The sequence below is a fragment of the Pyrgilauda ruficollis genome, unplaced genomic scaffold (assembly GCF_017590135.1).
Source record: "Pyrgilauda ruficollis isolate IOZ18807 unplaced genomic scaffold, ASM1759013v1 scaffold19, whole genome shotgun sequence".
NCBI classification, from domain to species: Eukaryota; Metazoa; Chordata; class Aves; order Passeriformes; family Passeridae; genus Pyrgilauda; species Pyrgilauda ruficollis.
The window spans coordinates 1,234,842-1,379,020 of NW_024518095.1; the positions used below are offsets into that span (position 1 = coordinate 1,234,842).

The 144,179-nt window shown below is 39.6% G+C and overlaps 1 protein-coding gene across 1 annotated transcript; it reads left to right on the forward strand.

Annotated features, from left to right (window-relative positions):
* The first annotated feature begins 31,498 nt into the window (after positions 1-31,498).
* On the forward strand, positions 31,499-103,195 carry ANO6 (anoctamin 6). The gene is made up of 20 exons (XM_041465502.1): positions 31,499-31,748; positions 59,360-59,436; positions 67,924-68,052; positions 75,878-75,943; positions 77,496-77,774; positions 78,137-78,250; positions 80,089-80,204; positions 80,613-80,747; positions 82,005-82,110; positions 83,356-83,416; positions 86,565-86,710; positions 88,218-88,295; positions 89,764-89,989; positions 90,881-91,050; positions 91,627-91,724; positions 92,345-92,475; positions 93,273-93,478; positions 97,501-97,700; positions 98,158-98,263; positions 99,177-103,195. Exons 1-20 carry the CDS (start codon positions 31,499-31,501, stop codon positions 99,381-99,383), a joined length of 2,901 nt encoding a protein of 966 aa, XP_041321436.1. The 3' UTR covers positions 99,384-103,195.
* The last annotated feature ends 40,984 nt before the right edge of the window (positions 103,196-144,179 follow it).

The following is a 144,179-nucleotide window of genomic DNA, read 5'->3' on the forward strand; positions in this document are numbered from 1 at the left end:
ATTGCCCTTAACAACATGGCCTATTGTTGAACAGATAGGAAGCCAAAGGTTGCTTGTAATCAAATTTGAAGTTTCCCATCACTTATAAAAGCAACACTTCCTTGTGTAAACGTTTCAATTTGTTGTTGTTGAAAACTGCTTCCTGACTTAATCCCTACAGGAACACACAAATTCTTTGATTGTCAGGTAGAAAGACAATTTTAGATAAAGTAACTTTTAGATTTAGACTAATTAAAATAAATACACTTTGCGTGAAGGTTCCTGCAGCAGTAAAATCTGCACAGTTTTCTGAGATTAATTAGAAAGAAAGGACTTGTTGCATTATTTTAATCTCTCCTGAAAATTTCCTGTGTTCTTGCCATTAAAATAATACCTAATAGGAAAGACAACAGTACACAGTGCAAACCCTCCTAACTTTGTACAACAGCGAGAAGCTCTATGCAGATTTTTATTTTTCCCTTGGTTAACAGGGTTAATTAATTACAGAAATTTTCATATTAAATATCTGATCTAATCTAACCTAAATAAAGTAGTCTTTCCATTGTTGGGGACTTTGAATTATGCCTGGAGCAAACAGAGGAACCTTTTAAAAAATAAAAGTTGCTTTCAATTACTTTGACAAATACAGCTTCAGAGCAAGGAAACCCAAACCCTAACTGAACTATAAATGCCATTACATTTCCCTCTGGAGGCAAAAAGATCTTTGTCAGAGGCTTCCAGAGAACCTAGATTTCACCCACTGCATTTGAGCTCTTTGAACCAAATGGTGTCTTCCTAAGGTTGTTAAACCTTTTTTTTTTTTTTTTTTTTTTTTTTTTTCCTTCTGGAACAAATAGGAGCAAATTGCATTTAATTATGTCCTCATGTTTAAAACATGATTCTCTATTATCTATTGTCTTTGGAAGGTCCTAGACACTTAAAGGCCCCTAACAACTGGAGAAGGTCAAGAAAGGCAAATGTTGCAACCATCCCCCGAAAGGACAGTCTGGGAAACTTCAAGAGCTAACGGGATCTTGTGAGATTAGGCAAGGGAAAAGTTGAAGTGCTGTCCCCAAGAGTAGAGCAGCCCTGCAGCAGTCCAGGCTGGGGAACAGCTCTGCAGGAATGGCCCACCCTGGGGGCCCAGTAGGCAACCATGTGCCCTGGCAGCAAGGCTGCCTCAGGTGTGAATAGGGATGCAGCCTTTCGGCTGTGGGAAGGGATTTGTTCCCCATTCCTCCATGCTTGGTAGGCTACATCTAGGTGCTGCATTCAGTTTTGAGCACACCAATGCAAGAAAGAGATTGATAAACTGGAGTGAGTTCAGCATTGTCCCAAAGCTGATGGGGTCTGAAGCCCTTGCCCAGAGAGCAGGAACTGAAAGGACTGGGCTTGTTCAGCTTGAAAGAGACACAGCCTCAGGGGACAACCAACAGCCCACAAGTACCTCTGGGGAGGTTAGCAGGAAGATAGAGTCAGGCTCTTCACAGCAGAGCATGGTGAGAGAACAGGAGGCAAGAGGCAACAGGCATAAATTTAAACCAGGAATTCAGACTGAATAGAAAGAAAAAAAAATTCCCATGAGGGCAATTGGGCAGTGGTAGAAAATTCCTGGAGAGGCTGTGCAGTCTCCATCCCCAGAGATTTTGAAGATCTAACTGGATAAAACTGTGAGCAGTCTGGTCTAACTTAGAAGTGACCCTGCTGTGAACAGGAGATTGGACTATTGACTATTGGACTATCCTGAGGTCTTTCCAACCTGAATTATCCAATGAATTTCTTCTAGTATTCAGGAACAATGTTCCTGATGACAGGTCTGTGTAAACAGTGGTGCAACATCAAACCAATTTTTAATCATGTTATAATTGTGAGTATTCCATACAAGGAATAGGCTTTTCTCAAGAGAAAGCTCCCTGAGCTGAGAGAAGGTGATGAAGAAACAATATTTCTAGATCTTTCTGTACAACCTTTATTTATGTGTTCTTGTACTGTGATTAAGACAAGGATCTACAAACCCTCAAATTCTGGTGTATTTGGGCATCCTCCAGGTAAAAAATATTAATTCCTGGTTTTGCAGATAGCCCTTTTTTTTTTAACCAAAGAACCAAAATACTGTTTTGTTTTGGTTTTTTATTTTGTGTATCACATGTCACTTAAGATGAGCACAGTGAGGACTAGGTGGTCTGTGAGGCAGGAGAGAAAGCATTAAGAAAAACCCCACTCTGTGACCTGGGGAAGACTCCTCACATTCTGCTGTGGGGTTGCTCTAGGCTTGGCATTAGCTGTTCTGAGGCTGACTAGCTATACACCTGGCTAAAGTATAAAAATGGGTATCATCTTGTAACTGAGTGTCTTTTGGCTAAAGGAGGCCTTAACTACTGGGTTTAATCTGGTTTTCCATCCATTATACACACCTGGATTCTGTTGAACAAAAAGGACACTTACAGAAATTTTGGCGAAAAATGTGTGCTCCAGTGAAAGCTTAGGCCTGTGACAGCCATTGGGGTGCTAACCTCTCCCTTGGGGTGGCAGACTCCCATAGTCTAGGAGAACTCAGAGCCCATGAGGTGTTTAACTCTTGAAAATACGTGTTTTGTAGTTGCCCAGAAGCAGGTGAGAAATTCGTTTGGGCCAGTGCCGTACACACAGGGGTGTATAATCATGCTTCAAAGGTTATGATTGGTAAGGATCTGGCTGAATCTGTATGATTAAAACTTCCAAGGGTTTTAGCTTGAGCTAATAATAGCAAAAACGAATGTAGTCAGTAAGTGGGTACTTATATCTTCAGAAATTAACTATTTTCTAAGCCGTGTGAACCAGCATTGCTATTTTTTGTCCAAACCATGGGGTTACACAGGCTTTATGAAGACAAATGTAAAAATGAAAGCTCTTTGTAACCTCTGTTATAGATCTTGCCCAATTTTGGAATTTCACTTCATAAGTCAATTTTAGTGAAAATTCCTAAGTCAAAATTAGTGAAAAGAACATTATCTATTTTAGGAATACTTTTCAAATAAGAATAGTGTTCATTTTCTTGGTGTACTGATTCTTTTTCCTGACATGGACACTTATTTCAAGCATGTGTTAATACTGGTAAAATTTCACTGAAGATGAAGATTATACCTTAAATATTTTGGGAGTGATGAGATTCAGAGTGCCATGAGGTGCAAAGCTGCAAGCAAAAAGTGTGCTATGGTGAAAATACAGAACTGTACATAAGAAATCCTTTTTTTCTTCTTTTTATTCCTTGCAGGCTGCCATGGAAAGAATTGCCTTTTCTGTAGATTAGAATCTCCTCATATAGGAGATACACTGTGTTACTACCTGTGCTTTGTGTCTTTTGCATTCTTTGCTTGTCTGCTTTTGAAGTAAGGCCAAATTAACATATCAAACTGTAGCTGTTCATTTACATTTTGGTTTCCAAGCAAACAGATAGCAAAGAAGATACTTCCTTTCCCAAATTTTTACAGGTATCAAGTATTGTACTTGAGTTTCTGTTATTACTGTAAAAATCTTTTCTTTAATTATTTTTACAAAAATGCAAGAATAAATTTTGACTATAAATATGGTCTAAGATTCATTACTTTAAAATATCTGTATTTCAAACATTCTCTTTTTTTTCACTAGAATTCAAGTTTATAATTTTCTCCTTTGCACAATACTGGAGGAAATTCTAAACCTAATTCTCATTACAATTCTTATGACATCCCTAAATTTATATCCGTCTAATACAGTTCTCTTATCTCATTTAGGGAACCATTTTTCCCCAGTATAAGATGCTGCCATCAATACCATGTTTAATGATGGTACATATCAATCTTTTTTGTGATGCTAAATCAAAAAGCCTCTTTGTTGTCTCCTACTTCACACCTGTCAGCTTTCATTGTTTTTCCCATTAAGAAGTTAATTGTGTTAGTTAAACACAATTTTCCTTTATATCTATGCTGACTATTGTGTATCTGTTCATGTGTTTGCCAGTTATCTTCCCAAATAATTACTGAAACAATTTTTGTGGTTTGCTGGGTTTTTCTTTAATAAAACAAATTATACCTAGGTAGCACATATTTGAGAGATCAATTCACTGGAACTCTGGGCCAACAGGAAGAAATTATTTAGGAGATACGCTAATGTTACAGAGCAATGTAGTTGCTAGGGAAGGGCACTCTGGCATCTTTACCATGTGTTATTTTACCTATCACTGTTGGCCATTCAGTCAGTCCTATGTACATAAACTTTGATTCTGCATTGACCACCTATAAGAACATTACTGCACCAAGTAACCTCTATTTAAACCCTCTTCTCCACTCATTGAAATAGAAGTCAAAAGGATGTGATCAATTACTCAATGAAGTTAGATCGTAATCTATCCAGGTATTTGCATAGTGCCTACTCCTTTGTATACAATTACTTCTCTTCTTTCTTCACCACACACTCATGTCATTTAAATGTCTTACTTTATACTGTGAAGAAGAAAATAACATCTTCATGGTACCGTGTAAGAGTGATTACAGCTAGTCAAACACTTACTGACAAAATGGTTTTAGTTGGAAAATACTTTCTTGATCATTTTTGCCTAGAAGTTCTTTAACAAAACTGAAAACTTGTATTATGTTACTATTGTCATGTGATTTGATGCTAAAATACCAACTTTCACACTAATCACTGTGAAACAGTAAAATCCTCTACACATTCCAGGGGCAACACTTGCCTGAAATTTCCCTGTGTAGGAACTGATAATATCCCAAGCTGGGATTGCAATTTCTGAAGGTCAGAGGTGATCATGAAATAGGTCACTTTCAGGATTTATGACTGTGTGGTTTTCTGACTGTCCTCATGCCATCTTTAATGGAAGGCCATTTTTATTCTCAAGCAACTTGAAATATATTATTGCCAGTCCCTGCTACAGAGTCTTCTCTTTGTTACTTACAGGCTTTTCTTTGACACTTATCAGCTGCTGACAGTGTGGGGATTTTTATTATTGTGTCCAACTTAAAAGATATTACACTGTTTTGATTCAAAGTCCAGTTACCTCTCTGATTTTTTTCTCGATATCAAACCCATAGCTGTGTTTTAGTATAGTAACTCATCTTGAAGATGCATTTGTAATATCCCAGCATCATTTGCCCTTATTAGACTTTAGCCCAATCTTTGCACCTCATGCAGTAATTTCTTCTCTTCAAATCTCATGTAATCATCATTTTCTTTGATCACATCTAAACCTGCATTCCTGATTTTTTTGCCATTTGATACCACACTAGAATATTTACTACTCTTATATAATTGAATGACACCATACAATTTTTTGAGGTTCTGTTGAATTTATATCTAATCCTTATAGGCGCTACACATCTGGTTTATTTTTTACAAAAATTAACACTAGACAGCATCTATTTATTTTACACCTATTCTGGTTGTCCTGTTAGTTATCCTAAGTACTGTTGTTATATTATTCTTACTATACTGTATGACTTTTACATTTTTGGTGTTACTGTACTTGGAAGGTCTAGAGATCGGCTAGTCATGGTCCATTGTACAATGAGTTGTACATGCAGACGTAAAAGTCAGTATAAGTTATATTTAGCCATGGCTACATTATAACTATTCATTGAGAGTGCTTAGAATCCTCAATTTCACAGAGACACAGAATGGATAAATTTGGAAGGGACCACAGTGTGTCATGAATCCAACCTGCCTGTTCAAGCAGGGTCATCCTAGAAAACTTTGTACAGAATGGCATCCAGGAAGTATCTTGACTATCTGCAGAGAGACTCCACAACCTCTCTGGATAATCTGTTCTAGTGCTCAGCCACCTGCACAGTAAAAAAGTTCTTCCTCATGTTGCCTCTAGCCCTATTGCTTGGCACCACCAAGAAGAGCCTGCAAACATTCTCTTGACAGCCTCTCTTCAGATCCTGATAGACATTGGTGAGGTCACTCCTCAGTCATCTCTTCTCAAGACTGAACAGGCACAGCTCCCTCAGCCTTTCCTCATAAGGGAGATGTTCCCTTCCCCTGATCACCTTTGTCACCCTCTGTGGGACCCACTCCAGGAGCTCCACACCTCTCTTGCTCTGAGGAGCCCAGAACTGGGCACAGCACTCCAGATGTGTCTCAGCAGGGCTGAGTGGAGGGGCAGGATCGCCTCCCTGGACCTGCTGGCTGTGCTCTTCCTAATGTAGCCCAGGATACCATTGGCCTTCTCTGTGTCCTCTGTTAGCAGGCCCTCCCCTCCACATAGTAATAGCCCACATTATCCTTTGTTTTCCTTTTGTTATTGGTGTATTTGAAGAAGCTCTTCTTATTGTCCTTGACATCTTGGGCCAGATTTAGTTCCAGGTGGGCCTTGCCTTACTCATCTTATTTCTACTTACTTTAAAGTAAGTCTGAAGAAAACTTTTCAAGTTGAGCAGTTCTATCAGATAGAGCTATTTTTTTAGCTTCTCCCACTTCTCCAAGGACTTGGCCCTGTCACCTGGGCATGAAATTCTGGCGAACACAACAGAATGTAAAGTAAAGATGCCACATATTTCAAGAAATTATTTCAGCTAAGATACAAATACTACTCTGAAATATGTTGAAAGATAATGTTACACCTGGCTTCTGCCTGTTTAAGAATGCAAACAAATCCGTACAGGAAATATTAAAATTGTCAATGACCTATAGTTGATTTTTATACTACACTTTATCTAACAAGCTTTCAAGCAGTATACATTTGCTTTTAAAAATAATTACTTTTACTGGACTCCATTCAATTAACTGCTGACTTCCTCTGCATTGTAATTAAGAACAACGGCATCTGGAAGAATGGCTTCTACATTTGTTTGTTTGTTTTGCTTGTGAGAGAACAAAGTGAAATTTACAGATTATTGATGTGATAGCTTCAGGAACCTTCCTGTTTGCAGTGTCTTGACCGTATCTCAGATTAAATAAATTTGGAGGCCAAAGGCCAAAGTCCTAGGCCACAATTAGACATTCACTGCAGAAATTACACTGTTTGTTTAAATGCCTCTGCCCCTTCAATCCCCCTATCTCTGCATCCCCAAAGCAGAGATGCTAAAATTGATTTTGTAACTGGCTCTGCAACTTCCTGAATCCAAATATCAGCAGTATCAGATCAGTTTAATTATCTCCACAAAGCTGTTCAGATAAACTCAGTGACTTAGCAATCAAGACAGTATGAGTCTTCACATGGGTCATTTTGAACGTGCTGTTGTTAGGGGCTATGCTGAAATTACTGTTAACTGGCTGGTTTCATGTTTTGTCCTTTGGCCCTGCCACTTGTTGTAGGTACTGAAAAGGTGTAGGTGGCTGTTATCTTCAAAAAAATCACTATTTTCACTGCATTTTCACTGGTAATTTCAGATGACCAGTGATTCCTGCCCTTTTCTACCTCCTCTGATTGCATCCTTTTCAACATTTCCATTTAGCTTTTGGGTTGCCTTCAAATGAGGTGCAGAATTGTTCATTGGCCTCTTCATCTCCTCCTGTAATCCCTTTCAAAATTATATTCACTATCTTACTTAAGAGTAAACAGATGAAACATTTGTGGGGTAGGGCTAGGAAACTCCAAGAGATGTAAATTTATGGGTCAAGAAAATGACATAGAGATGTCATAGCAACTAAAAGTAACCAAACTGTGACCATGGAGATTCGAGGACTTAGCTTTGTAATGGCTGACAAACAAGCAGGACATAAGCTTTTCTATGCTAGGCTGTAGTAGTGAATAAATTCCACCTTATACTCCAGGCAGGGCTCATTGACCAAGAATTAACTGTGAACTTATTTGTCAGCAAATGTACAGCACTCCTGAACTATAGCAATGACCTAAATCCATTCTGGTGATTCTGAAGGGATATGATATTTCCTTAACAGATTGTTTTTTTTTGTATTTCTTTTAAATCATATACACTAATGGCACCAAATTGACTTACATGGTAGCTCTTTCTGAAGTAGAAAAATTAAACAGGGACTGACAAAACTAGTTTTGCTCAAATATAACCAAAATATAACCAAAATAACCAAAATAGACATATGTCATGTGGTACTACTTTTCTGTTGCTGTTAACAAATTAACAAATTCTTGCTGTATGTTTCTCCACTGATGTCATAGTGTAGTGTATATCAACGTAAGGGAATAGTAGGAATACCCACCTAAATGCCATTTATGTACAAACAACAATTTCCCTACTTCAGATTTCACACATGGCCAAACCCAAAGCTGTAGTTATTTTAATGTCAGTTGTTCTTTCTTAGAGCGAAGCATCTCACAGAGAATGTGAGAAATGGCTAGGATGCTAAATAGCTTCTCCTGATGTAAAGATAGCATTGTGAAATATTAAAAGGAATCTTTGCCAGCAAAAACTATCTACACAATTTTTCCTGTTTGCCTGAAAACATAAAATCCTTTGGATTTGGTGTAAAGTGAGTCCCTTTGGTCTGCAAATCTGTTGTTCTTCTGTTTGTGGGAAGTGTGGAAATTCTGAAAAATATACCAAAGGTTGCCACCCAGACAGCTGGCTGCTGCTGCACAAGGCAATGAGCATCAATTTTCAAAAAATGAGAATGAATTAAAAATCAGTACTTTGGGGTTTCATGTCCGAGTCTTAAATATAAAAGAAAAAACAATTTAAAATATGGTTGAGACACAACCTGTGTCATTGTGCGTAGAGACTGAATACTGCAAAAGCCTTAATGATCTATTGATGATACAAGGAGATGTTTATACTGCACCCAAATCCATAGTGAACTGTGCTATCAGCCACTAGCAGCACACAGCATATTTGCCAAAGATGCTGACACTTTGATAGGTGCACAGACAGACTCCAGCCTAGGAAGTGTAAAGTTGTTTCATTAGTGGCAGAAGAGAGAGCAGTTCCTTATTCTTATCTTGGTTAGGGTCGGACTCTGACAGCCTTCTGCAGCTTTTGTAGCTCCTTACCCCTTCAGTAAATCAGCTAAAATCTAGGAGAAAAGGAGCATTATTCAATGCAGGTAAACAGAGCAGAATCTGGCCCTGTCAGTAAATGATTTGCGAAAAGGTCTTTTAAAGATGTACTGTGAATGACTGTTTGCTTACCTTGAGGCAGCGAACAAAGACAGCCCCCAAATCCCGCAGTAGCGTTTGGCAAGTGTAATCGTAGCCAGTGTATTTCAAGTAGCCAGTTGATTACAAATACACTGTCCTAAGTGAAATGGGAATTTCAAGGAAGCAGAGTTAAAAGATGCTGGCAAATGAATCTCCACTACAAAGGCTGAAATGGGGGATTACAAATGAGTGGTCCCTTTAGTTAGCCTGCTAAATTGGTGTGCAGGCCTGGAAAAAGGGAACAATGAACACCTCCTGACACCAGGCTGTTTGTCTGGTGAGTATCCCTCAGTGCAAATGTTGGTACTGTGTGAGTATTTTTTGTGTTTCTATAAAGTCCTAATGAGCTCCTTGGGTGAGAGTGAAACCCTTTGCTTTTTCACACTGTGCTCAAGACCCTTAAACTTCATGGGGTCAGGCCTAAAGAAAGGGTAATGGACCATGAGGTCCAGCTTAATAGACCCGATATTAACACAGCAGCAAGAATGTCATCAAATGCAAAGTTTAGGGCAGGCAGTGAATGAAGTATTTGTTACACTTAAATAATATACAAAGATTATAACAGAGTAGTAGCACTACATCAATGTCATCATGCGGGACTTTGAAAATCCCCCATGTATGAAATAACTTTGCAATGCATCCTTGTATAATAAACACCACAATTTACCTACATGTCCTAAGAGATTAATTGCATTAATGTGTGTTAAATGTCATATCTAGCAAATAATATTTATCATAACTTCTCATTAATCTTTGACCTTGAAAAACCTACGTGTAAGAAAACCTCTCTAATTTATTAGATCACAGTAAGAAAATATTTGCATATGAGAAACAAAGAGTTTATTCATTCAGTGGCTGAGATTCCAGTACTGACAGATCAACAATTTTATCAGAAAGTGAATGAAATGTCTCACTTTTAGTTTATCCCTGAAATATTTATTTGTGTAATTAATGTTTAATCTGACTAATGAAGTTAATTCATAATTCATGACAAATTATGAACCAATATGGGGTCAGGTATCAGCAGCTCAACAGCTTATTTAATAATTGTTTGACTTCTTTGGGATTACAGTTGTAAGCCCAGAACACTGCATTTGAAATATCTCTATATTAAACTTTATTTGAAGCTAAGGAGCTTTTATTATTGTCTCTATTTTGTATTGTTAGAAGAATAAAATGTAGATATAAATAGTGATTTGGTAAGCTTTCTGAAAGTGGCAAAACCACATTTCTGAAAAGAACCCCCTTCTTTTCAATGGGTAGAATTTACTTCTCTTTTAATGACTAGGCAACATGCTTTCCAATAAAGTTATTCAAAGAGAAGCTACTCTGCAAGAAGTGTGTGTTGTCCCTTTGAAATACAGCTTCACACATATACTTGAAATGGGAAACAGAAAAATTAAGCAAAACAAATATTGGTAAAGTTAGTAATTCTATGTAATTTTGCAGAAACAAAAAAAAATCCTTTTATTTTGGAAAAAAAGGAAAAATTCCCACATGTGTTGTGTGGCTTCATTCAGACCTGGTATTTACCAGTATGTCCTTCAGGTGGTGGGAAGCAAAGAATGGCCCTGACCTGCCTGGGGGCTCCAGAGGGACAGAAGGGGTGGTCTCTGCTCTTGGTGAGCAAACAAAAGCAATGGAGCAGCATTGCCTGCTTTTCTGCCTGAGGATAGTTGCAAACAGGTTACCTAAATTACAATTTTCTTCCTCCTCCTGAGGTTAATTAAAGACTGATTGGTAGATGGAGAACAAGTCCTCTTCCCAGGGTGCCTTTCTTCCCACAGAGACTTTGTGTAAAAACTTGCATGCAGCTGAACCTTCCCTGTGTTGGCCAGGGAGATAATGGGAGACTGGAGCTGGTCTGGCTTGGTCCAACATCCACAGATGGCAGCAGAAACTGCACTAAACTGTGCCTGTCTTGCTGCAGGACTCAGGTGGAGACCTCCCTGCCCAGCATGAAAACTGAGTCCGTAACAGTGGTGCTGCTAAAGCCAGCTGATGATCTCAGCCACGCTTCCAAACCACTCAAGCCTGGCCAGCAAGCCAGGCTGTACAATGGAGGAGGTGGCCATGAAAAGCCAAGAGACAAATTGCTTCACTGTTGTATCTGTTGTGGCTGCTAAAGAAAGATGGGAAACCAAGGCAATTGCCAAGGTTATTACTGATTTCACCAATTGCTGCCTCTCACAGTAATATTAGGTGTTCATCCTCTGTTTTTGAAGGTTAGTGGTTCAACATTTCACTTAAACATTAGAACATAATAAAACACAATAATACTTCAAATTGAATTTTTTTTTGGTCAAGTTACTTTGAGAAATATGGTGCTTGGTGTTTTTAAATTTTTAACTCAATTTTCATGAGTAGGGAAGGAAAGCACATTGAACTCCTCATGTATTCCAATATAATTTCCCAAACTTTGGTATAGCTCAAAGCTTTGTGTGGAAAAGCCAATTAAGGTTGATCCTGGCACTTTAGAGTAGCAGCACCAATAGCAACTTACCTTAAGATGAAAGACACCAAAATTATAGTCAAGGATTCTTAGTGACCATGTGGCTCTAGTGCAGGAATATGCATGTCTGCATTGATTTTGAGCTTAAATTTTATCTGTACTGAGTGAAATAAAAATATTCTCTCCCTGACATAGAACTCTGCTCCATTTTGAATTTGATTTGGGGATTTAAAAAATAGCTTTCTCTATCTGTCAGTGAGGACAGATTCAAATATCCAGGATTGTAGTAGTCTTTTTCCCCACTTCAATGTGAGCAAAGTGACCAGAGACTATCACATCATAAGGAGAACAAAGAGACTTTATCATCTAAGGTTACTTCTTACTATCCATGATTGGTAAACATATGTTTCAGCCTTGAAAGAAAACAATAACTCTGCAGGATTTTAGGCTTTTATTGAAAATTTATGAAGCTAGCAATTCAAAGTCAGTTAAAATCTGAATCTAACTATCCCTGCTGTAGGAAAATTAACTACAATGAAACAATACAGTTACAGTTCAAATAATGAGAATCAAAGTAATTGTTGTATAAATAAAATGTTATGAAGTCACAAATTATTTTGAGCAATGGGTGAAATAATCAAGGAAATACTGTATGCTTTAAATAGCTAATGTATGTAATACACTCAGATGGGGGCTTGAAGTATGCTCTCAGTTCTTGAACAAGTGGTATATGAAGTACTGAAATACGAGTATATACAAATATATGGAATATGCATCAACAAAAGAGAAAAGCAGTGAGTTTAGACTTTTTTTGTCTTGTGTTTTCCACTGGTTACCCATAGATAGCTTCCTGCTCATCATTTAAGTCTTCTAGATCCCATTTCAGGAGCAATTTCAGCTAGGATTTGAGGTGAGCTGCTTTAAGGGGGACTCATGCTCTTATTTTTTATGGTCTGGCTCAGACCAGATGTCTCATGAAGTCTGGTGTAAATGATTCAGTAGTTAAGGGAAAAGATAACATCTTCAGTTGGCATGGTCTTTGGAGCATGAGGGTTGGAGCTGAAATCAGCCAATTTCATTCCTCTTTGCTAATTCATACCATGCAATTTACTTTAATCACAAGGCTCCTCAGGGTAGCAAGTTATGTGACTTCTTGTTCTCGTTTGGCCTGAAGACACTGGTGTTTTCTAGAGAAAACCATATGTGCCAAGTTTCCTACCTCAGTGAGAAAGAACAGTCCATACTCAGTGGCACATACTTGACTGGACATTAGTCTAGCATGCAGCAGACTGAAATTCAGAATATAAAAATCCACTCCAAGATAAGTGACTGCAGATATTTTTTTTCTGTCTCCCAGGTTTTCTGTGAGTAGTAAAAACCTCTTCTAAGGAATGAGCAATCTGCACATGTATTTATAATACATATATATATATATAAAAACTATACAGCATATTTAGAAAAAGTAATAAACCTTGAAAATTCAGGAATTGGTAGTTTATACATGTAAGTTTGATTCCAGTGTATATCTCTTCAGCTTGAGAGAGATATATCCCAACAGGAGGCCTTGACCTATGTGTCTATGCAAGTTTTGAAAAGGAACCAGTTATTTTGAAAATCTTCTATATAATGCAGAGGTCTGGAGAGCAGGAGTGTAAGCACACACAGAGTTTCTTACAGAACAGAAGAAGAACATCACATTTGTAAACAGGGAATGTGTAACTTCTGAGTTATATTTATATAACTACTATTATTAATAAAATAGTCAGTTTCTGCTTTACTTTTCTTTCCTGTAAATAAATTGTTAAAAAATCCAACCTATTGTTTTCCTCAGTTTACACTGTTACAAATAACTAAGAGAGAGCTTAAAGACTCCAAACATCTCTCCAGCATTAAACTCTGCAAACTCTCCAGGTTAAGCCTTGCTGCATATCTTGGATCTCAAAGTCTCTTTTACTTACATAGTAAATTTTAATTCCAATACTGTATTCAAATTTTAGTTGAAGTATTTCTCTCTGTCAGCAGTCAAGGAAGCACAATAACTGCTCACAGAGCCCAGAACAGGCTTTATCAGGGGTGATGTATCTCACTTCTGGTGAGGGAGAGAACAGAAACAGGATGCAAAAGCCAAAAGCACACAGAATTCTCCCATTGTAGGGGGGAAGCTTTCCTTTGGCATGATGTAGTGTCTAATATGTGTTCTCATATCAATATACATGGATTAGTAACATATACCAGTTTGTAATAGTCTGACAGCAGAATCCAATCTTCTGCCTGACTAAGATGACTGAAGGAAAATATAGGTATAACTTGTTGTCCTTTTACATTCCTTTGCAACAATGGAACTCAGTAAATGCCTTTCCAGGAACAGCTTTTGCACAAGGCTGCACACTAATGCCATCAGACAAGACAGCTGGCAAACAATCATTCAGGGCTGTGGGCAGGTTTCTCACACCAAAATCTGCCACCAAAATCCTGGACTGCAGCTTCCAGGTGGGAAAGAATGCATATGGTAAGGCCAACTTGACTTACTTTGAACTCAACTCATGATAGTCAAGGAGGTGTGACCCCAAACTAAAAGGCTTGCATCTACTGAAAGTTACAGTGTAAAAACTGAAAGCAGTAGTACCATTCCTTTCCTGGAAGTCCAGAGTCTGTTTTTTCATCAGGAAAAAAACCCACACCATTTTTCTGTGTATCAGCAGTAGCAAGAGCTCTGCCCACAAAAGTTTTCCAAGACTATGAGCAACCCGTAAGGAAAGCCTGCCTCTTCAATAGTCAGTCTCCTGGACTTAGATTGTCTCTTCAATATTTATAAATTGACAGTTCTTTGCTTAGACAGAATAAAACACAGTGACAAAATGTAAAATAAATACTTCCATTTCAAACGTAATCATATCCTCAAAACTTTGCACTGAAATGATCATAATAATGGATCTCCTCTTCCTAGCATGAAGGTGCAAAATGTGAAACAGTAAATATTTTCCCATTCAGTAAATTACAAAATGGTCTCTTACTTAAATCATAAAAAAGGTCTCTTACTTCTACGCTTGAGGAAGAATTGCATCAATATCTTCCCTGGATTGTGTTGTGTTAGAGGGAAGTCTTGCCAAGACTCTGAGAGAGAGCACCACTAACTTTCCTCTGTTTTTTATAGGCCATGAGACATCATTTCCCTTGTAGGCAAAATCAAATATCTGAATCATTCCTGCATAATGGTTTCATCCAGTCTGGATTCCTTTTATTTACAAAAGAATTTGCAGTCTTGTGAGGTAGATTAAGTACCAGTCTGTCACACTGAAAACAGAGATAACACATTTTGAGTGCCTGAGAGTAAAGAAAAAAAGCTGTAAAATACAAACACTCTAAATAAAGTTCCTTTACTTCAGCACACTGAACATGAGGAGATTATTTCCACAGCCAAATGGAGCCTACAGAGACCTATAGGACCATTTCTTTTGTTAATTAAAGGAGCTGCTTCTACTCTAGTGTTTGAAAAAAATAACCTGCATTTGGATTGTTATTTTCTGGGGGGAAAATAGTGCCCTTTGCAGACAGAGACAGAGGAAGATATGTTAAACTGAAAATGCCATGAACACACAACCTCTAAGTGCCAGTCAACACAAAACTATGTTATTATCCAGCATACAGAACTTATAGTCAGAACCAGAAGAAGAGAAAACAGTGAGCAGAGCCCTTGAAAGTTATTGTGTAGTCCTGCTTCCTTATGTGTGTCTGAAGGGAAGTTCCACAGGAGTTCCTCTGCCATTACTTTAATTTGCTAGAGGTTCTTCCTTCTCTGTAAAACCAACCTGCATTGAGATCCAGCTGGTGAAAGCCACTTCTTGTGTGTCTCTGCCTGGGGTTTCCTTGGTGAGCCACAGGAGATGGGGTCAAGGGAGGGGCTTTCCAGGCACTGAGAGCAACTGGAACTTCACAGCTCTGGGGTTCTGCTGATGAGAGCTCCAGACAGACCTCATTTCAACAGGACAAGATGGGACATTTCTCTTTGGTGGGGTGGATTCAGTGGGTAAGGTTTGGAGAGGGAAGAAGGTAAATCTAAGATAATCATTGCAAATGACTGAAATATTCACGATTTCACTCTTTATTTTCTCTTGGTTGAATCCAGCCTCTTTTTTTAATTCTTGGTGTGAGGATTTTCAGGAGAAATGGATGAAAGCTCCATTAGTGCACTAGTACACTCCTTGTTGCAATTTTGCTTCCACTATGCAGAAGTCAAGAAAGGACAAACACCATCCATTTTGGGGATCAATTTTCCACAAGTTTGTTTCTCAGATTCTTTTGTGGTGCAGAGAACTGCTGTTCCATGTTGCACCTCCTGTGCTGGGTTGGCAAACCTAAATTTTTAGTGCTACAAGATCATTTCTGCAAGTGAAGGCTTTTGTTTCTTTTGAGAAATTGTTTACTAGGGACTAAAACAAGTAACTGGGAGGTGAAAATCTGAGCAGCACTTGTGTATTTTCTTGTGTATTAATCCTTTGCGTGGTTAAAAATACCAAATCATTCTGTGTAAGTTATTAGTTAAATCCTATTTACTAAAGGAATTTATGTACGGGGAAATAGTATATTCAAATACAGAATACATAAACCATACAAAATGCTTTCATCTTTACATAGTGTGTGGTAAAATTTACATCAAAATGCCAACAAATGTCTAATACATTTGAATTGTTTAAAGGTTTCCAGAGGTTTAAAGGAATTATTAAATTCATTTTTACTTTCCTAGAGACATGTCACCTAATATTCTCTAGTTAAGTACATTTCCAAATCCCAACCTGTCATACTAACAAGCCTATATATATATATTTTTTTTTTATCTTTTCATCTTCTCATTTTACTTTCTTTAATTTTATTTGCTTTTTTTCTCCCTTTTCTTTCTTTTCCCTTTTTCCTCTTGGCTTTGTTTTCTCACTTCTCTTTTTTTCCCCTTCTTTTCTCACCTTTTTCCCTACTAACAAGCCTATATATATATATTTTTATCTTTTCATCTTCTCATTTTATTTTCTTTAATTTTATTTGCTTTTTTCCTCCCTTTTCTTTCTTTTCTCTTTTTTTCTCTTGGCTTTGTTTTCTCACTTCTCTTTTTTGTTCTGGGTGGGTTTTGGGTTTTTTTTCTTTCTCTTTCCTATCCCCCCGGGTGAGTGCTTCCCTTGCTGGCGGGGTGCAGCAGGGCGGGCGTGCTGGGTCCGTGGGAGCGTGCTGCCACCAGGAGGCTGCCTGGACTCCTCCGCGCTCCTCTCCAGCAGGCTCTGCTCCAAAGGCAGCTGCAAACGCTCCCCAGCTCTTCTACAGAGCTCGTGGGTATAGAAACAGCAGTGAGAGAGAGCTGCTGAGCTACGCCAGGGCTGCATATAAATTATGGCTGAAAGTGACTTCAGTGAAGTGGCTGTTAGTGCCTGCGCTGGATATGCATGAGTAAATGTGTGTTTAATTGCGCTAACATGACTGCCACGCGCTGCAAAATACAGCAGTGGAATGGCTCCGTGCTAGTGGTGACTCTTTCAAAACAATCAGGAAACTAAATGCCCGGGATGAAATAACTCTGTACTCTTTCATATAAGATCATAACAATTTGATATCATTTATCTTAACACCAAAACAGTATATTAGGTTTAGGAATTTTTTTTTCATTCACTTTCAATAGTAATTTAAGTGTATTTCTAGATCATAGACACACACATATGTATTGGGTAAGTCACCTACTGCAATTGGAGTCATTGCAGATACCTCAGTGTGAATCGTTTGAACAGCTTTCCCTAAGAATGCCTCTGTAGAAAAATGCTAGTATTACAGTTGCCCTTGCAGTCTCTGATAATTTATTTTATGTCATTTGTGGGAAAATTTAAATATAAAGAAAATATTTTATCCAAAGCTAATTTGAAAGGGGTTTTTTGTTGTTTGTTTGTTTGGGTTGGGTGTTTTTTATTGTTGTTTTTGGTTTTGGGGGTTTTTGGAGTTTTTTTTGTTTTTTTCTAGAGAAACTAACTACCCAGTCCTTACTTATTCAGGTAACCTTTTCCATAAAGATCCTCTTCTGTAGACAGACACAAGCAATTATGACAAGCAGTCTGTAAATTAAGCATACTCACCTTTGCCAGACTGTGAGCCTGGATTCTTTCCATTGCTTTTCCTTGGTCTATCAATAATTTCTCCTGTGGCCTTGAGAATTTCTTAGCCTAGCCTTGCCTTGTGATCCTTAGATCAAGATAACTAAATAATTGTCATGAATTATTAACCTATGTGGGACTGGAAAGGAGTTCTGAAGCATAATGTCCTTTCCCTCCAGCCAAAACGCCTAATGTCATCTCTTCTGCTGGATAATGCAGTAACATCTGCTGAGGCTTTCTAGTAACAGCTTCCTTCTGACAGTAGTGAGTGACATTACAGGATGAAGCAGCTTACAAATGCCACCTTCACACCAACCATCTCAGTACCACCACAACACCCACCATTTTATAGCTCCTAATGAACACTCGTGATAGATTGCCTGTTTCCATGAAAAGCCGGCCCAGATACGACTGGGGAAAGAGCTTATCTTTAGTTCTGATCAGCAGTATGTTTCATCTTAAAACACTCAGATATCCGTAGGACCAGGTACTTGGCCCTTCACTGAATGCTGAGACCATCTGATGGTGGCCAGTGTGGCAGCAGAAAATGGGGAAAACGGCATAAAATTCCTATGTGCTGGCAGGCACTGCTAAAGGGTCCCAAGCACCCAAGGGAAGCCAGAACACAAGATTTACCTCTGCCCATAGCCCTGCCTTCCTGCGTCCTTCCCAAAAGCTGGGCAGATCCCAGCAGTTTGGCTTACTTGACAGGCACCTGTCCTGGATGAGGAAAAGGCAAGTTCTTGATATTCAGATATTCAAAGCCCATAGTATTTGTATGGCCATACCTATATCAAAATGTATATAGAAAGATTTCAAGGAACACTCAATTTTCTTTTAAACAATTTCCAAGTTTTGTTAGCTCCTAATAGGCAGTCTTTTTTTCTTTTGTACTGCTGGTATGTATTCTGAGACTATTTTCTTTACTGAGCTGTTCTATTCACAAGAGGTAGCAGCTCTCTTTTGAATTTGTGAGAGCATTGTACGACTGACCATAACTAAAGGAGCCAGAACCATCATTCTTAATAATCCCTTATGCTTGAAAATTATCATTTTGCTTTATTTTCTGTCTATACCCTATGGATGTCAGCAGCCTCTTCCCATGTTCTGCACTTCAGAAATGTTGAACATATTTTAAATATCAAGCCTAGCCTGGATTTTCAAGGCTGTGTGCAACTACAGAAAGTTTCAAAGAGCTCTAAGAGATGGAAATATACTAAAGAACTAACTAGTCCCATAAGGCTCAGGCTGACAAATGCACAAACAAACTTCACCGGAGCTGCTAGTCTGTGCTCCCAGGCTTGAGCTTTCTACCTACTTTCAGTACACAGTTTCTCTTGGTGACTCGTTTTGCCTGCACAAACCTCCAAAGGCTTTCTGCTACAACCACCCTTTCCTTTCTTACACATCGTGATGTAACAAGTCTCTTTAAACTTAGACCATTTTAGTCAAAGAGATCTCCATGGGTTCTGGCCCTTTGATCTCACAGAAAATAAAGATTTTTCTCTTCTCACAATGCTACAATGAAGTTTTGCAGATTATGAAGGAAGACTTTTCCCTCAAGGAAGCCCAAGCTACTGCACAGGCAAGAAATCCACCAAAGAATGAGAATCTAATATTAGCTCAAAGCCAGACCTAGTGGCTGGCCTTCCATGGTACTTCCATGAACCCCTTACAGGCTCATGGAAGGTCCCTTATAGCACCAGAAAGAGAGTATTCCTGGTATTCAAAGCCTCAAGTGCTACTTCAAGCCTGGAAACAGCCTTAATCTTCCCAATAAGGATCAGATGGAGGTTCCTCCAGGCTGACAGAGGTAGGAGCTCCTGGGCAAGATACCCTGCTCCTACTGGCTGGGCAAAGCTCGTGCCCATGGAGAAGTCCTGCAACTGCCCACTTAGTCTCTCCTAGCTCCATGTGAAAGCAGGAAAGAGAGGTGGAGCCATTTTAGTTGAGCTAAGAAACAAGCACAGGCCATGATGATATTTATCTGTTGCTCTCATTACTGTTATTCCTGGCATAATACATTGAATTTCACAGGAAACTATGACAAGATTCTGGGGACAGATGCTTTTCTTTTTGAATGTGAACTGTTATTCAGTGTTCAGAGTCTTCATGAAAGTTTCCTTCAGAAAGAACAAATTATGTTAAAGTTAGATACTTGTCTGACTTTTGTCCCTTTAATGTACAAAGAATAAAACCAAAGTTATCAAAAAAGGACCTTATTCTCAATTTTAAAGTCCTTGCAGTGGAATTGTCATGGAAAGATGTCTCTGACTATTGACTTTTTTTGAGGCTATATGCCTAATACTTGCTCTGGCTTTTTGCTTACTTTTCTGATGTTTTTGTGTCAACCTGTGATGGTTTTGCAGTTTCTTTTCATATTTACCCCCATCAAACAATATCTGCATCTCTGTGTTTTTATGCAGCCAAAAAAAACCAATTGTTATCTGGGACCTTTACAATGGTGTATATTGCTATGATCTTGGCAGTGGCTCTTTTTTTCAGGTGTCTAATTCCATGAAGGAGCTTTACTGTTTCCTATATTTTACTATGAATTAAATACAGCTGTTACAAGCAACGCGTGCAAGGAGATTTTGTCCAAGCCTTATCGTAATGCACCCTCACTGAAACCATCATTCAGAATAAAATTCTGACTTTGACATTTGATGTTTACAAGGGTTAGAGGAGCTCAGAAAATAATCTTTTTGCATTAGTTGGGTATATCAAAGGTGAAAGATCAGACTATGCAGTCAGAAATACTGTTTTTCTACAAAAAGAACTATAAAACCAGGTCAAAACACTATAATGTGACTGCAAGGCAGGCATTGCAGCTGGTCTGTGAATTGCAGACGTAGAGCTGGGTTCAGCACCTCGGTTTGTTCCCCTTATAACCATGGAGACTCTTGTCTTAAACTGGGCTTCTTCCTGCACTAAGCAACCCATCAGCACATCAGTCTCAGCTCGCAGCCAGGTGTGCCTGGCTGTAATTTTAAATAACAGTGCTCTCTGGTGTCCTTTGCATCTCATCTGCCTGCTTGGATGTCTCTTCAACATCACAGAGCATCACTGCACCTTGTCCCTGGAAGGCTACACCAGGAAGTATTTCCCCAGAAATATCTGGGGAAAAGTATGTTTAGGACTGTCTGTAGGACCAGGAGAGTTGTATTTCTAAGGGCAGAAACATCAGGAACATGTGAAAGATGATTTCTCAAGTCCTACATAAAGACTCATGCATGGAAGGGATGAAAAGGGAGCAGATTTCCCTCCCAACAACATAGAGATGAGCTCCACCATGGACTATCCCTCTCCTCTGCCCCTGCTAACAGAGAGATGGCTGGATTTACACAGTCCTGAGAAATGGAACAGGAAGGTTTAAAATTCCCATCTCCGTCCTGAAATATTGGTGCTCTCTTCACAGCTCTCCAGCCTACAGTCTTTCCTTTATGACTTGTACAACCTCCTATGTCATAAACCAAGCCCAAAATGTAGATGGACTGGAGACTGGAGGGTAGGGGTGAGTGGTGATGTCAGCAGGAGCTCCTTGCTGCAAATGGCAAGGAGCTGCCAAGGCAGCACACTGCTGGTCCATGTGCTGAGCTAAAATGCCATGTTCTTCTTGTCCTCCTTCTCTCATGTATGATCTTGTCTTAGAAAGGTCTTCCCAACAATCAAAACATAAACATTCATTGGAAAACCTGAGAGAAGTTAATAGTGTTGTGTCCCCAGGTAGCTGCAGCATGTGTGTGCTGCTCTTAAGAGCTGCCAGTCACATTTGGAAGGAGAAAAATCACTCTGCAGAGGCAACCAAATCCAGCATGGAGCAAGACATGTATATTCAGAATCTGAGAGTAAAACCAGATACAATGTATTCAGTGGCAGAGATGCATCACTGACAGAAAGGATCAGAGAAATTATTTTACAGAAGTTTCCTTCTGTATTGTAAAGAATGTAAACACTACAAAAAAGTATAGATTTGTTTGTATAACACATGCACAAAGGCTCCTATTGAAAAAACTTCTACATTTTGACACTAACTGCAGTTTCACTAAAAAGTGCTATTTTCACCATAGGACCCTTGCTTGGAACCTGTTCAGGGAGAAACCTATTCAGTGTTTTGCTTTAGCCATACTATCCTGCATCTACTGGGCAGGATATCTACTGTCCATGTGCAGGGCTGGGTTCAGCTTACCTTCCTGGGGCTCTGCTCTGACGCTTCTCCTCTGAAGTGAATCTGACACAAGCACACATTCTTAAGGCTTCTCAAGGCAGGGCTCCAATATTATTTAATTTTTAGCTACCTGAAGCTCCATTCCTGAGAACACTAGGCATTATGTAGACCTTTTTGTCCACATAATAATTATGTGGAATTATGTTATTGTTGTTGCTGCTGTTGTTTTTTTTTCCATAAGACTGGTGGGAAAAAAGGAACATGACGCTGTTTTATGGAGTGTAAACTAAAATACATACACTGTGTAAACCCATTAAGAAAGTGCAGACAGCCAACATTTGGCATTTCCTAAATTTTTCTCAATTAAAATCCCAGCAATTTCATGTTGTTTAATTATTTTTAATGTGGAGAAACCTATTCAGTGTTTTGCTTTAGCCATACTATCCTGCATCTACTGGGCAGGATATCTACTGTCCATGTGCAGGGCTGGGTTCAGCTTACCTTCCTGGGGCTCTGCTCTGACGCTTCTCCTCTGAAGTGAATCTGACACAAGCACACATTCTTAAGGCTTCTCAAGGCAGGGCTCCAATATTATTTAATTTTTAGCTACCTGAAGCTCCATTCCTGAGAACACTAGGCATTATGTAGACCTTTTTGTCCACATAATAATTATGTGGAATTATGTTATTGTTGTTGCTGCTGTTGTTTTTTTTTCCATAAGACTGGTGGGAAAAAAGGAACATGACGCTGTTTTATGGAGTGTAAACTAAAATACATACACTGTGTAAACCCATTAAGAAAGTGCAGACAGCCAACATTTGGCATTTCCTAAATTTTTCTCAATTAAAATCACAGCCATTTCATGTTGTTTAATTATTTTAATGTCATTTTAGAAAGAGTGACAAATAGAGTAGTTTGACATGCCACATTCCTATGGCCAAGCCAAGTTGCTTCTGCTTAAATAGCTGCAGCAGAAAATAATGGATTACTGAAAACAATTTTAACAGAATTAACATAATAGATTTAGTCATATCCAGCTAAGGGAGGGAGTTTAAGAGAAACTGATGTTTGCAATTTAGGCATGCATAATTTAGAAGGAAAGCAATCTCCTAGCAAAAAGTAAATAAAGGTTAGTGAGCCAGGCCTAATATTAGAATTTGCTTAAATAGTTCATGTACAGGGCAATTGGGGTATATGGCAAACAACTGAAAACACTTTAGAGAAAACAGCCTCGCTGGGGGTCCTGAGGTGTAGTGAAGGCTCCAATTCACATTGCACCCTGCCCATAAAGAGATGAAATCTGTGCTGCAGTATTTATGGTATCTGTTTAGAAACTGATCATAACTGATGGAATAAAAAACGCGGTGAAATTGCAAATAAATAGGTATTGAAGGTGCAGATACATGTTTCTGAAGTGAACTTTCAAGTTAATTTAAGCAGAGTTGATTTTAACTGTTAGCAGTTAAAGGCTGTAACTCTATCCGTGGCTCTGCAGGGCACCCACAAAATTGATCAATTTGTGAGAGGTGAACTCTTCACTTGAGCTGTGGTTGCTGAAAACCATCAGCTGCTTTCAGGGGAATCAAAGTTGCTGATGGCAATACACACACAGTAAAAGCATCCCGGGTGTTCTGAGGGGATATCACATAGCAGGAACCAACTCATCATTGAACAGTAGTTCCCACAAATGTATTTCTGTCAGTTAATGTGATTAAATGGGTTAGCCAGGTTAGTCAGTGTGCCCCCAAACAGCCTGAATTTGCTGAACTTATTCACTTTAAATTAATTTTGAAAGGGCCACAGCAGTCATATAATTTAGTTTCTGCATAGTTCCATATCATGTGGAAAATAATATAAAGGGCTCTTTTGGGTTGCAAGGCTGTGTTGGCTTGGAGAGAGAGGAACTAATCAGGAATGCTACCATTTTATGTAGTTCCTGAACTGGCTGGTTGGCATTTAGTCAGCTCATATCTTCAGTAAAATAAGATCAAAGCTGTTCACACCCTTCCGTGCACTGGCAGTGATCTGTCACATCCCCATACTGAAACATCAGATATAATAGAAAATGTTCTTACTTTGGATTCTCCTAATTTCCTGTTTATGTAATCATTTTCCTTCAGAATGGAAGGTTAGAAAAGTAAGAATCAAGAAACAGGAGCTGTAGTGTCTTGGTGTCTCAGACACAAGTTTGAGAATGGTGACATCTGTAAATGGGAAGGAAGATTTCTTGCTTTGAAACTTTAATTTCCAACAGCAACAAGCAGAGTTGCTCTTCACGAAGCAATGACCATAGCTTCAAGCTGCAGATCTGGAAAACTGTTGCAAAATGTTAAATAGTTTTTCTGGTGCTTTGCAGGATCACAGTATGGATTTGGTTACTTCATGATAACCATCATTCTGGATCCCATCGTTGGGCATGTTGTTTCTCTAAGGAACTTGATGGGTATAGCACCTTTCAGAAGGAAACTAACTTTTAAATGGAAGGAGAATTGTGACAACCTTTTCGTGGAAAAGTTTAAGCCACAGATGAGTATTAGAATTTGCTGTGTTTTCTCTGACCTGCATACAATTCCTGATGTGAAGATGCTTCTGCAGCAGCCTATGGTGGTCAAAACAGAGAGAAGCCTTAACACAGAGGCCTAAGGAACACCTGTGCTTTTCCTTAGAGGAAGTCAACAAGTTCCTCCCCTACATTTTTATCCTTTGATCCTACAGTGCTTGAATCCAGCTAACATGGGAATCAGGAAAAAATCCTCATGCTATTTCTTGTATTTTGGTCGTATCCACAACCATTCATGGGCCCTTTCTGAGTGTGGGGTAGTGGCACAGTCACACCTTTAGATTAACCAGCTACTGCTAGTTTTAACCTCAACCATCAGGTGAGTGCTTTTAAATACCTTTTTTTTTTTTAATTATTCATGTAATTTTATGTGCCTGCATTTGGAGAACAAGGTTCTGTTTTGTTCCTGTTTATCTCACTCTTGAATTTCTCTGAGTAATAAGTCACAGGCAAGTGGTTTGTAAGATGTCATTTCACATCTCAGTTGTGAGGACATTCATGTAAAACCACATTTTGCACTTGTTTATCCTCTGCAGTTCTGGTGGTTTCACTGGGGATTTGATGGAGGAAATAAGGTCGGGATGCAGCTCTTTGAAAAAAAATTGCAGAATTTATCTGGCAAAAAAACTTGTGGGCTTCCTCCTCCTAATACCCGATGCAAGGGAAGGAAACATATGCTTCTCCAAGTGACCATGGAAACTGGTGCCTTGGTTTCCAAGGTGATTTTCTGGCAAGTGGCCGAAGGAGGAAGCGTTAACAAAACAGGATTCTGGGCAGCAGAAAGCATCCACATTCCTGGTGATGCAGCAGCCTGCACTGAGGAGGACAAAGCCACAGAGACAAACAGAAAAATCCTCATTTTAAAATCACCAAAGGTGTCAAACACCTAGCAAAGGATGGGTAACTTGGTTTGTGGTCCCAGCTTCCTCACATACCTATCTGTTTCCTTTTCTGCTTCTACCTAGTGAAAGAGATCAGTCTCACTCAACTGACATCTTAAGGCTCATATAATCTCACTTTCAATAGAAAACAAGAAAAGCAAAATAACACAAGGAGAGAAAAAAGAAGCTGCTTAAAACTGACTCATACCTTGAGGTAAGGAAATTCTCACACTCTGTGTATATCTATATATATATATCTATATATATGTATGTATATATGTGTGTGTATATGTATATATAGATACATATTTAATGTTTCATAGTAAATAATGTTCCATAGTAAATAAAAGTGGTTATCTTTCTTGGCATTTGCAAAACATGGAAGACATGAAGAAATATCCATTTCTTTTTAAAGTGCAATAAAGATACTTTGCAGAGCATGTGGGTAATCCTCCTGGGGTTCCAAACCAGCATACAGCAAAACCCCTTCTTCACATTCTTCAGGAGGACCAAAACTCTCCTTGTTTGCCTGTCAGTGTAATTCCTTCTTGGAGTAAGTTTGAAATACAGTGATGTGCAATGTGACAGAGTGGAGGAGAAAGAAGGACTGGTGACAAGACCATTTCCTTTTGCAGCAGAGGGGAAGAGAAGTTGATACAGTAGATACATGTGCTCCTCCAAATCCTGTGCAAGCATTAAAGCCTGCCACAGAATGCTCTCACATCATCAGTTATGGAGTCTACTGATTTATACCACTTACATGACCACAAGCCAGTATAGTCATAGCATTTAACAGTGCAACAACCCAGAAACAGCAATGTTACTGAAGATTAGATGAAAATTAAGACCATCCCTAGCAGAAGAGCAACTCATCCTCATAGAAGTCTGATTGGGAAATAAAGGAAAGCCATTTAAGTGTTAAGTGTGCATTATAGTCATTCTTCAGCTATAAGTAAAGCCTTACGAAGTTTGATTGCCAGGTTTTCATTAATGCCCGAAGGTCCTGTTCTATCCCTACAGGATACAGTTATTGACAAGTTATTTTAAGAATGTTTCATGGCCACAGGATAGAACAAAATTATCTTTAAAAGTGCTGGGACGTATTTTGACATTATGTCACTTACCTAATAGTGGGATTTATTTCAGAATTCCTCTTTCTTCCTCTCCCTTCAACTTTTAATGGAAAATCTGTGCTTGCAAGTGGTGGGGGAGATGTACAGAAGCATTCACTGAAAGCATTTTGCTTACCGCAAATACAGAGCTTTACTGAAAGCATACAGAAGTAGCACTCGCTTATCCCACTGGAATTGCAGTTAAAATGAACATTGGCTGAAGTGCTGGATGCATCAGCCACCACAGTAAGGGGAGGGGATGACAATGAGGGCAGCGGATGTAACCTGCACAAGTAACTGCCAAGACAAGCCCTTCTGACCTTATTTTGATAAACTCCCATATGCATATTTTTCACCAGATAAATTCAGGTTTCTCCTGAAAAAATATCTATTCCACTGATAATGGAACGGTAAGTTTGTGACACACATTGCTAAGTGGGTTCTACAGAGTGGAGCTTTCTCAGTTGCTCAGGGAAGATTGTCTGAGTAAGCCAACTTGGAAATAGAAATTTTAAAAGTATTTTATTAAAAATAAAATATCGTGACTTCTATGAGCAAATTTCTGGAAACATTATCTTTTTTTAATGTGTGTTTTTTTGTGGCAGCTGCAGAAAAAAACTGTAGTATTACCACAATGTTATGGTCACTCTTCAACTTTTCTGGTAAGTTTTATCTCCTTATGTTCAAAAATGTACAAATTTTATCTTTCCAGGATATACAGCTCTTATTTCAAATTAGAAAAACTGTTAAAGACTTCATTGTTTTTTTTTTGTAGTCTGAACATTCAGCTATGGTTGTGTCATTTCTGTGTTGGTTTAGATCAAACATTTTTCCCAAGTAACTGAGAAAGTGACACTGTAAAAAACACTTAGCAACAAGTGTAGCAAATTACATATCCTTTACTTTCCCAGCCAGAGTGTACCTGCACTTGGACACAGTAATGATGCACAGCATTATTCAAATTAGTTTAACCATTTCAGGTCAGTACTAAATGCAGCTCTTTGCATTTTTTCAGAGCACTAAGACAAAACCTGTTGGTTACCCTACAGGTGTGGGCCTTAACTTCCCCAACTTCTCTCTTGAAGAATTACTAAAATTTGCTACAGTCATTTCCTGGGACTTAGAGATATCCAGAGAGACTTGGGACTTTTTTTTTTTTTTTTTTTTTGTAAAGTAGAATTAAAATATCATAAGACTAGAACAGCATACTGCCAAGAAAATGACTGAATGCTATTGTTCATAATTCACCTTTTGAAATAACCTCATTATCTCCATGAAGTTTAAATATTCTGAACTATCTGAGTTCAGAAATTTGTGTTTGAAAAATAATGGTACTTGAACTCTATTATTCTAAGATACACATTGGCCATGCACCTACCTTTCCTAAGAATTAAAAGCTTGGTATTAAACAGGTTAGAAATGTCAGACAAAAAGTTTGCCAGATGATTACCACATCTACTTACCATACTAAGAACAGCTAGAGAAAGAATGCAAAAGGAACTCATAGGTGGGAGTCAGCAGAAGACTTGGCAGCCCTTACGAGACTTCTGCACCAAGTAATTACACACGCCACTGGTCTAAGATCCATCATTATATCCTCTTTTATGCATTGTAACTCACATTTCCTTGGTAATTGTCATTACCAATTCACTTCAATAGAGGGCAAAAGAGACTGAAGTTGTCATCTCAGACTAGAGGCTGCATGCAAGAGTGAGAATTAAGAAATCTGTGAGGATTACATGCAATTGGAAACATAACTGAGGTAAAAGAAAAATACTAGAGTTGTACTGAATTTGGGCAATTTAATTTCCCTTAATGCTTCACTGCTTTCCCTATCTGTGATTCAGACTGAAATAAACACAAGAGCTTGATGAAACAAAATCATCTCAAAACCCTTCACAGTCATTTCTCTCTAGGCTTGAAAAGATTGCAAGCACCAACTTAACAATACAGGAAAAATATATGGTGTGGTGAACTGGAAGAAGTTTCTTCTACATTTTCTTTTACTGACTGTTAATGCAGCAAATTTGTGAATAATTCAGTGGACTTAAGGGAATTTCTTGTGGGGAAATACCATTTTATTAAGTATATATAATATTTATATATGTGTTATTTATTATTTCTTTAGTTAGTTTTTATCTTCTCTCTGATTTTGTTCTTCCATTATAGCAGGGGCTTTGCATTTCAAATGATCTCTTTTCTGTTACTGTGTTTCAAAGTTTCAGTAATGGTGTAAAAGTCCCCTGCTTTCAGACACAAAGGCACAATATCCCAGCAGTTATTAAAAAGTCTAATGTTTTATGAAATGTGAAATAATAGACTTTGTTTGGTCCCTGGGATAATTATTTCTTTCATTCCAACTGAGAATGCAGAATAGAAAGACAGCTCTGTTCTCTGCTCTGCAATGAATCCCACAGTGATGAACCACTCTAACTCCTGCATCCTTAAAGAAATCCTCACACAGTGATACTTGTCTCCTGCTGTTTTTCCCAAATTTCATGTGCACTGATACAATTTTCCATAGTGGCCTTAATATCTTTCAATAATTGATAGCTTCCCCACAAAACTCCCTCCAAGGTTTGTTTTTTTTTTTTTTTTTTTGGAGCACATCTGACCTACCAGTCCTCCAAATCTTCTGACTGTTTTCTTTCTACATGCTCATGAACTTTATTTTGCTAGGCCTATGGCTTAGGCCATATGAATTTTGTCCCCCAGCAGTTTGCTGATACCAAGAAAAAGACTCATATTCAAAATTATCTTGAAAAATGAGAACAAACTGATCAAATGAGGAAATGTTATAAAAACAAGGATAAAAATGTCCACTTTGGAATAGAAAATCAACTACAGAAATACAAAATGGGAAACTGCCTGACAAAGAGCTCAGCTGCAGAAATTGATCTAAGACTTATTGCAGAGTGCAATAGAAATATGAGTTGACAACTGTGAAAAGACAAAAATTAAAATTGTTGCATGTTAGAAGGAAAATCATGTCCAAAATGGTACAGCAATAGTATTCACTGTGGGTGAGTTCTTACTTGGAATACAGTATCTGTTGCTGAGCACAGTACATCAAAATAAAGGGTGAGGCAATGAAACAAAGTGTACAGAGGTATTGACAGGTAGTAGAAATATTAAGAGGGCAGAAATGAAGGATGAGTGGATGTAACTGCATAAGCATGATAACAATGGACTATATTCAATTTAAAAATGAACCATATTCATATTAAAGGAAGGGCATAGTCCCCAACAGAAAGGGGGACTGTTTCCTGCATTTACCATTCCAGTCAAACCAGAACACAGATTGCCTGCCAGCAGCAGACTCTACCTCTAACAAAAGAAAGTAATATCACATCACATCTCATACACCATTCCTTTTATTTCTAGCCCATTCTATAACACAGACTCTGGCCTTAAGGAACTCAGACCAGACTTACCTAAAATTTATGGAGGTGGAAATAAGCAGAAGTTCTGATACAAAAGAATCATGTCATAGTGATTTTTGGTTCTTGGGTACAAAACACCTGTCCAAAAATTAGTTTATCATTGCTCAGGGGAGATGATGAGGACCTGATACCTGGCATCCCTTCACAGAATCACAGAACTACAGAATGGCTGAGGTTGGAAGTGACCTCTGCAGGTCAACTTGTCCATGCCCCTTGCTACAGGAAGACGAGCTGTACTGTGTCCAGGTAACTTTTGAGTATCTCCAAGGATGGAGCTCCATGGCCCCCTGGTCCTCTGTGTTGTACACAAGTGACCCTGCCCAGACCACCTGAACACTTGCTTGTTGTTCTTGTAATTGTGTGGATGTAAGAGTGTAAAGGAATGCAATCACTGAGAAAAGGACTGTGAGTGGGTAAAGCCAATGTACTTAAAAGATTTTGTATAATGATATCACCTTCTCCTAGCGTAGATTCTCACACTGCATTTTTTACAGTAACTTGTAACAGAGAGAAAAGCACAGACAGTGATATGTGCTGGAAGGATGCAAGACCTGGATTTGTGTAATCTGGATGAGAAAAGCTTTGGAGGCATTAAGGTGATAGTTTTCCACATGTAATATGTCATTATCAAGAAAACAACAACCAGCTGTTCTCAGAGATGCTGGGAGAAGGACAAGAAGAAAACTTCAAGTGCTGTAAAATTATTTTGGCTGCGTATCAACAGGAGTGAAACTGGAGGCCTCACGGACTCCCCACCAGAGAATGTGAAGCACGTGATGGCAAATATTTGTCACCAGTGTCTGGATATGTTCAAACCTGCCCTTCTGCTGGGGGCTGGACCAGAGCAGTGACTGACAGCAAGCTTCTGATGCTCAGTGCCAGAGCTCCTGGTGCCAGCCCAGATCCACGCCAGTTAAAGACTTGGTGCCTGCGCCAGAATTTTGTCACTACTGAGCTAAACAATCTCTTTTACTCTCTTCCTGACCTATATTGTTACAGTTGCTATGAAACCCTTACCCATGGAAGCAATTTTTCCACTGGCTCCATGGACTGTCTCTGTTTCTCACTACAAGGAAGTTTTATTTCTTCAATAAAATTGAATACAGTCATGCTTGAGCTGGGGTGGGGATTAGTTTGCCTAACTTTTTCATTTCAGATGACTTTTGAAAAACTTGGCTAGAGTTAACCCATAATTCTTTGAGTGGATTTTTGCTATTATCCATCTGACAAAGAGATGGCAGCAGGGTGGTGCTGTTGCGTTTTTGTCTTCATTTACTTTTTTTTTTAATAATCTGTTTTTCAGGAGTTCCGCCCCCGGGGCTGGCGGGGCTCGGGGCGGGCTTGCTCCCCGGCGGCAGGGGAGCGGGCGCGGGGCACCGCAACTTCGGCAAGATGAATGTGGAGAACCAGGATGTGCTGCTGGATCTGGAGGGGGAGGAGGAGGAGGAAGAGGAGGAAGATGATGATAATGATGATGGGGAGATCGGTGAGTAGGAGGCTGGCGCGGGGAGGGTTCCCCCGGGACAGCGGGCTCATCGCCGGGCGGCTGTGGCTCGGCGGGGCCGCAGCCTCGGGGAGCGCCTGGCGGGGCGTGCCGCGGGCGGGGAGCGCACCTGGCGGCACACAGGGAGCCCGCACCGCCGCTCGCTCCTGCCGCTAAAACTGCTGAGGATTTTTCCGCGGAAAATACGGGATGTCTTTGTCCCTGCTGGCGGGTGTGCGCCAGGTGTGGTTGCCTTATGGAGCGCCGTGGCGATGGTCCTGCTTCCGTAGCATCGGCACGGCTCAGTGGGCGAGAAGCACCCAAAACTTTGCCTGTTCCTTTCCCTGTGACCTGAGGGAAACGCGTGAGAGGGGGCAGAAGCAGCGCTTTGCAGGGGGCGCGATGCCGGAGACCTTTGGTGTGGCGGTGATCTCGCAGCACGGGCACAGCCCGGGTCCCGGTACCTTGGTGCTTAGGAAAATACAAACGTGCCATCGCCTCCTGCCGCCCCGGCGCTCGCAGCATCCCTTTTCTCCCCGCGCTGCCTGACTGGCGTGCCTTGGCTTCACACCGGGCTAAAGAGAGGGGTAATCACGGAACGGCTTGGGATGGAGAGACCTTGAAGATCACCCAGTTCCAGCACAACTGCCATAGGCAGGGACAACTTCCAGCAGACCGCGTTGCTCATAGCTCCATCCTAGCTGGCCTTAAACACAATCAGGGAAGAGGCATCCACAGCTTCTCTGGGCAGCTTCTTCCAGTGCCTCACCGAGTAACAAAACTGAGCTTCTGTAGCTTAGGTGTTTTAGCAAAACTACACATAGAAATATTTTCATCTGGTACAAAGTAAAAAAACAAATAGCTATGCATTTTCCAACATACATGCTTTTCATGTGAATTTTAAACACAATATTCCCCTTAGTTTTTAAGGTATCTGCAAAACTCAGCTCTGTAATCTATGAAATTGAACATTCAGGTGTTGAAGGCTGAATGAAGCTTACAAAATCTTTATGTTCTGTAAATACTGGGAGAAATCTTTATGCTGGGAGCAGGAGGTAAATCCTCTACCTGTATTTTTAGTAGGATCAGGTTAAAAAAAAACCCCACACTTTGTTAAAGCCTGGTTTTGAAGTGCTCTTTTGTTTAACTTTGCTATTATTGGATTATATTTTCATTCATTAAATGTGAAAATGGGAAGCATGTAACCAAGGTAACAATGATGTCCCTGGAGAGTATCCAAGTGCACAAATCTCACGTCACCATCCTAAACCAAGCTGTACCTTGACTGTAACCTGCCCTCTTCCCCTCATGTGTGAAACAAGATCTCACCAGCCAGGACCACATTTAGGGGAGGACCTGCAAGAAAAGGGGGCAGCTGAATATTACACAATACAGGTATGTAAAAATGTTACTGCATCTGTGTGCCAGGCACATCAAAACCATGATGTGTCTGCAAATGAGTCATCTTGGAGTGAACACTCCTGGCTGGGAGCGACGTAACTCACTCTCTCCCCATAACCTCCCGGAGTGTGAAACCTGACAAGCAGTCACAGCAGTGAGTAAGGCACGTTCTTAGATGGTCAGAGGCAGATTGGATGTGTCACAGGGCAGCACACCAGGTTTCTAACTTAGGACACAAAAGAATAGATCTTGCTATGCATCGTTATCCCCCCATCATATTGCTCTCCTTCTCTGGTTCAGTTCTGTGAGTCCTTCGTAATCTGAATGAGAAAAATGCACAGTGTCAGATGGTGCAGATAACAATAATACCAGTGAGGCATTATCAACAGGGCAAAAGCAGTAGCTTCAGTTCTGATGGTTTCATGCATGCCTTTGCAGACCACTTCTGTCTTTAAGCAGACTATGAGAGAAGGTCTTTGCCAAGCAGAGCTGATTCAAAACTCTGCAATTAAATTTCTGAACTAAGTTTTTGCTGAAAGTGCTTGCACTTAGACTTGCTGTAATACCAGGCCCTGCTGTGACTCTAACCACAGCTGACTGACAACAGATAACCATATTAACAAGCGACAAGCTTATCTGACAAATGGCTTTTCATCCAGTTTCTTGTTTATACTTTAAACATCCTGAGTCCTGTGAGTCATTTTGGTATGAACAATAGACTGGAGAGTGAAAACAGAGTGCTTATAGGGTTTTTACTGCTTTCTGCAGGAAAAAAGCCTCAAATGGTATCTTGTGCTTCTTATCTTCTCCTTTCCCCAAATAATGCTCCTCCATTTCTTCAATCCATTTTTACAGTCTTATTTCCATTTCTTCCCACTATACCACCTCACTCCAGTTCCTGTCTGGGCACTCCTCCAGATGCCTTGCAGTCTTAGGAACCCTTTACTTCCTCCTGGAACCAAGATATGTGAGTAGATGAGTATATCAATGAGCACTTAAATCCCTTTTTATAAGTACTTCTGCCCCCGCAGTATTCCTGCATAGTGACGATTCTGCATTCTCTGTGTTGCAAAATTCTCCTAGGTTTTGTCTGGAGGCTAAGATGGAGATGAAGACAACCTCTTCCCTCAGAAATAGTCAACAACGAGTTGAATACATTACTAGGGCTCTAGAGATGGGCTTTTTATTCAGTCCTTGAGCATTCCCTCTTCAATTCCCATTACCTTTCCAGACAACTCTACTTGTTGCTTTGGAGCTTTTTGCATCCGTAGGCTTCACATTTCCGGCAGCATTTAGCAGTGGTGAGTCCTTCAATGCTTGGGTGCATATTTTGACACATTTTTAAAAGACCCAGGGCTTCGAAGGGGCCTGGCGGCGGAGCAGGGCCGTGCCCGGGGGGGCGGGGGCGGCTCCTCCTGCCGGGAAGGTGCCGGGAAGGTGCCGGGAAGGTGCCGGTGGCCGCCCCGCTTCCTAATATCTGCCCTCCTTCAGTGACACCATTCCCTCCCTGCAGAACAAAAAACTCAACAAAACAAAGTAAAATGTAAGGGGAAAATTGGCAAAGCAAAGAACGATAGTGATTTTGCTAGGGGAAAAAAGGCATATTGTGTCTGCCAGAAAAGCAGACATTAAAATGGACAGAGAGTTTTAAATTCAAAGTGTATGTTAGTCTTGTTCCAATGCCAGTAGCCCAGGACAATGACATTGTATTTACTGTGGGAATGAATTCTATTAAAGTATTTCCAGAAAACAGCCCAAAAGGGGTTGTTTCTCAGCTGGTTCAGACTGAAGGGGCCTGTTCATTTCACTGAAAAGACACAGATTTACTTCAGTTCAGAAGCTGTTTTTCAGCTGCAGTAGCCAAGATATTCTAAAGCCTTTTATTTCTAGTTAACTTGTTAAAATAAATCTAACAAATAAGGAATGCAGGCAAAAGTCAAGTTAGACAAGCAAGTAGAAGCTGAATCTGTACATATAAATTTTAACAAATAAAAAGGGTTTCTGCTCATTATTTTTCAAAAGGCTGTGAATGTTTTTGCTGAAAAGCACATATTTGTGATGATTTTAAAATATTTGGTCTGAATTTCTGCATTTGTAAAAAATTTTAGTGACATTAACTTTCTCTTTTTCATTGCCTCCAAATATTAATCCTTAGTAATGGTAAATACAGCCTGCCACATTTGTTCAGTTAGCTCACTCCAAAAGTGCCTAAGTTTGAGCCTCACCCAATGTCTGTGGAAATCAGGGAATGTCTTTCCTCCAACATTATTAGCCTTTGTTTCAGATGGGAGTATCCCTTGACTTACAGTAACAGTCCAAAGACAAATCCAGTTTTCCATATGAAGTGCAGCAAAGGTATTGTTTGACTCCACTCCCTGAATTTACAGGGTGGATCAGCACTGCAGTGTATTAATCAACAGCTGTCTTTTCCATTCTTCACCCCAGAGGACAACTGAATTTTTTCCTACTCATAACTCCTTATCCAACTTGGGGATAGTTCAGCTCTCAGAGCCAGCAAATCATGAGTTTCATATACTGTACACAACAGTTTGGAGCAACTCATGCTATGTGGCAAAATTGCCTAAAAATTGTGCAGTGATGATTTCATGAGTTGTTATGCAGAGCCTGTTACACAGCACCTGGCTTTGTCACATCTGCTACTCTGCCTTGCAAAATGCATGTGTAAAAAATGGTCTTAAGGTTTTTATATTAGGTATAATTACAGGAGAACTATTTTATTAGTCTGACAAATATGTTCGTCATCCATTTACCTCCAGTTTTATTTTGCCGCTTGCATCTGCGTTTTTCCCAAGGACACCATCCCTGGTTCAGGAAGTAATCAGGATTTCTGAACTCTTTCCAGTTCTATTCAAGGTTAATCCAAAGTGTTCATAGCTCATCAGAAAAGCATTGTTATGGAATATCGAAGTTTTCAGTCAGTTTATGGCACATAAAGGGAGCGATCTGTCTCATTTTGGCATACAGTTGGTTTTGGTTATCCGTGCTGATGACTAGCAAGCAGTGTTAGGCAGGCATCCAGAGAAAGAGCTGTACTCAAGTCCCAGTCCACAGGGAGGTACCAGAGCTGCTCTGCCTATTGTATGGAGATTTGAAATGAATTGTTTGGATGAGATTTGTGCTTAGGGAAGAAAGTCTTGTCCTAAGGTTAGACTTTTTTGGCAAGTTGAAACATTTTCTTTCCAATGCTTAAACAAGATGAGCAACTTTTTCATTTGGACTCAGGCTGTTTTCAAGAGGATTTTTACGTCAGTGGCATTTTTTTCCCCTTTATTTATTTATTCCCTGGTGCAAGCCTCACACCATATCCAAAATGGTTTACTTGTGTTTGGGCACTTACAGAATATTTGAATATAGTTTCCAGAAAAATTAACTTGTGCAGACAATATCCAGAGGCATCCATCCTGACTACCCATCTGACAAGAAACACTTTGGTCTTCATAAGAATATGTTAGCAACTTGCTTACACTTTGTGGTCTTGGTTTTACTCAAATATATATCCTATTTGCTTCTTGAGCCTCGAGTCTACATCTTGTCAACTTTTGACACTGCTGCAATAATGACCTGACCATGCTTTGTAGATGACCAAGAAGAGGATATTCATATGTCAGCCTTTTTCTTCTCACATAATGTGCTGATGAGGATTCAGGGAGAATTCCAGCTCTTCTTTCTAAGAAGGCTTTCATGCCACATTTCAGGACACATTTTTAGCAACTACAGTAAAAACGTACAAAAGTACTGGTTTATTCGAGCAAGATTAATTGTGGAGTCACAGCCTAAGACAACCAGTTTTGTTCAGCCCACTGTACTACTGGAACCCTGCCCTGAGAGGTGATGTTGTAATCCAAATGGTGTAGAGTAGGTATAGCTATTCTTCACCTCCTTGCTTTTGCTCACTGTTATGCTCTCTGCTTGTTTCCTCATGGCATATACTGCATTTAGTCATGCTGCCTGCCCAGGGCTTTTATTTTTTCCTTTTCAATAGCTCCAGTAACATGATGTTTCTTGTATGACCCTACAAATATTATTGATATCATATGCTGTACTCCAATATGAACATATGCCATACCCACAGTGTCCTCCAAATTACTCCATTTTGCCTTCATGATTCTGTGAAATGGGCAATTGTCTACAGAAGTCTTCTAAAGGCAGTGGAAAACCTGAACATTTAAATTCTTTTTCTCAGAAGTATGGCTTTGTCCTGCAATTTATTAAGTATAATCCCCACCTTTGGAAAATTTCAAAGGGGCCAGATCTAATAATTTTTTAACATGCAAGACTTTATAAGCAGATTCTTTTAAAAAGTGGTTCTGTTTCTGAATGGACACTTTCTTCCTTTTCAGTCTACCTACAGTAGGAGTGAGTAAAGCTGCCCCAGTGGTGTCTTTTCACACCCGGTTTTCTTCTCATTTGCTTCTCATGCTTGCAATCAACTTAAAAATGATTGGGGCATTGCAGTTCTCCATTCTCCTGAAGATGGCAATAAACTGGCTGATGAGCTGAGAATCAGGAATTTCTGCTCCCTGCATTCTGTTCTTGTGCGCGTACATCTCGTGCGTGTACGTTCTTGCAGAAACAAGCAGGAATGTAGACACATGGTCTCAGTTGTTCTATTAAATTACTATTGGAGTTACTGTTGGGGCAGCAAGAAACTTCCTGGTGAGCTGGGACTTGCACAGGTCTGAGAAACACTGGCGTGTTGCACTGGTCAACATCTAAACTACTTTTCATGCCTTCATGTCCTTCCTCTTGTATCTGTTACACTGATGGTTTACCTTTTTTTTTTTTTTTTTTTTTTTTTTTTTTTTTTTGTCTCATCATACTTTGGTGTTTTTCTCTCTTGAAATTCTGCCACTTCACCTTTGCGGAATCCAGGCCACAGATGAGTATACAATCCAAGCCACAGAATGACACCCACCTTGTCACCAAGTGTGGTTCCATTTCAAAGTACACTGCTGATACCACTCACTTTTTAATTTTTCTGCAAAACTCCTAAAAACCAATTGGTAAGAATATAAATATTTAATTGCAATATAATTACCACTTTGCAGCCATTTATAATTTATAAGTTCTGGAGGAGATCAGAGAATCAGGCGGGAATTTAGGAAACTTATACAACCTTCATACACATACCCAATTTAAATCTATTTTAAAAGGGTGTTTACCATACCTGAATTCACAGTTGTCCATGAAAAACTTCCCAGACTGTGAAAGTCTTCTTTATTCCTGTATTTTGAATTTAGCTGTACTGAACATATGAGTGCATTTTACAGGTAAGTCTACAAACTGTAGGAGGACTTATCTGCCAGTGTATTAGTTTGTGCAAATTGCACAACTTTAATAGTAATAGTTTTGTTTATTTTCCTAGTTATTAAATAATAAATTTTATGGTGGATATTTATCACAAGTCGTTCCCTGAAGTTTTTCCTCTATTTGCACAAGCCACAATTTCCTTTAAATGTAAAAATACACTGTTATGCTCAAGAATTTAAGATTTTTTAAAATGACTTTTCAAGCATTACCATTTGTAAAAAAGAAAACTCATTAAATTCAGTATGTAGAAAAAAGCCAGAGTTTTGTTACATTGTACAGAACTCCAGCAGTTCTATAATGTTACAGTTACTAAAAGTAATGCAGTGAAAACCTCGCAAAAACCTGGCCTAATATCAGCTGATTTGTGCTTTATGCTGAATATGGAAATGCAGATAGAGGATTTGAATTTGAAGAGACCAGGGACTTGGAAGGGGAGATGTACACATGCCATAACAGACGTTGTGTTTCTACACAAAAGGACCTTTCAAGCGCAATTAGAGAAGAATTACTAATAAGAGCTGTTACTATATGCCTGGGAAATTCTTAGAATCACAGAATTCTAAAAGGTAAGATTGGAAAGGACCACAAAGATGGGTCATTGATCCAACCTCCCTGCTCAAGCAGGGTCATCCTAGAATGCATTGCACAGGATTGTGTCCAGATGGTTCTTGAATATCTCCAGTGAGGGAGACTCCCCAACCTCTCTGAACAATCTGTTCCAGAGCTTGATCACCTGCACTGTAAAGTTCTTCCTCACATTCGGGTGGAACTCCCCATGCACCAGTTTCTTCCTGTTGCCTCTTGTCCTATTGCTTGGAACCATCAAGAAGAGCCTGGAAACATCCTCTTGACAGCCTTTCTTCAGATCCTGATAGACACTGATGAGATCCCCATCTCTTCTTGAGGCTGAACAGGCACAGCTCCCTCAGCCTTTCCTCATAAGGGAGATGTTCCCTTCCCCTGATCACCTTTGTCACCCTCTGTGGGACCCACTCCAGGAGCTCCACGTCTCTCTTGCACTGAGGAGCCCAGAACTGGGCACAGCACTCCAGATGTGCCTCAGCAGGGCTGAGGAGGGGCAGTGGAGGGGCAGGATCACCTCCCTGGACCTGCTGGCAATGCTCTTCCTAATGCAGCCCAGGATTCCATTGGCCTGCTGGCCACAAGGGCACTGCTGGCTCATGGACAGCTTGTTGTCCACCAGGATCCCCAGGTCCTTCTCCACAGAGCTGCTTCCCAGCAGGTGGGCCCCAAGGCTGTCCTGGTGCAGAGGGTTATTTTTCCCCAGATGCAGGATCCTGCATTTGCCTTTGATGAATTTCAGACAGTTCCTCTCTGCCCATCTCTCCAACCTGCTGAGGTCCTTCTGCAGGGCTGCACAGACCTCTGGGGTGTCAGCCACTCCTCCCAGCTTTCTGTTGTCCATAAAGTTGTTACAATTTATGCCATTCAATACAGTTATCATTAAAATCACCTTATCATACTATTTCCTCATACCTGCCAGTTCTTTGGAAGTCATGAGTGGGTGGCATGCTGTGCACTTAAGATATAGTTTGCCACTAGACATGTGGCAAACCCCAAGGGGAATCTGATATTAAAGTAGATGTTTTCTGCTGTGATTAAAAAAAAAGAACCAAACACAAGATTGTTTTTGTTTTACATGGCATAAATTAAATAGTCTTGACTTAAAAGAGTCAAATAAAGTAGCATTAGCCTAAGTTTGGGATTAACTGGTGTAGCCAGGAAAAGGGGTCACTGATTGCTATGCTTTTTACATAATGCACAAATAATAAAACTAAATATGGATTGCTTGACATGAGAAAACCTTTAGAAAAGGTGCTTCAGGCCTTAAGCATATGGAACTGCTGCAGTTGCGTGTTTAACAAGATAATTTATTTAACAGAGGGTGAATGTCAAGGAGGACAGCTCTGAAGAAGGTGCCATGGGTTGTTTTGTGTGCTGTTCTTCTGTTGAGGAAACAAAGGTGAGGGGAGAATTATTATGCAAGTGCTGAGCTCTGTATCCTGATGAATAGAAAAAATCACATTATTTTTAATGGACTTTCAGTAGTGCTGCAGTGAATGTCTTTGCCATGGTCCTTTCTAACAGTCTGAAATATTGCTGTACAAAATGCATATTATTAAACTGATACTTGATATATATATTTTAATATGAAATTTAAAAAATATTCACTAGGGGCCAAATATTCAATGGGCCTAATATCACTTGCAGGGTGAAAGGGTTTTCTGCTTCAAACTCAGTCTTAGTGTGAGTGCAGGTGGAACAGTCTTACCTCTGAAGAGAGTTTATCTGCTGCATTGGCTGTGAGGAGAGACCGCTCGGACATTGCTACTGTCTGGTGTTCTGGTTCCAGTCTGATGGATCTGGAAGCTGAAGTGAAAACTGGAGGCTGTAATGTCACAAATACGTGAAGCAGCACAAACTGGTTTGGCTGCAAAAAGTATTCCCACGCACAGCAGCAGCCCAAGTCTCCTCGGCATTCTGGCCTTATCTTCCACTGGGGAGTCTCAGTGCCAGCGTGGTAGGAATGCAAAGCTGCAGAGAAGGACACTGCACACTTTATCTTCTTATTGCTGCTGTCTGTGGTAGGTGAATACTGGCAGTCATGAGCACTGCTACCAAACAATAGTTTGTTTTTGGTAGTCAGTCTAAGAATGCAGGTATCTAAGCATAGATCTATTGTCTTTTCCACCCCTCACAATTTACTCAGGCATCCCACATCTCTCTGAAGGCTCTGTGACAGGAGTGTCTTGATTGTATCCCAAGGGAATATACAGACATCTGAAATATTTTTTTGCTTAATTCAATGGAATTACTCTCTTCTTACCTACCCCATTCTCAATATTTGATAGCAGCAGTAGATATATAGGCATGGTTCCCTGCAGGGACTTGAGAAGTGAGCTCCTGAGGCATCCTTAATGAGTGCCAGATTCAAATTGAAAAATTAATGAAATATATTCAACTGCAAATTGAACTTTAAGAAGCATAGTTACAAGTCTGCTGGACCTTAAACATTCTTTTAATTGTTTTTGTGACTCATGTGATGGAAACAGCAGCTTAGTTTCAGAATGTTGTGTAAAGGCACTTCAATTTAGTTTTTACATTAAATACAATTAAAATAATTTCCAACTAAACCACTATTCATCATCATCATTTTGACACAACTGAAAATTAAAGTTTTGTAAGAACTGCCACCAACAGCAGATTTTTCTTTGCTTTTAGTGTTTCCCTTCCTTTTTTTTTTTTTTTTGTAGATGGAATTCATCTGGCCCCATTAATCTGGTTAGTCAGGTTCTCCAGCATTTTTTAGATATGATTTATTAGGGGACATTAAATATTTGCATAGGAGACTGCTTACATTACAGTCATCAGCATGAGCTGAGCAGCAGTGTTCTGCTGTAGGAAACAGCTACTACCTCTTGTGTTCGGTGCTGTTTGAGACCAGCTGGTGCAGCAGGCTAAATGCTGGAAAACTTGAATTCCCATGGTCCTGCAGGCTTCCAGCATGGGTGGAGATAGATCACAGAACCACAGAATGGTTTGGGTTGGGAGGACCTTTAAATCTCATCCAGTCCAGACCTGCTGCCATGAGCCCCATCTTAAACTCGATCTGGTTATTCAGGGCCCCATCCAGTCTGGCCTTTAATGTTTCCAGGGATGGGACATTAACCACCTCTGGGCAACCTGTTCCAGTGTGTCACCAACATCATTGTTAAAAACTTGTTCCTTATAAATAGACTGAGTCTACCCTCTTTTAGCCTAAAACCATCACCCCTTTTCCTGTCTCTAAAGGCCCTGCTTATAGGCCCCCAGTTTGTCCTAAAATGACACAATGAGGTTTCCCCAGAGCCTTCTCTTCAGCCTGAAAGCTCTTGGTTCTTTTTCCACAGTTGCAGCAGAGACCCCTGACTGTCCCTCTACTAGTCTGGGAAACTACAGTCAGTTAAGGAATCTTCACTGTCTAGGAAGAGTGGGAGCAAGAAGTGCTTGTGTTGAGATACCCTGCACCTCCTGTGGTGTGGTGATGCTAAAGGACTTGTGTCAGGAGAAGGGGATGAGATTAGTGACTTTCCAGTGGGTGAAATATTGTGGATTCTTTCCTTCCTTTGTGGGAGGAATATTAACTAAAAAATGTCATCTGGGTTGCAGATCAGGTTGGAAAGTATGAGAAGTGATTGTAAAATATTGGTGGTGTAGCAACCCTGCTAAAGATGCTGGCAACTGATATTAGTAATCCAAGGGTGTGCTAACACAGTGGAGGAGTTAAGAGCCATGACCAAGCAGCCTGTGGAGAAGCTGTGGTCTGTTACTGTCATTCAAGAAAGCCTGAGAAAAGCATCAGATTTGAGCTTAGATCAGTGGAGAGACTCATGTAGCACAAACCAGGGTCTTCCCTGAAGGTTCTCATAAAATAAGAAGTGTTGAAGTAATGAAAAGAGTAAGGAAATGGAAATGAAGGCAAAACATATTGAGTTCTGGGTACAGACTAAGAAAGAAAGAAATTAAAAGTGAAAGAGGAAGAACTCTTGACAGTATTCACAAAGGGAGGGCTGGCCAGTCAGCTATTGAGAAGCAATTGTTTACTGTGGGTGGTGAGGCACTGGGGCAAGTTTCCCAGAGGAGCTGTGAATGCCATATGCCTGGGAGTGTACAGGGCCAGGCTGGATGGAACTTTGAGCAACCCGTCCAGTGGAATGTGGCCCTGTCCATGGCAGGGGGGGTGGGAACTAGGTGATCTTTAAGGTTCCTGCTAACCCAAGCCATTCTGTGATTCTATGATTATTTATCTGGTCAGGAACTCATTAAGCAGTGGCACAAAGATTCTTCCAGTTGAGTTCATCAGGAAAATAAACTGAAGAAGGGACTAAAATAATATAGCTATGGGTGCAGTGAGTTGAAATAATTCATCTGTGGCATTTTCATGTATTTTTTTAATATACAGTAAAAATTGAAATGTGTTCATTGGTAATTTATCCAGCAGGAAAAAAAAATCTATCTTTATACTCTTAGTTATTTGCAAAAAAATTTCCACTGCTGTAGGTTTGGCACTGTAGTTAGAGATAATAAGAAGGCTGAGATGATAATCCAGAGGGCTCTAGCAGTGCCAGAGAGTTTTATTAATTTGTGTGCAGTATTAGTAAGATTATTGGTGTTCTTTTTCTGTGTTTTTTTTCTGGAAGTAGTGTAATAGAGTTTTTACAGGCATTAATGAATAAGGATGAGGTCAAGCAAGGCACACTTTACCCTTGTGAGCAGTCCCTTTGACTAGAGTGGGAACAGCATCGTTTCTGTAAACAATGTTGAAAAAGCAGAATTAGTCCCTAATGGAGGGAATATCTCTATTAAATATTTCATCGTCTCCATATATGCAAATTGATTCTAGGAAAAATAATTAAATTCATTTAATCATTCTGCTGTCTATAAAATACAAGAAGGAATTTCTCACTAAAGCACAATTTAATCCATAAAGTGATGGTAGTACTTAAGACACAACCCAGCAATAGCTCCTACAATATTTGGTAAGACTTAAACATGTAATAAATTTTTTAAAAAATGAACTGAAGAATAGAAGAGTCAATGCTTGAATGTATTTTTTAACTTGTTCCTTGCTGATAACCAAGTGAGGAGAGAGAAAGCTTCAAGGGCAATGCAGTCAAGCCAAGGAGAGCTCCAGCTGTTTTTGTAAGTTTATTGGAGTTTACAAGAAAAACAAAGTTCATCTATCACAGAATCACAGAATAAGCTGATTTGGAAAGGGTCCACAAGGATTATTGAGTCCAGCTCTTAGCCCCATGCAGGAAGACCCCAGAATCTCACCATGTGCCTGAGAGCATGGTTAAAATGGACCCTGCCAGCCTTGGTGCTTGACCACTTCCCTGCAGAAACTGTTCCAGTGCCCAACCACCCTCTGGATGAAGAACCTTTGTCTAATATCCAGCCTAAACATCCCCTGGCACAACTTCAGGCCATTCCTTTGGGTCCTCTCACTGGTCACCGCAGTAAAATCTGAGGAGTCCTTTAATTGCTAAAACTACAAAGTATTTCCTGATTAGGAAACAAAAGTACAGTTTGTTTCTAAACTCTGGGTCCAACACCGAGAATGCTTGCAGGCAGAGTCTTTGCACCTACACACAAGATAAAAAGTACATCTAGGTTTTGACTTAACATTTTCACTGTTTTTAAAGTAATTTAAAGTAGCTTTTTGGGACCCTCCTGTAAACACACTGTCTAACATCTGAGTGTGGGAAATACTTTAAAGCAAACATGCTGAGAATCTCGTTACAGAAATTCAAATATATCTCCTTTGAGACATGTAAATTTAATAGCAGTGGGTATAATTTTATAAATCTATCTCCAGATTTCTAATTAGATAGTTCATTGATCCATAGGCATTGAAGGCTGACCAAAAAGCCATCTGCAATTACAATTGTGTTAATCTTGTCAGCTCCCAACAAAAAGGCTCCATAGCTGCTTCCTGGAGATTTGGCATTGGTGAGGAACATCAAGGGATCAGTTTGGCTGCTAAAAAAACTATGTTTGGAGCTTGGGGCAACTGCTGGGTGAGGGCTGCCCTCCTGTAAAACACACGGAAGGCAAGGTATGTTAGTTCCCTCTGTAAAGGGGTAGTAATTTTGACAGTATGGTTGAGGTTGATCTTGGCAAATTTGTCTCATGACAAAAGCAGAAGTAGCTTATCTTCTTTACATTTCCTGCTTCAGGACAGCTGTTTTGTTTTAGTTTATCTGGGATAAAAAAACCAAACAAACAAAAATAAATCACATTATTTTCAACAATGAAGAAAACACCTTCCAATCCAAGAAGGTCCTTGGGGACCCTCAACACTGGAGGAAGGATAAAAGAAGTTTATCAGACTTTTGACCAGAGGCCAAACTCTACAGTCCTCTCCAAAGTGTTCTGTCACAGTCCTACAGAGAGTCAGCCTTCAGGGTATGTACCTGTGTATCAGGTCAGGTTCTGGGCATGCATGAGACCTAGACAGGGGAGGGAGAGTGTTCACACAGAAATAGTAAACAGCTTGTGCTGCTTCTTGGTTTCATCCTTTCTACTTAAAATATCAGCAGTAGAGCCTGCTCCTGTAGTTCTCACACAACAGCGTAAACTCCTGAGGTAGCAGGCTGCTGCTCCTTTCCATGTTCCAGTCCATGTAGGGAAGGATTACAAGCCAAACATGAGAACATAAACATGAAAATGATTCTTTTGAGATAACTGGATCCAGCAGTGTCTATGAAGTTATCTAAGTGTGTAGATGTTGCAGTCTTAGTCCCCAGAGCCTGGGAGTAGCTGTTCAGTAGGTGTTTTTCAGTGTGGGGATTTTTTCAGCTGTTTATTTTCCAACATTTTTCATTATGAAAGCATAAATAATAATAATAGTCCATTTATCATTTGTGGTTTGGTTTCTTTATTTTAATTTGTTTCTTCAGAATGGAGGAGAGTTTAATTAAACGCATTGGGGATAGATGTTTATCCTGTGCTCTAAGATCAAATGTGTCCATCAGAAGAGCTTCTGCATCTCTCACTGAGTATATCTCACCAACCAAAGCCATTAACCATTTGTCTCATCAGAAAGATCCTTAGGAACACCTTGCATGCAAAAATAAACATTAGAGAAATCCTGTTTGCATTCTGTTCTTTTCCATATCCATCATTATCTTCTTTGCTGTTTTCTTGTGCCACCTTTAGGGCCAGTCATTCTATTGGCATTCAGAGTGCCAGGTTTGAGTCCATATGAACAGATCTGGCTCATTCAGAAGAGAAATGTCACTCACAAGTGGCATAGGATGCTCTTCAGGTCCAAACTGTGCAGCTGAAGTGCCAGCCTGGAGCAAGCAGGGTTAGAGGAGTCATTCCATGATTTCATGTTTCTGTATTTCTCCAGTTTGCTGATACTAAAGCTAAATTAAAATCTGGAGGTAAAATCCTCTGGTTTGTGTTCAGGGATCAGACTGGATGACCTTGCAGGGACCACTGGATGACTAGTACCTTCTAGTCTTACTGTCTAGGAGCTGGATTCACACATTTTAAAAGGCCGTTTTTCTTACCTTTGACACAAAAAATGGAATCTGCAGTAAAGCCACTCTGGTCTCCTCTTCAAAAACAGAACAAATCTCAGCATATTGATATCAAGGGATAATGACTAACCTCCTAACAGCCCATCACACTTGCATTTTCCCTAATGTAGTAATGAGATGCATAAGCATTCTAAACTCTGCTTAAATGAAAAACAACTCTCTAGAGGCTGCTGGTTGGGGTTTGGTTTTATTTCATAGGAAAACTGATTTTTTACATTTTCTCTCTTCCACAGTTTTGAAGAAATGGATTAGAATCTCAATGGAGATGAGTTTGTGGAGAGGGCTGTCACTGGGTCTCTCAGCACTGGTTGTACTCTCACGGAGATCTGTAATGTTGTACAAAATGAACAAACCCTGTGGTTGTTCCTGTGTTACTGCCACCTGGTATGTTCATGACATCGCAAAACAGTTTGGCAGGATTCTTTCCAGACACCAAAGTAAAATGTCTTTCCCTGCTTTCCAAAACAAAGCATGCATTTCCTCTTCTGTGGGCTTTTTTAAGATTTCATGGAATTACACAGCGGTGTAGGTGAGATAGGAGAAAAGGAAGGGTTTGGCTTTTTCCTCCTTATTATTCTTGCTGCTTGGTTTTGTTATAGCTGTATGGTATCTAAGATTCAATGCTAGTCATCTTTCATCAGGATCATTACAGTATAGTCCTGAGCTCTGTTAGCTCCCTCCTGAGATACACTATCAAAATACACATATTTTTATTCTCTGTGCCAAGCAAAAGGAGACTTGTATTTTTAAATTCATGAGTATTCTTTACTGATAAGCTCTTAGAGAGAATTTACTCAATCTAGGATGGCTAATCTTCTATGAAGGAGCAGCAATTGCTAGAGAAATCTAGAAATGGCACTTTATGCCAGACTATCATGTGCTTACTCTGCTGGGTCTAAAGCTGTCCTGCTGTTCCTACTCTGAAAGGCTTGTTCACAATGGTGGTTGGTGACCATACCGAAATCTGAAGTATGACTCCACCCCGGGAATAATCCTTCTATATCAGTTGCTTGTAAGCACAAATCTTAAGCTAGATACCTGATACTTCATCAACATTTTTGCACATCAAGCAGTCAAAAAGCTCGCACTGTCCCATGGTCAGCACTGCTCTTACATTTTCTCAAGTATCTTTGGCATCTGCTTCAGAGCTTGTAGTACTGTGTAATATATCTGAGAATATTTCTAATGTGCCACTTCATGGGCAGGTGATTAAAAACCTGCTGCTCCTCACTCATCCCAGAGCCAAGATTTACAAGAAGCAGCTACAGGCTCAAAAGCATTTAATATAATCTAAAAAAAAAAAAAAAATGTACTACTTCTGTCTGATTCTATATGCTGGGAGCTTCCCTGCCTCTGTGCCCTCATATTGCACTTTGGACTGAATGGTGGTTTGGACCCAAAGAACCACTGGATTCTCTTGGGCCAGGAGGCTGGGCTGGGTGGACCACTGACCTTGTGTAAAACTAGTGAACGCCTGAGTGTTCACTGGCTGGTGGAAAGGCACCGTAAGAACCGCACAGAAGGGAAGATGTAGGCCAGTGACTCTGCTGTGACATAGAGCTGGGGTCTGGGAGCAGGCATTCTGCCCAAGGACAAAGGCCAGGAACTAGAGCTAAGCCTGCAGCTGAATGACCACAAGGCAGTAGTGTGTTCCACTCCTCATCTGACAGAAAGGACAAGCCACCAGTTACAAACCAGAGGACAGACCAGCCATCCCAACAAGAGGCTGATTGCAGCCAAAGGCATGGCTTGATGGTGGCATTACCTTAGAAAGCTAATTGTCAACCCTGCCTAAGCTCAAGGCTTGGTCTGGTAATTGTGCAGTGGTTGATCTGTCCATTCAGTCACCTGAACGTGGGAGATCTTAACCAGTGACCAAAATGACCAGGACCTTCAGCATGCCATTCTCTCTCCAGAGAAATCTACTTTGTTTTTTCCATCCTTGTCTTGTTAGAGGACTGTAATGGCTGTTGGGATCTTACATCCTTTTATTTCCGTGTTTTCAAAATCCAGGGAAAAACTTTTGTGCTGTCTCTAGAGCTTGCTTTTATTGCCTTCTTGTTTTCTGGTTTTTTTTTTTTTTATTTGTGTATAAATTTGTTGAGCTGGTATTTTCATATGTATTTATTTTTTATTTTTAGTTGAAGAGTGGACTTTTCAATGCCAGGCAGAGGGAGCATATTCTTATTTTCCATCAGACTGCCCACACTACTCTTATTAGAAAGCTGTGTGCACACATGCATTCTTCTTGTTAATGCCTCTTTTCCCAGAAAGGAACTTAGAAACCTCTGTGTCTTCAAAGCCACAGAGTCTGTGGTATGTGGTCTTCTGTCTGGCATGAAGCTGTCAGACCTTACCAGCTGTAGTTACTGGGCCTCACAAGTTGAATTTTCATCAGAAACCAGAATTTTTATTTGTAGTGATTGTAATAAGCTTAAACAACCACACTGGTTGGTTGTGTTTTTTTCCATCATGGTACTGAATTTACACTAATTGCATTATTCTGAACAGACTTTTGAAACTTAATAAATTTGATCCATGAGAAAAAGTGTCTACAGTGACTATGATTACTTTTCTTGTAGTGCATTTTGAGATTACTCTGAACCAGCACAGAGTGCTGCTGCATATGGACCACTAATCAAATTGCATGTTAGGTGAAATTCTAGACTTTCAGCAAAGTTTCCTAATGCCAATTGCAGTAATAATTATTACATCATTTCTGCTCAAGGAAATCACTCAAATGCTTAGGATATAATTTCATTTCTAAACTGACTGTATAATTAAATAATACAGTATAGCCAGTAGTAATCTTTCTCCATATTTAAATGCAAATTTTACCAGTTACCAGCAGGAGCCATCGCATCCCTAATTGGTTGCAGCTAATAATATATTATGACTAAAAAATGTTAACATTAAGGCTATGAAGTCAAGCACTTAGAAGTTAGGCAGTGTCAGCATTAATATTGCCCAGACAACTTCCATTTCCCTGCCATTTGTTTAAATGCAAGTTACAGAGTTTATGTACACAATCGTTCTTTTTTTCCTCTTAAGTCCATTGTCTCATTTAGTAAACTGGTAGTAATTGCAGATTTCTTTTTATCTTTCTCATAAACAGCTTGGCTCCATGTCTTGTTTAACTCAAATTACCCAAGGATTGCACAGAACATTTTCATTCCTTTCATCCTCTGTGTGTCTATGGTGCTTTTGCCACACCTGAACACTATATCCAAGAGGGATGTGTCAGATAGCCTAACTCCTGTTTTTAGGGAATCATGGAGTTTTAGGAACCCAGGCCCTTTTCATAGGAATGTAGGATGCTGAGGTGATTACGAAGATGTGGGGAAGGTGAAACGCATCTGAATGGATTGTGCAAGCACAAGATACTGAACAGAGAGATCCGGATTGCACTGGTAGGAGTCCTGTGCAATTGCAATGGCAGAAATGCATCTTCTGCAGGGCCACAAGAAACTAATTCATTTTCAATCACTTTTGTACAGTCAGATCTTAATCCCTTTCTGTGTTTATAGTTGATAAACTCACTGCTTTTCTTACAAAGTTGTCTAAAAAATGCTCACCAATGACAAAAGCTTTGGGACACATTTTTCAGAAACAAGAGCATTTTCCAATTTTGCTATTACAAATACCATACCACACTTCATCATAGAATCATCACAGAACAGTTTGGGTTGGAAGGAACCTTAAAGATCATCTTGTTCCAACTGCTCTGCCATGGGCAGGGACATCTTCCACTGGACCACGTCACTCAGAGCTCCATTCATCTTGGTCTCAGACACAACCAGGGATGGGACATCCACAGCTCCCCTGGGGAACCTGTTCCAGTGCTTCACCACCTTCACAGTAAGGATTTTTTTCTAGAATGTGATCTAAGCACTCTCTTTCAGTTGGAAGCCATTCCCCCTTGTCCTGTCTTGTCACTCCATGCTGTTGTAAATGGCCTCTCTCAGAGACAAACGCCCGGCTGTGCTGTAGAAGTGCTGAGCTCCCTGGCCATAGCAAAATGGGCAATTGGCTTGAAAACTGTGCTGACAAAGCTGGGCCAAACCTTGTTTGAGCAGCTTGCTCAGTGCCACGTGTATTACATCCTGAAGCAGGGACACAGGCCCCTTCGCTGAGGCTGTATGCAAATTCTTTGACAAAGAGATAGTCTTTCTTCCTTTCAATCTTCCGACAGCCCTATATACTGTCTGTCTTTTACAAAAATTACTTAAAGCTCTAGACAGACAAGTTTTACTTAGCCAAACCTGGAGTCATCGTCATTGTAGCCCCATCTTGCATACAAAAGAAGGTAGGGTTCTGAAGAAAAAAGTTTGGGGTTTATACTGAAAAATTATTTCCTTTTCTTTAAAATCTGCTAGCATCTCCTGTGATAGATCAAGTGGTATTTCTCTGTACCTTTTACCTTTTTTGTAGTTACAACAATTTCTGAAACAGAAAAACCAGGATCCAGTCCTTTCCTTTGTGTCTTTAAAATGAGGGTCTGCAATGACAAACAGTCTTGAACCAGAACTATTTCAGTGTTCATGAGTTTGAGTTTGAAGTCTTATTGATCTGCTTGCTTGCCACATTTCTCTTTAAATTTCTTTTTCAGAAGAACCCTGAAAGCCAGTTTCTTCCATTAGAACCATATTAACTAAAGAGGAATGACTGCAGTTACTGATTTCACTCACATATTGTAATATGTAGCAACCTGAATTTTTATTTTAAAGGCTCTCTGAGAGAAAAAAGTTTTTCTTGTTTATTGGTAAAATAGCTAAGGCAGTAAACCCCTCTTGTTCTACTGCATAATGATATTTCTGAGGGCACCACAGGGGCTGTACCCAGTCTGGATCCTGGCAACCCCCTGGGAATTACCCACAGCTCCTGACAGTAAGGCAGGAAATTCCTGTTAGCCAGCAGTTGCAAAATCGTGATTTCAGTTTACACTTCTGGAACTGAATGTTTTGATTACTCCCAAATCCTGCTTTAGAGGGCTACATCTCTTCTTTAATTTCATAGACACACATTAATTTCAGTAAGTATATAGCTCAATGCACACCTTTGATTTTCCATTTGTTGTTGATTAGTTTCTTTCTAATCTACTGGACAATTCCTATTTACTCTAAACTTGCATATAGATGCATCTTTTTGATAAGTAGAGTTAATATACCATAGAGAAAAACTTGTTTATTAGTTGACTTAAAGATTTTGTATACTTTTTTTAAAAGTGCATTTATGAAACATTTTGCATTGAAAATAATTTATTAGGCAAGGCAAATATTAACTATAGTAATGAAATTGATGTATCGATTAATGAAATTGATTTATTCATTCTGGTCACTAAGGGCCATATGCTATAGTTGATACAATTTGGCTTAAAAACTCTCAATCTGCTTGGGCATTTTGGAATACATCAGCAAGAATTTATCTGTAACTTTAAATGCCTACTGTGTTCTTCAAATCTGTCCTAATGCCCTTTGGGTTCTTAAAATTTGTCTATCTCACCCTTTGCAACCTGGATTTTATTTTCTGCAACAGGAAAAATGTAGCTAGTTCTTCTTGATCCCTTTTTCAGACTAAAACAGATTATACCAAGTAAAGAAATTTTTCTCTCAGAACTTTCTTACAGAGCTAGAAGTCAAAGTTATCTGTAAGCTGGTGCTGAATTCAGTGACCCACCTGATCCCTTATGTCTTATGTTCTTAATGTGACTAAGGTCATTCTTTTTCTTGACTCTAGAAACTAAGAACTTACATTTTTGACAGCAGGAATTATAATGTTATCATTATTTTTAAAAATGAAAGAAATGAAATGCATATGCATGTAAGTATGCCTCAGTTTGTAGGAGTGTGACAGAATCAATCATGAAACAGGCTCATTTGGCAGTCAGCATTACAGTAGTTTTCTCCCTGATTCCATATATAATTAAAAGAAAGCAGCCCTTAATTGAAAAATTTAAGAGGGCTTGTTTGTTGCATCATTTTAATACATTTAAGTTATTTACTAGATTATAAAAAGATATGTGTGGAGAAGAGAAAATTGTTCAAGCCCATAGTCCAACTAGAGATAAATGTCCGAAAAGTATGTCAGTCTGATGCCTACTGACTTAATCACTTTATTCCATTACTTTGTACTTTGACAAAGTGAGCCATGTGTTTGCCATGCATACAATCAGTATACAACTCAAAAGCATATCAAATATTGTCTAAAATTATCGCAGGTAGACGTGTTAATACATTCTAAAACCAATGGTTTTTTATCCTTAAATTGCCTACTGACAGACGAGAGCTAAAATAATTCTTTCTGACAGCCATTTCAGCTGAACGTGGGTAAACTGTTTAGCTTGAGAAAAAACATTTGGAATATTCTAATTAGCAACTGAGTTTCTGCAGTGATTTACAGTCAGCTGTGGATGCTGGATGAAGCCAGGCTGGTTCTGGCTTGCACTGCAGCAGTGAGAAACAGGAGCCAACATTGGCTTTTCAGCAGATTACTCTGAAATCACAGAATTGTAACTAAAACATCATTAGCCCAGTGTTTTGTTTTTGAAACTGAGGCTGGGGCTAGTCCAGGTCTCACTGAAATGTTTTAGGATTTTTGCCACAGGTTTTGGGCAATTGGCCATCTTTGAGTTCTGAACACCTAAGAACTGTTTTACAATTACTGAGCCCCTTAAACATTTCTATTCAGTGTCTCTTAAATATTTAGGTACTGCTATCAGCAGAATCATTTCCACAAAGTCAAATCTCTTGATTTTATAACTGCCTGCTATTTACTTTATTATTTTTGGTGAACTACAGTGACTCAGACTTGCAATGCCCTCTATTATATAGGCAGCTGAATGTTTTCCTGTTTAGGGTTAGCCATGAAAGAGCATTTATTTTTTAAAGTCATTCCACATGTTCCCATCCTTTGTTTGCACAGCTGTAAAAGAAGATAACTTAATGGAAAGAATAGTCTTTCAAACAAGAAAGAATCATCTTCCAAGACAGCAATTTCACTTCCTTTGTGCTCTATAGCTTCATTATTAGGTTTCCTTGGGCTTCTGAAATGAAAATCAATGTTTTCCTTATTATGTGGCATAGATTAGGTTTTTGGGTTGATGATACCTGCAGATCTGCTCTATGTGAGTGCACAAAGTATGTAATTTATTGACAGCTGGAAAGCCATTTTGGCATCACTACATTTTAACATTACTAATTGTCACCATATTTCTCACGTGCTGTAAGACTGCGGGTGACCCTAAGCGAACAAGACTTTCACACGGAAAGCAGCTGTGTAGATTTCTTATTAACTGTAAGTGATATGTTGTAAAGCATAGTTTGATATAAAAATAATTCAATTTCTCTTCAAATACATAATTTTTCTGAAAGTGAAGAATGTGGGGTTTAGTAGCATGATTTTCGATTTGTTGTTGAATAATTTCCTGCTAAGAAATCATCAAATCATACTTCAACGAGGTCTACAGGTAGGAAATAAAACTAATTTAAACACAGTCTAATCACAGAACTTAGCAGAATGAGTGCTACTAAATGCAAGGCAATAGTATTTGGTGGAATGGAGTGAAACCATTGATACTTTTATAATGTCTGCTCTCATATGTGCATGGTGAAAATGTCACAGCCCAGAGAACCACTAGTCAGGAAAAATCAGCATCTGGATCTTCTTGTTTATCCCAGCAGATGGGAACAATGTGACTCCATCCAGTTCTTTGAGCCTCACTGTGGCAAACATGACATGAACTTTTAATTTGATTTTCATTAGAACACATAGACTTTACTAATCACCTTTTTTTTATTTTCTAATGTGGTGACAGTGCTGCCAAATGTATCAGGAAATGTGTCAATTCAGATAAAAATTACATGTAAATATTTCCTGATATTTTCCAGTCGGTGATGCATTTTGTTATTATGCTAATTTTCTTTGCAGTCTATTTGAGGCCTGAATGACCTGAGCGTGTCTAATTGCATACATAATGGTCACACATTTCTGTGTGCAGTGAATGTTGTTGCCTCAGGCACGGCTGTATGAGGACAGGGCTGTGAGGAAGCTTGAATGGGGGTTTGAAATATCATCTACTCAGTTCTCCTTCAGCCTGCTGCCCATTCCTGCCCTGCTTCCCACTGCTGCCCTGTGCGTGCAGCCAGGCACTGCACACCAGTTGCTGTGCCCAGCACTGCGGTCTGCCTTTGCAACGTCTCACTTTCTGTAACCACACTGTAAACTTCCCTCTCTGGGGAGCAGGACCTCCATGCTGCAGGCAAGTTCCACGGAGGGGCTGAGCAGATGTTCTGGAGCACATCGGGTTTGTACTGAGGAGAGTGCAGTGTTCTATTAGCTTATCTTTCTCTCTGTAAGAAGAGGATCTGGGACTTAGACTGTTTAAAAATTCTGTGAGAGACTGTCAGCACTCTCACAAAACTCTGTGGGAGGTGAGAGGTGATGTGATCTCCATAGCAAAGCCTGGGGATTCCAGATGTCACTTCCTGGCTTTGCAGTTTTTGGTTGCTCATGAGGTACCATGTTCAGTGCTAGGGCTGAGATCTTGTCCTTAACAACGTCTCACTGGCTTGTTAGATACCAGGTACTATGAGTTTAGTGTTGTAAAATCTTCTTGACTTCTCAGCATAATTTGGTGCCTACTAATTTGAGTTAATGCAAGTTATTTACAAGCCAAAAGAGTGCTGCAGATCTTTTTCCTCTCTGGCTGTTTTCATTTGAGAGGAAATCGATGATTGCAAATACAAAGAATTTCTTTGTCACAAAAAGATTGGCATCTTCAGGCCTGTTTGACAATGTCCTTGTTACAAAGCCAAGCCCAGTGGTCTTTTCAAATATCAGCTTATCCAACATTTGTGGTTTTCTTGTCATTAAATTTTTTGGAAAGCATCTTTTTTTACTTCTGAATACTGATTTTTTTTTTTTTTGCATTCTCAGTCCTCTTTAATTTACAGATGCAAAAAATCTTTCATCCCTACTGCATATGCTTTGGACAGCTTCCATTATATATATTTCGCTATTCAGACCCCAAGGAAAGGTTTAATTCTTTATATTTAGTTCTTCTTTATAGTTCTTACAAAGAAAGAACAGCTTCTATGTCTGTCAGTAGGCCATAGCCTCTCACCTATAGCAATTGGTAGAGATTGCTAGTAGAAATGTTCATTAAAGCCTTTAAATTTGAATTATGCAGTGAGAAATCACTGAACTTACAAAACTATCCACTGTCAATACCAATTAACTAATGAAAAGACTGGAAATTTTGTGTTGGCTGTCAAGGAATTTCCTGAGTCTTTATTCAATCCGGTCAGAAATTCTGGCTCACCTGTGAGAAAGCAAAGCTGTAGAGAATATTCATTAAAAATATTACTGGTAGAATAAACAGCAGGATTCATTTCCCATGGCCTGGCCAAAAGAATGGGATACACATAGGTTATAAAAAAGTAGTGTGGGATTTACATGGACTACTTAGTACTTCTGCATAGGCATATTTGAGGGAAGGTGTGAGGTGTTGACAGCTCACTTCAGTGTCCTGCACTGAAGAACAATCTCCAGGCAGCTGGAAATACCACTGACATGTTGGCAGCTCAAATACCACCAAGATGTTCTTGTAAAGTAGTTTGCACATTTTCAGTACTTAAAGTTTTTACAACAGCATCTTTTGAGAGGACTACATCAAAGACCAACTGGTATCACTGAGCAGACACTCAGAACTATGACCACAATAGAAAGAAATTAGGTTAAGTGTTCTGACAAAAGCATATGTTGTTGGATTGCTTGAAGACAGAATTTGATGTATCTGTCAATTAAAATCAGAGTATGCTGGCACAAAGCCAGTAGATTTCTTTGTTCCCTTGCACCTCCTTTGCTTTAATTGGCTGGGTGATAGAACACAAACATCTAGCCTTGATGTGCTGTAACTCAAATATTAACAGGAGTGATAACATTTCTGAAGAAGATATGAGTAAGAAGAACTATGATTTTAATATAAAATCTCAGCACAGCAACCCTTAGACATAGCTATGAGAACCCTAGGACCAGACTTACAGTCAGAGGAGGCTGGGTGTGGGGAATGGCCTCAAAAACTCCTCTTGGCCAACCTCGTAAAGGTGACACCAGATTCAACATGGCCTAAGTTGTTCCAGGATATTTAATTAATCTGTACTAAAAAATCTCTGATGTTAAAGACCTCACATGACCTCACCTGCCTTCCCAGGCACTCTCTTCTACTGTTCTTGCTGTTAGGAAGTTTTTCTTAGTGTCTAGCACCAAACTTTTATGCTGCAGAATTTTTTTTCTTCATACTTTAAACTGACTTTACCGTAATGCTGGAGGGGAGGTAGAAATAAATTAAGTGATTTTGGGGGTATAAAAAGCACTTTGTGTGGGTGCACCTTTTTCTGGCAAAGCTGAGTCTTGCAGTACTGTTTTTGTATTTCTGAGAGACTGGAATGGTCTCTTCCAGATTAAAAGTGCACAAATTGGCACAGCTGCCCTTGCAAACCACTGTCAAAACAAATCTTATCTGAGCACCCGTTCAAGCAGTGTCAAGGCTTTGTAATTTTGGATTCACATGAACATTAAGCTGTAATTAACTTGAGAGAAGTTCTTGACTATTGTCCCATGAGAGGTGAGAGTGGCAGGCCCCTTTTACATAAGTTCTTCCACAGGGACAATGACCCAGGGACTCTCTTGAGCATTATTTCAAGTACAAATGTGTTAAGACATTAAATATGGACCCAATTCTAAAGTTTCCATGACATTCAGCTATCAGGAGGAAGGTATTCTCGATAGAGACCCTGATGCAGAGGCAAGTTGTACTCACAAATTTCACAAGGATGTTTCTGACCAGCCCCAGATCCATCAGGATTTGGGAGAATTGGAATTGTTCCTGTGAATGCCATGTTTCCAGCTTCAGTTCTGTCTGAAGGGTTTTCTAGACAGGACAGATGATGGGGGTGTGGTTGCTTAGCAAAAAGGCAACTTTAACTCCTGATTCTGCAGTTCAGTGGCTGAGAGTCTTCATGTCTGTGTCCACACCTGCATGTTTTGTGTAATGGCACACTGAGTGTCAGAGCAACTGTTTGTATTTCAAAACAAGATGCTTATATTTCTACTTCCCTCTGCCCATTACATGTGGGCAGAAACATTCCTTCTTCTGTGGGTTTTCAGAAATACTTTGTATCTGGATATCTTTGTGTCCACACACAGAATAAGGAATGAAGGAAATGCAGGGAGATGCCCATTACACTGACATTGAGAATATATATTTCCCTTCTCACCCTAGTCTAAGCTGAATTCATTAAACAATAATGATGCACAATTCAGCAATTTTTCAGTAGCTGCTGAGAGGTGCAGTGTTTTCTGAGTCTGAATGTTATTGTCTCACCATGTGACGTTTGAATGCTGCACTAGTCCATGTTTTCCATCTCTTTTTTTAATTCTGAGAATGTTTCTGAACACCGTAATGTTGTTGAGAGCTCACAGACCTTGATTATTCAAGGTTGATTATTTGGGTTACGGCTCTAATATTTCAGAAAAGATTCATTGACTTGCTTTTGTCTTCTCCCTGGAGCATTTACTATCACCAGAGCAGAGATCTGGAAACTGACAACACCACCTGGAACCAAACTCTATGAAAGGGTATTTAAACAAGAATTTTTTGCTTGGAGGCCATGAGAGAGTCCTGTTGATTTCTAATCTTGTTGTGCTCCTTTTCTAAATGTTTTGACATATCTTCAGCTGGTATAAATTAGCATCATCATCAGTGAAAAAGAAGAGCTTCTTAAAATGTCATGAAAATTTGGCCATTTAGCAATGAAGGTCTTAAACTAAAAAAAACCAAAACCAACCAAACAAAAAAGCTAAACTAAACCAAAGCGTAACCAGGCATATCAGTTTTGTTCTGTCCAGCTTTGTATCTAATGGGTGTTGAGCTATTCTAAAAGTACTACAGGCTAATTATTTTAGAGTTTGGAGATCTTCTTTTAGTATTATAGCATTTTTGGTAGGTTGAGGCTATCCTTTCCAGACAACAGTGGCATTTAGGTACCTGTGTTATCCATGGCCCCTCCTCAGCACAGGACAGACTTAACTAAGATACATCTCAGCTTTAAGGATCTAAAAATAACGGATGGGATCCATCTGCCTGCCATGCATAGGCAGGAAGCAGCCTGCTCCCTTCAGCTACTTGATGTTATCTTCAGCCTCAGGATGCTATCTGACTTCTCCTTAAGAGACAAAAATAGTTGTGAAGAAAAAAAACCTTGCAAATACCTTGCAGCAATTGTAGAGCTTCTGTACCTTATTTCCAGTGGCTTTATTAGGATGAATTTGTGTGTTATCCGGGGCTTGATTTGGTAACCAGCCTTCCCAGTGTGCTTGATAATGGCTTCATGCAGTAGCATATTTGACAAAGCCATTTTTAGTTCATGTTGTATTTTCAGGAATCCAATTCAGTTTCCAGGTTGTTGGTTTTTAACAGGTATTGATGGAACAGGTGAGGAGTAGCTAAGGCATCAATAGCCACCGTTGTTGTAGGTGTGTTTTTAGGTTATGTGTTACTGAGTGAATGTTACAGTATCGCCGCCTGTATAACATCCATTCCAAAGCTTGCGAAAAATTCTTTGCTAGTTAGAATTTATTTTTATTTCTACTGAAAATTGATGGTCAAAATTGATTTTTATTTTTGGTTACTCATGTTTACCAGCAATTGTAGTTTCTTCTCGGTTTCAGCAGCATCTCTGCACTGCTCCTTCTGTGCCAAGTCCTCCTTGTTGATCTAGATCATTTCAGTGGGTCAGAGGAGACAGTATTGTTCTTGCCTGACAAGTACAGCCAGCATGAGCTAGGTTATTTGCACAGCTGGAGCCAGTTCTGGTACCCTTATTCATTGAAAAATAAACTTCTGCTACAATGTCCATGGAGTTTCTGAAATACTAAATAACTAGTAAAATACTACTAAAGGGATGCTGTTTGCATCACTATAGGGATGCATCACTGCCAAAATGTCCTCCTAGCATTACCTTGTCATCCTGGTGTTTCACTTTCTTGCTACCTGCTGATTGTAACTGAAGTGTGACACACAATTGTTCCATTTCTGAACACTAAATAAGTACAATGAACTGGCTTCTCCACAAAGCATTAATAAAAAAAAATTAAAAACTATAAATCCATGAAAAATCCATACCACAAAAAATGCTAAATTTTTTTCATTTTTTATATTTCATTTTAGTCTTGGAACTGAACCAGGTGATTATTCCCACTTATGGAACTGTGCCAGACCAGCAAAACCTTCATACTCCTGAATGGGTGGGTACCTGTTTACTTTAACTGTGAATACCTGTAAAATTTTTTCCTGTAGGTATGCAGCAGTCCACTAGCTGTTCCAGAAGACTAGCATTCCTTTGCATTTGCATCACATGCAGTTCATCTTTGTGATTAAATCTAAGTTGCTGTAATCCCCATTTCCCTAAAGGTACCTGAAGTAATTGGCTCAGCTCTGAAAGCACAGGTTGTCACAGGACTGGACTCAATTATAAGTGACCCATATAAATTCACTCTAAACTGGTATATTACACATACACCTCCTCTCTCTATATAATTTTGTTCACAAATGTATAGGATTTCTCTGTGTGTATACAAGAATAAGTAGTTCTGAACACACCCTACATATAAACACACATATCCAATAAAGCTCTAAGAAAGCTTGGAGACACCAAGAAATTCCTTACTCCAGAGATTGAACTGACAAGAAAAAGAAAGACCTGGAGGAGTCCGTTCCTTTTGTCCAAAGTTCGAGGTTCCCAGCTCACCTAAGATTTTCTTCAGCTGAAAGGCTGAGCTGGCTGTAGCTCAAGAGCCCCTGCCTCAGATCTCATAGGAAACCAACATCCAAAGTAACTGGAAATTGGTTTCCTTCTGGGAGGTGGACATCCTCACCTCCCCTGACCCTGTGTTTTGCAGCAAGGTGTTAATTTGAAGCTGTTTAAACATTTTTGAAGCATGAGGTGCAATCAAGAGCTTCCATTTCCCAATTGAGTGCCTAGACTTTGATATTATAAAAATCCTTCTTACAGTCTCCTTGTGGTTCATTGATTTTTTTAACATATTTTTATGAAGTGAAATAGCATCAAAACAGCTGGAATGTCATATACCTTGTGGTTAGAACAGTCTCCTCTGAACAGTCTTGGTAGAATTTATTTTTATTTCTACTGAAAATTGATGGTCAAAATTGATTTTTATTTTTGGTTACTCATGTTTACCAGCAATTGTAGTTTCTTCTCGGTTTCAGCAGCATCTCTGCACTGCTCCTTCTGTGCCAAGTCCTCCTTGTTGATCTAGATCATTTCAGTGGGTCAGAGGAGACAGAAAAAATTGACATCTGCTGAACCTCTGCTAAGGGCATTAGGGATAATTGTAGCTAGCAGCAGAGACTGAAGAGGAAGCCTGACCTGAAACAGTTGAATGGAAGGGAAGTACTGTGCCTTTTGTCTAAACTTAGATTGTGTGTTGCAGCCAGAAGTATTCTGGAAATTTGATTTTACAAGTTCTTCTGAGGACCCAAAACTAAGTAAACTATTGGCTAATAAAAACAGTCCTGTTCTTCTTATGGTGCTTTCTGTAATTATGGGATCATAAGCTAAGTTTGCCACAAAATCCCTGCCTCGTTTGGCACATGAATAGGACAATTATCTCCAAAAAGCCAAAAATCTGTGAGGATATTGTTTGTGGTACTTCATAAAGCTTTAAATGTGGCAGGAAATTGCAGCAAAGGAATGAAAGGCTCTTACCACTAGAAAAACTGAGTTTGGTCCTAGATAATTGGGCAACCCCTGCTAAAGGATTTTTGTGCAAGACTTGTAGAGTTGCAGCCAGATTTTCTTTTTCCTGTGTGCTGAAGGAGAACATCTATGGCCCTGTTTGCACTTGCAAGAGAGTGACATGTGGACCCAGAATTTAGTGTATTGCTCTTTGAAGAGAGAGAATTGCTAAGCGCTCTGGAAAGATGTCACTGTCCTGCTGTATAAAGCTGTAACTCCAAATTTAGGAGACAGTGAACAGGTTTTGGCATAGATGTTTAGATGCCTTATGACCATTAAAATGAGAGTTATACTGTTGCTTTCTGTCCTGGGGGATCTTTTAAAATTAAGTTTCGCAACACTTGCAAAACTCTGAGATTCTATGAGGAGAATACCAAAAGCATAGTCAGAAGAAAATCCCTATTTTAAGCATTTAAACTACTTAGATGAGGTGTAACAAAAAAAAAAAAAAAACCAACAAACAAACCAACAAACAAACAAAACAATTTTAAAAAAAAAAACATCAGACATTAAATGAAGATGATAATAAGGAGTATTCCATAGCTGCTACAAGGAGCATAGAAATATGGCATGTGATGCTACAATTTAATAATGTATCATAAACAACATGTACAAGGAAGACAAAACTGCACAGACAGCATTCATTCAAGGCTTTTCCTTTAGTTGTTTCATTTTGCAACTTGTCTGCTTTGTAGGTAGATAATTTGAATTGATAATTACAATGTAACAAGATTTTTTAGAGATTTTTTAAATAGATTTTTTTGAGAGTGAATATCTGCAGGGACAAGGTTAACTTCTTCAAACTTTCTATTACTGCTGCCCCTCATATACAATTTCTTCTGCAAGAAGGCTTCTGGGAAGTTCAAAAGAAAGAATTTCCCAGCTCTTGCATCCCATGAAAGGTGGGAGTTGCTGAAAAGCATGTTCTCAATGAGCACTTTCTTCATTTTCTTTAAAAGTAAGGCTGTTTGGTCTCCCTCTAATCAGGAGTGACTGGAATTCCTCCTGCAGGCAGCAGCAACCTGACACTCAGACAGGAAGTCAAGTGGGTGTCTGGTCCAAACTTAGCTCAGGGGACAAGGCATCCCAATGCCTGGCCGGTTACCAGCTGCTTTCTGCGGACAGAAATGCATGACTGTAGTGACACCCCATATTTTTTCTACTTCTCTTTAGTCTCAGTTTATTTCAGTTTGTTACATAGCTGAAATTCCTTTGCATGTTGAGGAAATAAAAAAAAAAAAAATCTTCTTCTGATGAAGTTCTTGCTAATATTCACATTATTGCTAAAAAGAGAACGAAAACAGTCCTCTGTTGTTATTAAAAATATGAATAATAAAGGAAAATATTAAAGGCACAGAAATTTTATGGTCCTCCAGAGACAGACCAACATTATTATGCAATATGCAAATAAACTTACATCTTCCAGTACTATCTTCTATATTATGTATATCAATATAATCCAGAAATAAATGCTTGTGTTGGTATTAATGTCAGAAAGTTGTCTCTATTGGTTGCTCAGAACCTAAAGCAATAAAAAATCTTTTTATGTGGTTGTGACAGTAAGAAGAACTTTGTATTTCTGCAACATTTTCTTCAGATGATCTCAAAGTCATTTATAAATAATTATGTTTCCTGATACCCTGGTAATATAGTTTGTTTTCTTTTTATTTACTTGTTTTAATGTTCCCTGAAGCAGACAGAGAGAAATAACTGTGCTCCTAATTAGTCATTCTGAAATTTTTCCCTTCATAAAACCCATGACTGAAGTGCAACCTGCAGATCCCCCTGTGCCTGTCCCTGTGCCCCAGTGGGAGGATTTTTTGCAGGTGCCTATCAGCAGAGGCAATGTTGCACAGGCTCTGCTCTGCTCTCTTCTTTCCCAGTACTGATTTATTCACTGGCATGCTGCAGGATGCTATTTTGAAGCATATCTGAAAATTATGTGAGGTTGCAGACAAGTAGTTTATCCCTCCAGTAATGATTACATTTGGCGCTATTGGCAGTCACACCAAAGACTCTTGCAGGCAAAATAAAGCACTTCTTTCATCTTTCCAGTTAGATAAATCATTCCTGCTGAACCTCTTGTTATTTAAAAAAATCCAGCTTACAATACTGTGCTTGTTCAGGGTATAGCAAACAATAAATAGCTGCAATTCCTGTGCACATATTTTTCTTCCTGCTTGTCTCTGTGCTGTCCATCCCACCATTATCCCCACTGAATATTTAACCATGTCATGCCTAGAGAAGTCTGGAAAAATGAGGCAGGTTTCTTGGAAGTGCCAAGCCATTTTTCCTCCCTGGAACACGGCTGCTGCTGAAAGGAGCTTTCCGCCTGCATGTTCTCCTTCACTCTCCTGCAGGCATCGCGTGTAGCCATGACTACAGGGCAGCTCTCAGAGAGACGCGGCAGCTCCCTTAGACACCAGCGAGCCTGGTTAGACGTGTGGAGGGCACACAGAAGTCTCCCTCCTGATGAATTCTGAGTCCAGGGGCCGAGGGGACCTCCCATGGTGTGGGCATTTGAAGCCAAAACCGTTCCCTCAGCCTTCTGTGCTGGGGCAAGCTTGTCTTGCTGCTCCACTTGCCCCTGTTCCAAGTGCTGCTGTGTCCCGGGGTCTGCGAGAGCCGGTGCTGTAGGCTGGTGATGGCTTGTGCTGGATTACCAGAGGGCAGCGAGCTCCTTATTCCTCTGCCGAGGTGGCCGCAGGGGGACACACTCGGGGGGTAGGAAGATAAGGTGTGTAAGGGAAGGGGGTGCTTGGCAGAGGAGTGCTTATGACCAGCGCCTTCAGCGTGGCTGCAGCAGTGCAGCGCTTCCCAGCCGCAGCAGGATCCCACACCCACCCCCTGGCTGTGCATCTGCTGCCACTGAGGGCCCCAGCGTGGAGAAGGCATTTGGTGAGGAGGTGGTGTCTGCATGACAAACATTTCTGGGCTTTCCGTTGCCACAGGTCTTGTTCCCTGAAGAGCCTGTGATGCTCACCTGCTCTGAGCTGTTGCGAACTGAAGCACAGAGGTGCAGCTGCATGGACGTGGCCATGCTGCTCTGGGCTAGCCCACAGAACTGCAACCTCAGTGTTACAAAAAACTTTAATCCTGGCCAGGTCCTTCTCTCCTTCAGATTCCTTCTGTTAAAAAAGCAGCTGATAGTGCAAGCAGTTGGTTGTGCAGCACTTAGACAGTTATTAAAGGCTGCAGATTGTGTGCTAAGCATAATTAGTATTTCACAGCTATATAGATATATATTTTTTTATTAGTGGTGTTAATCAGTATTAACCTGCTGTTCATTAGGGTATTATTAAAACATTAGAGTGCACAACTGATTGCCTCCATCAGTACTTAAAAACGTATTTATGCCAAGGGTAAAAAATTAAATAGTGCAGTAAATAGTCCTGTATTTTAGATGAGGTGCCAATGGGCCTGTTCATTATTTGGAGCTATAGTTTGCTACTGATACTTTAAAAAACTGTGTATTGAAATTTCAGTCCCATTAATTTGTCTATGCGTGCAAGCTTGTGTGCACTGGTATGATAGTAACATTTGTAAAACTGTCAAATAATATTACATATTAAAAAAACTCCAAAACAAACATTGTCTCAAAGGAAATGCTAACTTCAAAGTAGACTACATCTTTTTGGTTTCCAGTCCTGTTTTTCCCTGGGTAGTTATGTTGAATAATATATGATTTTTCATTACCAGTTATCCATTAGGGACTACAAAATACACCACACAAGTAAGTTAATGTGGCTGTTGGAAACTTGGCTATTACCTTCTCTTTTACATTTTACTTCTTAATTTTAATTGACCAATATTTAATTTATTATTAGCTGCATAAAAATCTATTTGTGTAGGTCTAAATTTGATCTCTTAAGTATTCAGGCTTCATGAGTCAATTCTTTATTATTTTATTGATACATAAAATGTCTATGAAAAGGCCAACTGAACAATGTCCTTGTGATTAAAAGCAATGGAGATTATATATAAGAAGTTAACTCCATATGTATAAACTTCTGTGTGTCTGGATTCAAGCAGTCTGACATTTATTAATCTTTCAGCTATATTCAATTTATATGTGCATGGTGTGTGAAAGAGAGAGATAAAGGTGTATACATATAATAACAGTTATACACACGTGTGAATGACAACACTTATGTAAGTAAATTTATCAGTCAGAATGCTGGTTTAACAGGCAGATTTTATAATTTTTTTATAACTATTGTATAATAGCTTTTAATATGATGAATTATTAATGATAATCCAGTTATCACTGCTTTTTTAAGCTTAAAAATTACTACATTTAAAGGAAAACTACTGTGTGAAATTATGCAAACACAAATTGCCATCAAATCCTCTTCTATCAAAACTTAATTTGATGTTTGCTCTTTTCCTTGTCTTTTTTTATCCTGAGGACAGGTCATATCAGAAAATGTCCTAAAAGCTGCAGTGAAAAAAAAAGCTAAAGCTATTACTACTTTTATGCTTTTGAGTGCTGGCCTTTCACAACTAAACTGTGTGTCTTTTAACAGAAGTTATTATAATGATGTTTCTAAGATTCCAAAGAGGAAAAAGCCCAGTTAAAAGGCCTCATGCTTTATGCAGTGGCAACCCTTCCCCCTGTTATTGATTTTCACAGGATCTGGGCCCTGTGTTTCCACATTGCAGCACGGAGCCATCGGAGCCCGCGGTGTGCCACAGCCCGCCGGGGTCCCAGGGGACAGCAGCAGTTCCCAGGCTGTGTCCCAACAGGGGCTGTTGGCTGTTGGTGGTGCTTTCCTCCCTATAGCCAATCTTGTCAACATGAAATCATCGTGGTTATGTTTTAAATGAGATTGGAAATTACAGCAGCAAAGCTGTGTTTTACACCTGTGACTAGTCCTCAGCAGGAGGAAAGCTTGTCACAGCTAATTCTGATTTCTTGATAGGACTATGCTAACTTCATCTCTCAAGAATTTAGAAATTCACACCTCTGACTTGCTTTGGCTGGTAGAAATACTCGGTGTCATTGTGGTCTGGTGATGTCATCTGGAAATTGAATGCCTTTTTTTTTCCTAAAACTTTTTTCACAGTATGCTATTGTATGTTGATTTGGTGACTGCCTAGGTAGTCTCTAAATCCTATCCCAGGCTGTGAAACTGACATGCAGAATGTGTGTATACTGGCCATATGTGTATGTGTGTCAGCAGCTGCTTGCTGTCAGGTTTGTCACAAGTCCCAACACACAGGTGGCATTCAAAGAAAACTGTTCTGTTCAAGAATCTGCTCAGACTTTTGAAGCAACTAAATCAACAGGACCTCTTTGCAGCAGGTCCTAGCCTTTGCACATGCAACATAAAAAAATTGTGAGTTTAAACTCCCCTGAGTTTATTTAAAATATGGAAATTTTGTCATAATTACAGGGAGACACCTCTTGGTTGCCTGTTTTGGTTCAGCCAATAAACAGCTACAAAATAATCTACAGGGAGAGGTTTTGCCAAAAAAAAAAAAAACCATGAGAATATTTGTTTTGGAAAAACTGACACGTGGTTCCTAAAACACTATATGCTCCCTGGAACTTGGGTGTTCCTGGCTGAAGACTGACATTCTTCTTGGTTCTTCACAGTTGAAGAACAACAATTTCAGGCTGCACTGCTGGGGTTTCTAACCCCATAGACCACATTTCATAACCACATTTCCATGGTCTTTCTTGGACCAGACATCCTAGACCTCCAAAACCTGACCTGGCATGTCTCACGAAATTTGGTCTGACAGGGGAATTCCAGGGATGGGACATCTGGGAATCATTGCCACATCCACAGCAAATGCAAGAGATTATTCTGTGTCATTTTTCCTGATCTGATCCTGGCTTGGCCAACCCTCCATGCCCAGTCAGCTGGAGGCCAAGGCTCCTCTGCAGTTCTGTGTGGGAGCCTGGCCAGCTTTGGAGATGTTCCTGTCTCTAGTGCCATGCTGAGTCCCACTTCAGGTTTCTGAAGGAAACTATCCACTATCTACTCCAGTGGCGCCGCCTCCGTTAACAGCACGGATGGATTTGGCCAAATACCTGAGAGGCTGGTGCACATTACATAGCATGATTTGGATAACATTACAGCTGCATATTACCTGAAATGAGGGGATTGGTAATGTGTGATATTACCCCCCGAGTACTCTAAGAAACTACAAAATCATTATTCAAGTGTTCAGGTTTCCCTGTCACCAAAGTATCTGTATCGTTTCACGCATGAAATAACACATTAAGATGTTATTAGTGGATATGACAATCTGTCCTACTTTCCTCCAGGGACTAGATAATGGCTTATGGATATATTAAAACTTTTGATTTTGGCATCTGTTATAACATGATGGATGTGTGGCACACAACAATGTGTTTTTGCTTGCTGAATTGTTGCAGATAAAATGAGAAATAAATCCACATAATATGTGTCTGTTTGGAGATCTCATCTCTGCTCTGATCATGTTCTTTGTTCTCTTGGCAGTGGTGGGTTTAAGTACAAGCATGCATGAAACTACTGCTTCTTTTTATTTTTTTTAGTAATTGCAGAGATGCTTACATTTGTTCAGGTAAGGGAACAGATGGGAATGCACTAATTCTGAGACTCACATCAGGCAACAACAATCTTGTAGACAAACTATCTAATGATATGTCTATGATGGTGTACAAATTACTAGACAGATGCATTATTTGGTACTGGAGCTGCATCCCAGTGCTTCTCTCATTATGAAAATCTAATGTACCATTTTTAAACATGAAAGTTAAGTCAAGGTTCTATTGATTTGATGTCATGCAGAGACCTGACAAATTCCTCTGGATAATTTATTTTTCTTCATTTTGTTATGTGCAACTTTGTCATTTTGGGCTTCCTGTTACACAAGGCTGATTTAGGTTGAATTTCTGTGTTCATTGAAATACTGTGTAAAGGGCAAGTAAGGAACTAGCAAGTTAAGATCTTCGTATTAACCTATACCACCTGCCTTTCAGGTGGATTTTGACGATAAGCCTGACTCCTTGTTCTTCAAAGATGGGCAGCGAAGGATTGACTTTGTTTTGGTGTATGAAGATGAAAGTAAAAAAATGACTCATAAGAGGAGTGATCGTAAAAAGCAAAAGGTGAGTTATTTTTCATATACTGGGTGTTAGAGCTGTGGCCTGAAGGGACGATTGGGAGCTGGGAGACTGAAGCCCATCAAACTGAGCAGGGAACAGGGCTCAAGGCACTAGATTGCTGTGTAGATGGGCAGAGCACTGCCCATCGTGTCTGCCAGCATGTGCTTGGTGACCTCAGAGCATCCTCCTCGGAGGCCACCCTTCAGAAGACGTGAGCAGGAAAATGCCGGAGTCAGGTTAGAGTTAGACACCAAGATCTTCATACTGGGAAAATTTTCTGTACCTACAGTGATTTAATTAGGCCCCTAGTGGACTTTGGTAATTAAATCAGAGTATTCAGAGGAACCCAGAGGAGGTGGATGACCAGTTGCTCCAGACCACTGTTATGAACACAGCTGCTGACATTCTGCTGACTTCTGATGACATAGCTAAGTTGTTTAAGGGAAGTAACTGCACATCTGCCACCAGAATTTTTCTTGTATAATTCTTTCCCTTAGCACTTCAGCAGCTTCGTCCTTGCTAGAGACCTTGCAAAGTTTCTGACTCAAGCCAGTGACTTCTTGATGCTCCTTAGCATCCACAGCTCCGTAGCTCCTTGTCAATGAAGCACAATAATAGATTAAGTATTATTCTTTAACCATTTCATCAGTTCCATCAGAGGACTACATTCATTATGGCACACAAGGTCACAAAAATGAGCTCAGCCATGCCACTGAACTGTCTGAGAAATAAGCATCCATGAGATTGTTCCCTTGGCATCTGCATTCCCCCACCCACCCACATCCTCCTCTGCTTTAGTAATAATCCATGTTCCAGGAGCAGCCTCTGGTAGAGACAGGCAGGGACAAAGATATCACTGAATGCAGCTCATATACAAATAATAATTTGCAGTTAGGAAATAGAAGAGTAGGAGTAAAAAGGCCTGTAGCTAAGTTGGTTGATACTCATTACACAGTGTTGTTGTTGGCATTAACAGGACAGCCATAAGGAATGTCGTTAGTAGGGTTTGAGGGAGTCCTGCCGTGGGTGGATGTTGTATTACACATGATCACAGGATCAGCAATATAAATTAATTGAAAGAGGTAATTAGACAAAAAAGCTGCCCCTTTGGAAAGAATTGTTTTTATCAATTAGCATTTTACATTTATGTTTGTAATACTTGGCCATTGCCCAAATATATTAAAAATATAATGAGCATCTTTTCTAAGTAGTGATGGAAATTAAATGTGAGCAGTGGAGTAGTATTTTCAGTGCAGCATTAATGTTAAGACATTAGCCAGAATGAAACCATTAATAATTAGACCAGGAGATTGTGGGTAGGTGCTTGCATAAAAACTTTACTTTCCAAGGTCTTAGTTCCACAAAGATCTGCAGCCACGTTGACTCTGTGGTGTGCTGAGGAAGAGGAAGCAATCTACCTACACGCAGTACACGTGAGGACAAGACCACATCAGACAAGTGACCAGATAAGGGGAAGACAAAGCAGCTGAGGAGCAGTTCTGTGGAAGAGGCCCTGGTGGTTTTTGTGGAGAGCAAGCTGAACAAGAACCAGTTGTGCAGCCTGACAGCAAAGTGGCCAACAAAACCTGTATGGACAGGAGTACAGCCAGGAGAGTGACACATGAGCCATGGGTGACTGGGATGTGTCAGAAGGAAGCCAAAACCAGTATTTCCGTGCATAAGCAGAAGCTGAAGCAACAGGGGGGCTGTACTCATATACCTTATATCTGAGATTGAAATTAAGATTACATTTATGGTGCAGCTTTGCATCCTTAGAATTAACATTTTGGCCTATCACAGTTCCCAGAATGACGTGGGGTTAGTGCTGCCCAAGTTACTCTCAGATCTCATCAATGTTGGCATAAACCCACTTTATAGCTTGTCTTTACTGACATTGTTGTTTATTTGGTTGTAATTTTTTCTGAATTACTTCCACCCTTGCGGTGAAATGCAACCAAAATAAGGAGCATTGCCATGTACAATCACTTTTAAATACTGCATACATCACTGTCTGATCAATGATGAACTGAAAATGCCAAATTTTATAAGTAGCCTCTTGTGTAATTCAGGGTGCTTTAAGCATAGATAGGTTCCTTGCCCATGCTACTCTTTCTTTGACTTCCCTGACAGTTTTATAGAGCTATTATCCAGAGCTTTATTGTGCACAGAATTTGGAAACTCCAGCTTACTGAAAAATAGAAGATTTAGTGAAGTCTCTTCCCATAGGGTGACATCCTCATGTCACTGGAGTCAGGAGCAAGTTTTCTGCTGGTTGTGTGCAATGTTACAGGTCTGTGAAATCTAGAGATTTGTCACTGGGAAAAAATCTGCCTGACACACACAGCACCCCACCCAATTGCAGGATGTGGAAGTTGCTTCAGAATTCAAATTTTTAGTGGACATCTGTAGATTTCTGAAGGGAAATGTTTTGTGTGCTGCAGTGGGTGGTTTTTCAATGATACATTATGAATGTGGAGGAGTCCCCAGATTCTTACTGAATTTAGACAGAAGGATTTGAAAATCAGACCACAACCTAGGCATCCAATTGACCAAATTCAGAGAAACAGGGCACAGATCCATGTGTCCTTCTTCAGCAAGAGAAGACTCAGATCCTGGGAGTATCATTGTATTGGATTTGAATGGCTTTCTGCTCTTTTTCTGAATAATTGGGTAAATGTAATGGAATGGTTCAGCATTAGTTTATAGTAGTAAGCAATATTCTTGGGAAAATAGCTCAAAGGACAGCAGGAAATAAAACATGGGTATGATTTGATAGAAGGGAAAAAAATATGGGATTCTGAAGCCCTTGGAGATCCACAGGGTTTCTCTTATTTTCATCTATTTCTGAAATCTGGTTTAGGGTAGGCAAAGTCAAACTAATGAAATGACAACCTCAGGGAAGTGTCTAACATAATTTATAGATCCAAAAGCTAGTAGGTAAGCTTCAAATATGCAACTCAGTTCAAACTCCAAACTTTTAGAGTTGGTATACGATTAATTTTGCAAGCACTAGCAGAAATGAGACTGCCAGGAGAAGATTCCAGAAACTGTACCTTGCAAGCAATGAAAATTCTTGCTCAAAGCATATCTTTTAAATCCACAATTTATATACCCCATTTGTCAGGATAGCTTACCATCAGAATAGAATTTAAATACAGCCAGTCTCTTCAGGAATGCTCCCAAATACCAGTTTCATTTGTTGAGGTCCTCAAGGAGCTCACTGTTGAAAGTCAAAGGATCAGGGCCAGAAAGGTAAATTCAAGATAAATCAATGCAGAATGTCATTTTAGTCCATCTATTTCCCCCCAACAGAAATAAACAGAAAGACTGTCAATAATTTAAATTGGAATGTGGGCAAAACCTTCATTTCCAGCCATGGAGGAATCTGTGCTTCAGAAATAGATGATTTTTATTTTTTTTTTTCAAATTGAATGAAACTATCACTCATGGAGAGTATTACACATCTCTCATTGGGTTTTTTTAAGTACAGAGAACTTAAGTAGAGCTGGAGAATTTTGTTTTCATAAGCAAATGATGAACAGTTCCTGCCTCTATAGTTGTGTAGTTCAGATAACCAACAACAATAAAACCACAAAAAGAAAAAAAAGATGTGAATAAAATAAAAAATAAAAAATAAGCTTGAGTAACTTTTCAAACAATAATTATACTTTTCCCACAGCTTAGCATGTGTCAACCTGCAGTGAGAGAGCAGCACTTGGGTTTACAGGAAAAAGGGTATCTCTGTGCCATTTTACGCAGTGATTTGAGGAAGTAGAGAATGACAGGCTCATGCCTGTGGTGTGCTCAGCCAACCTACTCAGGAAGTCTGAAAAGTATGGAAGGGACCTTTGGCACTGGGAGGAGGATGGTCACACCTGCCTTCTTCTCAGCTGGATGGTTTGGTTTTGAAGCAGAAACTCACTGAAATAAAACCTCTGTTCCTGAGGCAACCACAGACCCAAATTTTACTACTTTGGAAGGAAGGATGACAGAAGAATATGAAGACAGATAGAAGGAGGGAGTTACTCTGCAGTTACTACATAGGTCAAAACTGGATCTTTCCAAACAGGGTGACTGGAAGCTGTTGTTGAGGGCAGGGCTATACTGCAGTATTACCAGTTCTGTGTGGTCACGGATCAGGTTGCAAAAAAACATGAAGCTGGCTTAAAATCAAAGGGTATATCAGAAAATATGTATTTGGAGTTGTTTGGGTTTGCATTTTTGGGGCTTATTCTCTATAGCATGTTCTGCTTCTCATTTTTATGATTGTCTTCAAATGCAAGGGAAAGAAGCTTACAAAGCAGAGCTTCTCAATCAATTAGTTGTCTGATGCTGACAGCAGGGACTTTGAGGAAAGCTTCCAAACACCATCAAAGAAACTGTGAGGCAGCTAATGTTGTTACAATGATCCACTTCACTTCCTTCAGCTGTTTTCCATAGGGGAGGCTTTGGGCCCCATGTACTTTCTCTTATTGACTATGATTTATCTGTTGCCTGTCAGTTAAGGCAGAGGAGGCTATTCAAGCTCTCTTTTTTAGTTAGGATTTTTACCCTGAACCCACATGGATGTTGTGGTAGGGAACTTTTCTCTTTGCACAAAAGAAACTTAGTGAAGATATAAGTTGGCGTTCTTCTGTCACTGTAATCAAAGCAAGTCTTCCCTACCATTTACAACACACAGGGGAAAAGTGCTACTGGTCTGCTACCAATTTCCAGACCCACAATCTTGTTAATCTCCTCAACTTGGCAAGACAATCACCAGAAATTGAAAGCACCGTGGTGAAAAAGCAGCTCTCAAAAGCTGATCCTTCCACATGCCTGTAATACTTGGCATTTACTTACATTCTGCTTTCATTTTCTTAAGACTGTGTATGATTATGCATGCTAGGTGTCTTAGTCTATTGACTAGCCCTTCATCAAAACCTATGTCAGATTTAGATCAGCAGCATTACCATGATTGCTGTATTATTGCAACTTAGCCTTGCAGGTAGCTGAGCAAAATGCCAGATACTAAAATAAATTTTGGATGGTCTCTACCTTCCAGCCTAATAAACTGTTATATCTATATACTGTATTCCCCAGTCAATGCAAAACCACTATAGACTCCTCTGCGTAAAAGTCTAGCTCTTCCATAGATCACTATACACATAATTCAATCATTTATATAAAATAGCAAAGCCCCTAATTAGCAAAGCCTCCCAGAGGCTTTATTTCTCACTATTTGAATTTATGCATTATTAGAAACCTTAATATTGTCAACATTCATCTAAGATTTTGAGGGCAAAATTAATTTTGGGAACTCCTTGCCATAATCAATTATTAAAGGAATCTGATTAAAAGTTTTTTAAAAATAGTATTAGACTTCTACAAATGAGAATTGCTCTGCATCTATTTTTATGCTATTTAGAGAGAAAATCAAACAGGTATTTAGCCCCCTACCTGTTTTATTTACTGGAACAAAGCAGAACTTGGGCTGAAATACTTTCATGATTGAGTAGTATTCACTTTAGAAACAACCACATGAATATGGAAGAAGCAAAGAGGTGGGATGAAATGGCAGAAGAGTTACTACTAGAGTGACAAACTCCTGTGTGTTGTGTACTACATATACTCATGAACTGGTAAGAGGGTTGAGTTTTCATAAAACAAAAATTGCAGAGGAAATCATTACATAGTTTTCTTAGAAGCCAAAGTGGCTGAAAACATTTAGTTTTAAAGGAGACTGGAGAACATAATTATCTATGAAATAGATAGTGAATATCTTGAAAATGCAAGAAAATATATTACTGCAAGAAAAACACTTATTCACATTTGTGATTATAATTTTGAGCTGTCAGTACAAAAAAGATAATTAGATGTACACATCATAAATGTCTATATTACACACACACACATATATACAAGGAAAAAATATAAACAGCATTATACTGTCTCCAATAGCCAAGTGAATTACTGAGCATGGAGAGATCCCTCCATGGAGAGTGCTGTCAAAGTCCTGGTTTGCGGTTTTGTCCTGAAAAAAGAAAGGAATTAGGAGAAAGGTGATAAGTATTGATGAGAGGAAAAAAAAACAGACTGAAATATTTGGCTCTTCTTGTGCCTAGCTTGAGTAGAAGGTGATATTCACTGGAATAAAAAGGCAGAACACCCAAAACAAATAAGAAATATACTTTTTCACAAAATATGAGATTAGTCCATTGAGATCATTTCCACATGCAGCTGCTCAGCTGGAAAATAACAAGCTATAAATGGGGTGGGCTGTTCATATTGTCATTCAGTTCTATAATTATTCATTTCAAGACTTGCTAAAGTTTTGGAAAAATAGCAGTTTCTTGTTTGGGGACTTATAACCATCTTAAAATATTCAAGAATTGTATGAAACTTATTTGAATATACAACTGACCTGTTCCTGTGGAACTTCTGAAGATTTTTACCATTTTTACCATTTGCTGATGCATCTTTTTGCCCCTAGAGTGGGCGAGCCTTGAGGACTGCTTTCTATGCACCTATCCAATTTCCCAAGACTTTATCTAGAGGGTCATTCATTGACTCTGGTCGTGCACAGTAGCAACAGGTCTGGATCCTGTGCACAGATCTTAAGGCAGCTAGAATTGCTATAGAGAACCACATGACAAAAAGCACTGGGTCCTTCTTAAGTTCCTGTAGTGGGAGATGCCAGTTCCTTTGAGTACATATTAATCAACAAAGAAATTGGCCAGTGGCATGAAAGGAATGTGGGAGTAAGAAAGTAGTATGCCCAGGTCACTCTGAGAACTCACTGCAGCCCTAGCCTAACCTATTACAGGAGTAAAGCTCTCAGTCCCCAGTGCATTAAATTAATGTTCTTCCAGCAAACTGCTCACTTAGGAGCTCCCAGCCCCAGCTGCCTACAGGTGCCCCCCATTACCCAGGCTGGTATTTTGACAAGCAGTCTGTAGTTCAGGGAGAGCTGGCGACCCTTGACTCACATAAACAAATAAATCATTGAGAAACTACCCAGTTGGTGCAGATAGCCTTTACATTTGGTTGCTTCACATGGAGTTTCAAAATTTTTTGTAAATCCCTTATGGAGTTGTACATTTTGTATTTGAGGGGAAAGGGAATGTTTCTGTGTTTCTTGGGAGGAGGTCATCTGCATGGAGAAGCAGATTCAAGATTGGAAAGACATTTCAGGTTTTTTGTAACTCACTATCTGCCAAGTGCTGGTAACTGTGAAATTTAAATGATCCACAAATTTGATTTTTACTAGAAAAACTTGTGTCCTTCTGAGGACATTAAATGTTCCTGGAATAGCACCACTGACTCTACAGTGCTACAGCTCTCAGCTTTTTCCTTTGGGAATGTAGCCCATGGACTAAAATATACTGGGATGCTACAGTTTGAACCACTGAGTGAACTCATATGATTACTGTGAAAGAAGCATAAAGTTACAGGTTTCTGGAAGGAAAGTGGAGTGGAAAGCATTTGAGATGAACACTTTCTAAAGGAAGATTAATGTAGTTCACTTAGTGACTAAAGTTGAAAGAGATCAAAATTTCAGGAGTAGATTTACAAACTTTCAAAATCTGAGTCACACTTACACCTCTGTAAGGTACCAGAAACTGAGAGGATAAATTCTCCACAATTGCATTTGAGGGCAATATTCCATATCAGACAAAAAAACTGATCCAGATTAATTAGTAGGTAGGACTGTACATATCACCACAGTAGCTATCAAGTGTTATAGAGATAACATAGTGATGGTTTTGGAAGCAATTCCATTTTTCTATGCATACATTTTTGTGAAACTTGGAACAGATGTTTTACAGTGTTCAATATCTTTTAACAGAGGAAGAGACAAGTATATGAATCAAACCTGATAAACAATGGCTTGAAACTAGAAGCGACGAGGTCGGTGAGTGCTATTCTCTGTGTGAATGGCTGTTCTGAGAGCAGAGCTGCCCCTGTGGGATTAAGGAAACTGGATATATTAATTCACTGTAAGATTTCTCTCCTCTCAAGAAAAAAAGGCCCACCTTTCTTCCATTAGCAGTGTCTTTGAGATCTGATGCAAAATCTTTTTAAACTTATGTCTGCTCCTGCCTCTGCAAAATAACAGAAGGGAAGCTGGGAGATTACATAGGTCATGTTTGCTCAGAGCTTGGAAGATAAAAACGACTGTCTGTACCCTGCAGAAGGGTACTTGCTATACTCTGGCTGTGCAGTACAGGTGGGAGGCTGGTGTGTGTCTGGGGCAGAATGGCCCTGCCAGGAGAGCAGTGCAGGGCTCCTGCGTGTGACCCTGCTTCTCAAAAGGCTGCGATGTCACCTGCAGGCTGTTCAAGAGCACTGTGGAAATGCACACCAGCTGCAGAGCTGCTGGCTCTGGCAGGGAAGGTTAGAGCCCCTCCAAATGCCTTCTCTTTCTTCCTGCCCTGCAGGGCTGCAGTGCTCCATCTGTGTCTCCCTCTCCAGGACAATCACTTCCAGTCTAACTTTGTTGTTGTCTGGCAGTCTATAGTGAGCTTCAGAAATAGTCACTTTGCCCCTTCCTCCCAAATTAGAATCTATGGCATCACAGAATTTATTTGTCTGCAGTGAGGACTCCAGCTGCATGTCCAAGAATGCAGTCTGGTTCTTCACATTCATAAGAAAGTAAATGCTTGGTGTCTGGAAGGCTGCGGCAGACCTGGTGCTATACTTACAAATTGCAGTCTTCAATAGTTCTGCTGTGATTATGACTGAAAAACATTTGAAACTGGACATTTCCCCAGGCTGGATCAGATATCAGACCAGTGCTCCTGAGCCAATGAGCTACATAAGGAAATGTCATGTGGCTGACACTCACTAATGCAGAGCAGCAGTAGGTCTACAGGCCATGTGTAGACAGGAGGCAGGAGTGGCTGTCAGGGTTCCCACTGCTGCTGTGGGTTTGGGATTTCCACTGGGAGCAAATATGCCCCGTGCTGTCTATTTCAGCAGTTTCATCTAATTTCCCTTTCCCCATTCTCTCTAGGAAGCTTGGAATTCTTGTTGCCCAGGAGCACCCATGAGTGCCTAGCCTGGTCCCATCACACTGGGTTGTAACTGAGCTGCTGGGGAGTTGCTGGCTGCTCCAGAGCCATGCCTGCCCTGTCAAACTACAAGCAGAGTCCTAATGACCCTGTATGGGCAAAGTGTTACACTTAAATTGCTTTGTAAAATACTTTGCAGAGATGTAAACATTAAGCATTAAGGGAAGATTTAACTGTCTTTTTTTATATATCTTTATATGCCTTCATCTGCCTGAAGGTTTCCTCATGTCAGCGCTTTTACAGAAGCCAATGATATATTTGCTGGGATGGACAATGAATGCAACTTCGAGTAGGTCATCTATGAGCTGTAAAGAGAAAGAAAATTCTAGATAATTCAAGAATTGTTAAAATGAAAATGCTTACATAGTTATTTTCAATATTCTTTCATCTCAGGTTTTGGATGAGAAACTTATTTTTGTGAAAGTGCATGCACCTTGGGAAGTGCTGTGCACGTACGCCGAGGTAATGCACATCAAATTGCCCCTGCAACAGAATGACCTGAAAACCCGAAAGTCAGCCTTCAACTGGTTCAGTAGACTCTTCAGGGTGGACGAAAATATCATCAAACCTGAGCAAGAGTTTTTCACTGCCCCTTTTCAAAAGGAACATTTGTCCAACTTCTACATCCAAGACAAAGACACATTTTTCAATCCTGCAACTAGAAGCCGAATTGTAAGTCCATGAAGTATTTCTAGCATTATTTCTAGCATAAAAAGAAACTATTCCTTTTATCAAATCAATGTAATTACCTTCAGTAGAACATCCTAAAAAAATTAAAAATATTTGGGATGCAACAGTCCTGTGTGATTTATGAAATAGCCGGGGCAATCCAGAAGGAAAACTTTACTTACATTTATCCTATTTCTTTTCCACCTGAATTTAAAGGAGGGATTTGAAGGTTTGTGCACCCTGTACAATTAATTTTGTCTACACTGATTACCCTTTCTTAACTTGATTATATGCTGAGACAGGTATAGCTGTATATGATTTCTTTCAGGTTGCAAGGACACAAAACTATTTTTTTTAAATTTCAGGTTCATTTTATCCTGTCCCGTGTGGAATATGCAACAAAAAATAATGTGAAAAAATTTGGCATTAACAAGTTACTGGACACTGGAATCTACAAAGCAGCATTTCCCCTTCATGATGTAAGTCTGGTGCTTGTAACTAAAATACACTTTGAAATAGAGGTCTGAACTATATCTAGATATATATATCCTCTAGGTATATCAAAGGATAGAAGCACTATTCATTGCCTTATTCCTGGACTGGTATTATATCTACATAGAAGAATAGGATGTGGTTTTGCTAAAGAGATTTTCTTCCAAAGCACTGTTGGTTAAAAGCGTATTTCTATAAAGGAAAAACAATATATATCACTTGAGAGTTCTTAGATTTGTATTTCCTGGGAGATGTATTTCTGTAAAGCACCTGGACTGATAGATAGTTCCCATGACACACTGCATTATCAGTCCTAAATCAATGTTTCCTTAGTATGCAATTTTCCAATATTAAAATTCCTATCAACATTGTTAATAAAGATGTAGACTACAAATCTCATTTTAGGATGTGTGAAAGTCTTGCACATTGAGAAACAGTCCCTTAGTTCCCAAACATTGCATGAGACTCAGGTTTCTATAGGAAGACTCTGCCCAGCCAGTCCAATGCCTCACAGGTGTCAGAATCTTGCAGAAAAAACCTTCATTGGTTTCAAGTTCACCTTGCAATAATAACAAATCCAGCTTTTGCAGCTACACTTCTGAAGCTTTTTAAATTATATCATTTGAATAAGAAAGTTATACTGAAAATTATTTTGTATACCAGGGCTAACAATAGCACCAAAAGAAATTGTGGAGAAAAAAATCAGATTTCAGAATATTTGGCAAAGAAAAAGCTCCATGTGAGGCTGTGAATGCAACGTAAGCAAAGACTGAGGGCTGATTTTCTGTATTCTGTCTATTGCATAACTGCAACATCCCAACTTGTCCCCCTCAGAGCCACCATTCTGTGTCCAAGGTGTGTTCTGTCAAGGAGACATTGAGAACATGGGAGGTCAGGAATGATAACTGCTTCAGCTGCATGGACTTGGCTTAAAATATTTAGGAGGCCTCCAAGGTTTTCAAAGAAATTTTTAAGGCAGAATCAAGACAAACCATGTTTCTTGTAAGTAATCAAAGATTTACAGAATAGAATTCGTATAATTTGTGACTAGCCATTTTTAAAGTTTCCTTTTAAAGATTTGAAACCTGCCTTGCAGGATATTTCTATCGTGGCATGGGGAACTTGGACTCAGTATTTATGACTAGTAATTAATGACTGTCTTTTTATACAGTTTAAATTATACATAACAGCTATGCTGAAAATGAAAAGTAGCAGATAGATTTCTACAAACATTACTCATGTTTTTGCATCTCAGGTATAGAATGGAAAATGTCTCAAACAAAACAGGTTTTATTGAAATAGCTTTTTTTATAACCTACTAAGAAATGCAAAGATTATCTCCATGTGAACTCTCTTTTAAATTTAAAGCAGAGATTAGAGGCCCTGGATTTTTCCCTCAGTCTTTCCAGCCTGTATTCTAGTACAGTACTATTTTGAAGCAAAGCATGTGTAGCATGTTAAAGCTACTTAAAATCCATTTTAGTTCAGTCCTGTTCTCTAATTAGAATGGATCCTTTTTTATTTTCTATTCCTAAGTGCCAAGATGCTGACATGTGCTTAGATTGAGTTCATGATGAGTCCCTGTTATTTTCAGCTCACATATGTACAGCATTTACTTTAGCATTCAGTGCCTTTCTGACAATCTTCTATCCTGAATCCTTGTGTGCTCTCAGAGCTGCTGCTCCTTTTCCTAGCTTGCAGTAAGACTGTCTAAATGCTACTCCAGACTCTAGCTTTGTGGCATAGAGAAGGTCTGTAGAGATGAGAGATGAGCTGCTCTGGTTAGATTTTAGTGCTGTCCTCTCGTACTCATTCTGTTTTGCAGTCGAGTTTTAGGCACCTGTCGACTGATCCCAGCTGCCCAAGTGAACGATATCTCCTCTACAGAGAATGGGCTCATCCTAAAAACATTTTCAAACTGCAACCCCTGGATTTCATCAGGTTGGTGTAACTGGAACTGGACTAATGCAAGGAGAAAGAGAAATCTACACAATAGGTCTGGTTTGGGGAAGTCAAAGAGACACAGGTTAGTTCTGAGGAAAGATACATACATCCAGATCAGCTCGTTCACAGAAGCATAATTTGAAATTGGTTTCATGATGATGAAAATGCAGCCACTTAAAATTTTTCTTTGCAGCCATGATCTTTTCTGTTTTTCATTCCCCCCCCCCCCTCCATTTCCATCCTTTCACAAAAACAGGCAATACTACTGCAATCCCAAACTTGAAACCAGAAGACTATGACAATATGGGTTGGCATAAAATGTGTGAAATGAAGAGCCATTTGAAACAGGAATGCAAATTTACTTGCGTTTCAGAAAAAAAAAACCCACACCTTTCTCCTCCACAGGAAATACTATGGAGAGAAAATTGGCATCTACTTTGCTTGGCTGGGCTTTTACACAAATATGCTGACTGTGGCTGCAGTTGTAGGAGTTGGCTGTTTTCTGTATGGATGCCTGACAAAGGACAACTGCACATGGAGGTACCTGATCAGGCCTGGTTTAATATCATGTACAATTTTAATCACGGGGGGACAGTACAGGGTTTGCAAGACACTGCTTAATGAGGACAGCAAAATTAAAGGGCCCGAGAACAACCGCCATGGTGGATTTGAAGGCAAAGGCATAAAAATATTAGATAAATAATGGATATCCATGGACCATTACAGTGATAGACATCCAGGAATTTCTTATTTCATCATTTTATTTATGTTTTGCATGAGGTTCACCATACGTAGTGTAGGAACACAAAGAAAGGAGTGACAATCAGAAGTCAATACAAGTTGCCATAAAAAATTATTTTCACTGTGGCAATCCTTAAACTAGATACCCAAAGACATTAAACATTTCTTTCTTCTAATTTGGGAAAATATAGGAAGAGCAACAGCAGAGGGGCCTTCAGCTGCTTAGGATACCTTGGAAGGCAAGGCATAGCCATGACACAGATTCTCTCATCAAAACACAACAAAATTCAATCATGGACAAATGACCCAGGGGAAAAAACATTATGGCATTGTGTCAAAGGACCTACAGGCCATCCAGTTGCATACCCCTTCCTGGAAGGGTGTCCATCACATTCCTTGCTGAAGGGCTATTCCACAGCCCTTGAATGCTCACAGCTCAGCTGCCTCCCTGGTGTTTACCCCCCTGATGTACAGGTAGGAAGTAATTATGCTACCTTCCATCCTCCACCATGCTGGGTTAGAGAGTGTGGGATGGCAGCTCCTTTGCCATCTCTCAGGAGACAGATCTGCAAACCCGTGAATCCTTGTGGTAGCTCCCCTCTGCACCATTTCCAGTCTGATCCTGTTTAGGAGTCTACAGGAACTGGGAAGTCCTTTGGGATCTGCAGCTATTCCTTGTTCTGCTAGGCAGTGCTGCTCTTCCTTCTCCATTCAGACTTGCTACAAACCATGTGTGAGCATGCAACTGTGAGTTTCCTACTGAAGACAGTGAGATCTTTTAAGAGCTGTTTTATTTTTAGTCTGGGCAGTTTTGAGAATTACTACCACGTAAAAGGGATGGAAATTATTTTCCTCATGTGTCATCCATTTTTTGAGACGAGGTCTATGAATGGAAATGGGGATATGTTGCCAGGGGAAGGGATGGGGGTGCAATTCTTGAGTGCAGATCACTGTTAAATTATTCCTTAATTCCCTGAGATTATTGCACTGTCTTCATGGGTGAAAAAGGACTAAAGAATTTAGTGTTGGTGAGTGACTGACTAGTTTTGTTTTTAGCCAAGAAGTATGTGACCCCAACATAGGAGGTAATATCATAATGTGCCCTCAGTGTGATCAGGCATGTACCTACTGGAACCTCACCATCACTTGTGAATCATCCAAGGTAACTACATTTACAGCTTGTAGACACACTTTTGACTTTAGTTGCACTTTCTCCAGTACTACATATAAAACAATGTTCATCCTCCGTTAATGTCCTGCAGAACTGCTAAAGATGTGCAAATTGTTGTTCCTTTTGATACAGTGACTCAACTTCAAAAAGTGAAAACAACAACATTAATTGTTCCCACTTGATCTAAGATGAAAAATTTAGTCTTTTACTGCCAATATTTGATAGGAGAATAAAATGTTCTTTCAATTGAAAATTGGTTTCATTTGGCAATATTTGTTATTTTTGAGGGAAGGAAAGATTCAGTTAAAAACTTGATTCAGTAACTCTGAATCAATTTTTCTAAGGAAACATTTAAATCTTGTTTTGACATTTCTAATTTTTACCTCCTGCCTGCATAAAAAAGTTATCTGGATTTATGCCTTGAATTTGATCCATGTTGCCAAGGAGAAGATGGGTACAAGGAGAGGCTGGTGTTGGCTATGACAGAAGCTGTCACACAGCCATGTCCTGTTGTCTGCTCTTTACTCCTGTCAAAAGGAACCTCAGTTTCTTTCCCCATTACCTTGTCTCAGTAAGCTAATGTTAGCCTTTCATCATTCCTCTCTGTAGATTCAGTCCCAAAACTGCAATTTTTCAGCTATTCATCAAAAATATTTTGCCCGACTTTAATGTGTTGCATCAATACACTTACATGGTAAAAGAAATAAGATTGCAGGGAAAAGGCTATAATGGAAAACAAACAAACAAACAAACAAATGAAAAATAAAAAAAAGGGAGATAGTGACCACAGAGGTATTTCATCAGAGTGTGGTTTTACTAACTAACTTATTTGTTATCCTGCTTATGAGAACCAGATGTGCCCATGGTCTTAGTGGCTGTATTAAAAATCCGTAATTCTCTCCTGAGTTCCCAGACCAGAAGCACTGTTTTTCCTCTTAGTAAGCAACAGATGGAGGGAAGTTTGATAGGACACCATTTTACTATCCCTCATAATGCATATATGCCTTTTATTTTTAATTATGAAATTTGGATTTAATTTCCTTGATTTACTGGAGAGTGGTGTGCATGGACAGAAACTGAGGGAACACTATCCACAAGGGTTGTTTATGAAACTACATAAAAACTGAAAATCAACATTTTCAGTAAGTAGCTTCTAGGTTCTGTTCTGGGTTGGTGTAGAAGAATAAAAATGGTTGGTTATATTTTAAGACTTTTTTTTCTTTTCCACTTTTCCAGAAACTCTGTATATTTGATAGCTATGGAACACTGGTGTTTGCAGTATTCATGGGAATATGGGGTAAGTCAGTTTCAACAACTGTGGTTTGTTATCTAATTTTGGCCAAGCGTCCAGCATCAGCCAAGGATAAATTTGCAGACTTCATTTGTTAGCACTTAGGAATTAACTGGAAACAAGCACATTCACAGGGACTCATCATAAGCAAACAAAAAATTGTAGTCTTAAAAATTAGTCTTCAGTATCTGTTCTGTTTTGATGACTTGAAGAAAATTCTGAGGGAGGTGGTTAAGACTGCTACATGTTCATCCAGCAGGAGCCAGCCACATGCTTAAGTATGTCTGTCAGAGGAGCTGGGGTTTTTCCCCAAAGGCTTATAGAGATGCTTGTGCTATTAACAGCTGTGTAACTGCACAATGCAATTGAAAAATAGTAATTTGTTATATTTCCCAGGAACTTTTCCCCTCTGTCTTTATTTAAGAAGCTGATTTTAGAAAGTGTAGTAGGTTACAAGCACTAGGTTTATCTTTTAGCAGAGAAAATGTATATGAAATCAGGATGTTTCCCACAGGTGAAAACACTTGGTGCTATATTCAAGGGATTAGGCAAGGTTTATTTTCCTAAAACAATTTATTTTATTCATATTAGCAGGTTTGTTAGTTGGCTTTTATTGTAGTGTTTTATCCAGTAATTATGGAAGTAAGTTCCATGTTAGGTCTGCATACCAGCTGCTATAGAGAATGTATCTCATGTAATATTTTGAATTCATATATAGGCTGAGAAGAATGGAAAATTTGCTTTCTTTGTAAAACATACTAATGTAATCTTCTCCCATCACGTCAAGTGTTAATTTATTGGCAATTTGGTTTTTTAATTAAAATTGTGCTTCCTGTTTTGAAGAATGGTTCTGGGAGCAATAATTACAAAGTTAAGCTTCATGGTTATAGAGATGGCTGCAAGGTCTATTAGTATTCTTGTTGTAAGTCCACTATATAAAGAGGTGAATTATATTACAGAAATTCAACCAAAATTGTACGGAATCCAAATGACCCATGGTCCTGGTGTAATTCCAGCTGTAATTTTCATGTTGCTCTATTACTTTTTTAGACCTCCTTGTCCAAAACAATTAAAATTAATACTAGACTCTTAGATATATTATTGCATCATTATCATCAATACACTTCAAATAAGAGCATATTTTCTTGTGTGTATTCCCTCAAAAATCTTAAGGCACTATAAAGCACCAGGGACTTTGGCCGCAGGAGTTAGCCCTTTTATACATTAATGCTCTGCCAATTCTCCCTTTGCTGGTAAGACTAGATTGGCAAAGGTTGTGAACAAGAGGCAGCTTCCACTTCACTTGCTGCCATCCCTGGATCCCCTCCCTGAGCAAGGTCAGTTAAGCCAAGAAATGTTCTCTGATGGAGGCACTTCTTCTCAGACCTTGTGACACAGCTTCAGAGGCAGAATACCTGGGCCAGCCTGAAGGGCAGTGTTGGGGGACACACAAAAGGGGACACTGTTCAATATGACATGAAATGACTGCTTTGGTCTCCTGATTCTGAAATGTCATGCGTTTCCACTGTTGAAACAACATGTTGAAACATGTTGAAATCTTGCTTCAAAATAAAAGGAAAATGGCAAATCCAGCAGCAGCTCCTTTCCTGCTCTAAAGGACACAACACGGCTGATAGGGGGCTGGGAGAGTTGTCCCTCTGTAATGTGCCCTTCTGTCACACTTAGCACGTGAGGCTGTCATCACAGAAGGAGTCTCTGCACTTCTGGGCTCTTCAGCAGCAGCTGAATTTGCAGCTGGAACAAATCAGTATAGCCTGTAGATTCCTGTGATTTGGGCTGGGCAGCAATTAAAGGTTTATGGAAGACTAATGTCCTTGTTCAGCAGGAGAAAACAGATGAGACCCTCTGGTCTGCTGCTTGCAGTGTCCTTGCTGCTTCTAAGCATGAAGGAGTGGAGAAGTCCTTGTGAAAGCGGGCCCTGGGTAATCAGGGGAGCAGGGTTTTCTGGAGTTTTGCATTTGCAGATGCCAAGGTCATCTCATAGGCCAGCCCATGGAGTTTCCTGGCTTTTAAATGTTTCAGTTTGGGATTTTTCAGCCGCACCTGATTTTAGATGTAACCTTTAATGTTTGTACATGTAACTGCATGCCTCTGAGGTTTCATCATTCAGAATGAGGGGCCAAACTAGTAAAAAAAAAAAAACCAATTGTAAGGTTAATTACTCCCAGACAATGAGAGCAATGAAAGTGCAGTGATTGGATACTCCTCCTGGAAACAGTGCTGCAGAGCCACACCACTATTTTAATCTAAGACTGCACCTTCTTCAAGAATGAAGCACCCAGGTGTGTGCCAGGGAGCATGGTACTGACACCCAGCATCCTGAGCTCCTCCCAGCCTTCCCATCTGGGTTTGTCATTGCCCCTGCTGCCAGATCTGCCTGTGTAATGTCTTGACAAGGTAATGAGCTGGGCTGGAATCATGTCTAACCATTACTGCCTAGGCATCTGTGTACCTGATCCCTCAGCACTTCCAGCTGCAGGAGCACAGTCCAGGGAAACAGCTGGCCCAGCCCAGGGAGTTTCTAAGCTCCATGCCATATGAAAGAGCTGCAGTCTCTTTAGGTCTATGCTGGCAGAGGAGGAAAGACAGCTGTATTTAAGCAGATTTACCTGAACAAACATTGGTTTTGTAGTCTGCAAACTGATAACTTGTCTACACAAAAATTGCAGCGTGAATGAGCATGAGCTCTTCCCTGTGACAATTTTTTGCATACTGAGTTTAATTTTTCTAGAAGTCTGCACTTTCCAGAATTTTGTCTTCACGTAACAAAACAATTTAGTTTCTTAAGTATCCCATGTTAAACTTTTTAAAGCAGCCTGTAATATAAAATCCAAAGCGTTCATAGTTTGGCCTTAGTCAGAAGGAAAATACATAGATAAAGTAAATACATTCTTTAGCATGTAGTTACACCACCACTTACCTCAGGTTTCTCATATTAAAGTACATATACATGCAAAATCGTAATTGCATATAGGAGTAGATCCAGTTTTCACCATTGCATTAGCCAGTAAAGGTTTTATTCCATGTCTGTGAAAAGCTGCATGGAATACTGAGCCATGAGTCATAGCCCAGAGGGGGCAAACAGTATCCAGTACTCACGTGGTATTGCTGATTTTGTCTATCATTTGGATAGTTACCTTTTTTTTGGAGTTTTGGAAGCGACGGCAGGCTGAACTGGAGTACGAATGGGACACAGTTGAGTACTTGGAGCAAGAAGAGCAAGTTCGCCCCGAATACGAAGCTCGCTGCACTCACGTAGTGATGAATGAAATCACACAGGTAAGGAATATTTTGACAGCTGGTGATGGTTACTGCTGTAGGCAAGCTGTGAGCAGACACTATGAAAATGGTGAATCAGGACTGGAGCTGTATAAATCAGCAGTGCCTCAAATTGATAAGCTGGCCTGAAAACAGTGACTTGATGAAGTACAGATGCAGGGAGAGGGAATTGAAATCTAACTGAAAGCACTTTAAAGTAGTTGCCTGTTTGAGGACATTGTGCTGCTGAGGTTCCTCTGTCTTAAATAAATAGAAGTAGGCATCATCCCCAGCTTAGAAGACTAAGTATACTTTATTAAATCCCCAAGAAATTATTAATTGTTACTGCCAGAGGCCAAGATCACAGAGCATTTGCTATCTTTACGTAGGAATGCATAAGGATATGCAGGTGAATAGAGGGAAATGTTGCATTATTATATATTATGCCAGGAATGTTTTTTAATCAAAGGTGTTTCCGTTTGAAACACGTATAAATAGCTATTGTTGCTAAGTGCATATGGATAAAATTATGATTAATAACAACAAACTTGCAGAGACAAGGATAAACCACATTTCAATGACAGAGGATTCATATTTATGAGGATCTTAGTTTAGATTTCTATTTATTATACATTTCAGTAGCTTTAGCTTTGGCAGCTTACTCAAGTTCAGTTTCACTTTTTATTATTTTCTGTCAATATTATTATTCTCTGTCTTTTTTCTAATCGTTTGCACTGCTTTCACATTCTATCCAAGTTATAGTAATGTTTATTAGAGGGCACTTGAAAAGGTTCAAAATTAACTGCCATAGTTGAAATTATCCTATATATCTTTTTTCTATCTCGTGCAATCAAAAAACTCATCCAGTTTAAAAGCTTATAAACCTATGCCACCTTGAATATATAAAGTCATAGCTAGAAAGTTCCTTTCAGACAGTTCAAAGAGTTAAGAATATGCTAAAATATTTTATTTTGATCCTCAGTGATTCTTTAAAGACTCAGTGAATTTTCACAGTACCACACTGAGGTAGTCATTTTCCTTGGGGAACCCATCCCATTGTTTGTATGGAATACATTGAGAAACACAGAGATCAAGGACCAAAATTTTAGTGCCTGCTAAGTTTAGCCATTGAAGTTTGAGAGATAATGACCTTGGATACCATGATCAGCCAAGAAGGATGGGTCCATTCAAAAGGAACATGCACCTTGTAATGGCTGAAGTCAATAAGAGCTGAGACCCTCTACTTCTATGGAAGTCATTTTTGTCATAGAAGGGGCAGAAAAAAAGACAGCTGTAATGAGGCAAGGCTTCTGAAATCATGAATAAATGTTAAGTTTCCAGGAAACAAAACAAGGTACTTTTTTCCTTTTTCTCTGCCCTCAGTATAATAAAGATTCCAATTAGACCACACACACACACACATGCACACACACAAAAAAAAAAAAAAAAAAAAAAAAAAAAAAAAAAAAACCCCAAAAAAACCAAAAACATTGTGTGCTTCCTTGATCTGTTTCCTAATCTTTTACAGCAAGAAGAACATGTGCCATACACTGCATGTGGGAAGTGCGTGCGGATGACTTTCTGTACAAGTGCCATCTTCTTCTGGGTAAAGTTCTTCTCCTATCCTTTCCCCTCATAAATTCACTTTTCTAGTAACTGTCTAAAAAAATGATCCTCCTGAACTGAACAAAAAGTGAGAATGGAACCAGTTTATGCTGGATTTCCATCTCATGCATAAATCAAGCCCATAAGGTATGGGCCCAATGTATGGAGAAGGTAGCTGTAGTCACCCAATAATCATTAGCATACAGTATCAAAATATCCTGCAGCTGTAGCTTGTGAATTATGCTTGTGAAGGTGGTCCATTGATTTTTCCCTCATTATTTTAAGAAAAGTGCCTTTTCTTTTAGGGGGGCAGTAAGGGGAAGACTTTGGTTTATATGCTCTCCTCCTTGCTAGTTTCTGTCTGATTTGTTCCAGCTGTGTTCTTCCACATTGTGTCTCACAGTCCATGACCTCTTTCAGGTTTTGTGTTTCACTTAACAGAGCAGAGCTGGGCGCTCTTTAATCTTCCAGAGCTGCTACTTTAATTAAAACTAAACCTTGAAAGCAGTCCAGTCAACCATGACACAATATATAACACAATGAGCAGGCCCAGAGAGATTGCCTTGAAAAGTTCTGTGTTTTAGCATGCTCCTCATCTTTAGCAAAATAGCAGCTGGAAAAGACCTCATTCTCAGTGATAGGATGCAGATAGGAGATAGAGTGGTGTCTGGCAGCCCAGGAGAGCCTCAGCATTAACACATTTGAAACACAAAGGAAAGAATACTGATTTGCAGTTGGATTTAAATATGTCAGACTTCATGTTGGAGGGAAGAGATGTGTTCTGGGTTTGTCACTTGTGTTACTGCACAGTTACTGTGTGCAGGGTCAGGGAAGGTAGTTCATGGCAGTTTGCTGAGATAGTGAAAAAATATAGTCAGTCTGTGAACCTTAAACTGAACAATAGCTAGAGAACTAGCGAAAAATAGAAGCAGGAAGAGACACAGAAAGAGATGGCAAGCAAGATGGGGTGCCTGGATCATTATTGCAACTCCTACAGACTACGTGACTTGGCTTAAATTTTTTCTATTCCTTGGAGGGATCTGTAGTCTGTAATAGTATCATGTGGAAGAGAAGGTGCAGCCCCCTCCATAATCAATGCAGACTCGCATTGTACATATGCCATCCTGCCAATTGTCCAATATGAAGAGTTTTCTCCCATCACATGCCTCGAGGTGCAAGATTTGATTACACTTCTTGTTACATTGGCTTACATCAGTAAAAACCCTTGTTATTAGTCATAAAACAGGCCATCTCTTTTCTTTCCTGCAGATTTACTATGCTACATGAAAAAAATGCTTCTTTTATGGATTCTCTGTTTATTGCTTTGTATCTTATTTGATCATCCTCTTGCAATGGAATGACAGGCACAAAATTGCTTTCCTTTTGTCTATCATAAAAAGTGTTTTGAACTCACTTTTTCCTAATGCCAGTGGTTGAACATGAACATCTTTCCTGCATTCCCTTGGCAGATCCTTTTGATTATTGCTTCAGTTGTTGGAATCATTGTCTACAGGCTCTCTGTTTTCCTGGTGTTCTCTGCGAAGCTGTCACAGCACATCAGTGGAACGGAGGCGATCCGCAAGTACCTGACTCCACAGACAGCCACGTCAATAACCGCTTCCCTCATCAGCTTTGTTGTCATTATGATTCTCAACATCATCTATGAAAAAGTGGCAATCCTGATCACTGACTTTGGTATGCTGCTGCTCTGCCTCAGATGGAAACGTGGGGTAAAATAGCTAGAAAAATTAGCATTTATATGTATAGTAGGTGTAACACCTGTACCACATCTTTCAGAACTTTCCCACAAAATCACACAATACCACCTAGAAATTTTCCAATATAGATTTGCTCAATATCAGAGAAATATGATATTCAGCTCTTTGCCTGAAAAGGCCTTATATAGGCAGCATGAAATATCGATTGTTTACAGTTTTGTGTTTGTGAAACATACAAAGCAAAGAAAATTACTACAACAACCAAGCTTTATGAAAACAGATCAGTAAGGCATAACACATTCAATTATATTAGCTTTTGTTTATGGGGAAAATAGCTATTTTCTTGTAAATAAGTGAACTAAGATCACCATTCCAAAGCTACTTACCCCTCTGATGTTTAAACAGATAAACAGTCACAAATAATATTATTCTCTATATCCAAATAATATTATTCTCTATATCCAGACCATCAACATTAAAGTAGCTGTTTTACTTTAGATGCATGAAGTAATGTGGTGTTTTCACTTAATACTGTTTCATCAGTTCAAAGTGCTACATTTGCATCTTTGTCGAGTCTTCTGGATTTGGGTGCTTTTTCTTCCCCTGAGTTATTAGAATTCTTGTGTCTTCTCTTTCTTTATTGTCAGGGAACAAGTTCTTTTCTTTTTACAACCCATACAGTTTTAGAATTACATAATGATTACAGTATACACGGGGATTAGGTACAATCTAAATGATAATGCTCTCAGTCATATAAAGGAATATGAGACATACAGATATTTTGCAGCTGAGGCTCTAGAACAGCTTGTAGGTTACTTGTAGGTTGGGTTGGGTTTTTTTTAATTTATTTACTTTTCTTTCGTTGCAGAACTTCCAAGGACACAGACTGATTATGAAAACAGTCTGACCACAAAGATGTTCTTGTTTCAGTTTGTCAACTACTATTCTTCATGCTTCTACATAGCTTTCTTTAAGGGTAAATTCGTAGGTCACCCTGGAAGTCCAGTTTATTGGCTAGGAAGGTATCGCAATGAAGAGGTAAGAATGTAGAATGTATGATTAGTCCGGGTATTGTGCTGCAGTTTGGAGTGTATAAAGTAAAACATAGTTGTACATATTTAACCCTAGGGTTTAAAAGTGACTGCCTCCCAAGGTAATTACCTCCTTACTAACCCCTAGCATAAAAGAATATGGCACAAGACCAGTTGAGCTTAGAAATGTATTACGTGTACCCAGAAAAGTGTATTTTACCGTGGTCTTGCAATCTGTGACTGGGCACACAGAAAAGAGAGAATATCAGTACAAGCATTTATATTTTGCTGGGTGACCCTGACCTGGTGATAGCACAGAGCTGCATGACTTCACCTGGTATTTCACTTTCACTGTATTCTGGCAACCTACCATATGTGGCCTGGATTTGGCTTTTGTATACCTTACTGGAAAGGTGTGCCTAGGAAGTCTTCTTTGAATGCTTTCAGTAATGTTGTTATCATAAATCAGGAATATTAATAATATTAGTTATTTTAATTATTTTAAATTAATTTTAAATGCTTCATTCATGCCTGAAAAGTTACCCAACCACAAAAACATTTTCCTCTCTCACCCAAATTTCAGTGTGATCCAGGTGGATGTCTCCTCGAGCTCACAACCCAGCTTGCCATCATAGTGGGAGGGAAAGCTATCTGGAACAACATCCAAGAAGTGCTTGTTCCGTAAGTTCAAACTATTAAGTAATCTGCTCTTTCATGGTTGAAAAATACTGTTTTGCTTGATGCCTTCAGGCATTTGATCACTGAGTTTGGTAAGTGCATATTGTATTCTGAAAGAATAAGACTTGTCCTCGGAGTCTTTTTTGGTCTGGGCTCCTGCCTCTGTTGTTTTAACTGATTTTAATTCTAATCAGAAATTCTTCCTTCCTCTGCAAGTCAAACTCGATGTGTTTCAGGTTGAATATTCAAAACTGAGGTAGTAGAAGCTATGACAATATTAACCTGAAGACTTGCTTAGTATTAATTGGAATGATTTGTTGTTATACATTGGGATTTTAAAAGGCATATATATAAGTTACTATTTTAACTCTTTTACGAGACACAAATCACTGTGGTTCTGATATATTTACACTCTTATTTATGGCTTGTAAAAACCCACTTTAAGGATAAGGCAACAAAAGTTGCTTTTCTTAGGAAGAAATTTTTGAATAATTCAGAAATAAATCCATTGTTTAAACCTACAGTAGAAATGTAAAAGCAGAAATGCCAACTTTTCTTTGCATTTACTCAACTTTTTAGGTTCTTTTACCAATGTTAATGTTCTTTTTCTCCCCATATGATAGTTTGATCAAGAATCTAATTGGAAGATATTCTGCAGCTGCTAGATCAGAAAAAGTTGTTCCACGTTGGGAACACGACTACCACCTCCAACCCATTGGAAAACTTGGACTATTTTATGAGTATCTTGAAATGGGTAAGGAACAGTTTAGTCTGGATTCACCACTGCTGCTGGATACAAACATGTTCTAAAGAAAATCTTCACACAAGCAATGCTTAATATTGTGGACATTAATGTTTTCTGAGACAAGTTTTGATTGAGCCGTTACAGATGGTTTTACAAGTTTTTATTAAGCAGCTAAGCCTTAATCCATTTTATAACTAGGAAGCAGCATGTGATTGTACAAGGAGGAGTACTGCTGCTTCCTTGCCTAATCCTGTGAGAAATGCATTCAGAAGGCAGACCCCTGTCGTGTTCTGGTGCTGCACAGCAGAGCCCTGTGTCAGACTGCTCTGCTGGAGGTCTGCAGTCACCAGGACTCGTTGCTGCTAACCTGGGAGCTGGCAGGCCTTGGCTGGTTTGTTGCCACCATCCATTCTGTGACAACATTGCCAGTGTGATTAAGGCAGTACCCAGACAAAGCAAGATGATTGCTGGGCCTTCCAGTTCAGTACGGAGACAGATAGTCATGAGATTTCCAGGTCTTCATGATAAAGATGTCAGAAAGAAATGGATATCTGAATACCCAGAATAGTTCCTTGTGCTGTGTTGTGATTTATAATATTTTCCTGTCCCCTTCACCTAGCAGGTTTTTCCAGTACTGTTGTGCTATTTTCTCATCCAAAAGATTCACTAGGAACCCAGCTACTCTTCCTTGTTTCTCCCACCTGAATACCTGAGTATATGAACTATACATGCCTACACTTGCTCGTCTCCAGGAAATGAAAGCCTCATTTCCTGGAGATGTAACATGTAACCTCTCCCTTTCACAGTTATACAGTTTGGCTTTGTGACCCTGTTTGTGGCATCGTTCCCCCTGGCTCCTCTTCTGGCCCTTATAAACAACATGCTGGAAATCCGGCTGGATGCGTGGAAGCTGACAACGCAGTTCAGGCGCATGGTTCCACAGAAGGCACAGGACATTGGTGCCTGGCAGCCCATCCTGCAGGGCATAGCCATTCTGGCCGTGGTCACCAATGTAAGTACGGCGCCAAGAGCTGCAAAAGAGAAAATGCCTTCTCTGCAGGTGCTACATCCAAATGTGGGAATGCTGTGTGTGTGGCAATGCAACTGAAATGATCCTTACGGCACGTCTTCTGAAAACAGAAAGTCAGCTTCTTTCTTGTGTGCTTAAAAATACCACGTGTGTTCAAAATTGCGTATCAGAATGATTTTTCTGAGAATTCAGACTCTAATCTGTTCTTCAGTTGTACTTAATTGTTTTAAGTACACAATAAACTGAATTTTAAGAGAGTTTATTCAAAATATTTAAGAAAAAACTCTGATTAATATACTTCTAACAATGAAATTCAGACCTTTCTTTTTTTTTTTTATTAATTCACCAATATTTTATTTGTAGACTGCATTGTGGGAAGAAAAATAAGCCATTGTGATTTAGCACTGTGGATTATTTGATTGCTTATTCTTAAACAGGAACTAGTATGTATTAACTTACAGAAAATTCTTGCTGCTGGCCTTTTTTAAAGGAATAATGACCACTGGTTTCTTCTGGAGGCGCAACAGCACCTCAGACTATCCATAGGGAATAGCCTTTCTCAACAAGATGGCTGTTCTGTTTCCAGAGAAATCCAAATATCTTATGCTATTGGATAACTGTATTTCCTCATCAATCCAGCTGGATCTTGTAATCCAATATGAAACTAGAAGTTGAAGGTGTATCTCAAGATTTCTTTAAAATATTGTACCTTATCACAGTTCTCATGGTATTCAGGGCAGAGTTGCAGTGGCTGTGACTGAGCCATGTGTAGGCTTCTGTCAGGCATTGTTTGTGCCCTGCTTTCTGCAGATGATGTCAGCGTGCAAGCAGGGCATCAGCCGCTCACCCTGTGGGGCTGTCGCGTGCGAGGGGCTCAGCCCCAGAGACCGTCACATTCAGACAGCCCCGCTGCACGTGTTGTGAGGACCTCACAGAGACTGGTATTTATTGCTAATGAAGTGGGGGCCATAAAGCCATGTGCTTGAGCAAATGCTAGAAGATGTTTTCTTCCTTTAAGTGTGTTTCTTTCCTTATTTGACATCCAGGAACCGATCCAAGCCATCAGTGTTTAACAACCCTGCCTTGATTTTATCTTAGTACACAGAAATTGTTTCTTCTCTTCTACACGGCTTGTTACAGCTGATTATACTTGGGGAGTGTATCATCTTCCCCTTGGTGCATCTTCTCCTTCATGCATGTTACCTTTGTAGCAGCTGCTAGTACTTGCAATCAACTTTTGCACAAAGCTACCAGTTTTGAGAGTTGCCGTGAGGCGCTGGACTTCCTATTGCATCTGTTGTTGATTTGAAGACTGATTTTAATTAGTTATGGTATAAATGGAAAACTGTGTGCAGTAAGGCTTGGGAAGCAAAGAATGTGCTGTTTGTTTGTGGTTCTCCAGTGCAATACTCTGAAATGCAGCCCATAATTCAAGAGGAAAAAAAGTTTTTCCTTTGAGAGGATGCCGTAGGATTAGTTCTCGTATTTCTGTCCTTGAAGCTCTCTGGAGCACATCTGGAGATCATTCTGAGAGAGGGAGGAGAGTGAGACAAGGCTCAGATTTAGGATGATGAGAGACCTGGGGCCTTGCAAAAAAGATTCAGTAAGATCAAATATTAAGCTCTGTAAATACCATATTCCAGCATCTTTCTGGTACAAAGAAGCAGCATCAAACTCATTTGGTCCAAAGGGAGAAGGAATTTTTTTGCTTTACTGTTAAGTTGATATTAATTAATTTATGGTCTGACTAGGTGAGCTAATGAACAGAAAGTTTATTTAACAAAAATTTTCTATACTTGTAATTCAGACTACAAATACTCTACTTGTACTCTACTTTTAATTCTGCTTCACAGTTAAAAACAGAGTAATTTAGCTGTGAGGTCGTCTCCCTGCAGCTGCAAGACACAGTAATATATATACTTCTTGTCAGTCAAAAACACCTACTCAGCATGTAAATATAAACAACACATAATTTTCACTTCATTTCACACTGGCATGTAATGCTTAAAAACAGTTTTTAAAAGTGCATGCCAACTACATTTGATTTAAGCCAAAGTGCAGTACAAGGAAAACACCTTATCCTTGAAAATTTTCAATGAGTTTTAGACCTAGGATGCCTTCCTTTTGTTTCTCATCAGCCAAACTTTCTCTCAGCTGAACTCGTAACAATATTCTGGAGAACTAAATACAGGTCTTGGACCTCAGTCTCAGAAGGATTGTTTCTGCAGCTTTTATCTTAACTACAGTTTAGCTTCTCAGGTTCTTCAAAGTAAGCCAACTCAAAAGGTAAGACGCTAGGATATCATTCATCATTTGGCAGTGGTGCTACTTGAGGTAGGGTGGGTCTTGCCTCCTTTTCAACTCCCTGCTCTTTCCCTTTGCTGTCTTTCCCCCTTGCTCCTGTCTCTTGCACTGTGCTGATTCACATGATGAATCAGACCAGGGAAAGGATTCCCAGTCAGATCAGCATTTTCATCTATCTGCTGGATGGGGCCAGGACTGCCCAAGCCAGCACAGAGCCCAAGTCAACTGCTAGAGGCAGATGGAGGAGTTTGTTTTAGCTAGCACTGCCACCAAAGCATTGTTCAAGAAACTGTGGAAGAGTTATCCACATTTTTTTTTCCCTTTATCCTCTCTCCCCTTTCCTTTTGCTGCCGCTGTTACAAATACCTCCTCAGGCTGGGACTGTCTGGCCAGAAACGCTGCACAAAAATGGAAATTTTCTGTCCCATGTCATCAAAATAAGGAAACACAGATCTCATGAATTACAGACTGGCATGATGGGGAATAAAAACATATTAACCAGTTTTTGTGCTCCTCTATTACCCATTATTGCTTGACTTTGACCCTGACTCTGTCCCATGATTTTCCTGTCATTTTTTCTGCTTCTTTTGTCTATCTGTGCCTAAACATCCTTTCACCTGATCTCATCAGATCCCTACTTCACATCTTTCTCTTCCATGTCTCTGCCCTGGTTCTTTCCATCCATGTTGTCAAGTGGGTATTTTTATCCTGGGATGGGACAAAACACTTCTCTCTGAGTCCTGGAGTGCAGCTGATCACTCCTCCCCAGGTGCTGGGCACCAGAGGCACCTGTTGTCATGAGTTGGCTGGGCAGCCTCTCACTAAATACTCAGCTGCAGATCTTGCCAGTGGAAAGTCTTCCTCACAGGGAAACCTTTTGAACTTGCAGTAGCAGGGGAGGAAATTGGATTAAAGATAGTTAACCTGTCCTCCAGAATAGGATGTTTTGGGAAGTTCATGAGTTTAGAAAAGACTTCCCACAACAAACCCACAGATCATATTTCCTACCCAGTTTGTGACTAGCAGACTGAGTAGGACAGGGACTCTCTTGGGAGCAAGATAAAAACAAATGGTCACGTCATATAAAACAGCACTATGCAGCTGCTACTAAAAAAAATTATCTTGGCATCAAGAGCAGTTTCCACATGCTATAGTAGGAGGCAACAAGTACCAAGATGAATTTGGGCTGGCTAGCACCTCAGAAAGGGTGGGATGTTTCTAGGATCAGAGATGGATCCGTTATATATCTAATTTATTTAATTCCTTTACTCAGACATCGGAGAACCTGCTGACATTTAATTTTCTATTACTGAAGAACTCTTCTGTTGTTTCCATTAGTTTCATCAGGCAGAATTTCTTCAAGCATCTCATTAGTACTCATAAGAAGCACATTTGCTGATCTTCTCTGCATGCACGTGAAAAAAGTGTTTTATAGTTTAACTGTTTTAAGGCATTCAGCAGAGCTAGCATAATTTAGAAACTGTACAGAGTGCACATGCCAGAAAGGGATTGTTTTGTGCCCATGAGAGACTACATGCTCATTTACAGAATGAACAACCACTGGTGGGAAAAGAACCTATTTTCTATTTTTAGCTCATGTGCTAACTTTTGAGTTGCTAAGTATATAGCAAAGGAATGTATATTGAGGCTTATTTCTTTAATGCTGCTCTGCTTTTTTGTTTTCTCTGTCTGAAATGCAGGCTTTGATCATTGCTTTTACATCTGACATGATTCCTCGTCTGGTTTATTACTGGTCCTTTTCGGTCCCTCCTTACGGGAGTCACAGCACTCACACTATGGAGGGGTATATAAACAGCACGCTTTCTGTCTTCAATATAGCAGACTTCAAGAATGCAAGCAAGCCTTCTTCCCCTTGGTTTGGGAACCAAACAACATGCAGGCAAGTGTCTAATATGTATTTGTCATTTTCCAATTACAAAAATAATGGGGTTTATATCTAAGCCGTCTTATTCATTTAACAATATCCCTTAGGAAACATTGAAACACAGGAAAACTCAGCTTATTTTGAATGGCAGGATGGAGTGGAAGTATTCACCCATAAGTTTGTGCTATTCAGAAAATTCTTTTTTTTAATTTGGCTTTCTCCTAGCTGATAGTTATCCAAAAAAAGCACCTTAAATTTTTTATCAGTAATTCTTAATAAAATGGCAAAAATACAACGTTTCAGCCAAATATGGCTTATCTTGCAGATATGATTTTACCCATCAGAGTAGTTGCCTGAGCTAACTGTTCCAGGACACATTAAGCAGGGCCATGTCGTGCTCCATCCTCTGGCCGCAGTGCCGTACTGCAGAGGTGCCAGAGACCAGCTCCTGACTTTCCTGCCTTGCTTTCAGATACCGGGATCTCCGCTACCCTCCCGGTCACCAGCACCAGTATGAGCACAACATATACTACTGGCATGTCATTGCAGCCAAGCTGGCTTTCATCATTGTCATGGAGGTTGGTGTATGGGGGTTTGAGCATTGCCTATTTAGTCTCTTCCCTCCCTGAGGAAAATCCTTCAGAGGCATTCGGTCCAGGCACAGCTATCAGAGCTGGTGGTCTGTGCTAGGGAGATGTCAATCAAGAGTAGCAACATTGGAAAAATAATTCCCTGAAATCATGACATCAGCTGAGGATTGCCCCACATATCTGCAGCTTCTTTTCTCAAGAACTATAGAATAATTTTTAGTAGCAGAAATGGGATACATGTACTTAGAGGAGGTTTGCACACAGCGTCCTGAATGCACATGCATGATACCCGTTCGTAATAATGTACGTAATACAGGTACAGTACACGGCAGAGTGGAGTCTATAAAGACAGTCCCTGTAAGAAGTAAGTCTCTAGATGATCATCAAAAAACAATTGCTCCTTCCTCTGCAGCTACAGCCTGAGCTTACAAAAGATGGGAATTAGTCCAAGATGAAGAGAGAGAAATATTGGGTGTTATTTAATTATAAAATGTGTTTAGGTCCTGATCCAGGGACTACTGAAGTCATCAGATAGTGGTTAGAGCAGAATTCCTGTATCAGAGAAAAGTAATTGCCCCAGAGTCATTTGAACAAACATAAAAAATCTTATAGGAAACTGTAACAAGTGTTTCCATGCAGGAGGGAAGCACTGTGTACCAGGGTTTCCCCAAAGCAGGCTGAGAAGTCCTTGCTCAAATCAGGATTGGAAAACCAGAAATTCTTGTTTGTCAGATAATTATTCTATCTTATTAGTCATGTCTTTTTAAAATCTTTTTCTATAGTGTTAGATACTGACGCTGAATCAGTTCAGTGTCTTAAGACAAAAAGTGACATTTCATTCATAATGAAAATAATGTCCTGTTCAGCCTGACTGACATTTTTTCATTTTCACCTTTCCCAGCATGTCATATACTTTGTGAAGTTTATTATTTCATATGTAATTCCGGATGTATCAGAGAAGACCAAGAGCAAAGTCAAACGGGAGAAGTACCTCACACAGAAACTATTACATGAGAATGATCTCAAAGGTGTGAAAAAAACCATGGGCAAAATAGCCGAGAAAATCATCAAAGGAGCAGACAGCACTTTCCGACCTAAAGATGAATAAGTACTTTTTCATATGGAATAACAGTACTTGGACGACTGATATCTGTCCAGATATTGCCAATAGCTATCAAGCACTTTGGATTTACTAAACATTGTTTCTTGCAGCTCTTACATGCTCATTTACCAGTTTTCCTTGGACAAATGCAACCACTGCAACACAGATAAGAGTTATCTTTTTTTTTTAAACAGCTTTTTAGGACATATTTAAAAAAAAAAAAAAAAAGACAAAAATTATTTATCCTTTTAAGAAGGTGCAGATTAATTCCCAAACACCTAAGCTGCTTTCTACTTTTCTTAAGCATCAGCTATTAGATAACTAGACTAACTTGAATAAGCCTTAAGAACAAGAATGATTTGCTATAAGAATATCATTGCATCCAATGAAGGAGTTTTGATTGCTTGCTAATGCAGACCTCAGCTATAAAATGAAGAGGAAAAGCAAAAACATGAAGGAAAAAGAAAGAAAATACAAGTCAAAATCCATGGGAATTGGCATACTAAGCGTGGTTGTTTGCTACTCTGAATTAGCTATGCATACTGAGACTTAAATGGATAACAAGATATTTCAATTAATCATGGACTTTGATCACAAGAAGCAACAGGACTGTAAGCCCATCCTGTTCATCAATCTCTGTGTAAACAGGAGGATTGTCTTTGAAATCAATGCATACAAACTGACCTTACAGCACGCCAAGTGAGTAGAAAACTCAGGCATTTTATCTTTTCCCAGTCAATGTACTTTCATTAGTTCACTCGCCCATTCTGAGCTAAATGCTCATAGCCTTGAAGGTCTCCTACTTGTAAAAGCAATAAGTGTTAAAAGTCTTTTCACATACTAAATCAATATTTGTGGAGGGCTGTCTTTTGCATTTCTCTCACGCCAGAACATGCTCTTCCCTGAGGTTTTGACATAGGACAAATGTGCAGCTGAACATTTTGATACAACATTGTGTGATAGAGTGAGTTCTGACAAGACTATGAATCTATTGGAATTGGAGATTGGAATAAACCATTTAATAGGCCTTAACTATGCTGTGAAGCTTTGAATAATATGGAAGGATGTCAGAGGTGTGGAGGCATGTGCTACAGCCATCAGCCATCTCCAAATCAGGCTGCTGATCTCCCCGCTTATTTTAGCTCCAGCTGCAAACTGGGAATTAGGGAATTACAGATTAGACACGTATGTGGAGAGCTATTTTGTGCCTGAAGGAGTGATATTGCAGATTATTAACTTGCTTTCTTTTTTACCAGTTTTAATGAACAAATTTATATAAATCACGAAAACCAAAACCTTTTTAAAAAAGAAAAATATGCCTGTGCTCTATAAACCAGGTGACTACTTTATGTTTGTAATTTTGTACTCTTCTTAAATGCAATAGGTATGCAGAATTTTTATACAGATTATTCATACAGCTTTTTAAATATGAAGTCCATCTACAGAAATTAAATAGCATTTGGAAGATGCATTTTACCCAGTCAATAATCAGAAGGAATTAAACCTACGAATTTTGCAGCAACATCTCCAAATACTGAGTGCCATGTAACTCAAGCCCGTCTTTTGAGCAAACCCTACAGATTCACAAGATTATTCAGACTGGAAAAGACCTTTACAATTATCAAGTCTAACCATTAACCTGACACTGCCAAGTCCACAACTAAACCATGTCCCTGAGTGCCACATCTACATGTCTTAAATACCTCTCTCTGAGCCCAGCCATCCAGCCAGTTTTTTATCTAGCCAGCAGTAGGTCTGCCCAAGCTGTGAGCAGATCAGCACCCATTCAGCCCCAGGGACTTGAGTCTAAGTGGTGTAGCAGGTCATGGACCATTTCCCCTTGGATTGTGAGGGCTTCATTCTGCTCCCTTCCCATCTCCCAGGTCAGGGGCTTGGTTCTCAGAGAACAGCTGGTCTTACTACTAAAGACTGAGGCAAAAAAGGCATTGAGTACCTCAGCCCTTTCCTCATTTTTGTCTGTGTGTTTTCTACCACATCCAATAAAAGATCTCTCTTCTTGAGCTGAATGCCCCTTTTTCAAAGGTCATCAACTCTCCTTTTCTACCTGAGTTCCAGCCAAAGCTTTCTGTTCAGCCAGGCTGGTCTTCTCCTTTGAATATTTCCAGGGATGGAGACTCCACAACCTCTCTGGGCCACCTGTGCCACTGCTCAGTCATCCTCACAGTGAAAAAGTGTTTCAGTTTCTGCCCACTGCCTCTGGTCCTGTCACTGCATAATATACCAAACTTTCAGTTAAAACCAACTTTCGTCAAAAAATACTGTTTCAAGGAAAAATTTTAGTGAAGTACTCAGAATTTCCCTGTGGAAAATGAGTCAGATTGGACAGTTGGCTCCATTCATGCTTGGAGCTTTTGATTTTAACTTTCAACTGGACCTTTCTCATTTGCAATCGTGTTCAAATGAGAGATGCCATTTTTATTCCCTCATCGGTGATCACAGCACCAGTGTGCCTTAAATACCTTTCCAGACGTGGTGTTAGAGGGCTGGGGCAGATAAGGAGGCATCCTGTGATAAAGGAGGGGAAATGCAGCACAAAGTGGACCATTTCAGGTAATTATTTGGTCTTAAGGAAGCTCTTTGAGAGCTAAAGAGACTAGCAAACAAACTTATTGTCATATTTTGAGCAGTGGCAGAGCTTAAGGCTGATTTTCAGAAGTACTAAACTTATGCACCTTATTTGATACCTAGGGACTCTCCAAGTTGTTTCTTTCTACATCAGTTGGCATCATTTCCTAAAGGGGAGTTAGCCCTCAGTGTCATAAAGAGTTTATATTCCTGCCTTTAAAATAACAATTAAAAAACCTGCTACATCAGCAAAGCCTATGTGCCTATGGCTTGTGCTCCTCCCATAATAAAATCCTAATCAATCCAGAGTGTGTTTCTGTGTAACCTTTTTTGTTCAGCTGACAAATGTGCTTGGAAACCAGTCTTCCACTTGTCTCCATTTTCTGGGAGACATCACAGATCATTCTGGGCACACATGGACTGAGTTCCTTTCGGCTCAAACTGACCCAGAAGGCAGCTTTTAGATATGCTCTTAATGGTCACTGACAGGCCCTTAGTCTGCTGAAACCAGAGCTGGGCTGAAGAGAGTGGTGAGCTCTGCAGGGGCATCACCTAGCCAACATTAACAGTTTGCTCCAGTGATTTGCTTCTGAAATGCCATGCTCCTTGCTAATGTAGCTGTAACATTTCATTTCGGAAGACATTACATCAGGAATTCAGTTCAGTTTGCCATGTGCTCAGTGTTATTCACAGCACTCTGAATCAGAGAAAGAAGAGGGAAACCAACACAGTGCCTAATAATTGCATTCTAATAGTTTGATTTAAGCTGTGCAGCTTCTGAAGCCTCTACCTCCAGCTGCTGAAATGTGTTCTGCTTGTATGCCGGAAGCTCTGTGGAGGCTTAAGAACAAAATGCTGGGGGCCAGTTGCCAACATATGAGTATTTGTAATTTCTTTTTTAGCCTTTGTCACTTTAATTAAAAATCTGTTTGAAGGGAAAATCAGCATTTGTTTTAAACTCTGACTCCATTTTACCTTTTTTCTACACTTGATATGTAGATCAGACTCCTACTTTGTACAGATCTGTTGAAGTCAGGGTGAATTTGGACCAGTGACCATTTCATTGCCTTAACAAGCACCATAAATTACAGACTATCACCACTGTTTTAGACTCTGTGTATGTCAATAAATTCAGAATGTAAGAGTGTATTTTTTATTTTTTCTAAGAATGTTTGCAATTAGTTTCTGAATATTAAGATTTCTTTATATTTATTGTCATTAAATAAAGTCTATTTTAAAATATCAATACATATGATGTTGATTTGTGTTGTTTGTTTTTCCTTGAATGATACCACTGCTGCCAAATGCTACACTTAAATTATTACAGTGTCATCCCAGTCTAATTTCCATATTCATCCTCTTTTTCAATCTAATTCCATTAAACTGTTACTAGTGCTGAAATTTATCTTCTGGGTTTTTCTGCATCCCCTAGATGGAAGTCATTCCTTTCAACACCACGTTGATGACAAGGACCATTATGCTTTCATACAAATAAACAGTTTAGGTCTTTATAAACTTTCACTCCTGTCATGATAAACCCTGTGTTGTGTTTCAGAGTCATCATTTATTTCTTCATCTGGATCGAGTCTGGGATGCTCCCACCTCCAGGCAGTCCACCCTGTCCCTCCCTGCCACCCAGCCATCAGTTCTCTTCTGCTTCTGCTCTGGGTCTTGCTCTCTGCTTCCAGGAAATCCTTTCCTAAGGCTTAGAAAACAGAAAGGTTAGAGGGTAATTTTAAATAGAGACCTTCTTTGCACTGCAGTGTGTTGGTTTTCACACAGATTCTCAGGATCTGCTTTCTGCAGCTTTATGACAGTTGTAGAAGCAGAAATACTACCACTTCCAGTCTGTTTTCTGCTAAGGGCTATGTGTCTTACTGATGCCAGTACCCACATTGCCCTGCCACTCTTGCTTCAATTTGGCTTTGTCAGAGCAAGAACAATGGAAACTTTAGAATAAAGCATAATAAGGACTATTGTCCTACAAGCAGAAAGTATCCCCATAGCCCAAATCCATATGAGGATCATGCAGTTTTGAATTGACTTACACATTTAAAATTGTTCAAACAACAGGCTTTAGTTATTTTTCTACTTTAGTTGTTTTTTACTTAATATAAATAGTCAAAGCATAGCATTTTATTTCTGGTAATACTAGAGTGTGATTCTTTCTGTCACAGAACAGATGAAGTGCACTGATTTTGGATAGTCATTATATACCAGATGAAAGCACACTGTGTTCTGCCCCACCTGGAACACCCAACCCTGTTATTGTGCTCTGCCTGCACATCACCAGAGATGTCAGCAAAGGTATGAGCAATTCACACCAAGCCTAGATTTTCCTCTGGTATGCCTACCTGTCATTTCCAGTCTGTTACATAAGGCTGCTTTTCCAATACAGGGGAGAAAGTGATGGTGACTGCAAGTTTTATTTTATTTGCATTTTTGTGGACCTCAAGCATGGATCAGTAGCAGGTATGCAAAACACTGAAAAGATATGGATGTAGTTAGTAATAAATAACCTCAGCACAGCTTGGAGCTATATTTTCCTCATAAGAAAATGATGTGTTTTAATAGCCTGCTAATAGTAAAAAATTATTTTTAGGAAAGTTGAAGAAAGTGGTTTTTATTGACAAGCTGGAAGTGCCTCAAAACAAGAGTCTTTTAAAATTGCTTTCTACAATTTCTGCTGCATTCTCTGATACATCCTGTAAAAACAATGCTAATTGCTGAGATTAAACTTATAGTTAATCAGTCAGGAATTGTATCAATTGTATCAAGAGAGACTCTTCTCTAAAAATATGTATGCTATGGTAATATTCTAAATGCTGAAGAGAAAGAAAAAGAAGAAAAAGTACACAACACAGACTAAGGAGAAAATCCCACTGCATTCCAAAGTGCAGCACGCACAGGCCAGGTCACCAAAAAGCCACCTCTAGCATATGAAGAGAGAGTTGGGGGGAGCACAAGGTGGGGGGAGAAAATCATAACTTAAATTGTGCTACACAAGAGAAATTACAACCAACTCTGATAGCATTAACATAATATCAGGATGGGGGATGTTAGGTATTTGTACAGTATCCGTGTAAGTCTCTCACGTAATTTCTCAGCTTTTTGAGAAATTATGATGCCCACAAGTGCCTAAGCAAGCTGTGCTGGGGTCCACAGCCACCTGCAGCTATCGTCTTACCTCCCATTCTCTGGGACCCACTTGGTGTCCTGTTACAGCCATACTGTGCTCATTCATGCAGTCACGTTCTAAACCGGTCTGGCTGCTCAGAGTGAGCAGTAACTTGTGAGCCTCTCTGGATGGGCACTGCAGGATCTTCACTTGCTGGAGCCAGAAAGGCCAATGGAAGTTGTGCCTGATGCCCCCAGCCTGGCATTCAGCCCTCAATATCCATCCCCTCCACTCAGGTTTGAGGGTGCTTGGGGTTTGTCGTGTTCTTGAGTTTTATAGAGCTCAGAGTACCCAGGCTGCCAGGGGTTAAGATTACTTCTCATGTGAAAATATTTTGCCAGCCGTGCCAGCATAAGGAGGCAGGGGCTCTGCCTTCTCCCTGCCGCCCTGGGGTTGCCTGCTGCCAGCCTCCGTGTTTGTGCAGCTGTGCCCTGGGCAGGGGAGCGCAGCCGCACGGATGGATGGGCTGGCAGGGATGCCCGTGCTGGCACGGTGGCTGCGCTGGCATGCGTGGCTGTGGCCACACGGGCAGCCTGACAGAGGGTCCCGCAGGGTGGGAAGTAGAGATGAGATGGTGGGAGAGGTAGCCCTACTTCAGGGAAGCCTCTGGCCCAAAAAATCTACCAAAACACAGCCAAATGGGCTTCTCATCCCGTAGTTACTTTAATGAGTTTAAAAAAGAGAGGCTTGCCTGCCTGCCTAAGCTGGTTACACAGATGAATGGGCAGGCTTGTGCCTTTAAGAATCCCCTGCACAGCTGCAAAAAAGCAGGTCTGGTCTTGGCACCTGCTCTGTGTCCTCTGAATATCCCTATTCAGGTGTAGCTATTGTGCTTTGAGCTCAGGCTTCACCTGAAGCCAAATGAATTTTCCAAGTTCAGACATGCTGTCTGTGTGCTCATATCTTTAACTATATAGACAATTATAGAGAGCTAAAACCTCACAGGATCGGGCCCTTTATCATTGTCCTAAATGTGGTTTTGCAAAAAATATGTCATTGTTCTATCAGAGACTGCCAGAATGTCACCTGGTCTCCGAAAGCCCCAGGACAATGAGGGAGTTTCATGGCAGCAACGTGCAGGAGCCAGCCGTGCAGCCTGGGACAGAGGTGACACCAGACAAGGGCACTTGCAGGAGGTTTTGGCCAGAGGCAGAGGTCGCAGGGCGATGCAGCAGCAGCCCCATGCCCAGCCACACAGCCCCCGGGCTACAGCACTGACAGCTATGCCAAAGCAAGGACTGAAAACTTCTTGCTATATCTGCTGTTAATTAGTAACTACTTACTTGGACCTGGGAAAGGCAAAAACTGATCTGCCTCTCCTGGAGTACCGTACCTCCAGATTAATGATAGGTTATAGACCTGTTACTGCTCACAGCAGTTTTCTTTTTAAAATATGATAAGCTATTTCTTTTTGTCTCTTAAAAAAGTGTATGCACATGAACATTTAACATTATATCACATGGTTTTGCACATGACTACAAATAAAAGAAAAAGGCTGAATTTCTGTTTTTCATAACTTACAGCTTTTATTGAGAAGCATAGATAACTTTTTTTTTTTTTTAATGGAAAAAAAAAGAAAAAGAAAAGAAAAAAAGTGCCAAACTGACTTTCTTTCCTTGTCATCCTGCTCCTGTATTTTTCCCCCAGTGATCTATAAGAGGGAAAAAATGTCACCATCCCCCTAGAGGAGCCATTAACAAATCCTTTCTTATCTTGCAGTTAAAGTAATGACATCTTATTGACAGTGCAGCAGAACAAACAATGTCTTATTGAAAGCTCCCTTACTGGAGGATTTGGGCTGTCTTCAGTACCTGAGACCTAGTAATGAAAACAGGTTTTACTGCTAAATCAGAGACAATGTCTTCTCTAGTCCTCCAGTGGCCTTTAGCAGTCCCAGGCACACAGAAGGAGTGCATAGCTCACACCCACACCACAAACTCAGTCAAGTACGGAGACCTGACTACAAGAGGTATGCCCAAAGTAGCAAGCAGTGAAAGTATGATCTGTGGTACATATGGGAACAGTGCTGGAACATTTCCGTAACACTGGACTTGACACATGGATCAGCCTGGAAATACAGGTCCATCCATTTTTTACAATCTGATTTAGTCTTGTCAGAGTCTATGACAAATTATTTGCTGATTTCTGTACCTCATCAAATTCTTTAGACCAGCTGCAGATATTTTTGATGAGTAAACATGAGTTGGTGATTTGGGTTTTAGTTGTCATGTCTGAGTACATTCTTATTAAAATTATTAATGTACCTTTGTTCTTGAGGTAGATTCACCTTCTTGTAGCCTGCTCTCAGTATCCTGTGGGTACAAAGGGAGTTTTACAACCCAGATATCAGAGTTAGGTCCATTGTATATGTATGGTTTTGTACAGATGAAAAATCAGTCACTTACAGAAAATGTAACTGTGCCTCCCAAATCCATCCAAGCAAAGGGGAAACAAAAATGGAGAAAGCAGGTTGTGGTAGCAGTGAAGCCTACAGCTTCAAGTAATCTAAACTGCCCCTGTGAGAGCTCATTCACATCCTGTGTCCCCACGCTTTCCTGCACATTTTTCAACTATCACTTGTGTTTACTTGACATCCTGAAGAATCAGCTCAAGATGCTGGGAGAGACCTAACTAAAATCATACAAATACTGAATATACTTCTACCAGCTCATCACAGGGCCAGTGGACACAACTGCTGGTGCACAGAAAGAGCAGGGCACCATGTCACTGCAGAGCAGGGTAGGACAGCAAGACCCACTTGGAGTGCTTTAAAGTCTTGTAGACCCATGTCCTGGTGTCCTGGCTGGGGAGGTGGAAGAGGCAGCTAAGGGGATCTAACAGATCTCTACTACCTAAGAGTCATCATTCTCCCTCTCCATCAACTTTCACTATGCACAGCATTCCTCAGGCCCTTTGTGAAGATGATTGAACTTATTAACCCAAGTCAAAATTCCCCCATTTTTATCTATTCAATTTTATTCTGGGTAAGTGAGTCAACCTGGTTCATTGCAGATCCAAACACCATCAGAACCAGAGCAAGAGTTGAAGGAATGCACAGTCAAAAGCTGGGGGATCAAATGGACCCTGTCAGGGTTTATGATGTATTAGATCAACTGAGCCCATGGAATGAACTGCAGCTCTCAAAGTTCTATTATTTCACAGAGTAGTTACTTGGTTTGCAAATGCTTTTTTATTCCTGTCTTTATTTGTTGGTTTACAAAGCCAACGCATCACATCTATACCGCACATATATAATAGACTAAGACAGAATGTGAACATACATTCAGAAACTGCTCAATTTATCAGTATTAAATTTAACAGATCTTCCATTAAATACAGCTTACATTGTTGCGTAAAAAAATATTAATATTAAATCCCATTTGTGCTAGATCAGGAGAAACTTTTAACAATGTCTTAAGTTATGAATATGCATCTTCAAAATGCATCAGCAAAGCCAGAAGGAAAGTGGAAGGGGACCAAATTCAAGCCCCCTGGGGAAGCTGAACATCTACCAAGGCTCAGCCAGGAGAATGCTGAAGGACCTGTGACAAAGCAAGTCCTGTTCTCATGACTGGCTTCTCAAAAAGCCACTACTAATGCTGGCAAACATGGCTCAGGAACACCACTTCCATTTTTCAGATATCCCTCCCCAATTAAAGCTGACTTCTTAGGAAAAGAAAAACTTATGAAATATTTTAAAAGATATTTTAATAGAAAAAAAATTTTTTAGAATAATGAGTCAAGACATTCCCAGTGGTTCTTCTCTCATATTTGCTACCATAGGTCCTACATGGGTGCTAGCGGCTTTGTGCAGCACCTTCCGAGATTATTCCTGGTTAAATGAGAAGAGATGATCTGCAGGTTCAGACAGCCAAGCCCATGTATATTCAGCATGGTGGCCAAGAGGTCTCTGAATTCCCTCTTCTTCACTCAGGAATAAGATATAAGCATGCCCAAACCTCGGTTCTGAACAGGAAAGGTTTTCCTTCCCTCCAGCTGCAGAAGTGCCTGATTTGTACATATGACCTAATAAACATCTTCTTATTTGTCTGGCTTTTGCAAAAATTAGAAACACCCAATTTGACCACTTAGATATCCCATAATGAGTCACATTTGTGCAAAATTTCCCAAACCTTTGCTCTCTCTTGTTGCTTCTGGTTTTTTATTTGGTCTTCAAAAGAAGGAGGACTGACTATACTCGTACTTTGTAGCTTATGGTCACAACAGCATGAGGGCAGCTCTTCTCTGCCCCACTCTGGTGCACTCTCAGCAGCAGAAAGCTCATAAGAATCCAGCAACCACCACGTCTAAATGCAACATCTGGCTCCAGTCAGCCTCAGACATAAGCCTAAACACCACTCTGTCTTATCATCCTTTTTTTCCTTTATCTTTCCAGTGTGGCAGGAGTTTCATCTCTTTAAATATACACATTCCCCATCTTTAAATACCAACAGTCTCATCTGGCCTACCTATAGTTAAACCATTATTAGAGTAACTTAATTTCATTTCACAAATAGTTTATACAGTAAATGCCACAAAATAATGTATGGCTCTTTGCAGTGATATTTATTTATTCCATTTATAATATAGTTGTCTGGCCTTAAATAGGATTGCAACTTCAAAAGTCAGGGAATACCGTAGATAAAATTTTTAATTGCCCAACACTGGAAGGGCTAGAAAACTGTAAGCACATAGTCTGAAAAAGATATTTACTGCTTTACTTCAAGAATCTCCGTTATTCAGTTTATAGGCCCTTAAATTCATGTTAATCTAATGAATTATCCTCAATCACACTAGCAATGCACTAATGGAAATGTTACATCTACTCAAAATTTGTAAAATTCTTACAGATAAGTGTAACCTGATATTTTTAACAATTTTCATTGCAAGAATGAAAGCTGTAACAAAGTTATTCATGATGCAGACAGTTTTCCAAAGAAGACATCCCATGCTCGGTATAGCCAAGCATGATGAATCAATCCCTCCTGCTCCTTTTCCTCCAACAAAACCGCTGGTGGAGTTGTTTGCACTCTGTGTTGTCAAAGTATCTTCTCAGTCAAGTGCATTTCAATGAAAGATGGGTTTCTTCAAAAGCCTCTGGAAATGTGCTTTGCAGAAAGATCAGAAGAGCCATCTTTTTTCCCTTGTAACTTGACTGACAAAAAAGAACCTCGGCTCTACTGCCTTCCAGGTTGAGAAGGTGCATCTACATTCCGTCACAGTGAAACAGGACATTGGGAAGGATTTTTATTCTTAAGTAAAAACTGCAGAAAGGGTAATGCCAAATATTAACGAGCTTCAGATGTACTAAAGAAACAAATCACAAACATTGATTTCTAAATTGTCATAAGTAAAGAAATACCAGAAAGGACACCAGTAGTCTGGTAAACAGTTCCACACCTTGCCCTTCTCTAGAAGATCATACCTCTAAAATGACACACAAATTCGTAGTCCAAGATTTTTTTTTTTTTTCTTGCAAAACTTCTATAACCAAATGTCTTAAAGTAATGGCTGGGAAGACAAACTTACCTTGTAGGTTGCTACCGATCTCCCGAAGAGGCAAGAGGCAGGGCTGGGGTCCGGGCATTCCTCCAGCTTGGCTGATGGCACCGCCACTAAAGAGCACAATAAGGAAAACGGGCAGGGAGGACAGAGGGAGAGGCGAGCTAGAGGGCCAAGTTTCACCTAATCAGCATGATAATCACATTTCTTCACAAACATTGTCCTTAAGAGAGGCTGTTCTGAGCCGGCTCCTTAATAAAGGGGATAATAGCTCATGAGAGCAACAATCACAGGAGTGATTTTTCTAGTCAGCTTTTGTTCCTGAACTTGGCCAGTTTATGTGCAGCCTAAGGGTATAAATAGAGAGACTATAGGGGGGATTAACAGGCTTCCTTTCTAGCAGGGCTCATGTGCCAAAGCGATGACTCTATTAGCATTGTTTCCCCTCAAAGGTTTGCTTCACTCAGAAACCACCACAAAGGCACCAGACTACTTCTGGAGCCCCATTTTTTTTCCCCTGAAGAGGAAGGAAGCCTCACTTGTGGATCTAAATACTTTGGTGTTTTTCCTTCTATCTGGGATAACCCAACAAGATTTTCCACCTCCCCTTTGCAGGCCATAGTCAGAGACAAGGTGTATGTGGGGATTTTACAAGCTCCACACCAGCAGACACTTCTCCACTACAGCATTTTAACACCTTTATTTGATCAACAGGTTGTTAATTATGCTGTGGCCTTTCACTCTTCTGTGTACTGGCAGCCTAACAGAATGTTACAGAGAACAGGGAATACAGGGATTTAAAAGGTAAGCCTCACCTCCTCAAGTTTTAGGGCTCTGGAGGGCAGACATCTATACTTGAGCAAGCCACCTCAGGATCCCTTTGTAATTAACAGAGAAAAATTGGCACTTCTCAGGTGTCATCTTTCTGATCCATTTTGATTGACATTGGGATTTGGTGAATCATCTGGAAGTTAGCAAGAAGTGACTGAGTTGTCTGCAGATGACTAGACAGGGTTGTACTTCTGCTCCTCTTCTCTATCTCCCACAGACAACTTATTTTACTCAGCTCCCAGCTACTCAGATAACACCCTGCTTTTCACTTTGGGGGGTTTTTGTTGATTAGTTTTAAATACAATCTAATTTTTGCAAGGGTTTTTAAAAATTAATATTCCTTTTTTAGTAATAGATCTCACACAATCATCATGGAGAGCTCTGAGAGGCATGGCAGAGAGTTCAATGACTTCCCATGGAATGAACAGCTGGAGAATGATAACATGAACATATCCACCACAAGCGGAGCAACAGGAATTTGCTCTGTACTAGACACTCCATAGGATTCACCAGGCTATCTGTACACATGGTTAAATTAAATATGATCAAGTTTAGATGCTTCTTGGGTCCAGCTCTAGGTTCCAGCATGTCAAAGGATGAAGCTCTCACAGTCTGTGGCTGACACCATTCCCACAGATGCATCTTTGAACAATTAAAAAAGTTAATCTTTCTGACTATGACCATCCATGTGGTGGGCCATAATCAGCTGCATGATGCTGTCTGATATGTGCAGTGTTCAATTTAAGCAACTGGAAACAACAGTCTGCATGACAAGATAATCATTCATCTTGGGTGCCCCGTGCTCCGCCAGGATGAAGGCTGGGAGCCATCTAAACAGCTAAGTGTGAATTACTACACCATCATTCAATGTCTCTGCTATCTTTTATTAATCATTTATGGGGCTGTGTATTATTAATATATGAAGAAGCAGCTGTCTCTCTCTCTCTCTCTCTCTCTCTCTCACTCTCGTGGAATTTGCCTTTGTGAGTGATTTGGGGGAGACCAAGGAGATGAGAGACCAGAAGCCCAGCAGAGCTTTCCCAGAAGAGCAGGAGAGCTGCAGAAGTAGGTCACAAAACATCTCAGTAGGTAGACCAGTCCTTCCCTCATTAGGTTATTTTTAAGCACACAGGACCAGCTCCTAGCTAGTATAAAGGAGTTTGGTACTATTGATTCCCTTTCAGCCAGACATATTGACACTCTCTGAAAATTAGGCCCGTGATAATTTAATTAGAAAGAAATACCCTGCAACATACTGTCACTACAAGCCCAAAAGATACACTGAGTGTGCAGTAACACTAAGCAGGACAGGATTAACAGCAACACTGCATTAACAGTAGCACTTTAATGTTCCTCAAGACATGGGGCCAAAGTGCTTTTAGTGCTTCATGATGAATACATTATAGAGGTGAGGCTGTCTCTACGTATTTATAAAGCAGATACTGCCTTCTTATTCACTGCTCCATGTTTTTTGCTTACCAACACATTAGAGCTGCCCTGTAGGACATCTTCACTTGAGGACTGAATTGCTGAACCACTATGAAGACTAAAATCCACTCTTGTTTTTACAGAAATCCTCTTGCTTTTACAGAAATCAGCTCCTCCTATTTAAATAGCTAATTAATTTCATAGCAAGCATTTCCCACCATTTTTTCTTTCCAATCTATTTATTGGCCTGTTTTCTGCAACACCTTACAATACAGCAAGAACAGCTTGCTTTGTCTGCTAACATTTTACTATTCCATTCCAAAAAGCTATTTTAAGGAATGAAGTATCTATCTCTTAGCAACCTTTATAATTAGGTAAAAAAGAAAAAAATATTTTTTTTCTTTTTTGTTTTGTTTTGTTACAAGAGCTGAATAGGAAATATTTTCCCTCCCCAGATAATTTCTAAGAGTCCAAACTTACATATTTTGCAACCAAAGGAAAACCCAAGACCTTGGGAAGCTTTCCACAAACATATTTAAAAGTCTGGAAAGGGCTGGAGTAAAGCTTTTCCACCAGGGGTTTGGGGAAAGCAGACAGAGGTTCTATGCCAGTGTCTAATTATCTAAAATTATGGTACAAAATTATTTCATTAGAAATAACTCAGTGAGTCTTTCCCAGTTAGTTCTTATCCCAGCTACCATCCAGCATCTGGGCACACTCCTGCCAAGTCTGAAACCCGGGAAGCTTGACTTCAGTCAAAGATTTCAGAATCCAGGGAGGGGCCTGGGACACTCCCCCACAGCGAAAGGAAGAAGAGAAATGTTCCCTCCTGCTCTCCTTTTTTCCCCTCCTCCTCCTCCCTCTTCCTCCTAGCTTGGACCAGGAACACCTCACTTTAGTCAGGAGCCTTTCTGCAAGGATTTGTGTTTGTTCGTAAGAAAAAGAACATTTTTTCTTAACAGCTTCAATTTAGAATATTGTTTAGAGACATTTAGAATTAAGAGACAAAAAAAAAAAAAATGAAAGTGATTCCTTAGAAAGTGTGTCAATGTGAAAAAAACCATGCTAATCTATAGATCTCACAGTGTGAAAATTAACATAATTCTATAAAGCCCTAAGACTGAAATATTGCTGCTAAGACACACCTAAGTCCACAACATAAAGCAGATCACAGCTGAGACCTAGCTGTCCTTAGTTTTGTCATGCAATTTGATGGAAAATTTAAGAAATCAAGTTTTTATGTGACCCTGTCCACTTAGTGACATTGATATATGTTTTATCCACTTGAGAGACCATTTGCAATCCAAAAGCTGATCCTCGCTAGGACTAAAAATTTTAGTTGTCAAAAAAGTCGATTTTATTATTGTTTCCATTTCACTTTAAGGCTGATTTTCAGCGTCTGTATCTGTCAAGAAGTGTGTTTTATCCTTGCTGGGAGGTTTGATGAAAACCTGAGTGCCTTGTATGTGTAGCAGACCTTGTAGAAGGGTGGTTCAGTTCCATCACTTTTGAATTGATTAGTTAAAAAAAGCTACATAGACGCTAGCTGGATTTTAAGATTCATCATTCAACTTAAGTGTTAGAGGAATTTTCAGTTAAGACATCTAAGTGTTTTTGGATTTGGATCTTAAGAATGTACCAAATTTAGCTGAACAAATTTCCAGGATTTTAAATTCAGAAGAAGGACAATTCACAAAGAACCTTGCAATGTGAAAAAAAACAAATTACTTGGTTATTTACACCATTTACAAATATGTGCAATATTTTCTGATCTTTAGCTTCCACTTGTGAACGATAGTTTAGCTTACAAATAAAAGGAGATGTACAGATACTGTGTGAAGTGAAGTACTGGTTTGCATTGCTTTGCAAAGGCTGGATTTATATTAAAACCCATTTTCTTCATTGTAAAGCCAGTCCCCAAACCAGAATCCAAATTAAGTTTTTGGTTCTTTGTTTTTTTTCCTGCTTATAGAAAAGAAGGCAATGCAACTGCTTTACTCATCTCCTGCTAGGGTAGTGAGCTAAGGGATCCCTGAGGGGAGCCAGGTGAGACTGAGCAGGTCTGAGGGACAGGGTGATCCCAGGACCAAAACTTTGTGAGGGGGGAAGGCACTGCCAGCCCGTGCTGCCAGCCTGGCTGCTGCTCTCCCACCCGAATCCTGCGCTGCGCTGTGCAGCAGCCCCACCACCTCACCCAGCCTGCACGGCCTTGGAAACACCACAAAACCAAAAATAGGAGTGGAAAGTGGCCAACCCCAATTTTCTTCCAGGTGTGGGCAAGGGATGGCTGAGGGGAGGTGCACATGCTGCAGGCTGTCCCAGGGCAGAGGCTTCTCTCCTCTGCCCTTGGGTCTGACCCTGCCTATCAGGAGGCATTTTGGGGGTTCAGCTGTGGAAAAGTCTTCTAGAGCACCTGATTTACAGCTTGCATGTAACACACAGGAGGTGTAACACACATGCCTCTCTCTAATGGATAAGAAGATTTTAACAGTCCTTGCTCTAAGCTGCATGACTCACCCAGAGACAGGCACCACCACTGTCTGTTTTCCAAACGCAAAAAACTAGGATCTGAGGAGAGACTTGGTTGCTCTTTCACACATTTGTGATCTGTTTCTTCAGAAATATCTCTCTAGAACTAGGTAATGGTAATTTAATGGGCTATTTCCTCCAATATCCACCTTTTACTGTCTAAATGCAATGCAGCTCACTTTTGAATGGATTGTCTGATGGATTAGGAGAGCAATCCCTCCTTGTGTAAAGTAAAGCCTGTAAGTCACAGATGTCTCTGCTCTTCACCTGAAAGTGCAGTGTGGAATTTCACTACAATTTCAAAAGACAGGGTGAACAAGAGCAAGGCAGCAATTGAATTATTTTTTTCTGTACTCACTTATCTATGGCACTTCGGATTTTAGGTGCTTCCTTTTAAGTAAATTTAGTTGCTCCTTGGCTGAAGCAAAAGGCAGCTCTAGTAAGCTTCAGAAATGTCTCTAGATCAGAGGAAAACATGCTGTCATCCATCAATGTGCTCCCAAGTGATGCAGAGCTAAGGACAGCGGGGCAGCTGTCGCTGGAGCTGTGGGGTCTGTGGGAAATCCCTCCCCACCAGAGTTTCCACAGTGCTGCTCAGAGGGAACAGACACAACCACCTGCCCACCGCAGCATCCACACCCATCGGCTGGCCAGTCTCAGAGTGGCCTGTACAAGCATTCACTGAGGCAAAAATTACATTTTTTAAGCATCTTATTTTTTCCCTCTAGAAAAGAGACCTATATGATGTGATCTAAGAAAGGGTCTCTTTCTAAAATGCACCCTAGTTTGAAAATGTGCTGCAAAATAATGCTGTTAGTGAGGGTTTCAAAGATAAACAGTCACTAACAGTCTTTTGGCTGAGTACTAAACTGTATATGGAATGGAATAAATATGAGGGCACTTCACAAGTGAGGCAGCACAAGTTATAATAAAAATTTCAATATGCTGCCATGCTACATGAGTTACATTAAATTATTTTTCCTATGTTTGAACTTAACAGCTGTTTCCTCTTTCATTAAACATTCTCCCATGCAAAATCATTAAAAGCCTATTACCATGAAAACCCAACCAACTTTGAATATTAATGAAATACAGATTGTTACACTTGTCTTCCTTCTTCTATCAGAATAAGGAAGATGAAATGGCCAGACCCACTTCTAGAGATTGGCTGTTATGGCAGAAATGGCAAATACCTATCCCTCCTCACTTGCAGCTATGCAGGGCAGTTTTCTAAATCCATCATAAAAATAATTTGCCAGATACCTTTATAACTTAACCTTTGCATCCATATTCTGAAGAGTAGCTTAGGAGCCTCTCAAATTTGGAAAATGTCACAAGAAAAAAAGATGATTATGCCATATTTCCTAGCATTTTCCTACTTAAGATCCTTGAGGAACTTTTGCTCAGCCTGAAAGCAAGTCACTTTTATTCTAGAAAAGAGCAAATACACAAGACATCAGCTCCACAGATGTGAGAGTCTGGGATGGAAGAACTTACATGTTATTGACTATATACACAAACACTAGATTTCAAAGCTCACCTGAAAAAATACTGCAGTTGTTGCAAACACTATTCGTTTTAGAGCTGACTTCTCAAATTATTTTCACATGCATTAAAAGAAAAAAAAAAGAAAAACAAAAAGTCATTGTGATATTTGGGGCACAAGTAAGCATTCCTACACCTAATCATCAGAAAGCTCATCCTATGTGCTTTAGGATACACAAACCTGCTACTTTTGCCTGAAAGGCTATTACTTTACATATTATTTTATTCTACTATTATTTTTACCCACATATATATACTCAATTTCACATAATCATCCCAAATCCACCCAACCACCCCCACAAACTAAGATGTCTATGACAGCCTCAATTCCTTAGATAAACTCCATGTACAAAGGCCTCTGAGAGCACAAAGAGGGGCACTCACAGAGGGCTACAGGACAAAACCTCCCAGCTTTTATAGCATTAGGCTGCTGTCTCTCCTCAAATCCTATCAACTGTACAAACCATTTCAAGTGAAAAGACATTAATTGGGTCAGAAAAAATGAGAAGTAAAAGAGAAATATAATAATATAAAAGAGCAAAGGGAATTTTAAAGAAATGGAGAAGTGTCTGTGGAATGCATCCCATCCAGCTCCAGCTGCTTCACTTTGAACTTGGGGCTGCCCCAGTTTTTGCAGGGAGCTCACCTGCAGCCTCAGCCATCTCTGGAGTCAGGCTGAAGCAGCTGGGGGACTCACTGCAGCCAAGCTTTTTGATATCAAAAGTGAAGACTCTCTGCAGGGGGAAAAAAGGGAGTCCCTTACACACCTACAATCTGTTCTTTTTGGGAGGAGGTTGTTGATAGTGTATTTGAAGTGATAAGCACCATTAAGCTTTGTGTCTAGGGCTCTATGCTACATATTTAAGCTAAAAATAGTTTTTAAAAGCTAATCAGAGAAGGCTGTATAACATCAGCTAGGAAATGCAGAGGCTGATCTGATACCTTTTTCTTCCCATGAACACTTACAAATTTAAATTTGCTCTGAAAACAAAATTATACTTCCAAACACAAGAGATTCAAGAATAAAATTCCCATTAACAGCTATTAACAAGAGTGATCAGTGTAAATCCCTTCATATTAAGTGAAGAATAAACTGGAATTCGAAGACTCTCTAAAGAGAAGCTAGAAAAAAAAGCCCCAGAGACTCAGATCTCTCACCAGGCTTGGGAGCAGGGATCCACTGTCATCTCTGGGGCTTGGTCCCTGCAATGTCCCAGGAACTGCCTTGATCCTTCCCATTTCATAAATGACAGCCAAGTCTGTAGGTGTTTGCTGGGCAGTAAGGAACATGCCAGAGTACCCAGCCCAGGCACGAAAGATGCATTTAGACCATTTCTGGGGCTTGCTGAGTTACAAACCCAGGTGTGCTGTGAGTGAATAGCATGGTAAGAAGCGAGGGCATGGCAGACTCCATCCGCACTGCTGCTGAAGCCCTGCAGCAAAAAAAGGAATACTCATCAAATAAAGTACACTGCCATGAAATTGAATTTGCTGAGAAAGTACAGCACTATCATCAGCTGCTTAGGGAACTTGTTTGGTGAGTCCTCAGAGGTTCTGATGGTTGCTGCCTATGAAGTACAGAGGCACAAGGTGGCATGTTTTTAGGACTTGGTCTTGTGATATTTCACCATCACCCCCAAGTTACTAAGCACCAACTGAGCCATAGTAACTGATTGCTTGCTTCTGCTGCCTGTCTGCTGCAAATGCCTGAGAAATGTGTTGGCTCTGACCCAGTTTCATCCCTCTGTGAATGCTGCTGTCCACACTGACCACAGGCTATATTCACAAGCTGGGCTGGCTCTCTTGGCTCAGATGACGCAGGATAATGACTGGACTCAGGCAGCTGACTCCCCAGTGTGGCTGAAACCTCAGACACCTCAGCCTTGCCTTTTGCTGGGAAGCATGCTCGCTGCCAGTCTTTGTGCATCCCCTTTCCACCCATGGAGCATCCGGCATCCCCTAGGCTGCACAGCTGCTCCCAGCTTTACCAGCATCTCTTACAACCCAGAAAAGTCTTGATACAAACCATAATAACTTCAAACACTATTAATTGCCTAGTTCCTTGGGTGTTTGTGTATTAGGTGGAAAGGTATCTCCCTTTCCTTTGACTTGGAATACTCTCAGATTTTCTATTTTCTGTTGTGTAGGAAACAGAGACAACAGCTTTTCCTCCCCTGGAGGAGAATGGATCCAAAAAACGGATAGTTTTTTGCCTTTATACCCCAAAAGCCACAAGGCAGAGAGCCCAACTTCACATCCAGCTGGCAGGGAGCAGCAGGTAGCAGCAGTTTAGTTCAATTCCATGGCTGTAGACCTCTAAAGGCCCTTTAGTGGATCACAAGGACTTTTTTATTGCCTCCTTCTGATTTGTCTCATCTCTAAGAGAAACAACTCCAATGTTATTAATCTCCCTTCATATGAGAGATTTCCTATGCTCCAATTAGGTTTGTCACCGTTCCCTGAGCCTTTTTTACTTATTTTGTTATTACCTTGAACAAAGATGAATAGAACAGCAGAAGCAGAAGCAGTTCTCCAGGCACACAACTTGCCAACTACAGAAAAACAAGTCAAGGCTAAACTGAACTTTGGATCAGCTCTAGCAAGGTTAGAGGAGTTGCCTTAGGAATGAGTGTACTCCTCTTCAGCTGTTTCTTGTCAAATTCATGCTCCTTAATGCTGCTTAGGCTGTGAAAAGCAACTGTGGCCGACACCAAGCTGTACACGGCACATACAATTGAAGTAACTTTAAACATATTTTAGCTGGAAATGTGGATACTCAAAAGCCTTTCTGAGCATTTTAGCAAAATCATCCCTAAGCTTGTCTGCACAGCATAGCAACACATGACCAGAGAAATGATCTGGCCATCTGAAACTCCTGTTCAGATTGCTGCCAAAATGAAGGGACAAGAGATCTACTGCCAATTAATTAAGGCTCTGCCTTTTGTTCCTGTAGCTTGTGTCATCCAGTGCTGTCTAACAGGTTTCAGATCTTCTCATTATCCTTACAGAGATTTCTCCTTGCTCTTATTTTTACTAAATCCTTCATTTTGATGTGCCAATCAATACCATAAATTAATAATATACCACTCAGGATATGCTGCTTTTCACTTCCATTTCAAATTGCCTTGTTTCGGCATTATGCTCAAGAATAAATAGGAGACCTTGATTTCCTACAACATTTATAATTTTGTGCATCTTCCACTCCATACTGACTCTATTCATACATTTACTTTTTCAATTTGCTCTCTGAATCAAGCAGCTGTGGTCCCTCCATCTCTATATACAGAAATATTTCCTGGCTTTTAGATGATGTCTGTTGGTATGGCAAGACTCTGCTTTGTCCAATTACTCTGTAACATAAAGGAAACCTGATGCAATACAACCAACAGTCCATTAAGTACAATAATGAGTTATCTTTGTGTGTGTTCTTAGCCTTTAGTGACTTTCAACCAGGCAAAAACATTTAGACCAGTATCTTGAGTGGTGCCATCTTTCCTAACACCCTATAGCCCTTGCAGCACTTTAACTAACCTGTGGCAGCTGACAGTAGCTCTTCCAGACCCTCTCACCTCCTAAGACCTTTTTCATCCCACAGTTTATGGGATGTTTATAGGAATGTAGAAAAAGAGTAAGATGGAAGCACGATCAGAAGAAGTGAACTGAGTCGCACAACAGAACAGTGGTTGGAATAACCGGTGCTGGAATAACCATAAATGGTTATTGCTGGAATAACCTCACAGCAACAGCTTCATGGCCCAGATCAGCAAGATCTTCCCTCAGGCAGATGTTTCTGACTTGGCAATGATTATAATTGCTTTCTGTATTAAGGATGCACAGCGCAATATGGTAATTTCTATTCTGTAGAGTCAGTGTTCAAAGAGAAGAAACCAGCAAATGCCAGAAGAGATTTCTAGTGATGTGTATGTTAGTATTGAGCTCAGGAAGGTTTCTCCAATCTGCAGTTTCTTCATCATGAAACCAAATAAAAGGCTGACAGTAGCCCAGTTTCATGCAAGTGATCCAGGTTTCATGACCCCCTGCAGAGAGCCTACTCTCCAGCTATAGCCACAGCCCCTCCCAAACTGCACCAGCACTCCCATGTCCTCCCCCTCCACGGGGCTCGGGACTGACCTCCTTCTCTACGGATGCAGGGAGCAAAGGGCTACACAGACACAACATGCCAGTTCCCAGCTGGACTGTGCTGAATGAGAGTCACAGATCTCTCTAAGAATTGCAGTCATAGCCAGCCAAAGGCATATTCATGAATTCTCACTTTGAATCCCATTCCATTTAAAAAATGCTGTCCCCTTGAGGTTTTTTTTTTTCAGTACTTGCAAACCTGCCAGCTTTTTTAACATATAAATAGGAACATTTAGTAAGAAAACAGGGACATGATTCTAACTCTATCAAAATACATGTGATAGAAAGAGCTTTCAGGAGAGAAAGAATTGAAACGATTCACTGCTTTTAAAGAATGGTTAAAACCCCATCTTTCATTACAGCAAGACCTAGGAGGAATGGCTTTGATCCCTCAATATTATTGGACCAAAGGCAGTTAATACCTACTTCTAGAGTAGTGGCATTAGCTGTTTTATAGAATTCTTTAAATTACTTCCAGGGCTATTAAAGTCAATCATAAAATACCACTGCATTTACCTAACCAAAAATTTCCCCACCAGATCATTCCACAAAAGCCTTTAGAAGTTGCAACATCAAGTGTCGCAGTTCTGAACTTCTGACACTTTCAGCCAGCTTCATTCCACTAACTTTGGGAACCTTAGCCCCAGAAACAAAGACCTTGCAGAGCTCCTCTGAAGTTAATGGAGAATTCTGAGCAATAATTCAGACTGACTCTTACGTGGGATGAATCCAATATCTTATCCTACAGAGAAATATCCAGTCTTGAGCTATATGCCTAGGCTCCCTGTTGCATATATGGGGACATCCACATGTCCCTGAACAGGATCTGGGGAAGCCACCAGAAGGAACAGAGACCTCTCTCATGCAGCTGTCACTGAGCTGAGGGGGAAAACCTTTTCTCCCTCAGCCCAGGAAGCTGCCGATGCAACCTTCTTGGTTTCCTTGCTTTCTAGGAGCAATGAGGACAGTCATCCAGGTCTGTGGGAGCCCTGCCCATTCACCTCTGCCAAGGCAGTTTTAACCTAAGTCTTGTTGTGGCCAGCAACATAGATCTGTATGTCATTCTCCAGTTTCTTCGGGTGAATTTTCCAGCTTTACTTAAATGATTGCATGTCTGTTGTACTAGCAGGCCAGAAAATTACTCTAATCTAGTCACTTGGAGTAAGCATGGAACACTATGACATTACAATTTCTGCTCTCAAGATTATTCAGTTATTTGATATAAAGCGTTTACTGTAGAAGAAATCAAAACATTGATTTAACAGAAGAAATTACCAAGTTTAGTGGGTATATGAGAACACCTAGTTACTCTCAGCAACGAGGTGGTGTTGGTCATGTTCCCAACCTGTTAAAAAAATTAAGGATTTTTCTGGCAGAAATGTAGATGCCTAGAGACTTATGATTCTGCCAGGGTCAGCTAGCAACAGAAACAAGATTTTAAGTATTTAATTGCGGTTTGACATCCCTATAAGTGTGTAGGATGTGCTAGGAAATCCTACTGCTTCCAGATTTCCCTACAATGTGAATCTTACGGGAAAGTCCAGAGACTGCAAAGAAAGAGGACTCGGTTAGTCTCATTCCCTTTCCCACATGGAGATGGAGGCATATGTGTAGCACACTGCCATACAAAATTCAAAGTTATATAAATAAGTAGGTCATTTTTTGAATGACAGAAGGAATGAGTTGGCCTGCTATCTACATGCCACTCCTCGTGGCATATTGGCATAGCATGTTTGCCAAATAAGATAAATAAATAGGGGTTTACCTATTAGTCTGAGAAATAAAGCTCACCATGCTTAGATCTGTTTCAAAAATGAGAACATACTAGTTGGAGACAACATTGTGCCACCTATAAGGTTACTAGGGCTGCATGCAAGATTGGGAAAAGGCTAGAAAGGTAATATGGAGATCACCACTGAAGGGAATGGAAAGTCGTGTATTTAAGCAAGTAAGCAGCCCAATGAGAATGAAACATCAACATAAAACAATGAAAAAGTATTGACAGAATGAAAAAAAAAAGACAATATAGGAACACAGAAATAGAAAGAAAAAAAAAGAGCTATCAAGGTCATTTTTATGCACTTGTACACTGGAAAAGAACAGTTTTCTATTCATTTAAGTGTACTATGGTTTTTTTCTGATTGAATAGCACTACAAAATGCTTTTGCACAATATATTCCTTATTCTGTAAACTCTCATATAAACTGCACACATGCTTAATATATAGACATATTTTATAATATAATAACTCATTCCTTAACCTCCCTGTGAAAATGTAAAATTGTCTTTCAATAACAAAGAAGAGAATCATATTCAGATTAATGAGAAGATTTGTCTGATTAACCTTTGCCACAGTGAATGACTTGTAATGGTCCATCAGTCATCCATGCCTAAGTAGGGTTTCCAAAATTATTAAAGCCATGGCCAAAAATATATTTATAGAAATAATCACTGGCCACTAAATAAAATCTGGAGCCCTGTGTTAATCAATGAACTTCAGGAAAGCATATTTAGAGCATTCAAACACCTAAAGATGCTCTCTGCATGACTGAATTATTAGAGTTTACAGTCTTTCTGGAAGTATATACCCAGGTGAGAATTGGATCATACAAAGAAAAAGGGTTACAAACAATAAAAAATACACAGAGATTTCCATTTGCTAATAAAAACAAAGCTGCTGAAACACAATAGTGCTTAGCAATTGGAAAATTACATTCCTGTATGTAAAATTAATCTTAATCCAGTTAGCAGCAGCGAGAAGCTAGCTGCATCTGATGGAAAACAGTTTGGAGTTTGGAAAACAAAAATGAGGAGATAAGACAGATTTCATTCCCTCTGTTAATGCTGTGGTTACTTTGCCCCCATAAAGCTGTGTGGGAAAACTCCTGCCTTTCCAGGATCTGTCAAAGAGATGCATTTTTAGTGAAGATGCCAAATAAATATATGAAATGTCATTAACTCTTCTTTAAACACTAAGAACAGAACCAAACCCAGTGTGCAGGTAGAACCAGGCCTTAGCACTTCAGGTATTCACAGGAGTCATTTTAAGAAAAAATTAGTTGAAACACTTGTGACTTTCACTGCCATGTTTTCGGCTCTGTATCAGGCAGTAGTTTCTAGAGATTAAAAACTGTGGCTTTGTAGTTTCTAGAGATTAAAAACTGTTCCTTTGTGTGGGTTACTACACAATATGCCTTTGAAACATAAGGAATTGATCACTGTGCAAGAACTGGTAACAGACTCTTCGCAGTAGACATCTGCTAAACTATAGCAATTCTTCTGTTCCCATGATTATCAACAGAGCAGAACAATAACTCATTGCCAGTAATTTACTGGATAATTCTTGATTCTTCTCTTTACAAACTGCCACGAACAAAAGTTCAAACTTTCAAATATGGCTATTATTTCAAATTAGTTTTTATTTCTATAAAATGTCCCAGAGATCAGAGTATTCATTAAGAGAAAGTAATTGAGAGTATGGACTGCATTCGTAGGTTATACTAATGGCCTTGTTTCAGGCTTCAGTCGGGCTCATATCTGCACATGTACATGAAAGGGCAAATTGAAGGCACTGAATATTACAAATTAATATGTGACATAAAATTAACTTTTGAAATGAAGAAGATAAACAGTGCTGTTTTTCTTGCTCATGATGCAAAGTTGCAAAAAATTGAGTGCTTCGAAAACCAAATCGTAGTACATGCAGACTTTCAAGTACCAGATATTCAGACCCAAGAGCTTTTTTTTTTTCTTGCTAAATTCTCTTTTTCACAAGCCTAGCCAAAGGACAGAACCAACCTACCAGCTGTACTAAGGGAAGCATCTGGCCAGTGACTGAATTCTTGTTCTTCAGCACCACCATCTTAATTATATTTTGCTAATTATGTTATTGACCTTCCTCTGAGGAATCTCCTCTCTCATGAAAACAGTATTAATTAATTTAAAAATGGAAGGTGCTTCTTCTTTTTTTAATGACGCAGAGAGCAGTCTAAAAATGCCATGAAAAGGATGGGTACCAAAGCACAAACACCTCTGTTGCCCACCTTGGGCCATCCCAGACTAATGGAAATTACTCTTTTTCTTGTTACCAAAACTACCAACTTTGAGCAGAAATAGGCAAACTACACCTCCACCATAATAATCAGATATGTGCCTAATATAGGTAATAGCTTCATTTAATCTAAGCCACTATTATCAGAATACTGGTATTTTCTACAAAACAGAACAAAAAATATTTTGTCAATATTAACAATATCAAAGACAAATCTCCAGGAAGCAGGTATAGATTGTGTTCTGGTAAACAAAAGGTAAGATCATAAGGAATCTGAAAAACATTTTGAAGACAACTTGCTAAAAGAACCAAAAGATGTAGTGATATCTCTCTCAAACTTGCTGTGAGAAATCAGGGAATCAATAGGGCCAATGGGGTTTCCAGAAAGAGGAAAGTTGGGTGGGCTTGGTGACCACAAAGAAGAACTCAGGGATATTCCCACTGCATAGGCTTTCCTGATGACAGCAAATAGGAGCAGCTCAAATGTATTAGGGGAATATTCAGGACAGAACAATGAAATAGGTAGCAATGAATCAGCAGAACCCTAAGGTATTTCCCCAAAGTTGTAAAAGAACTGCTTAAACTGCTCAACCCTCCCTTTAAAAGGTAAATGTGAACTCAGTTTTGGAAAAGAAAATTAGAAAATGTCCAAATACCTATAGGTGTGTAATGCTGACATAGGAACACTGACATAGGAAACCTATAATAAAGCCTAGAACTTCTGCAGGGAGAAAATCTTACTTCATAAATCCACTGAGCTCCTTGGAAACAGTCCATGAGAGCACAGACTGTGGTGGTGCTGTTAATGAAGCATGCTTGTGTTTCCAAAGTGGTTTTGAGAACGCCCTTCCCAAAAGATTGTTAAATAGATAAAGCTCTTACAGTTGGAAAGAAAGAGTAGGAACAAATTGTCATGGGGGTTTTCTTGGGGTTTTTTTAAAGGGACATTTCCAGGCCAGTCCCACCAGCATCTGTGGATTTGTGTGCCTGTCCCATTCACACAAAAATCATCTGAGAAAAGTGAATAGCAGCATGGCAGCATTTGTAGATTATACAAAATAGTTCAGGGCAATATAAACAAAGGCTGTCTGCAATGTGAAAGAGACAGCTCACAACAGGTGGGATTTATTTTACCTAACCACAGCATAGCTGTTAGAGAAGCAAAGAACCCCCTGAGGTCCATTTTGTCCTCAGTGGAGAGAAACAGTCTGGATTCCCCTGGTCTGTTTGGGATATATACATTAGACTTGGAGGAATCATGGCCCTGGAGATGCCACTTTCTCTCTGCTGCCTATAATGGGATCACACGATGCCTGGCTCAGATGACATTTTCCTACATTTAGTCTGATGAACTAGGCTCTGGATAGGCAGTCTGTAAAATAATAGACAAAAATTTAGTGTCAATAAATGTAAAATAATGAATATGGAGGCAAACAATTTTAACTAGGCATATATAAATTAATGGATTTTAAATTGGCTACTACCACACAGAAAAGGGAGCTAGGAGTCACTGGTGGTAGGTCTGTGGGCAGCACTCAGTTCACTGTTAACAGCAATCAGAAAGACACATAGTTTTGTCAAGTGTCATATCTGGGAATACCAAGTGCTTCATAACATAAGTATAATGTAGGACAGGTCAGAAGGGAGCTTTATGAACCATGATCACAGGGAACAAACATTTGGACAGCATTGGTCTCTCTGCTCCCCTGTGCTCTGCCAAGTGATTGCAGAGAGCCAGCCTATAAACTGTGTCAATATGTAAGAAAGGAATAAAAGTCAAACCAGAAATTATGGTGTAGTGTAGGTGATGTGAAATTACCCTTACCGGTGACAGTTCAGGTCCAGCTATTTAAAAAATCATTGCAGAAATGGTACAGGTGAAGGAGAAACACAGTGGGGATGGTCGAGGAGTGGGAAGATCTTCCAAATGGGGAAATATTAAATCAGCAGAACTCATTATGTGCAAAAAGACATTTAAGGGGAATGAAACAAGGAGCGGTGTGGAGAAGTTGCTGGTTATTAATTTTTGCAATTCCATTAATGTCAGAACTGGTTTGTTGTCACAGGCATGTGGACAGCAGCATCATGTGGTACCTAGGTAGTGAAAGCCATGAAACAATAACACACTGCAGCCAGATCCCAGCAGCGGGGGGTGGATGGGGACACTATAAGGAAGGTGTTCTATGGCAACCTTTAGGGGAAACTAGAGGCTGAGAGAACAAAGAGAAAGTTAAAAGGAGCTAAAACCATGCAACTGGAGAGGCAGGGGACTGCTGGGAAGGCTGTGCACAGTGAAGGATTCAGAGAGCTGAGAGATATGTGGGTCTTGGAGAATCCCTGTGTGTAATGGAAGATAAGTCAAATAAACATAGTTTCTTAACCCTCTAACTGCATGGTGTCAAAGTAGAAAGAGAGCATTCTTGCTGGACTGTTGAGTGTGAATCCCAGGGAAGCAGGTTCCCTTGCTGAGGTTAAGCATCCAGAGTTAGCTCTAGCACAAATACAGGGAGCCTAGGGCATTGCTTAAGGGGCGAGGCTTAAAAGGGTCCTAATAATTCACTGGGAAACAGAAAACTGTGACAAAGGGTAGAAAACACTAAACAGCTTGTAGATATAATAGATGGATCAGAACTGTGAACTTTCCACAGCAGATGACCTCAGAAAAACCCTGCAGAACCGAATTATGTTTGATATATAGCATATGTGATATAAATATATATTTATATATAAATATAGAACATTTTAACAGTCTAAATATAGGCATTGGGGAAAATGTCTAAGCTGTTGATTGAAGATTGAGTCTTCAGAACTGCCAAAAACTAAACATCTAACAACACGCAACAAAAATTTGTGAATTAGCAGTTTCCATGTTGGAGACTTTCCAAAAACAGTAAGATTATGAAAAATGTCAGAAGAAGAATTAAAAAGAAGCAGAAATCTTCTTCCATGTACTTCAGAATGGGTATACAACAGCTCCATGCAGGAAAGAAAGATGTATTTCCAGACACTGCAATCACTTAGAAATGCATCAGATTATATTCTGTCCTTCTTGAAAGAAAGAGAGCCAGCTAAATATTCAACAGCCCTGTACTCATGTGGGCTTAAACTACAACCTTTGCAGAGACTGGAGAATTGCAGAGGTAATCCTTGCTGGAAAGAGGCACAAGCTCAGTTTTCTTTATGGCCCCTCTATGACTGGCTCCCAGAGCAGGAGAGCAGAAGCCGGGCAGGGGCAGGAGGACAGGGGCACAGGGACTGTGGCAGTGGCACAGCAATGTCAGTGGCACTGGCTGGAGGGGCTCTGCTTCCTCCAGTTCCCAACACGCCACAGGGGACACTGAAACCACTGAAACGTTCACCATGGAGGAAGGAATTTGCCCAGGCCCTCCATGGGGATGTAGAGCAGGGTTTTTTTGCACTCTTTTCTTTTCTTTTCTTTTCTTTTCTTTTCTTTTCTTTTCTTTCTTTTCTTTTCTTTTTTTTATCTTTCTCTTGTTCAGAAACTCAAGCTGGATGATGTAAACCTTTGTGGTTAACAGCTTATTTAATAAAATATTGATTTCTTTTTTTTTTCTCATACTTTAGGGAATACGATCTTGAAGCACTTTGATTGAGTACTGGAGTTTCTTCCAACTCTTTTCAAGGCCTAACAAAGTCTAAATCCTTAACTGACTGTTTCTTGTTAAATTATATCCACATTTTCTACAAGTCCTTTAAAAATAAAGTATGCCCAACAAGAGCATTGTTGAAAGAGAACACCTCAACGTTTCTGATTTCCCCAGCAGTACAAGTCCATCTACAGCTTCACATGAAAAATTGTGTAAGTGTAATTTGGAGAGGAAAATACCCTCACTGAAAAACAGAGGTGTGAATAAATAAAATCTGTCTTAGTTACTTGCTAAATAAAATTAAACAAAGCGAAAAATAAATGTTATGTATATCTCAGAGAAAAAAAAATTCACATATGTAATTTAGATTGTATAAAGTGTAATTAGACAGTACACAAAAGAAATGTATATATTATTTATTTCTATATAATGGATTATAACCCTAGTACTAGAGATGAAGATGTATATGAACAAAGTTTTATAAATTTATCTCTTGAAGAATTTTGAAAACAGAAACCATCAATAATTTTTAAGCATAAATGAAAATAAGATCACCTGTAGAGTTACGAGCTAGGATTTAACTGAATTTAACCTGATGTAACAATTCACACAATGGAATACAGACATTTATAGAGAACATTTTTCAAAATACCTATGGTATTTCTATTAGTATTCGTCATAATATAGCTAAATAGAGCTACTTCAAAGAGAAACAATATGTAGGAATTGCAACTGCAAACTGATAAATTTTGAAACAAAGTATCATAATCTGAAACACTGTCTGCAGAAAGCATGTTTTAAATATTTGCCCGTTTCTTCCACTGATAAATTTGTAATTTTATGGGTCACATGAAAACTTATTTTAAATCAATTTCTACTTTTTCTTTTTTTTTCCCCTTCTGAATTCTGTGGAATTAATATGGAATTTTTCTCTTAAAACTTGTGGAACTTTTCTGTACTGAATTAATTCTTCCTACTGAGTAGCAAAGAGACTGAATATATACTGGAAGCCTTTCTGAACCAGGTTTTTAAGTTTGCCCAATGAGAATCATTTGGCTACATAACAGTTTTAACCAGCTTTAAAATTTCTATCACTCAAGTAGGAATAAATGGCTTCTTGGTTAATAGAGCTTGTGATGTTTGGCCATCTTTAAACTTTGTTTAAGTTTGAGATAAACATGTTCACTGCACATAACTGAAATATTTTAAAGTGTGGTCTACACATGCATGCTGACTTAAATTAGATGAGGATCTAGTCAGAAATATTGTCCAGAGCACTCACAGAAGACTTATGCAGATTGCCTGCCTGCATATTTTCAGCAGAGTGTGTATGAGGTTGTGCTGGTGTAAGCCATAGGTAAATGCTCTTATCTTCTGTATGCTATCTGCACTGGGAAAACAAATGAGTTATGGCCTTCTCTTCTTAACTTTACTCAATTCAGGCTTGCAGACATTAGAAGAGAAGTCTGAATAAGAAAAGAAGCAAAGCTCTAGCACATGATAGTATTAAATGGCTGAATTAAAAAAAAAAAAAGTGAAAGATCTTTAAAGTATTGACACTAATGTGAAACAAAATGCACGTCAACTTCATTAAGTACCTTCAGCTTGCTCCTTTTACTGTGACAGGAAAATAGAAAAGTATCAATTTTCTAGCTCCTGACACTGTCACTGCAATGGAGTTGCTAGAAAACAAAAGGCTTTATTTGTGAAAACATTAAGTGTTGGAGTGTTGATATAGAATCATAGAATCTTGGAATGGTTTGAGTTGGAAGGGACCTCAATGATTATCTTGTTTGAATCCACCACCATGGGCCCAAGCACTTCCTACTAGAGCAGATTGCTCAAAGCCCCATCCAACATGTCCATGAACACTTCCAGGGATGGGGCATCCACAGCTTCTCTGGGCAACATGTGCCAGTGTCTCACCACCATCACAGTAAAGATTTTCTTTCTAACATCTAATCTAAAGCTAATGTCTTTCAATTTGTACCCATTACTCCCTTGTCCTCTCGCTACAGCTCCTGATGAAGTGCTCCTCTCCAGTTTCCCTGCAGGCCCCCTGCAGACACTGAAGGTTGCTATGAGGTCTCCCCACAACCTTCTCTTCTCCAGGCCGAGCAGCCCCAACTTTACTGCACTAAACTACATAATCAGGAAATGTTAAAAGAGTGTTTGACTCCTGAAACAGAAAATTCAGAGGCTTTATTTGAGGAAGTTCCCCATTGGTTCTGTCCATGCACAAACTACAAACATGTGTCTTGAAGGCCCACACTTCTGCTCAAACTCAAACCTGAGAAATACACATAAAATACAATAAATTTGAGGAAAATGCTCTTGGTTTTCCAAAGCCTAGACTAAAATCAAATGTCACCCAGGACAGAAGCAGTAGCTTTGCCTTGTTATTCTTTCCTGTTTTGTACTTGATCACCACTATTGGTCACTGTAAGAAAAAAACAATACATCGTCCTTTCCCAGCTCTGTTTAGGATCATGTCTCTAGATGGTGGGTTTTGTGTCTACCAGAGACAGAATGAGACACAGAGTTTACTTTGCAGGGACAAGATGTGTAGCTCTGAACTGAATGACTAGAAAAGTTACCCCCAAAATATGTTCTCCCCACAGAATTAAAATTATTGGTGGGCCTGGCTTGCTAATAAAAAGACAAAATGTATCTTTGCAGTTCCATATTATAAAAACAATGGAAAGGAGGTTCTCTGCCACATGATGAACACTAAAGCCTCATAGAGCAGTGCACTGAGTTGTGGCTACAGTCAGTCCAGGATGCTGCTTCATCACCTCAGTGTGCTGAAACTCTCCCTTCAGAGCAAGAAATAATTTTGCAGCACTGATTTATACCACTATTGATCCTAAGGTCACTAAAACCAAAATACTGACTGCACCAAGGGTAATATTTTAAGACTGTCTTGTGCTCTGCAGGAACATTGATACAGAGGAAGTGTTGCACCTGGTGCTGGCACAGCAAAGGTGCTGCACCCAGCCCCAAGCAAAGGTAAAGGTGGTGGTGGGAAAAGCATGATTCCAGTTTCTGAGGGAATGAGGCAGCCTGTGAGGCAGGACTGTGAGCAGGCAATGCTCTGGCAGGATGCCCAGAGGGCAGATGCCAGCAGGTGCTGTGTGCAGGCACTCACACCCCAACATCCTTGTCCTGCCTCTCCCTTCCAATCTCCAAGTCCTCCTGCAAAGCTTCCCACCTGAATTCCTGAGTGGCAGCAATGGCCTCCACGGGGCAGTCACCTTGACATGGGATGTGGGGAGCCCTCTGAGCACAAAAAACTTGAAAGACCTTGGTGAAGGCCATTTCCTGACATGTTTCACTCCCATTTCCAAATACAACACAAGAGTGTCTCCTCTCTTTCCAGCTGATGAAATAGATCTGTTGTAAAGTGCTAGCTAACCACATTTAGCAAATGGAGAAAATCAAATAAAAATGAAACTATACTTACTAAAGAAAAACAGTTTCCAAAACACAGTGTTTGGCTAGAGGCTGTGTTTTGCTTAAGAGTCTGCCAGGAGATCTGTGGACTGTTTTGTAAACAGTTCTCAAACTGGTGTTTGTGGGAGAGACACATGGGAAGGGGATGAGAGACAGATGGACATATGAAATGTATCCCAAAGGAAGTTCATCAGGAAAGAAAATGCTCAAGAGCAGCTTTGATGGGATCTAAGAGAACTGCATACTGTGGAGAGAAGGTGAACAGGGAACTGTGCATTTCCCATTGTTTCCTGGTACACAAGAGCTAGGGGACAGCCTCAACACTATGTTTAAGTAAAACATAGGAAGCATTTATTCCAACATAACAGAGAATTTAATGATGTAATTTATTGCTACCAAAGTTATAATGAGCTATAAAGGAATTTTTAATGGGATTACCAGGACTGTTTAGCAGAGTGGTTTGGGTGGAATTGAGAGTCCCACCAGTCCAAACTCAAGGACTGCTGAAGATGAGATGGTGTCCTGGGGTACCAGATGGTGCTCCACATAAGAGAACCCTTCATTTATGTTCTTTCTAATACTCAAACCCTAGGCATCCTACACTGATCACTCAAAGATTTAGCATTATGTAGCAGAGTCATAATCTGACCTAATTTTTCCTTCTCACATTCCAGAAGACAATTCCCAGATCTTTCATGGTTCTTTCTGATTCTTTCTGACCTAGCTGAAAATCTGTAAGCTGAAAAGCTGTAAGCCAGAGCTTAAAATGGTCCAATCTTCTATTTTATTCCCTCTAGTCTCTTCCTTTGACATAAAGTGATTCATTCATCTTCAAAAGGTCACAAAAACCTACCCAGGGAACTGCAGACTGCTCAGCCTACTGTTGTTTCCTCAGGAAATCATTCAGTGAGTCCTCTTGGAGTACACTTCTGGCACATGAAGGAGAAGATGACTGGGGACTCTCCTGGGCTGCATTAGTCAGTAGTTTGAGGGAAGGTATTTTCTAGATACTGAACAAAGAAGAACATGGGCAAACTGGATTGAGCTCATCAGAGCCGCCTAGGCTGGGTGAGGGCTGGTGCATTTTCCCTTTGAGGACAGAGTGATGGAACCAGCTTAGTCAGCCTGGAAGAGACAAAGCTATGGGAGGACTCAGAAGCAGCCCCCCATCACCTCTGGGGTGGGTTCTTAGCAAGAGGAGGGGTCTGGGTTGACCATAGTGGTACATGGCAGGAGAACAAGGGACAAGGAGCATAACTTGAAATAAGAGCCATTCAGGTTAGTTGAAAGGGAACATGCTTTCCCCACCACGCTGTGGAAGAGGCTGCCTAGAGAGGCTGCACAGTCTCCATCTCAGGAGATCTTCAGGACACAAATGGATGTATCCCTGAGCAACCTGCTCTGTGCTCAGAGGTGACTGCTTTGGGCAGAAGGCTGGCCTAGTGACCTTCTGAGGTCCTTTTCACCCTGAATGAGCCTATGATATTATGACAGTGGTGACAATACAGCCTTTCACTCAGTTCTATAGAATTAATTAATTTTTTCTATCCTGGTAATTTTAGATTAATTGCTTTAGTTTTTCAAAGAAATGCATTTGATGCATGCTTTTTTGTGGGTGATGCTTACTGTCCTAACTTTTGAGCTATTAAACTTGATGTCCTGCTATGTAGCACTGCCATTAATGAGTTTAATTGCTACTTCCAGTTAAAGCAGTGTTTCTTGCTCCTGGAGTCTCCTGCTAAGGCAGGAGATGCTGTCCTCTGCTCTGGTGAGACAAAGCAAAGATCCAGCAAATCAGGTTGATGGACCAGCACTGAGGGAAGCTGTGGCACCATGAACCTTTGGCTCCTCAGTCACCCCAAACACCCCTGCTGTGGGGGAGACAGTACAACACATATTCTGGCACAAAGACCCTCTCCAGGATGCTTTTGGGGAGAGCAGGAGTTCTTCCTAGAATAAAAAGGAGGTGCCGACCTTTATGCTGTGGTGTGGGATCTGACGCCTGTGAGAGGGAAGGATGCATCTCCAGATATAACCTGTCCCTGCTCAAGCTTGAGAGCTACCTACCATCTTTGAATGGCAAGACTCACCCTGGAAAGAAATGAGATTCCTGTTTCAGCTTTAATACACAAGCATTTTTAGAATAGGGAAACAAGTAAGCCTTAGTTTATTCACAGGCTAGGAATAATCACTTCAGTTGTTTTGGTCAGGCAATTTTATATTTTTGAATTATATGGAAATAAGAGCAATTAGCTTTTAGACTACTGTTCCTTTTACATATTTTACCCACCTATTTCCCATTCTTCTTTATAGGGCAGCTAATAGTAGATGTTTTGCTCAGATGGCTTTTAAGAACTGGAATGCACAGAATATAAAATTGTACTTTCTTTTCACATTTTTCCCACTCCTCAGAAGACTGCCCAACACACATTTCATACCATACTTGTTTTGCTTGTTTCCTTTCATGCTCTTGTGTTTGAATGCATTGGATTAGCGTCTATAAAACATATCATTGTTTAGCAGAAAAATAGTTGACTGTTACATCACAGATGCAAATCAATGGGATTGTCTTTTGCATTCTTGAGATTTGTGACTAGAGACATTTTCAAAGTTTTCCCATTGCACCAAGCAACCTGTTAAAGGCTGACATCAGATACATGCAAGTTTCTATCTTCTTGCATACAAAATGGGTTGAAAAAATCCACAAATTTTCTGGTAATTCAGTTTACCAAAACCTAATGTTTAATATTTAAAAGATATAAAATTTTAATTGTGTTTTTGGACTTTTTTTTTTTAATGTAATGGTTTTGGACCTTTTAGCAAAAAAAGAGAAAACCCCAAAAAGCACAAAAAGCAGAGGTGCTTTCTCTCCATGGACACCCTGAGCTGGGACTGCAGGATGGTACCACACAGTGCCCAATTGACTGGCAGTGTGCTGGCCCTGGGCTCAGCGCTAGCAGGAAAGGCAGTCTACAGCTTCCAGATCCTGGGGAGAAACTCTGCTCAGCCACCTTTTGCATTTACCTCTTGTCAGAAAGCTTAAGAAAAAAACTATCTTCAAAGTGAAGGATTGTGGGAAAATCATTAATAAATATAATGTCAAAAAAAATTACATTTAACCACAAACTTTGGTTGCGTGGGTTTTCTTCTTCAGCTTATTCCTCCAGGAGGAGGATAGGAAAGAAAAATGATTGCGACATGTTCTAATAAATTAATGTATTGCAATTAGAAGAATGGAATTTGGAACAGAATGTGGAATTTCATACAATTGTCTTGGAATCCACAAAGTCTTGTACATAAGGAAAAGCTACTTCATATTTTTCCATAGTAAATCCGCATTTATTTAGACTAGCATGTAAAGACTGTTTCAACTCTGTTCAGTTAGAAATGCTTATAATTTTAGAAGAGAGGGACTGAGAATAATTATTAGTATTTATATTTTAGAGTATCTTCTTCACACTGAACACATTCCTGTGCAGAGCCTGCACAAAGCTTTGAGGCAATTGTGGACATCCTGAACTGCTTTATGACACAAGACTCAGGCTTGGAAGAGGTTCATTTTGCAAATATGAATTTACCTGTTGTGCTCCCTTCATTTTTTTCCCTACCTGTCCCCGAGGACATGTGTTACAGCCAAATGGTGTTTTCCAGTGTATTTGCCTGTTGGCATTCCTTGTCAGATGATTAATCACAACTTATTGTACTATGCCTACTGCACTTTGTGGGATTCTCAGGTTGTCTTTTCTGCAAGGACTAGGAAAGATCCATCCATGCTGCTTACCTCTTATGGAGAAGCCTACAAAATATATCAACATTTGTGCTGGAATGCACAATGTAATTTAAACGAAGTTCTCTAGTTTGGACTTTGAAATAACAGCAGGAGAAAGTAACTTTCCTTCCACTGAAGTCATTATTAGTAGTAGGAAGTTTTTGGGAAATCTTTTGGCACAGGGTAGATCCTTTGCATATTACCAAGTAAAGACCAGAGTTATTATTTGGGCTCTAGGAGATTTCTGAATGCATAAAGCTAATTGTTTTTATATTTTCTCCTTTGTTTTTAGTGCAACAGAATAGGGCTGTGGTATTCGGTGGCAGAGAACTTATATTTGGTATTTAATAAATCTCAGCATCACTTAGCTTTTTTAAATTATAAAGGTTTATTGATAGCTCATTTTGTGGCCCTGGTATTAAAGCATCTGTAGCCTCTCATTTCAAACAATTTTTCATAGTAAAATGAAAACAGCTTTAGATGTGGTTTAGATATCAGCCAAGACGTACCCTAGGGGTGCAATAATCACTTATGATGTTAAAGCAAAAAGAGGAGGTACTGAGATAAACAAGTATTCTAGAAAAAGCATTGTCCTAAGTTTACTTTTATTTTTTCCAGAAATACTCACTAACAATGAGACACGCAGAAAAAAAAAGTGAAGCATTTTTTGGCACAGGTTTCATTCTTTAACTTTTGGAGTCACGACTAGTGGATGCAAGATACCTCAGACAAAAGGGATTTAAAATGATTGATGATTCGAGATATCTATCTGTAACAAATAATTCCCAGTAAAACCAGATTGCACAGAGCTGAATGGCAGTCATTACCGTGAGCCTCTTGCACCTGCAGTTGTAGCCCTCCATGAGCTCCAGGTACCTGAAGCATTCAATCCACGTGGCACTGATTAAACCATCAGGGTCAAAATTAAATAGCAGAAAAGATAATGGAGGAAAACCAGCTGAGGCATTAGTGCTTGCAGACAGTACCTTTGTACATCAGAGACCATTGCACATTTTCTGGTCACTGTACTTCCATAGCTTCTTCAGTTAACTCATTCTATAAGTTATTACACAGTCCCTTGCTGAGAAGGATCCAGGACATGAAGAAGCCTTACAACTTCTGGTTGTTATCTTCTCCAATGTATCCTTAGTGCCACAAATCACAAGAATTTCCATCAACTTTACACCTGTAAGAAAAGATTTAGGAAAGACAAAGACTCTAAATCAGTAAATGCAAGCCACAAATAACTTCATTAGAGTCAATGTGTTCAGACAGTGCAGTTCAGACAAGGCACAGCCAAAAGGTCTCTAAACAGTAATTGTCTCAGTACTGTCTTGCATGGTGAATCACAGACTTACAGATTTTGGACTGGGCACAGATTTTAAACCGACAAATTGCTGTTAGGTTAATGAGTACCCCTTTTCCTTTGTACTTTCCTTCACATGAAGAGCAGCAGTAAAAATTCAGGAGGGATGAGTGATTGTACACCGTTCTTTTGTAAAAATAATACAGGATATGGCATGCTTTATGTAGGTAAGTGCACTGGGACCTTCTTTTGGGTATATTCTGCTCCCCACAGCTTGGAAGTGCCATGAAAGTACAGAAAACACATACAGAGAAAACATCATTCAAAGGTATCTAGTGACTTAGGTTAGACAGACGAAACTCAGTTTCTATGGTCTGCCAAAGAGAAGGCTCAGGGGAGACAAGATCACAGAATACAAATACCTTCAAAGGAAGAGGATTATTTGCATTACCGGAATATGACAAAACAAAGAACAGGGGATTCAAACTAGCGAACATGAAGTGCAGTGGAGTAATTAAGCACTGAATGAAGCATGGTGCCAGTGAAGAAGGGGCCAAGAGGGAGGAACAAGGTCAGAAGAGAAGACTGAAACTGACAGAGGAGGAGAGGATTACAGGCATAATTAATTAATTCAGTGTTCAGGAAGCTGGGGGATTAGGAGTAGGCAAAAGCTGTATCCTTCCTCCCTCCACAGAAGAACTCTATGGCCTATTGGCCACCAAGACATCCTTGTTTTCAGTGATCTTGTCCCTGCAGGTACCACTTGTCCAGGAAAAGCCCACCTACCAAAGCAGGGCTGTCACGAGCCTCCACTCTGCACCAGCTGTCATCAAGTCTGTACCTCACCTACCCAACTATCCCAAGGGTGGAGAAACTTCATGGCCTGATCTGATCGTCCCAGAGCTCAGGTTTTGCCATACACTTCCCTTCCATCACTTACAACATATTTTACAGGGAAGTGCAATTGAGCTTCTTCCTTTAACTTTCTAATCCTTATGAGAGCTAAAAGTTTTTTATTAAAATATGCTACATTAAATAGTATATTCTTAGCTAACATTTTAATATCTTACAACATTTTAAGATTCATGTAATTTCTTTTCCCTTTATGGAGAACTCCAAATATGCAAAAATGAATCTCCATTTTAAAGGAAGAAGGAAGCAGGTTTTGAAACAAGTAATAAAGACAGAAAAGTCATTGCTTTTGAAAGACAAAGAAGAGTGTCTCAATCACTGACAATACAGGGTCAGAAGCAGTTATATGTCTGCAATGGCCACATATCCTTTTCCTGCTTGAAGCAATGTCAAAAGGGAAGATGAGTTCATTATAAAATAATCTTCAAAATAAAAAAAAAAATGATAATGCTTATTGGAAAAGCACTGTGGTCAGACAACAAAACATCTTTGGAATATCAGAACAGGGGTGCACACAAGAGAATATACCTTCAGATACATATTAAAAATGGCTTTCTTGTTTAAGTTTTTTTGGTTAAGCAGACATAAGTTTAAAGTATTTCCATGAAGTAAAATATGCACTGTGTTTTGGCTAAATAAAGAAAATTTCAGAAGATGGCAAATTATCATAGTCAAGAACTATTTCTGGAAAAGCAGTGCCTGATTAGTCCATATTTTAATCAAGTAAACAGAGGACAACCAATTCTATAAATAATATTGGGGTTTATGTGAGAAAAAATTAGCAGGATGCAATCTTTACAGACTCAGTTGTTTTCAGATTAATTGGAATACATAATGAAAGTAATTACACTCTGATATTTTGGCACATGTCTCAGTGTACATTGGAAGGAGTCCAGTAAGTTGTCTGGCTATATCTGATTTATAGAATAATGATTTATCATTTTAAATTGCTCCTTATGAGCAATAAGCATGAAGTACATGTATAAATAGTAAATATCTCTTAATTTTTAACTTTCTATACACCCAAAAACATGTCACTAAGAATAAAATATCAAAAATAACCCTGAGTGATATACCAAAAAAAGTCCTTTTTGAAGCTAAAAAGTTAAAATTGGCTTGTTATTCAACAGGCCTGTGTATCATGCAGACCACCCAGGCCCTTCCCCATGACAAGCTGTTCTCCCTGTGCCCAGTGGGGTGCAACTGGCTGTGTCCTGGCTGGCTGGCTGCACAGCTGGGCTCCAACTCTGCTTGGGCAGCATTCTACAGCAGCTCTAACTATGGGCACCACCAGAGCAGACCACAACGTTTAATTTTCAGTGGTTGGCATGATCATTTTAAATTTTTGTTATAGTTACATTATGTTAAACTTAGTATTTTTAACACATTTTCACATGTTTTTGATCTGTCCCATGTACATTTATTTAGATGATTAGTTGTACATGTATATGTATAGGTATATGTATGTATATATATATATATATATGTATGTCAAGTAATAGTGATGGACACACTTCCTGGTGATTATATTTTCTTAAGAATTTTATAAGCAGTATTCAGATGAAAGATGGAATTAAAATTTTAAGAATACATTAAAAGAGCCTGTTAAAATTGCTTCTACAGGTAAAATAAATTACCCCTTATTGCTGTTTCATTAAAACGAAGATTTTAGACTATGTTTTGTATTTACAATTACATTATTATGCAAAAGAAATATCAGTTGCAGTTAGTGAAATAGCATGTTGCTTCTGGTCATTCTGACCTCACTTCTAAAGGTATTTCCTGCCTAATAAAGGAGTTCATTACCTTGTGGGATTTCAGAACTACAGCAGTAGGCCAGCTGCTTTTTCCCCATCAAAATCAGTGCCATTAAGATGCCAAGGCACTTCTGAAAAGCAGCCATACATGCAAGAATATTGTCACAAATATGTGTGTATATATTCTTTAATTTTCATATTCAACTGACAGGTTTTTGTCCATTTGGGAGTTTGTTTGTAAACTGTAAGACTTAGAAACTCCTTTTTCTGCCTTTTTAACTCAGTCTATCAGCTTTAGCTGAAATAACACAAATGACAAAAATATTGTGTTTGCTACTCACAACTAAAAATTCCACTGGAAGTAATTCAGGAAAGCTTCAACCAGTGCAGCAGAAACTGAAAAAGCTCCAAAGTTTAAAAAAAAAACAACAAACCACAACACACCAAACAAACCCTCTTTTCTGAGAGACTTACACAATGTGAAGATTTATTAGGCCAAATGCACTTTTGAACTCATTAACATCTGAGAATAGTAAGAGCAAAATTAGGCCTTAGAACAGTCTGTCATTGTCATGAATATAAATAGCAATTTAAAGAAAAGTGTACTTATTTTAAACAGAGACCTTTCATTTAAAGAAAAAAGGATGGCTTTTTTATGTTGGTAAGCATGAACATAAACTCTTATGGTTATGGGTTGTACCTTGAGACTACAAATATTTTAATCATAAGTGATAATTTCTTCAAATCTAAATGTACCCTGTCCCATACTGTCTGAGTAGAGGATATTGTGCAGTTTTAGGTACATGTATAGTGACAACAGCACTAGTCCAGGAGCAGTAGCAATTGTTATCTCAAGCAACACAGGACAGGACAACAGAAACAGTGGGGTAGACTTTGGTACTCAGACACACAAGCTACCCAACATCATTTATATAATATGTTGGGGCTGAGTGTAAGTGATAATAAACTAATGTGGATTCATTATGATGAGTCAGAGAAGCAATATTACATTATAAATTCCAAGTAATATGCTTCAGAGCAGACGTGGTCTTTCTAAGAATTATAGTACCTTTAAAAGTTGTTCCTTTGGGCTAAAAAAGCTGCTTGAATTCTTGAAGATAAAGATTACTGAAATGCCATGCAAAGACCTCTAAAAGTCTTAAAACTGAAGAAGAAAAGGGGAAAACAAATCAGATTTTTCTTTTTAATATACAAGTGAGTTTCTTGTTTTCTATCACAACAAAAATCCTTGTTACAATCAAAGTTTGGGGCTATAGGTTGGAGTGGGAGATCTGGACAATCCAAGTGTGTAATAACACAAGTACAGTTTGGAACAGGTCAGACAGGAGCCTTATTAACTGTGGTCACAGTGAGATAACATGTGGACAGTATCACCCTCACTGCTCCTCTATGCTCAGTGATTGCAGCCTGTAATCATTCTAATATAGGCTGCATCAGGGGATGAAATAAAAAAAAATAAATAAAAGAGGTGAGAAAGAAACGTCATTGTGGTGACTAAATGTCACCAATGTTAATGACTAAAGGTCATTAAAAATGCAGGAATCCATCTCCAATAGAGACAGACTTCTTCAGTAGCTTGCTAGCTGCCATAGCTCCAAGGACTCACAGAGCAAATAAGGTAAGGACATGGAGCTGTTATTATCAGGTACACCCTGTATCACCTTCAGTTAGCAGTGGGGAGGGGAAAGAAACAGACTGCAAGCACCTAGTCGGAAGGACTGTTCTTTTACTTAGGATGAACTTCTTAGCCAGAACTCTCAATTATCAATACTCTGAAATATCAATAATTTTACCACCACAATGGTAAAACGTGACTCAGGATGTAGAGTATACTCTTACGGTATATCAAATCAATTGTGCATTATCAATCACAAAAAATTGTCTTTTCATTTGTCCCCTGACACCTGAAGTTGGGGGATGACTGTGCTCATAGTGAAAATCTGTTTTCTGCAATGTGCTGGCATAAGCTTCCCAGAACAAGAAGTACACTGGGTCATGTCTTGCAAGTGTAAGGAAAACACTTCCTTGCTGATTTTCTTCCTCACCCCCTCCCCAAATACACACACCAAATATTCTAATAAATGCCTCAATACATAATAGTGTCTTCCATGCTGTATTTTCCAGCTTTTGTGGACCTGTTGTAACTGGAATGTGACTGTGACATAAACAGGTACAAAATGACTGACAATTCCCAAAGATGGAAAAAATAAGCGCATTTTAACCCCATGCTGTTAAAATAGATCCTGCATGGATTCTACAAAGTATTGCCTTTAACTGAAGCTAAAGAAACACTTCAAAGGTGAGGCCCTTTGGTTTTCTTTTTAAGCCCAGACTACCAGAATGATAACCTTATTAAAAAAGTAATGGCATTGTTGCATCTTACCTTATTTATATGAGCAAAAGAAAAAAAAAAAGAAAAAAAAACAAAAACAAAACCAAAAAACATTTGTATCACAATCATACATACTCCTTTGTATACACTCTTTATAAATTATTTGCCCTGACAAGAACACACTGTTTTTTTTTATTTGTGACAGGACTCATGTTAACATAAGTCTGTGTCTTTCTCACATTAAATACATATGACTAAAACCAAAGCAAATCAAAACTGTAAACACACTGATTCTACAGCTAGAAGTTACCAGCTATGTAAATAACAGATAACGCTATTCCTACTATTCCAGAAAGATTAATAAAATAAAAACTTTAATTTCAGGCATTATGTACCTTATACATACAAATAATTTCTCCTTCTTAATTTGTCCTCAAATACTTCCATAAATGCTTTTATGGAAGCAATGGGGTCTTCATACAAATACTATATACTAGAACTACTCAACCCCTCTAACCCCATGATGCAAGTAAAAAAATTAAAACTTCTGGCTTCCCTTCTTACCAGGGACTGTAACTCTAGCAAGAATTAAGGGTGGAGGTGATTTGAAACTCACAATTCAGGAGAAGCAATCACAGACTGAATGGTGAAGGCTCTTTGGAGCAAATGCTGTCAAACTCTTCCCAGTAGAAACCCTTCATTTCAGTCATTAAAAACTCTTCCAGAATTTAACTGTTGGGGCTGATATGTTCCAAGTCTGATTTCCAAAAGAGTGTTAGCATCAATTGTCCAGTTGTTTTCAATAATAAAATCAGCAGAAAATATATTATTTGCCAATCATGCAATTTACCAGTGATTACTTGAACGATTTTGTAAATAATTTCTGGCAGTATGATGTCTTGAGGCAAGGAAATGAAATTTAGCATTGAATAATCTTTGTGTGATGTGTAAGACTTTTGTTGAGCATCTATGTGTATGGATGGGTATAATGCACAAATATAGGCAAGTTATAAATAAATGAGAAAATATCTGATTGCATATGCTTAGTAGCAGTTGATAAATAGCATTTCCAAGGATTCTGTCCATGCTAAACCTATTTTCTTTCTGACCACAGGATAAAGGAGGCTAAGTCCAGACTGTCTCTACAATTGCCTTTCCCAGCTGTGCTGTGCTGTGCCAGAAGACAGACATCAAGCTAAGCTGGATGTTACACAAGGTGGTTGCATCAATGGCATCACTCCCTGTGGCTGGTAAGGGAAAGGCATGGGTCTCCTTTCTAGACCTTATAGCTGGCTAACCTCACAAAGCCATTCACCAAAGCATCCTTCCTCAGCCCCTTAGCTGGCCATCAGCTTGAGCAGAAGACCGTGGTGGTCTTGCAGAAGCGTGGGGAGGGCTGTACTGTGAACTAATAAAGTCTGAAGAATAGTTGTCTATTGTTTTCTTACTCAGTGTCCAAAATTTGTAATTAAAGTTATTATTCATATTTGTCTGCTTCAGCTTATTACCTGAAAAATGGGACTAATAATACTCTTCAATGCAGCAAAGAAGTACAGCAAGAAGCTCATTACCGCTTGTGAAACAGCTGAGTACGCTAATGATGATCATGAGAGAAATGGTTGTAAGGAAGCAAATAATTCTGCATTACATCAGTCTTGCACAACGTGAAATGAATCAGCATTGGATGCTCCTTGAAGACAAGGGTAAAATCAAACACTGAGTTCATTAATGGACAATCTATATGAAACATACGTCCATGCTAGGTGTCTGACTTGAAAGAGTTCCAGTAGAAGAGGTTCATTGACAAAAAAAAAAAAAAAAAAAAAGTGTGTGTTCTTTTAATTAAAAACTGAT

Coding starts and splice junctions, on each gene's coding strand:
- ANO6 (XM_041465502.1), top strand. CDS start 31,499: ATGTCTTTGTCCCTGCTGGCGGGTGTGCGCCAGGTGTGGTTGCCTTAT. Junction 80,205..80,612: donor CAACCCCTGGATTTCATCAG/GTTGGTGTAACT, acceptor TCTCCTCCACAG/GAAATACTATGGAGAGAAAA. Junction 86,711..88,217: donor TGATGAATGAAATCACACAG/GTAAGGAATATT, acceptor AATCTTTTACAG/CAAGAAGAACATGTGCCATA.